This window comes from Pocillopora verrucosa, chromosome 7, assembly GCF_036669915.1.
Source record: "Pocillopora verrucosa isolate sample1 chromosome 7, ASM3666991v2, whole genome shotgun sequence".
Classification (NCBI taxonomy): domain Eukaryota; kingdom Metazoa; phylum Cnidaria; class Anthozoa; order Scleractinia; family Pocilloporidae; genus Pocillopora; species Pocillopora verrucosa.
In genome coordinates, this window is record NC_089318.1 from 18,532,204 (window position 1) to 18,676,382 (window position 144,179).

Sequence of the window (144,179 nt, forward strand, 5' to 3'; positions counted from 1 at the left end):
GAGTGGTGGGTTCGCGACGCTGTAGTCGCATGATCTCCTCTGAAAGCCAGGTTCATATGCTTGTTACTGGTGACGAGGATGAATGAATGGTTGCTCATGCGTGTTAGAGCGACGAAGGAAAACACCACAAGGGGCCAATAAGAGCGCAATTCAAGAACAAGCAAGCATCTTATTACACCCAATTGTACACGCGACCCAGACTGGTCCCCACGTGATTCCAGATATAAGGGCAAGAGGGCTGCCTTAACGAACGGTGATTCGTGGTGAGGTAACACATTTGCAAATGCGAGCAGAAGTGCTGTTTGGACTTGTGCAATGGCCAGAAGATTGTACTATCATGGAGGAAGCTAATGCGATCATATTCCAGCAGACTCGGAAATTACATTATCAATATGCAACAAAATAGTTTAATTCGAAACTTTTCCAGTGTTAAAAAACTTTACGCAAGTGTCTTGTCGTCTATAACGAAATACGAAACTTCTTACGAATCTATTTGTGTTAACTAACAGAACTTTGTGTGATATTCCCTTCGAAACAAACAACTATCACCCATACGAACACTGGTACATCATCGAAGGTAACATTGCACAACTCGATCAAACGTGTAATCAGATAAACTAGTTTTACCATACAAACAATCGATTAATCATCAGTCAGCGAGTCAGTCAATCATTCGATCGGTAGGTCAATGACTCACTGACTCAGTCAGTCAGCCCATGCATCAATGAATCAATTATTCAGCAATCATTCAGTCACTTGAACGGAAAGAAATTTTTCCTGTCTTCATGAGTTTGGTAATCGACCGTTCACAAATCGTTTAAGAAACTTCTGGACTTGGGGCAAAAAAATCTTATCTTATGCAATAAAAGTAATGATGAAAAGGCAGTCATCTGGAATAATTTTTTTTACTTGGAGGATGATTGAAGTTTAGAAATGGGCAAAGAATAACGATGGTTAGTCTCGTTCTATTATCATTATTTCGATCTTCTGGTGCCAGTTGCTTTTGGCACCGGCATTAAGGTCTAATTAACTTTTAATTCGATTCAGGAATTTTTAATTTGTTCTACGGACAGTTTGACACGAGCAGATTAGTTGAGCACAGTAAATGATTTGAATTAGGGCTTTTCCATTTCTTTAGCGTCTGGATCTGAAACCTTTTAGTCTAATTTCATTCTGAATGTCGCTCGCACTTCATGCATTTTTCTGTTCACCGCACCTTGCAGCACTTCTTTTGTATGGGTCCGCTGGTTTAGTATGGTGAGCTACTTTGACTGAGCTCAGTATTCTGGTGATCAATTTCGCTTCACGTGATAATTACTTCTGTGCCTTTTTAAGAGTAATCTTTCCAAAGCACTGTTCCCTTCCCTCCCCTCCCCATGCCGAAAAACAGCCACGCCCGTCCAGTCCGTGCAAGAGAGAATGCAAGTCCATGGTCTAACAACTTCAGTCAGATTTTAGGTTTCACATTTTCTTTTTAAGCTTTTTATTTCAACTTTTTAATTCTAAATTTGAAAATTAATCATAACCTAATTGACTCTACATTCTTTTTCTAGTTTAGTCAATTTGTACTTTCTGCTTGACTGATAACTTCTCTGACCCAGTCTGTCATCACTTCCATATCAGCGTACACCCCATACTTATGGGGGTCACCACATTTATGTCCCCAGGAAACCACCCCAGTCAGATACCAGAGCCCCTCTTCTTCACAGGCCAGCGGTCCACCGCTGTCGTACTGGCATGCGTCGACTCCACCTTTCTCGAATCCAGCACACAGTGCTCTGTTGTGTATGGCTCCGTTGTAGGATTCCTCTGAGTTGCATTTGTCCGGATGTACAAGTTTAACCCTCGCCTCCCTCAGAATGTCTGGCTTAGGTCCTCTCCACTGAGTGTGGCCCCAGCCACTTACATAACACTCCTTACCTACGGGGAACTTGAAGCCTGGAGGAAGGAGGCAGATGGGGAACACAAAGTTGTCTAAAATGGCGGGAGTTTTAAGATGCAAGACAGCTGCAAAACAATATACAAAAATGCTCAGTTTGGTTTTCACAGAACAGTATCGGTTGTTGATGAATAGGTGGTAATTTCTACTATTCAGATAGGTGATTCTATGACAATGTCCCTAAATCTCATCCACATCCTGTTAAGCCCTCACATCAGCGCTTCGGCCTGAGAGTTTCTTCGACCAGGCCTCGACCAAAACGAGTCAGCGAGAGGTCGGCAAGGGGTCTGGCACTAATTATTAGTGCCAGATCTCCGGAAAGCCTCTCCCCGACTCGTCTCTACTCTTCCCTTGGGAGGAGGGGGGGAGAGGGGGGAAGGGGGAAGTCCTGAAGCGTTACTAATAAGGGCCTACTAACAGGCCTCATCTTGTGAAAAACAAGAGAGGCCGGCAAGGAATCTAGCACTAATTATTAGTGCCAGACATCCACAAAGCCTCTCCTAGACTCATCTCTAATCTTTCCTTTTCTGGGGGGGGGGGGGGGCGTCCTGGAGCGCTACTAACAAGGGCCTACTCTCAGGCTACATCTCGTGAAAAACAACTGAGCAACCTCCCACAAGTGCGACCGTTCTGTGCCATTTTCTGTGTCCTATTTGCTAAGCAGTGGCAAATCAGTACAAGACAGTTCAATGATGATGAATAATCAGTTCTTTTTTAAGAAAAATTCGAAGTTGACTAAAAATTTTCGCGTGAATAAATTCACTCACCAACGTCGTAATCCGGTGGGATTGACTTCAATTTATTATCACTAACTTTGTTGGCAGAGTTTTTATACTGCGGATGAAGGTAAATTGCTTTCACCTCTCTAGCTTGCTCAAACCAGTCCTCATTTTTTAGGTGATGTTCACCTAAGGTTACTGTCCAGTGATTGGGATTCTTGGACAATCCAGAACCTGTAACCAGGAAGTGTAAAGTATTAGGTTGCTAATATATCAAGGATACTTTGACTTTCTGTTGTTTTGGAACTTGCACTATATATGCCCGACAGGAATGCACGAACCGAACTATAACTCGCAAAAAAATAAATTACGTTCTGAGAAACAAAGGGAAGCAAATTTAAAAATTCCTCTCAAATTTGATCGAAATCCTATTTCTCTGCGAGAAAAACCCTTCACTCTCACTGGGTGAAATGAAGAATTGTTTTTCTGGAAAAGTGCTTGGGAGTATCTTGTGCTTGATCTCTACTCAGTGGAAGAAAAACACAATTTTCCGGGTCAATGCGCATTGGGATCAGCAGAGCTTTAACTAATACCTAATTTGAAATTGTTTTCAATTAGGTCGTTGTATTTCTAATTTTTTTCCACGTAATTGAGTATTCTTGAACAAATTTATAAGCAATGAGGCTGTTCGTGTTAGGAAGTTGGATGAGCTCGCGCGTGCGTTTTTAAATGGAACTGCCCGCTGAACATGCACCACTTTATGATAATACATTAAAACTTACCCACAAAACAATGTGAAGCGGAGACAACCCACTCTGGGGAAACAAGCGAGCCTCCACACGTCTGTGTGTTGTTCTGCAGTAGGGCTACCTGCCAGGGCCACGCCCCGGGTGAACTGATCTGGCCTCCAACGATCCGCTTAGCCTCAATGTCGTTTGAGATATACCTGGCACCACACTCGGGTTCTATGAAAATGTTGACCGAAAATCCATTAATAAGACTTGCTTAGCACTCATGATGAAAGTTTTGTGTAAGTTATTTATTTGTATAGTTATGACCAAGACTTAGAAACTATCAGAAAAATGAAACGACTGATGTGTTGAACTAGCTGTCCTGTTTGTCTTTCTGTTTATTCTTTTTCCTACAGATTACGCGGTTTTTTTTTCTGGCGGTTTTTGAGCGAGTAGAAGCGAGGGCAAGAGGAGCGCTACGCGTTCTACCCCTCGCGCGCGACTAACGTCTCACCTCACGATTGCCTCCGAATGATTCAAAAAGCAAAAAAGAAACATCAGTTCTGTGAGCTATTTCTCGACCATCAGAAGCGAGTTCTCCTATCGTTTGATATAGAAAGTAATGAGCATATAATTCAGTATACCAGCTGTCTGATGTAGCTTTCAGCCGGTGCCTTATTGCCGAAGATTTCTCTCAGTAAACTGAGATGCACAAAAAAAGGTACTGAATTATTCAAGCTATGGACGTAGTACTTTGTAAAAATGTATAAAGTGCTTGTAGCACAAACCTAACACCTGTTCCTGGGTGGAGAGAATAACAACGGTTGCCAAGAGGACTATGCCGACAGTATTGCGCATGCTTACCGACGTTATGAAGCCAAACCTGGTTGAGAGAACAGATACAGTTAACGAACGTCACTTTTTGAAAAACACGGCTAATGCCAGACACACGGTCAGCGTAAACAAGCGAAAAAGCAGGCGGGTAAAAAATGGCGGGAAAAATGCTGCTGCCATTTCCTGACAACCTCTGGGCATTGTTTTGCCCCATCATTTCGCTCGTCTCCAGAGCGAGAGTGAGACCGGGAGCCTGGAACATATCGTTGATGAACAATACAATATCGCAGCTAGGCAGCTGGGTTTAAAAACTCGCTCTCACTGTTGAAATTGCAGAAAAATAAGAAAACATCAATTTATCGGACAAAACATGTACTAATAGAAGAAACCAGAAGAGTTGTTTGCTCAATTACATTACTTTTTAAACAAAACAGTACTTCTGCATTGTTTAAAAGAAAACTTCTAACAAATGAGTTTGAGCGAATGAATGAAATATTACTCGCTTATTTATATACAGTTTGTTGTTTTAATCATATATGATCTACTTTTTTCTACCCTTCTACTTTACAAAATATATTTTAGTGAGGAATGGTCATGAGTAACCAACTTAAGCTAGAAAAATCGCTAAATTCTCTTTCAAGGAATATTGAATTCGATTCAAGCTTATATATTTCTATTTACCGAATGAACTTCGTATTTTCTATAGTTCATATGACAGTTTTGCATATTTGACAGGCGGAAAAGGTACCGCAGAGGAAATAACACTGAGTATTCAATCTTTCTGCCTCGTCTTCGCATTGTAAGGCCATGGCCTGGAATAAATAAATTAGGGAATGCAATCTTTGCTTCACTTGATAGTTTGCTATTATTGTCGAAGTCGTCATCATGTAACTCGCTGTTTAATTACACCATTTGAAACATTGTCTAGAACATTTTTAAATAATGCAAAATTATTTCTGCAGAGAAAAAAACAGTGGTTAAAACTTTAAACCATTGGTTTCTTTCACATAACTTTGTGAAATTGTCTCTCTTACCATCGATGATACACGAACTCTTCGATTAAGTACGAGTGTCGAAAGTCTGATCTGTTCTGTTTCATAATACGCGTTTACTTCGAAGAAAAACGTCGTATACTCCAGAAAGCTCCATTTTTTATTTTAGTCTTCAACACTGACGAACGGATTATCGTTTCTTTGAACAAACTTTAGAAGGACTGAAAAGGTTATGCATAACGCTTACGGCAGACGGAAAAAGCGTGACAAAAATTAAACTTCTTGTCGTCTGCTTTCAGCCGTTTTCATATTTGAAAATGAAGACATCTGCTTTTACCGTGAACGAGATACTTTTTTTGCAATATTTCCTAAAGAGTTGACTGACGGCGGATTATAAGAAGAGGAGTGAAACTAGAGTTCATTTTTTTTTTCTATTTGCTGTTGTTGTCGACGTCAGGATCAAACTCTCTTATGCTCACCAAACAACTGAGTGCTAAAACGAAAACATCAGTTAATCTATTGTGAAGCCATAGCAAAATGTCTCACCTCAAACGTTCACAAAGGGGCTTTCAGGTATCCCAGTGTGATCACCTTCAGGATAAGCTCAGGATTTTTAGGATCAATCACTTTGAAGGTAAATCTTCTGGAAACAAACATAGACCCTTATGCGTCACGTAGCGTGGCAAAAGCCACCGCACATGCGACACGACTCTTCATACGAGAACTAAAACAATAACACCAGGTGAAAAAAGGCTTCCGATGAAGGCTCTCTTGATTGGTTAAGTAGACATAGTCAATTATTGGAAACATAATTATTCGCTTTGAGAGGAAGTGCATAACTGGAAAAAGTCGAAGAACTCTGAGCCTATCGGTCGAAAATATTTCTATCAATACTGGCGAGGTGAATGCGTTGATACAACAACATTCTTCCTTTTCAGTTCTGTTTGGGAAAATTTTTTAGACCATCTTCAGATGATTTTTCTGTCGGTTGATTATCGTATGGACGCCTATTTGTCTGAGATCAAGGATCCGTTCTGTGATTAGCATAATCAAAAGATGGCTTTTAATTCCATCTGGCCTCTTTCGCCCCTTGCAGCTAGAAAACTAGACAAACTTACGTTTTCCTTGAAAACAAAACGTGGACAATGCCAGCATCCTTTATCCTAGTTTTAGCATTTTTTAAATTAGTTTCGTTCATAGATTTATTCTTAGTATTGTCTCTAAGTTATTTTCTCCGCACAGCACAATGAATACAATTTTTTTTAGTTCACTGAAATCATCATGTCAAAAATTAACCCACCATACATATAACTGATGAGCACACAATCCAGACAGTGAAGAACGCTTTTTGCACGTATGAGAGTAAAAAATTATGAATGTTGTGCATTAAAACAGTTAGAACAAAAACACCGGTCCAATCTCATTTTTTTTTATTTAAACGAGATTCTAGGCGCGGAATAGGCTTGCCACTAAAATGCGTACCTTCTTCAGAAAATTGCGAAAACATGAGTTTGAATACTTTTGATATGCATTAGAACAGACAGAATGCCTCATGGTAAACTTGCGACTTAATTTTATAGTTTTTTAAGCGGTTTTTTTCATTTACAGTTTTTTTAGTCTACAAGTCTCGTCTCACTAAAATAGAATTTCTATCGACTGCGTATTTCTTCGTACGAACTCTTTGACACACAGGGTAATTTATTTCTCATGTAAATCCTTGAGTTGTTTCAGCTTTTATTTGGTTCTTCCTTTTTCCCGAAAATGGGTGCATAATTGCCACAAAATCATCCTGATGTAAATCAGTCAGTGACACAATTCACGTCTTGTTAATGAGTTGGTGGGAATTCACCAACTGTTCACTAAATTCTGTTTGAGAGGCTGGTTTCTCACGGAGAACCAAAGGGAGGTGGTTGTGCCTTTATTGCTTGACACAAACCAGAGTTACGCGAGTTACCAATGGTTATGGAGGAATGTGACTGAAAGAGATATGGAGAATGGGAAATGGAGGGTGGGAAATGGAGAATGGGAAACGGAGAATGGGAAATGGAGAATGGGAAACGGAGAATGAGCGGTGGGAAATGGTTAATGGAGAATAGAGAACGAAGAATTGGGAATAGAGAGTCAGGAATTGGGAATGGGGTATGCGCAATGTAGAATGAAGAATGGAGAATTAAGAATGAAAAATCAGGTGTTTGCAGGGAACATTGATGAATACTTTAGGAATGGAATTTCAGTCATGAAAAAATGTGTGAAGTTGTATGCCAAGAACCCATCAGTTGTCACTGTGGCTTCGCCTCTTGGACTGAGGATGATGATCATTGGAAGTGCAGGGTATTTTTAAAATATTACTCACGTAAATACATACATAACAACTCTCCTGTATTACAAACAAACATCCTTGGTTCCTGTACAGTTTACTAAATCTCTCACATAAGATAAGGTTTGGTTAAATTTTCCACAAACAGAGAAAATCAAGGAAATTTGATTTCCATTAGTTAAGAATGTGGTTTCTTTTCAAGGATTTTTGGGAAAGTTGTATTTTTGTGCTTAGTTTTCAATGTTGGACTATTTGAGTCCACTATAGCAATTCCCAGTCTTTGTTAAGAGACTGAGACAAACAAGTTTCAGTTATCAGTCGATTATTCATTTTAGTCCGCACCTAATTCCTACGTAACCTTTCCCAGTTTAGGTACCAAGTGAGATAACACACCAGCATTATATTGTAGACTTGAACTCTGTTTATCTTGACAAGCAGCCTTACTAAATAAACAGTGATGCAGAACAAAGACAGATCTAATCAATTCCCAACTCGATTATTATTACAAATTTATTAAACGAATCACATGCTGCACTTAAGTTAGACACTTGACTAAGCTGGCGGCCAAGAAGCCTTGTTAAATGTCTTCGGAGCGGAGAGGACTGGAGTCTGGGCACTTAAAACGTCATCCCATTGCTGAAAAATTCTGATACACACCAACCATTTAAGTAAGTGGCCTCTCCAATTGAAACATCAGATCCAAAGGAGGGCAGAGATTTGTATCCCCAGCAAAGGCAATCTGAGTTGTAATCAGCTTTAACCTGCGATGCAAAGGCTATGCAATCTCTCCATTTGGCTGAACTCCTGCAAAAGGTTTCGCATCGGTATCTACATTGTGTTTTCCTGTGCGGGTCATTGGGGTAACCCGTTGTTATTTGCACTGTTATTGACCATGCGGCTCTTGTAGTAGGTGGGGTTTTTGTGGCAAGGTGCTGGATTTCTGACTCTGAGTCACAGATTTCTGCAGATCTGCTCTGCACTAAGATAATAATTAAGAAAACGAATTCATTAACGACAAGAAGATCGGGGAATTTGGGTCTTACAGTAGTGGTGCTAGTGTTGGGGTATCTCTCTTGTGATGATGTGGTTTCTGTCGCATTCTTTCCGATTCCTTCCTTTTCCTCTCTCATCCCAGTACTCCTCCGGGCTCTAATTTTCCCAGGCTTCCGTCCCTTGTCCACTACACTATAAAATGTTCCAGGTTTTGATTTACAGATTTGCATATTAGGAAATCTTACCTAGAATCGCGATGGACAACAAGAGTAAAGGAACAAGAATCAATCCAGTTTGAGCCATTCTTAAGGGTCCTGTAAACAACAACAAAAATGTTCGAAATCACGTTCGTTTTGAGTTTATCACTCTTGAAGTTCATGTTCACAACGAAAGAAATAGAGTGACTTCCTTCTCAGACATCAGGTTTGCCTCCAGTGTGCCCAAGAGTCATGATTCATGTTTAAACGGTAATTATGTCTTAAGTCAGTTACACGGTAATAATACCCAAGAATATATTTTTACTTGACGGATTGTTGGAGTCTAGAAATGGGCAAAGAACAACGATGGTTAGTCTCGAGCAATTATTATTATTTCGATCTTCTAGTGCCAGTTGTTTCTGGCACCGGCATTAAGGTCTAATTAACTTTTAATTCGATTCAGGAATTTTTAATTTGTTCCACGGACGGTTTGACACGAGTAGATTAGTTGAGTTCAGTAAATGATTTGGATGAGTGCTTTCCATTATGCATCGAAGATCACCATGGTAAAACCAGAACCTTTTAGAAAGAAACCATCGTGTGCATGTTACTCAAATAAGAGAAGAATAGAACAGAAAGAGGGTTATTGAATCTCAAGTAAAAACAATGGAAAATCTGATCTATATTTTGTCAGAAAAAAACACGTCATTAGGCATTTGGATATAGCTTTATACCGCACTGGTCGCATTTAAAATTTGCATATGTAGCTGACCGTAAACGAGCGTAGGGTGGGGGTGAAGTGTGTGTGTGACTCATGTTTGACGCGAGTGTGAGACTCGCCCCTCGCGCTGATGTCGCGTGAGACTGCTCCAAATGATTCGCTTTCCATGCCCTAATTTATTTTAGACCTCTTCGATAGAATCCAAATTTGCTTTACTCATTGTAGGAATGATCTTTCATTCCATCCTTGACTCCCAGAAGTGGAAAAGATGGATCGATTTTTCTTTACAATATCAGTACTTTAAATATCGAGCTGATAAATGGTGAAAACAAAAAAAATATATCCACTTGAAGAGTGCTGCAATTTGATACTAAATTCTCTGAACCATCACCATAAGCAATGGATGGCTAATGGCAAAGGAAAATGTATGATTTGTACGCGTTTTTAATTTTTGGGGTAGGATATTTGGCGATGAACTTGAGAAAGAAAATCTCGGCCTAATCAAACTAACTACGAAAAAAAAACTGTAATTGAACAAAATTATAAGAGAGAATTGATATGAGCCGCACCATCGAAAGTTGCAAAAATCGCCGACGATTAGTGGAGAACTTACCTCTGAGCAGGCTGAAATATTGGAGATGTTTCCTCTTCGAAGTACTCAAGCAGAGTGACTTTCCATTCACTACGCACATTCTTAAAAAGGCGGAATTCTTGGGTCATTTTCGTGTTCATTAAATTCCTCCCTTCCCTCGGGAGTATTAAATTAAAGAGGTGCTATGATTTACGACCCTATTAACCTTCAGACATGGTTTGATGCACATTTAAATCAAGAAAGGGCAAATGTCTATCCTTTTCACGCTCAAGGGTGAATTGGATCGAAGGCTCTACTGAATTCAAATGCGACAGGAGGTGCATATCATTTCCGGATACCGCAGAAATAACATCATCGACATATCGTTTCCAGAAAAAGGGTTTAACCGGTGAGGTGGCTAAGGCCCTTTGTTCCACGTCTTCCATTACCATGTTAGCAATGACAGCAGAGCCAGGTTAACTTATATTTCATGGGTGATCTTTTGTTAAAGTTCAGTGAACGTAGAGGAATATTTATGGTAAAAGTCAGTGGCTTGTAGCAGTCACTCGTCACAACCGAATGCGCAAATACTGATCTCCAGCACTTATCTGTATAACGATATACAGAATTTCATGTATGCAAAGACAGAATGAAAGAATGAAAGTCAATTGTCTTCATACTGACGAGAGAACTACCTGTTCCACTCTCTTCCCTGGGGGATTCAATCATTTACGACGGAATCATTTTAATGTAAATCAGGGGCGCTGTTCACCTTGATAACAAGGTCGAAAATCTTTGTTGGGGTGGGTTAATCTTTAGTGACTTTAAATGGAGTTCACTGATACACAGTGAAATCTTTCTGACGAAAATCAATGGTTTGTAGAATTAACTCGACACAACCGATTATGCAAATACTCCTTTCCAGCTCTTGTCTGCATTGCGATAGACACAATGTTTCATGCATGCAAAGACAGAATGAAAGGCAATTGTTTTCTTACTGAGGGGAGAAGTGTCTTCTTCTCCGAGGGGTAACAGTTGATAGTTCGAAATTATTTGAAATTGTTGAAAGTCATCTCAAATGAAAAAATCCTTCGCAAACAAACGTGACAATCGAGGGAAAGTTTGCAAGCCTTCCTTTTTTAAAAAGGGACAACGGATTTTTGGTGAAAGCCTGCGGAGAGTAAATTAATTTTAAGTTATCCTAGAAGCAAATTTTAGTTTTTATCCTGATCTTTTTTTTGTATAATTAAAGTTCTCAGAAAGAGGTCGGCTTTCTTTACATTTTGGAAAACCTGAAGGAATTGGTCCATTCAATCCTTTGGGCCCGTGTGGTCATCAGTTTATTGAATCACTAAGCCCTAATTTCAGTAGTGGTATCGATTCTTCTAATAAAGCAATGCGCCCGCTGAAGGAGTTATTTATCATCATCTTAGGATTACCATTTCTAACTAACAACCTAACGAGCCCTTCCATTAATTTTGCACGCTTCTATTGGCTATTTTTTATTACGTGGTACAAAATCACCGAACACTTATCACGCAATATTCGTCGATCTTTGTCCTCCGGTTATTTCGTCGAAAGAACCAGCGCAAGAGTTTCGCTTTTTCATCTTTACTGCTTTACAAGGAAGAAAAACGAATTCGTTTTGTAGAGTCCAGTGGTAGTGACATAGCGTGTTTTTTTTTGCGTCGTGATCATCTGTTTCTTCACCCCCAGAAAGAGCTTTGTTTGTATAAAGGCAAATCCCGATATATTTGTCACTCAGTTCAAGTTCGTAATAATGATTTTAAATAATTCTGAAGCTTCCAGTCGACCTAAGCAAAGTATTAGCAGCTATGAAGGTTTCGTGCAGCCATTCTTCGTTCGAAACTATCCATTGTTCAAGGTCCACTGATGTTGAGTAAAAGGCTGCACTGTGACGTATGTGTTTTTTGACGCTTCTGAAATGGTTCATTTAACCAATGTCTTAAAACTTGTTTAACAATTAAACCGGAGACAATATAAAACGAATTTCTATGAGATCCACCCATGATAAATCTAGGGTTCGGCTCTTTTGATCTTAGGCTCTTAAGCAAATTAAGGCACTTACCCTTTCTGATAATCGCGGTATCCGATCACCCTTTCCACGGTCAGTTCACTCGAAGTCGTGTCTTTCCAAATGAGAGTGAATTTGTTCCACAAAATGAATCAATACGTTCTACATAAGAGTCATATCACCCTACGATCAAATAATTTCCGACTTGTAAGGTTGACAGGTACACAGGAACAAATTAGTTTCATTCTTGAATTACTTTAGATAATGTCGATTTTTTTTCACCTTGAAACAAAGCATTACAACGTCAGCTCTTTGGAAGTTATGACTCACAACGAACGCCCTTCGACACAACACATCACGCGCTGTCTCAAAACTTCGATTTGACTTGATCTTTCGTTTGTTACCAGGCCCTTGCCTATTCTCCGTAGATGACTCTTTTGCTTTTCCGTTATCATCACTTTTGAGGTGTGTGGCGAACGAAACATTTAGTTGAATTTGAAGAATTTCAAGCCGAATTAAGAATTTCAAATTTTCATATGGCGTCTTTTCTTGCCCGCAAGCTCGCTAAGCATAAAAACAGGCGTAAGTCGATTGTACACACAAAAACTAGATTAAACTAGACCAGAAAGCAACGAGTCGAGGAACATTTGGAGTCGATGTCTTTTAAAACTTGGGGATTCTCCCATAAATTATATACTACGTTGTTCCACTGTTCTGTTTACGGATGGAGTTTCTCCCCCTTCATCGAGGCCTAAGCGCTGTGCAGGCACGCCACAAAGCGAAAAGGAAAAACAGTATTATCTGCACAATGTGAACAGAAAATAAGAGGATAGTTGGAAACTGTTTCTAGCTCTAACATTTGTGTTAAAGGTTTGAAACATGATTTCAAATCACACGGAACGGCTTCGACACGCTGATGGACTTCGAAAGCAAAACAAGTTCGTTCGATATCACTGTTTAGTCACCCGCACGTGACATATCACAATTCACGTTCTTTACCAGTGTTTTAATACATTTTATAAAATAATTCAAATAGTACGCACGCTCTGATTGGCCATAAAACCATTTTACATGAGCGTATGTAAACACGGTTTTCGTTCCTCTTTCATTAGTTATTTTATAAAAGAAATGTAAAATGGTTTCCGTGTTTACATAGCCTGATGTAAACACTTGGGAGGTTGGGAGAACACTCGAGAAGCTGGAAACCACTCCGCTTCGCGTCGTGGTTTCCTACGCTTATCTCGTGTTCTCCCAACCTCCCGCGTGTTTACATCAGGCTATGTAAACACGGAAACCATTTTACATTTCTTCAGTTTAACAATTAAACCAGAGCTAATTTAAGACATCCACCTATGATAAAACCAGGGTTCAACTCCTTTGATCTTAAGCTCTCGGGAATATCAAACGCGCTATTATCTCGCGGATATTCGCACACTATAATTACTCATTTCAACGGTCAGTTCTTCCCAACTCATTTCGTTCCAAAGTAAGAGGATTCGTCAGCCTCCGCACGTGACATGTCACAATTATAGAAAACAGAAGATTTACCATTTCATACGCCCACTGAAATTAACATAGAAACCGTGGAGGTAAATTAACGATGCAAATTTCGCAAAAGAACAGCCTAACAATTATTGGGCCATACGGAAGAGAAGTGAGTAAACGAAAGTGGTAACAGAAAATTTAGCAAAAGTGTTCAAAGTCAAAAGTAATCCAGGAACACTTTGATTTTGCCTTACTCCTATGTGATTGGTCTGGATATTTCGCGCCACTTTCTCAACCAATCAGATTCAAACCAAAATCACTAGCGAGTTGGTCAATCGTGTTTTGCTGCCCTTGAGTTCTCATTGGTTCCTGGTGATATTCTCCCGCGCTCTGATTCGCAAATATGAGAACTTTTGTTTTGCTTTTACGATACTGGATTAATCTAAAAGCACTCACATTTACAACGCGTCGCAACTGATCCTTCAGGGTGGTACAACATAATCCAACAAGGAATAACTGAATCATTTCCATTTTTTTTTTTTTTTAACAATGTTACAGTAGTCAAATATAACTCAAAGTTAAAAAAAATTCTTCAAAACTTTGGCACTCTATTTAGGACCCGAGTAAACAGTAGGTTTATCTTGTTCATAACAAAAGTATGATCCATTTAAATATATGTAAAAAAGAACCCTTCAAAAAAGTTTTCCCAGGGGTTGAGTCTGAGTTGAGTTGAATTTGACTGCTTTATAATAAACAGCAGGTCCCTCTTGTATTGAGGCATCCTTAAAAATTACTTTCCCTTGAAAAGTCAGTTAAACCGTTTCCCACCCTTTCATTTTCATTTCTTCAACCCTCAGCAAAAAAGTTATTCTTAAGTTCTACTCAAGCGTTTGACGTTTGAGTTCTGGGAACCGGATCTCCTTCAACTCCCAGAGATCATTAACCTGAAATTTCTCCCTACAATATCAAAACATCACTCCCTGAAAAAGTAACGAGAGAAAACAAATTCATCATCCAGATGGTGTTACCTTTAAACAAGACTAAACTCTCGTACTTATTCAATAGGTAATGTGTGGCGACCAATAGATATCAAATTATCTTTACTAATACCTTAAATTGCTACGCAATATTTTTATCTAAACTCCTGACCCTTGAGATCTGATATTAAATTCTCCTCACCAATACCTTACATTGCTACACAATACTTTATCCTAACTATCTTCCCCCTTGATATCTGATATCAAATTCTCGTCACTAATACCAAACATTTCTTCAATGCGAGGTAAACAGAATTTTGTTTTTTTAAAAAAAATATCCCCAGGTTGATTTTCTTCGTTATTCGTATTATCTGTCTATTCACTCGTGAGTCAAAAGATCACAATGAGTTTTGAGAAGAGAGAATTGGTGAAGCATCTCTACCCATCAAGTCCTATAAGTAATAAACATTTCATTTCTCTATTCACCACTAAATCAAACAATATGGTCATGCCAAATGATTGCAAACTAAAGAAGGTTTTGATTATTAGACAGATTCTCATCTAAAGTACCTTAGGAAATGTATAGAGAAGAGTGTAGAGAACTTGCATACTGATATCAGAGTGTAAAGGGTTAAGACATTCTTTTGAATTCTTCCTCTATACAACAGCCAAGCATGTTTTTACTTGTTAGCCATTGGGTCCATAACAACACTCAGACCAATTGAGCCTTTGGATCTTTTCACAGTGTACCTGCAGGTCAAAATGAAAAAAAATATTACTCACTGAATTGATAAAGAGTTTCCAAGGAAAACATATCTTGAAAAAATGCTAAAATTCAAACACAGCAAAACTGTATCAAATTGAACCAGCTCGACAATATTTTTCGTACACCTAGAAACTCCAGGATTTTTTTCTCCTTTACAATAAACATATGTGATTTTCCTTTTTTCTTTTCTTGTGTATCTTTTTGTCCTTTTATGGTATAGTTCTTCATTTCCATTTTATTTCCAGTGTAATTTAATTAAGTCAGTAAAGAGAAAATAAATAAATGACCCGCCTCGATTAGCATTTGCTATCTGTGGGTCAAAGGAATATCTTGCAAATATGTAAGAAAATAAGCAATAAAAGTGTGTGAAATTGATAAAGTGATAAATGCAATTAACTCACAAATATAAATTAACTGGGCCAATAAGAAATAAAAAGGCAAAAGAAAAATAGTAAAAAAGTTATGTTACTCACTTAGCACCCGATGGAATGAGAAGAACATCATCTTTGGAAATCTTTTTCGTTTCACCGTTTAATGAGACAGTTGTATCTCCCTCCTGAAAAAAAAATGTAAATAGCTCCTCAATTCCCACGATCTGATTGTTCATTTTCCCCTATGGGTTGCCGTGCTGGATTCTGGGTTAAGAAGCCCAGGCTCAAGGCTTGGGTGGGTCATTGAGTTGTGTTTTTGGGCAAAACACTTTCCTCTCTCCTCCTAGGAGTACAAATGGGTACTGATGAATTGTTAGGGAAACCTGATGAAATACTGGAGTTGGGGGTAGGGTAACCTTGTGATGAACTGGCATCCCACTCAAGGGGTAGTATTAACAATCCTACTTGCTGAACTGGAATATGTTCTCGCTGAATTGGCCGCTAGGCTTGAGTGATGACTTCTCCTTATGCACTCCTTCAAATTTCCTAGACAAGCTTGGGCTCATTAATTCAAATGAGAAGCATGTAGGATATTTTGTTCACAAAGTAACATTCTGTAACATGAACAACATATGAACACTCACCAATTGATAAAGCCATGTTTCCCCTTGCCATTCACCAGTTTGTTCCCCTTCACCATGAACATTTATCTACAAGAAAATAAAATCACACCAAATAAAGAAACAAGTAAGACTTTATGTAAGAGTTTATGTACTGAGGTGAGACCAGATGTGAGTCTTAACCCTTTAACCCCTAAGAGTGATTAACATCTAATTTTCCCTCACAATATCACCCCTAAATCAAACATCAAGGTCATGAGAATAAAGGAAATGATCACCAACTAAAGAAGCTCTTGACTGTTGATACGAAAATTCTCCTTGTCAGAACCCTAGGAAATGTCTCAGGAGTAGTATGGAGAATATGCATACTGATGTTAGGGAGTAAAGGGTTAAAGTATTCCTGGCATCCTTTGATGATTGCAGCCCAACATGAATACAAGTTCATTCAGATTATAGTTTTTGTTCTTTGATGCCAACCTTGTAAACCAATATAGAACTTAATGATGACCAATATGAACTCGTTAACAAGCCCATTTCAGTGCATTTGACAAACAAACTTTTTAGATTTTTCTCTTCTTTACACAACAAGCTATTGCAATGAAAAAAAATGCACCAGTTTTCTTGACAGGCAGTTTTGCACTTGTAATAGACACCTTTGCTTTTCTTCAAGTTGTCCTCATTACTTTCCCATGACAAGACTAACTGATATCACAGCTTGTATCAGCACATATCACTAGACAATATGGCCCAGAAGAATGAGAAACCACAAAGTGCCCTGAGTAAGGCAAGTCAAAACACCATATTCTATTACGAAAAGGTATCTGAGTGATGTGAATACCTTCTCACTGATAAAAAATAAAGCACTGGTCTCTTAACCCTTTACACCCTAACATCAGTATGCATATTCTCCATACTGTTCTTTATACATTTCTTGATGGTGCTGACAAGAAGAATTTGTTTGACAATCAAATGCCTCTTAAACTGGTGATCATTTCCTTTATCATGCTTACCTTAATGTGTGATTCAGGGTGGTAGTGTAAGTAGAAATTAGATCTGTCATTCTTATGGATCAAAGGGTTTTAAAGGAGAGGAATCTGGTTGGAAAAAAAAGGCCAAAACAAAGAACTGAGTGCAAAACATAAGTTAAGCACTCACCTTGAACTCTCCTTTACCAAACAGCTCCTTTGTTCCACATTCAATTTCACTTTTATGTTCAGCAATCCACTAAAAGATAGGAGAAAACCACTCAGTGTGATGAAGGTTGCTGTGTTATTAGTTAACCTATGGAACTCCAAAATTTTTTTGCTTCCCTAAACTTTCAAAATTGTTTGAAATCTTTCTTCATTTTCACAGTGAGAGTAAAATTAACATAATATCATGTACAAGTGACTGTGAAATCATAATTTCTGAGGTTTGAATCATAAAATGCACTAAGATTTCCCAGACATGTTACAATTGTTTAAAATTTTTATTCAAGTTTAGAGTCTGTGATAATAAAATTAACATATGTACCTCTTTCAGTGAAAAGGGTTCACTGACTTCAGTTTCAAGGTCAACTTTGACAGGAGGGTCCTTGGAAACATTTTCTAAGCAATCCAAAAAAAAAAAAAAAATGGCACAATGATTGTTAACAATCAGTCTCTAAATTATTATAAATCATTAAATCTTGTAATTGTCAATTGACCATTCCCCCAGGAGGATTTCTCAGAGTCAAAAAAAAAGCAACAAAAATTAGTAAACAAACATAATAAATGAACTTAGGAAATTTTTCATGCAGCTCTACATCTCAACTATTGCATGGTAAACTATAGCAGGTTCTGAAATTAACTTTCTCTCTAAGGTGCCAAGTGGTATTTAAAAATATTTGTTGTAATCTCCACGAGAACAATTTGGCTACCAAAAGGTCTGATTCATAAAATTTTTGCCTTGCAGCAAAGCACAAAAATAAATGGTTTTAAAGATTTTTCTTTGCATACAATATATTTCTATTAGTAAAAGATAACCAGGTGAATTTAGAAGAATAAAATTACAAAGATTTGGTTTCTTGAGAGCTGGTTTACACAAAGAACATTGACAAGAATTAAGAACTATGTGCTAACTGGTGGGTTGGGGATTAAACTTGTTTTCACCAAAAGTAAATTTCTAGATGCATTGGTGACCAGTGGCTTGAATAGATATAGACAGAAAAACTTTTCAGGACATTTTTAAATAACACAAATTCTATCTAAATTCCATTAAAAATCATCTCTACAAACCAGAGGTTGGGACTCCTGTTTTGTATTCTTCTGATGAAAAGTATCTGAAAATACACAGACAACAAAAGCATTTTAATACTTTTAAAAGCTGTAATCACAGCACCACATACGTAAATTGACAGCATTTATTACATCCATTTTAAAATCATTGATAACCTTTGCAGTCTGATTGGCTATCATCCATATGATTTATTCACAAATCACACCATTTCATGCTTTGAATTTCATCTTTTTCCCAGTCAATGAGACAGTTTTACTAAAATACAACAACCAATCAGATTTGAAGGCTTGTTTAGAAAAGCCAATCAAATTGCAGAAAAATGATGACAATTTTTGCAACTTTTTACAAACCAGCTCAATACTTGATCAATAAAAGATTTGTGCAGACTAAATAACATGTATTGGAGTGACTGAATTTTGGAATTTCAAAAAAAAGTACCAATGTGGTAATTGAACTTTGTTGTGCAATTTTGGTATGAAACTTGTGACTATAAATAAAGCTTGCCCTGCACAACTGTTCAATTTTGAAATCATGGATTTGATTTCAGACTAAACTGCACTCCACTCAGTTCAATTACAATAATGATTGTTTAGTAACAACATTCAAGTAGAGAAAGATGTTTTTGGTCTTGCCGCGAGCAAGGGACAAAGAGAAAACTCTAAGTCCCAATCAGGAATTGAACTTTAGACCTTCAGATTCCGCATTCTAATGCTCTACCACTGAGCTACTGAGACTCTATGAAGAGCGAGGCCCATTGCAAAGTTCAGAATATTCAAGTACATGGAACAGAATATATTTGATTTATTGCTTACGACTTGATGATTGGTCCCAGCTGCGTACCAAGGTCTTCGCAATGAAACCATCTTTCCCAAAGAGGTGTCACACCATCGTCACAAAAATACCTTTACATGAGAACAAGTTTTTGATAAATATACATTTACATTCATGATTTTGTTACTGAGAAAACAACTCTAAAAGACATGCACGAATAGCTGTAATGGGATTCCAACTTGTTGAACAATACATAGGGGAGCTATATGGCTGATAATTAAAAGATGGATATTTTGAATTAATCCCATAGTAAAGAATTCAACTAGTTGATACTTGACTTGTATGCAAAATTTTTAATTTGACAAAAGATGGTAAATTTTTTGTGACATTTCATTTTGTGCCATTTTTTTCTGATGGTCCAAACTAACTTCAAGTCAAAGAAAATCTGCCTGCCCTCAAAATTGTCATGCTACTCCATAGGTTGCTTTGCTTGTGCATTTATCAGTAACTGTGAAGAACAACTCCACCTTGGATAAAAGTTTTAAGCTCAGCTATTCACCAACAAGCAGCCAACCAACAGCCGACAGTTGGTATCAACTCACTTTATAAGTGGTACAACACATGCAAAGTATGTTCAACATTTTAAGGTAGATATAAAGTAGAGTCAAAGTTTTGCTTTGGATGTTAATGCTAGATTATATCACCAATTAGTAACCTGGTGGTAGATTGTCAGTGGCTCGTTAGTTATCTGTCAGCCAACAGGTTTTTCAGGGAGCTGTTCTTCAATATTATATTTTTATTAATTGCACTGAACATGAGTGCATCACATCGTACCTTAGACCATCAGTTTCTTCAGGAAGTCTCTCTCTTTCAATGACCTAAAAGGCAGGATATCTTCTCTATTTACCCATTCACTTCCAAGATCTCATGAGTAATTTTACACCATAGCCTACTCAACCTAAAGTATATAATAAATTTCTGTGTTTTGTGAATCAAATTTTGAACCTCCCTATCACTAATTCCTGGATCCAAACCCAATCACTGGAAATTTAAGGGTTAGGAAACATCTTTAAAAAGACCTCAAAGACTCACTGGGGTACTAACAAGTTTAACTCTGAACTAAAAAGTAGACAAAAACACAAGAGCACCAACTAACACCATACCAATCCAACAGTGTTCTCCTTCCGTTGAGGCGAGTGCGGTATCCTGCTTGGGAGTACAAAGACCTGAAAAAAATATTATTGAATTTATTCCAAACTTCTAAATTTGCAGGATAAAACCCAACTAGGATGGTTCAGGGCAAAGAGAACGCCAATTTGGGATCAAGAAACTGCAATACTGTTGCTTTAAATTACTGCTTTAAGTTTTCCTTAACAATAAATATAACTAAGGACCAAATATTTTGTGCTTCAAATTTTTCCTTTATTTCCAATTAATTTTTAAACTGTTGTCACCATCATCTTTCCTTTTTCAAGATAACAATAATTAACTGAGGACAAAGAAAAAATCACATTGGTGTGAAGACCCTTTAGCCAAGAAAACTTTCAACTACAAAATAGTTGTGAAGAAAATATCATCAAATATCATTTCTATCAAATTGTATTTATCAAAAACTTATTCTCATTATTTATAAAATGAGTTTAGTATACCTCTCCCTCCTTTATGATTACATCTTTTGGTTTTCCTCTCTCAATAATCCTCAAGTTCATGTCTCCTTTAACCATGTAAAAGAACTAGAAGGACATTGAAGAAATGGTCAGTCATCCTCCTTTCCAGCTCAGCAAGATGATTTTGTTACAAATTCATAAAGAAAATTTGATTTTACATCAGGATACTCTCTATAACAGATCACAATCAATCTTCATTTGCCTAAAAATGTCGCTTTTCAAATACATTGTGAAGAAATATCCTAAGATTATTCTTATAGGGCATGATGTCTCAACCAGCCCTTAAGAGAGTAACCTTTCAACTTCCTGAAGTGATTAATGGGTAATTTCTCCCTAATGAATCTATAAAATATTCTGCAAAGAGGTCATAAGAATACACAACCATATCAGTTAGGAGTTGTTATCTTGATCTCACACCAGATTCTTGTATTTCACTTTCAGGGAAAGGTGTAGCAGGGGAGAGTCAACAATCAGATCTTGGGAGCTAGAGGGTTAATTGAGAAAAACAGCCTATTCTCAAAACCAATTTTATGGATAGTGTATCAAAATTGAGGCCTCCGAGAGTCGCTTCTTAGCCAATTCTAGTACAAAACCTTCTGGATCTGAAATAGCTGCCATAATACATAGAGAGGAAGTCATACTTTACAGCAAAAAAAAAAAAAAATTTGTCTGGCACAGTTTGCTAATAGCATTTTGTTAGAGCAGAATTGGAGGTGTTTAGATCTCATCTGTTTCTTTCATATGTTTTTTTTTAAGCAGTAAAGCACTAATATCAGGAGATGATGTGATCATTGTTAGTTCTTTATTAACTTACCTCTTCTCCCTCATCAATATGGTAATCTTTTCTGACATTTGGTCCACCAACACACATCACCTTTAACTGCCCTGCACCATACCTAAAGGTTACAAAAGTAGTTTTGAACTTCTGTTTCACCTTTAACCCTTTACACCCTAACATCAGTATCTATATTCTTCATACTCTTCTCTATAAATTTATTTTACTACTGACAAGGAGAATTCATTTGAAGATCAATGATTCTTAAGTTGGTGATCATTTTCTTTATTCTCATGATCTTAATGAATGGTTTAGTAATATTACTGTAAGGAGAAATTAGATCCTGATCACTCTTAGGGTTTAAAGGGTTAAATCTCAAGGATTTTCATTGGTTTTGTAAACAATCATGTATTTTATTGCAGATTCTCTTTTATCCATTCAACTCTCTTGAGTGATCATGACATAATTTCTCCTATGACAATACAATATTAAGCAGACAAATAATGAGAAACTAGAAAAGATATCAATTGCATTTAGGGGATTAATATTCGATCCAATACCAAACTCTCTAAACTAACATCATGATATTTGTATTGATGACAGTAAAGAGAACTAAAAATGAGATCTTGGGAGTGACAAGTTTATTATGAAAAAAAAACAATTTTCTGCATAGATTAAATCACATAAAATAAAATTCCCTAAAAATTATAACTCTCAGTGCAATAAAAAACCAAGGGAAAATAGGCAGGGTCAGACATTTTTTTAATACTTCATTTTTTGTGTCATTTCTTTTAGGCAGAAACTGGTCTACTAAGACTTATGATTTCCTTTAGTAAATAGAGAGTATTGTAACGAAACAAGTGATAAAAGTTACAACCCTCTACCTCTCATGGGTGACCAAGACACAATTTCTCTTTACAATATCTTTCAATACAATATCAAGCAGACAAGTGATGAGCATAAAGAAAAATATAAATTAAGGAATTAGAAATTGATACAATACCAAATTCTCCAAACTAACATCACTAGAACTGTATGGCAGACAGTATGGAGAATTACTAATAAGATCTTGAGAGTTACAGGGTTAAGTTCTTATGCTTCAACAGGAAATTGCAAAAAAATAATAGTTCAAACAGAAATGTCAGTCAACTGGAATTACAACAATGTTCTCCTACAAAACAGAAAAATTAAACACCAATCTGCTAATGTTGAATTTTGCTGGATTTTCCAATCACACTCCAAGCTATAGTTGAACAGTGTAATGTCAATTTTGGGATGTACATGATAGAATACACGAGCACATGTTAAAATCATTTGACCAAATGTTCAACACGATATATTCTCATCATGCCTACTATAGATTGCATTACATTTGTTTCCTTATACACTTCATGAAATGCTTTGACGGATTCTAACCAGACTACATGTATTCCATTTGAACCAAATTGTTTTTTTTTTTTTTCCTCCAATGGTAGACGAGACACACCTAAAATTACTGCTGTGATCTCTGTCAGCACCCTTAATTAACACTTTAATTCCCAAGATCTCATCAGTAATTCTCCTTACTGTCTGCTATACAGTGCAAGTGATGTTAGTTTGGAGAATTTGGGATTGGATCAATTTATAACCCCCTAATTGATATTTTCTTTATTCTCAACAATTGTTTGCTTGATTTGTATTGATATTGTGAGGAGAAATTCTGTCTTGGTCACTCATGAGAGTTAAAAAGTTAATTAACATCTGATTAGTCAGCCCCCAATAAGAAATGGTACATCTTGTTCTGAGTATATTAGGGACATTTTTGAGATAATTTACAGTCTGGATAAATCAAAATAACAATTGAAAGCTCCCTTCAGACAGGCCATCATTACAATGGTAAAAAATTATGGGCTTCACGTTTTCAATGAAAAAACATTTTTAAGATATTTTTTTTTTAAAGATAATTTACTGTCTAGATAAATCAAAATAACAATTGCATGCTTCCTTGCAGACAGGCCACTATTACAATAGTGAAAAAATTAAGGGCTCTACGTTTTCAATGAAAAAACAATGGCTTTTAAAATAAGTTCCAGATGAATTAATTAGAGTGAAGGCGTTAAATAATTAACAATAATTTCATTACTCCTTGATTAGTGAAATAAGTGATTAATAGTCCAACGATATTGTGCCCCTTGCGTTCACAAAAGGTGCTATACCATTAAACTGCACGGAATGAACGCAATAGCCACTTTCTGATATTGCAAGATATTGCACCCTTAAAGAACCATCACCAAATTAAATTCCATCGCATACATTGGACATATTTGTAAAATAAATTTCTTGCCTGAATTCTGAATGTTTTTTTTAAGCAACCTCGCGAGTTTTGAAATATTCATCTAAGGGTATCGAAATTTTCAACCGTACTTAGTTAGGCGTAACCTTGAAAGAGCGTGCAATACATAACACAAGTTTTATCAACTAGTAATAAATAGGGACGTTTCAAAACAAGTGACCTTCATGGAGTTTTCTAGTTATGTTCTTGTGTTTTTGAAATAGTGAGTAAAATAAATACGTCAAGACTCTAGGATGAAAACAATTCACTCGAAATTGGCAGAGTTTGTGGATAGTTTACTCACATTAATTTGTTGCATACTGGCGGGAGAAAGGAACTCTTGTTTTCGTCGATCCATTTCAGCATATTTAGAGGATCACCTAACTGAGGATTGTTCTTCTTGGTTACAGCTTCTTCGCCATTTTCATTTCCTGGTCTTTTAGACATGATTGAATGATTATCGAGGAAAAGAATAAGAACCCGCTACTGAAGTTGTTCAACAAGCGCAATTAGAGGGAAGTGATAGTACTTAGACCAATATACTGCGAACCGACTGGTGCGAGTTCTCTCCTTCAATCTTTTGAGGGACGGGTGAGCTAGTACATTTTTTTTTTCTTTCTTCCTAAAAAAAAGTTCAAAAGGTAAGGAATCGAGGTTTTGACCTCTCTTTAACAGTAATGTTGATATTTAGAATTAAGACAAAACCCTTTTAGCTTGTAAGCGCCTTTACAAGGAACAAACAAGCGAAAGGCTATTAAGGGAATTCACTATCCCTACCCCGAAGAGTATCCAAAGGGTGGCTACAAAGTCATGACTAATGCATGATCGTTTTCTGGGGCTTTGTGGTTTCGCGAAACTTGTGCCTTCGGAATCATTCGCAGAGTTGATCTAAGAAATCTGTTGCCGTCAGAAGCAAGATTATCATGGCTTCTCCAGCAAGTGTCAGTAAAATCTACGTAGACCAGCTACGAGCCGAAGCAGACATGGAACGAACGCCGATTTCGACCACTGCAGCTGCTCTCGCTAAATATGTCGAGCAAAATCTTCAGTCCGATCCGCTCGTTACGGGAGTGTCTAGCTCGGTGAATCCTTACAAGGAGAAGTCTTCCTGCCTTTTATTTTAGCCCCCAAAAAACTGTCCTTGGCTTGGATTATTTTCAAAGTTTTTTGGATTGTATTTGCGTTTGGAAAGATGCAAATGGTTACGGCGATAGTTTAATTTTAACATGACACTGCAAACATAGACACTCTCTCTGTGGTTTGCTTCTTGACTGTTTACAGCAGATCTGCCGCGACTTCGACTACCTTAAAGACTGATTTTTGCTGAGAAATTTTTGACTCTTGGAATCGTAATCTTTTATTTAATCAACACGTATATAAACCGCTTTGCTTCTCATCCGAGTTTCGTGTTGGAAATTTATTAGCATGAACAGTATTTCGAACTGGGATGCGAAATGTGGCCAAGATGACCTCTTCGTAAACAAAGAACATCTGTCTAGCAACGTGCAGCCATTTTGACATTATTTGAGTTTAATTCTTGTATGACCAGTTGGGATGATATCCAGATAACTTTTCATCAATATGGGTATCACTGTGTATAACCGATGTTTGAGTGAAACTGAAATGTATCTCGAGCCAACATTCCGTGAAGGTAGATTGAATTGATTATCTTAGAAATATTTTAATATTTACTTATGTATACGGCATGTAGCTTTTAATTTTTTTCAATACATTTCTTTTTTCCCCTAATGGGCCATCAGAAACAAAATTGTGAAGTGAGGTTAATTATTTTAAGGGGGCAATGCTGGACAGGTTCAATTTCATCATGAAATAGTGAGTGCTTATGATATGTTATTACCACAAGATCAAAATAACCATGAAAAAAAATATGATACCAACGCTTGTTTTTTTTTTCCTTTTTGTTCAGATAATATTTTCAGCATGCTTCTTGTTAGGGTATGTTTTGCGGAGTGTGAAAAACTGACAGGGCTCTCTACAAGAAAATAAAAAGATTTATGTATTTATTTCTGTGGCATAACAGCATTCAAGGAGAAAATATTTCTGCAAGTCATGGCATAGTATTGTTATATCTTATTTGTTGTATATTGTCTTATTAAGATTAAAAAATTTTTGCATTGTAGACACTTTGTTAGGCTGTCAAAAGGGAAATTAAAAAGTGTTTTATGGAATGGACTTATTTGACAGCCTTGTTATTGTTTATGTTTTTTTCTTTTTTTTGCTTACTGCATTAGAGGCTTGGATCAGGGGATAGGATGAAATGATATGGTGGAGTTAACTTTTTTATTGTCAACCCCATCACTTGTAAGATCCATATATTATTATTTTTTTTTACAGATAACTTTTCATTACTTACTGTGTTAGCATTGCAAATTCAGTGTTAAATAAAACTAAAATCATCCATTAGTATAAACTTCTTTTCCTACAAATTATCTTACTAAGAGAGACTGTAGACATCCTTAGGGGAAATAGGTTTTTGGTGACTTTGAGAAATGAAAGGGTCAAGATAACCTCCAGTTGTTGCGAGCCACACAGAAATGATTGCTTGATTTGCTCACTAATTTATCACCTATGAAAGAGGCTTGGTCCTGTTTTTTTTTAAAGCAAATCTGTGCACTGTTTATCTGAGACATTGCCTGTTCCAAGATTTAAGTTGGGATGATGACAAATGCACAGGGCCAGGGCCAGGGCCAGGAGGGGAATATGGCTTCCCTCATCAAATTTTTAGAGAATTAGAACATGCACATTAGAAAATAGAAAATTGAATTTAAAAAATTTGAAATAAAGCCCACAGAGGCTCAGTGAAACTTAAACAGATTTACAAGATAATCCTCAAGCATAAACACTTTTTAAAAACTCCCTTCAAAATATCAGAAAATAACAAAGAAAATTCATGACTCAGCTTGAAAAACAGCATTTTTCACATCCAACGTCCGAGTACAATGATCGGAATCGTCGACAAGCTCCGGACATGAGCGTAAATAAGCGTTTTGAGTCGTGTTACCCTACTGCCCATGCTCGGAAGGGACCTCACCCTTCTCACTTGCGGCTTGTATTTCACATTGACAAGATTAGAAGGTTTCAGTGGAAATTCGGAAGCGAAAGACCAAGAGGATCAGAAGTTTCAGTTACCAAGCGAGCAAGTTCTGGTGATCAATCCTTGCAGCAATGTCCTACGCTACAACAACAGAAACCCTCAGAATTCAGAGAATCACCGTGGATCAACTTAGAACAGAACTGAAAGTTAATCGCATCAAAGTGTCGGAGGCGGCAAACGAACTGAAAACCTACGTGGAGAAAATTCAGCGAGAAGATCCGCTTGTTACGGGAGTCCCCGGGAACCAAAACCCGTTCAAAGAAAGGAGCTCTTGTACTTTGATTTAGAACAGTTATACATACAAAGCCCCGCGCATTAAAGTCCAATTGAGTTGCAAGTTCAATAGACAGTTTGGGTATATCACTCGATGTGACCTTTTGTTTCCTCTACGAGTCTTATTCACTGCAGCTTTTCCCGTGGTATTTTATGGCCTTAAACACTGTGATTGTGCCATTATTGGAACTGATCACTCGCGATCTCTTCATTTTGGGAAAGCGAATACACTTTGATCTGCAATCTTCCCCCAAATAATAATGGAAAATGAAAGAGAGTCGGGAAACGTTTACCGACGACCCGTGGTTTTGCCGTTTCGTGATTTATTGTTGTAATGGGTGGATGTGCCACCTAAGGAGGTAAAGCAATTTCTCTCAGTGTATTCTCTGTAATAACGAACGCAAGTGAATGTGTAAGTAGACTGTTTAGAGTGAATTTGTTCCTACCCCACGGTTGATCGAAGCTTTTCAATTGAGAAATATCACGTACTTGTAAATCTTGCTAGAAATAAATAATTTCAATTATTCTACATTTAAGCTTCTTCAGGTTGCATCGAGAGCGAATTGAGGTAAACCTACATAATGGATCATTGTATTTTACTGACTTCATTGTATTAAAGGACTGATATTATTGTTGTTCGGAATGTTTGATCTTTGATGAGAAGATTATATATGGTAACGGCAAGTTATTCGCATTCGTCACTTACTTGGGAGGTGTCCTCGCGGATTTTTTATTCAGCCGATTAAGCAGGAAGTAGTTTCAAATTTTCGTAAATAACAGTATTAATTTTTCATGTATGTCTTAAAAATCGAGCATTTTCATAAACAAAGTACGCGAGGTGAATATGTGCTAAGGAATGGTGAGGTTACTCCAAATGTATTTTTGTTTGCATTTTCCAGTCCAAGTTGTAGAAAGAAAGTCCACTCAATTTAATGGCCATGCTTTGCGATCTCGGATGAACAAAACAGAAAAAGAGAGATATTAAAGATAAAGGAGTGTCTAACAATGCTTGAAGACCTGGCTTGTTAGGAGAGGTTACTGCTTTGATGCAAACTCATCATTGAACTTTTACTTCAAGAGGACATGTTTGAAATGATAGCAAGCTAAATATTTACTGACACAGCTTAAGGGCTAACTTTAAGCGTTTCATTTAAGGGGTTGATTTACAATGTAAAGTATTTCATGATGACATTGGAGCCAGTGGATTGGGAAACTTAAATGTGCTTGTAGTGTTAGACCAACACAAATTAACCCCTTTAACTCCTAAGATCTCATTATTGATTCTCTCCTTTATCTGTGACACATTTCCTTGTGATTTAGTTATGAGGAGTTGGTTTGAGATCAAGATAATAACTTCTATCTGATCAATTTGAGTGTTCTCATTACCTGTTTGTTGGATAATATTTGGATACTGGAGAGAAGTTACGTGTGATAATCACTTCTGGGAATTAAAGGTTGAAGGGCATGTGAGACTATGAAACCATCTATGAGACAATGTGAAATTTGAATTTAACCTGTTAAATCCCAAGATCTAATTGTTAATTCTCCCCTGTAGCTGCTACATGTTTTCTTGGATATCAGTTTCAAGAATTTGGTGTTAGATCAAGGTTATACCAACTTCTACCTGATAAGTTTAATTATTCTCATTACCTGTTTGCTGGATAAAGCTTGATATTATAGGGAGAAGTTACATGTTAATCACTTCAGATAGTTAGAGGGTTAAAGAGACCATGCAGGAAACAATGTATCAAAGACCTGTAACGTGAGGTCACCCTTGATCAACAGCAATGACACATCCAAACAGCATAGCACTTGAAAAGGAATTCCAAGGTGGTGCCCTCTTTTGTCTGACAGAGGCAGCAATAATTTTAACTCTGCCAATCTTTACATCATAAACTCTTATTCCCATTTCAGAAAATGACTGCTCTTCTTCATGAGAAGAGCTTGTAAGTTGTACACTATCATTTCCTCACAAGCAAGTTTATCGAGAGATGCCAATCTGTGCATATTTCAAAGCCTTTTTTTTTTAGTGCGAAGCAACATAACTATACACAGTTCACACTAACATCTTCTAGGGAAATTCTTGGTTAGTCTGTTCAAATTGAAAAAGAGTACATGGTTGTAAGTAGCCTGTGTTTTGCTGACCAATCAAATCGCCTGTTCCGTGTAGTGGACTGGGAATGACAGCTGTGGTCAATATGGCTGCCAGTGAATCTGAAGAAATCGATGTAGCGAAGGAGTTTAATCTTCTCCCGATAATATTCGAAACGATTCAGGTACTGCAGAAGACAAACGATCCCCAGGAGTTTACAAAGAAGGTATCTCTTTGTTTTCTATTTCAGTTTCGAGAGATTTTCGCCTTACTGTATTCAAGTGAAATACTCGGTCTTGATTGAAAGCACTAACTACAGTCGAACCTGTATGAAGCGGCACCGTAATAAGCGGTCGATTGTCAGAGACCCGAAATTTGTCCCCCTCAATTACTGTAATTTTTACCTCTATTACGCGGTCACCTCTTAAAATCCCTTAACTGATTCCCAACGGCCTGTTTATAATGTTCCCCACTAGTTCAGTAGTGTTCATAGCTGCGAGGATTGTTCTCCACCTGTATTCAACGGTCACTACAAGCAGAACCATTCAAATAAAACTAAGAATAATCTTTCAAGTAAAATTCAATTCATGTTTATCTATCGAAATCAGTGTTAGTAGCATTTTTGAGAGAGTTTTTGTACCATAGTGGTCACTTAGGGCACAGAATGGCTTTTTTTTCTACCATACCCTTATTCTGGGGAACCTGTATCAACCCTTTACCCCCTGAAATCAGTTTGCATATTCTCTATACTGTTCTCTATACATTTCCTGAAATGCTGACAAGGAAAATTTGTTTAACAATCAAGAGCTTTATAAATTGGTGATCATTTCCTTTATTCTCATGACCTTAATGTTTGATTCAGGGGTGATATTGTAAGGAGAAATTAGAAGCTGGTCACTCTTGGGGTTAAAGGGTTAAGTGGTTGACTTGTATTAAGCAGTTACCCCACCATTGCTTGTGGGTGACTGCTTGATACACATTCAACTGACTGGTGCCCCAAGAAAATCATTGGAATTGGATAATTGTATGTAGGTTTTCACCTTTTTGATGCAACAAAAGATGATGTAATGTCTTATCTTATTTTTTCAAGAACCATGAATGTTCTATTTTATGCCTTTTATTTGTCCCCATGAAATACATATCCTGTCAAAACCTTGGTCAAAATGAAACCACAGCTGTTCAAGGACAATAAATATATTTTTCAAACAATGAAATAGCCAGAAATTCATCATACAAAACAAAATGGTTTACAAACCATGTTTAATTCAGCTCTTAATTGTAGGTCATATAAAATGAAAGAATTCATTCACATTAAAAGATCTCTAATTAGGATTTGCAAATAAAAAAAAATCATATCATGATTCACAAGGAAAAATGTTGCCCAATCACACTTCATGTCATAAGTACCTTGTTCTAAATGTTGTTTTAGGTTAATGGTTTCCGTGCAAAGTTGCAACACTGCAGAGCATTGTTAGACAAGATACCTGGGATAGAAATGAGCTGTGAAGAACAGAAGGAACTTTTAATTAAGTGTAAAACCCAATACACCGAAAAATGGTAAGTACTTACTCAGAAACACTTGGAGTAAGTAACCGAACAGTCTAACTACCCTGTATTTTTCAACCTTTCCTAAGTAGCTTATGGTTTTGAAGGGGCATAGGGTGCTTTTTTCTTGAGGTCAACATTGAAGAACAAAATAAAGATGTTTTGAGTGCAAAAGGGATTAAGGGGCATGGGGCAAGAGTGATTTAACCAATAATATTTTATTTTGGGGGTTCAGAAGAACAGGGAAAAGTTTAGTAAATCAAAACAGCAAAATTTCCTTATCACTTAGATTCTTTCTTTATACATAATCAGTTCCAGACATAGTGCTTTTTCTGTCATTTGACCCTTAAGAGTGTATGCCGAATAAAACAATCTCTTTGGCTATGAATAAGAAACACAAGACAAAGTGATTTTCTGAAATAAGCATGAACTGTATAGAGGTTTGTACCTTGGGCATTTTTTGCATGCTTGGCAAAAACAAAAGAGGACAAGTGAGGTCAGTCACATCAGCTTATTTCTGCAAATAAACTGGGTATAAGGATATGCTTTCTTTAGATTTCCAGAGGTATTAGGGAGTGTATGTGCTTCACATTCCTAACCTGCTATTCTTATATACACTCCCCTCAGGGTAGGTTTATCAAATTTTCATGAAGCATGAGTATAATAGACTGTGCTTATGGGCTTTACTGTGTGCAGAAATGGTGCATATGGCCTCTGCAACATGGATCCTTTTATTGAGATTTCTTTGATAATAAAATACATACCCCATGCACATTTTAGGGTTTGCAAAGCACCTGAAGCTTTTCCTTCTCTGTGTATTATTTCAACAGTGAGCTGCTGAGAAATTACAGAAATTTACCGGTGTTTGCAGAAGCTTTTGTCAAGGAGACAAAATAGTTGAAATTTTGTGATGTCAAAAACACTAGTTGGAAGATGCAGAGGTTAAAAAACAATTGAGGATGCCTTTGTGCTGTTTGGAGGAGACTTCATTCCCTTGGAATGAGAGAAAATTCCTACCTCTAGAGGTGGAGGTGGGGGTACCTGATCATTCTCTTTGTTATCAGTTGGGGGAATGTTTGCTTCACAAACTTTGATTAACCCTGGTGTTTATTAGACCAACCCTCAATCAGACTGCACAGTCAACCTCTTAATTGTAGACTTTCCATTTTCACCAATACTTTCACTCCTAAGCTTATTTCATATGACAAACAGGTCTGAAAGAAAGGTCTTTCTGGAAATCAGATTGAAATCACTTTCAATAAATTTTTGTCAAAAGTTATATATTCTTAACTTTGATCAATTTCCCTTTTAAGCTTTGCCTTTTTTTAGAGTTTAACTAACAACCAATGTTCTTCTTCATTACTTTTATTCACTCCAAAGAAAACATTATGTAAGTTGAAATTGATAGTACCACTGTGTTGACTGAGGAAGAAGTTGATACAGAGACAAACTGAGGAACTATGTAGAATTTTCTCTTTTGAAAAGATGATGTATTAATAACCAACTATACTGATCAGATGTAGGTATTGGTAACTTAACGCCATTCTGCAAGCCCCAGAGATACATATCTGTGTGTCTCCTTGAATGTTTTGGGAACGTCATTCATTTCACAAGATTTTATAAACATCACTTTTTATCAAAAAAGCAGAAGGAACAGGTCATCATGTTTTGTTAACTAATAAAATATCCTTTGAATTTTGCCCTTGTTGGGTTTTTTGCCAGCCATTGCATTTGTTCCTCTTGTGAGGTATTAGTTCAGTTGTTCTTAATGCATGCTCAGAGATGTAGGATCTGATTATTTCCTGGATGCCATTGCATTAACAGATAACATTTTTACTAATACTCTGTTCATATGATGACATCCAGGAAATAATGAGATGTTTCTATTAAATACTTTTGATAGTAAATGACTGTGAATATATGAAAATCATATATGTGAACTGAGGATAAAGATATGAATATGAAAGCGATCTTTGCAGTAATGAACACTACTCAAGCAGTAGTGAAAATAAGGCCTAAAAAAAATGTAGGTCTGTACGTAATTTGAACCTATGACCAATATAATGACCAGGAGAATTTAGTATTGAATCAATTAATTATTCCCAAATTAATATTTTTCTTTATTCCCATCACTTATCTGGTTGATATTGTATAGATATTGTAGGGAGAAATTCTGTCTCGGTCACTCATGGGAGTTAAAGGGCAAGCTTAAATCTATCATGTTCCCTCAAGGTCCGCCAGGGGAATGTAGAGGGAGCTATGTTTATGTTGGTGAGGTCAATTTTATCAAAAGAAAAATAACTTTTTATGAAGCTGTGTTACTTTTGCAAACAAGCTTGGAATGTTGAGGGGTGGTTTTGGTTGTCTAAAGTTGGTCAGGGATTTGCCTAAAACTAAATGATATGGTGTTCAGGCTTTCAGGGAATACCCAACCACAAGTTGGACCTTCAACGGGTAGCTTGGAAAGTAAAACCATCGGAAGTGTTGAACTGCGTTTTCTCAGTAATTTTCTCCTTTGATAACATTCCAGAGTGTGTAGACTAACATTACCTTGGGTAGGAAGTGAAAAGCAATTGTCCTAGATAAGAAAATGGGTTTAAGGTGAAAGAAGTCTACTCTGTGCTGTGTTGTATTGTGGTGCACTGTAGAAATTCTTACCACAGATTGGTGTTGTTTCTAAGTATTGTGTTCTCAGAACTTTATTCCTCTTCTCATGTGTTCCAAATGGTCTTAATTAACACTTGTACAATTCCAAATAAACCATATCATGCTGTCTGGTTTGGCCCAAATTTTCTCTTTGGTTGTTGCCCCAAACTCACTTTTAGTCAAGTCTACCACAGTAAAAGACAAATTTCTAGATGGATTATTTTTCCCAGTTTGGTATTCCACTCAGTCCAGTTACTTTCAATCAGCTTTATCCTTGCAACTTGAAAATAATTTTTTAAGCCTTTGCAGTGAATTAGTAATCAAATATGAGAATGAAAGGATTTTTTTTACTAAGTATAGTATTGTTTATTGTGGCATAACAGAAGTGGTGTCACTTTTATTCCTGTGATCATGAACTTGTTAAAGCTTACTGCTTTAACTGATGAATTCCATCTGTTTTACCCTGTTTTGCTCAGGTACAAGTTAGAATTTTTTCCTTTACTCAAAGAAGAATGTGAGCGGCAAGTCTTAGCAAAAAATATTTGAGAGTGAGTTACCTGGGCTTGGAGACACAACCTAGGCTTCAACACAAATGAGCCCCTCCCTTCTGTCCAATTCCTAGAAAACAAAGCCCATAGAATAGTTCTCTCAATACTTACCAGTTTATGATGAAGTGAAGAAACAGTACTTATAACTTTCAAAGGAAAGGAAGCCACGTTGCTAGCAGAATACTATGCGGTAATTTTTCAAGCGAACAATCTTATTTCTCGAATTATTTCCTTCCATTTGATGGATTATTAGAATATTACAAAATTCTTCATATTACTCTAAACTACAAAGAATCACCTTTTGGTCCCTTGATAATTCAACGTTCATATTTAAAACGAATTCTAGTAAATATAGACTTGAAAACATTTTCCTTCACGAGAAAAAATGTATGCAACGATTCCTTATGGTTATCTGCTATAGCAAAAACATACGAATGTGTTCCTATCACTTCGGCAAACTACAAAATATTAAGAACTCTTGGAAAGGTCTAGGTCTTCTTATGAGGTAGTTTTGTTTCTGTTCGTTTTACGGAGACACAAACTCAAATTGGCAGTGCAAGATTTTTTTTTGTAAGCAACACCATGCACCACGGCTAACCAACGAGAATTGTTAAAAAAAAAAACACTAAAAAAGTGATATAAACTTAGTGTTCGTTACCTTATGAATCCCTTTAAGAAGAGAGCCTTGTCACTACAGTAAAATATTACTGGTTAAAAATTTAAAATGCAAAACAACTAGGATGCTAAAAACTAATTTTATATACAAATCGCCAATTTCTCTTCAGTTGAATATTTGAATCATAATAAGCAACATTAGTTCACTTTGGCCAAAATTTGGCGTCATGCTGAGATAAAGATGCGCTAGTAGTGTCCTTCCATTTAGCTAGTTTAAATGTTTCCAATTATTTTTAAGATCCCGATGCCTAAGGTAAAGCAATTACATTTTTAACAGTATTTGGAATGTTATACAGTCACAGAGACTGAATGAGAGTCATCAACAGTGATTATGGTCCAACAAACTGTTCTAGTACTTCCAAAACTTCTGTGGCCAGTCTGAACGCTTCTTGTGCTTGCTGAGAATCTTGGAACACCTCAGCAGGCACTTTAGCTGGGATGTGCTTGTTAGGATATCGAGTGCCCTCGTAATAGTTGGACAGCTTGGCTACTTGCGGTGTCACATCTGGAGCGCCAGGAAGCCGTGAAAGATCATTTGCCAATAGAACCAAATCGTTAGATTTCAGCTGCCTGTCATCGACTCCTGATAGAGCGTAAAGAGCTGCTTTGAGAGATTTCTCCGCGATTTGATGACATTGGAAGCAGACAAGGTAGTAAAGTGGATCTCGGGAAGACAGAAGATGTTTTACAGAGCGCAGGTCTACTTTGCTTTGACGAATCCACATCTTCGCTACGTGTGGATTAGGTGCCGTGTAGGTCCTTCTCGAGTGTGATCGGAAACCAGTAAATCGTGGGTTGTGGCGGCGGTAGTTGGTGTAGCTTGAGCGCTGTCGTCGAGCTCTTTCATTCCACTGCTTGAAGAAGTCAGAAAAATCTGGTGGCGGTGGTCTTGGATACCCCTCATCGCAGCTTGACGACTTTCCTTTTGATAACCTTTCAACCTCGTTTTGTATAAACTTCATGACCTCATTTGCAATATCCTGCATGTCCATGTTCTTGTCCGGATGCCATCGCAGGTATAGTCGCCTTATTGCTTTCTTTCTTTTATCTTCAGGAAGCTTCCAAATTTCGGCCAGAGCTTTTTTTACCTCTCTCAGAGCGTTATCCAATGTCTTAGGCTTGGGTGGCTCACTTGCTTCTTGAGCGGGCCTCGATGACTCCGCCCCTGCTTGTCCTGTACTTTGGCCACTCGCTCCCGCATAAGGCACAACCTCCATCGACTCTGAAATAGACTCTTCCTCGTCTTCTTCCTCTTCTCCGCTCTTCTGCGGTCGTCTAAACTTGTACAAATCCAGAACGTCGACCTCTTTCCTTTCTTGGCCAATGTCTATTAGATACCTACGAAGCAGGTTACTCTCTCCTTTTTGTTTTCTTTTCGTTCGGTCCTTTTTTACCTTAGCAGAATTAGACTTTTTAATCTGGCGGATGATTTTTGCATAAATGTACTTCGGTTCCTCTTCGGTCGAATCGTCTCTCTCATAGGCAACAAACTCTTCTGGGCGAAAATAGAAGTCATTGTACTGGTCTAGAAGCTCGTGGAACTCTTCAGGGACCTCAGAACCAAGGCTTGGTTCCAATCTTCGTGTTTCGGCTGCCTCTGCATCATCCGACACTCCAGCATTATCCAGTGTGGTGGAAATATCAGCCGGGGACGTACAATCAAGAATAGCAGCCAAGTGTAATAAGCTCGGTTCGTCGAGGAGGCAGCCGGTCAGGCTGTAGATTTCCCAGCATATCTTTCTCCTTGTATTACCAGACCCTGCCCCATGTTGGATGAAGATATGCTTTTTACCTTTGTCCTGCCCCACGAAGCAACCAGAGTGCGTTCGTTTTTGACTTTTAAGAATTACTGTGTTGGATTCATTATCGATCAACTCCGTGGACAACGTTTCCATGCAACTGATGGTTAATGCTTTTTGAAAACTGCTAACTTTGTCGCAGACCTCTTTTGTCATTTTGGCTTTGTCATTCTGGGACGTCAATATTCGTAGAATTCCATTTACGAGATCTGGTGAATACAATATGTGACGTAAGCGATCTGTAGCCTCACATTTCCCTTCCACGTCTGCTTGGCATTTCTTTTCTCTGCATTCGGCCTGGAGTTCTTCCCTCACCAAGGATTCCAAGGACTTTGTTTTCAAGTGGTCTGGCAAAAGGTCGACAAGCTTACTAGGCTTTTCCATCGCTAATTGGCATTTTTTTAGGTCATAAAGAAACTCGAAAATAGAATCTGACAGACGACCTCTGAACTGAGGACAATCAAACAGGACCAAGTCTGTAGATCGCCTGAGCTGTTCTTTGCTGTTTGGAAGATACAGGGTGTGGACTTCAGCTAATGGGTTGCTTCCTCTGCTATCTTCTTTTCGATCGAGTATGGCGCGCAAAGTAGTAAAAAGGCCAAACACGGCTTGTTTCGCAACTTTTAATTCATTGGGGTGCATCTGTTTGTCTCCACACGATTCTCTGAGATCAGTTAAAACTTGAGCAAACTGCGCAGGTGTTGCTTTTTCCATAGCTCCAAGTCGCTTGAGCAAGTGTTCAAAGATTCCATATTCTCGAGGAACTTTGTACAGGTACGGCGGCTGTTCTTCTTCAAGATGAAACGCCAGCTGGTTGCCGCGGACGAAGACACGTCCATCCTCTACAAGAACGCAGGGAATATCGGAAAGCTGTTTGCAAATTGTATCACACTTGGCTGAACAACATTCATTAGAATCGGTACCGCTACAAGCACTAGTATCTGTAAGAAATTTATAAACTTCTGTCATGATTTTGCTTAGACGTCGCCGTTTGGGTTCTGGTTGTTCTCGATCGGGACGCTTTGAAAGAGTCTGGGAAAGGTTTTTAACATGATCGATGACTTGTTCCAGTGAGGGATTCATGAAAACTTGAAGGTTTTTAAGCAGTGGGTTTGGGGGGTTTGGAATAGCCCACTCAAAGAGAAGAGATGCAGTAGTCCATGCAAGCGCCTCGTGCATGCATGGAATTGAATGCTTGAAATGGTTGAATGGAGGAATTTGATCTCGATTAGGTACCAAATACTGCCGGCGAAGGAGACTTAAGTCGTCACTCGCCTTTGGACAGGCTACAAATTTTATTGTGGAGAGGTCCACAAGGAACTTTGCATCGTGTAGAGTGTCGTCTCTTAAGAGGTGCTTAACAAGTGTCTTTGACTTCTTTTTCAATGAAGGATAATTTGAACTGCTAATCTGTACTGCTTGCGAAGCCAATTGATTGGCAAAGGTTTGGAATTCCGCTTTGCTGACTTTCTGCCTTAAGCCGATTTTGCGAAGGAGCTCCAACCAGGTTATATTGTTAAACGGCTCTGGTGGCTTTGCTTCACGTGGTAACATTACTGCGAATACTTTTACGCCTGGATCATGAAAATGAGACGCAGTTTGTAACGTGCCATTGGCGTCTGGAATAAATGCCAAGGTGCTGAGAGATTTTAGAACTCTTGCTTGTTGCTCTTCGTTGCAGTACGGAGCCAGTAAATATTGTCCAACGTAGTCCAGGTGAAGCATTCGAGTTTTGGGTTGAAGAAGGGGAAACTTTGGGAAAATGAAGTTGATATAACAATCTGTATGTGTTTTATCACTGACACCTAGAAGATCCTTGTACAGGCGGGTCAAGTTGGGTTCGGGTGCCAAAAATACACAGTTATTTCCTGTCATCCAGATATCTGACTCATCAGTTGGTAAACCCACTGGGATTTCGTAAACTGATTTCAAATTTCCAAGGCTGATAAATTCTCCATGGAAAGTCCTGAAAAATGGCAAGCTTTTCAAGATAAAAGTAGAGGTTCGGTCTTGCTTTAAAGTTGTTAAATCGTCTTGAAAGAATTGCAACATGTAGATCTTGTCGTTCTTGGATAGAAAATTGGAAATGTCGCTTTCCATCATCAGGTGATCTAGTACTTTCAGTATATCTTGCGATGAGTTGGGGTAGGAGACGCGAGACTTCAGTATGTCCGATACATCCCACCTTCCGTTATCGCTGATGAGATTGATATTAACTTCTGGACATTTCAATTTCCTTAACAAATTAGTAATACGCTCCTGGCCGGGTGACCATGAATCTGAACGGGTGAGGTCAAGAATTACCTTCCCTTTGGAAACTGGTGCTAACTTCCCTGACTTGGTTGGAAGGATGGGCCAATTTTGTAAGGGGTCTAGAGAAAAGGCTTCCGGATTCCTCAGGTAGGTTTTGTGTAAGAACTCCCATAACCGTTGCATCCAGCTCTCAGACGGTTGTTCATTCACATTCCATGTTATTAGAGTGTTTGTTTCACGCCAGCCAGGATTTGCGGTACTCGGTAGAAGCAATGCTAAAGCACTGATGCCAAATTCCCTGAGAAAACTTTGATCGGAAGCGAAAATCTCTTTCTCGAAGTGAAGTAAAGGTGTGGCTAGCGTGTGTTGGATGAATTGACAACACTGAGTTGGTACCAAATCGGCAAACAGGCTTAAAAACACTTGGCCATTTGTCTCAAATCTCCTCAGCATGTTGTCTTCAGTCAGCAGTAAAGGCAAATCAAACATTTCTGTTGGAAATTTTTTGGCTTTCATGCAGTAGTCAAGGAGAAAGAGAACAGCCTTCACAGAGCCAAGCGTTGTCTCTCCAACGGGACATGGTAACGTACCGATGGCACTCGGGTTATCCTTGAGAAACTGGATGACGAATTCAGGTGTGATCAATCTCACGTTTGTGCCTGCCCCTTTAAAGCCATTAAAGAGTGTCACCGAGGAATAAAGAAGCTTGAAACCGACTCTCAAAAGTATCTTCCATAGTTCTCTGTCGGTTTTACTGCCTAGGGTCAAATTATTAAAGAAGCCTTGTGAAGGAGGAAGCCAAACGCACCGAATTTCTTCTTGGACAACTGCAGCAGCTTGAGGAGCTTGAGAGGCCTCCATCGTTTTGTCAGAAGTTTTTTTGGTCAAGGGAAGCAAATAAGCATCCTCACTGCAAATCATTTTGAATACTGCCTCTGCCAGAACTTTCCACTGGCTTTCTACAGATTTGAAATTTGGAAAGAGATTATGATACCATCCCATCCCTTCGTGAAGATTGTGTTCCCGTGGGAAGCAAGCAGCATCTTCTTTTTTCGACCCTGGTAAATGGCCTCGCGCCACTAACATCAGCGAGATATAAGCCTGGGACAAAATCTTGGTTTTGATGAAGTGGTTCCATTGGCTTCCGAATCCTTCTTCTTTTTCGTCACGCCACAAATTTCGGCGTGCAGAATCTAAATAGAAATGACCATTTACATGAACTGGGAGCCCTGTGTTAACTGGTAATGGCAAAAAGCAGAAGGCCTTGTGTCTTGGTTCACTTCTCTCGTTGAAATGGAACTTTGAATTCTCTGACTTCTGTGAAACCTTTGCTGCTATTCCTCCGCGAGGTAGGAGACCAAAGCCTCCACCGTTGGGAACATCTTCACTTGTTCTTTTCTGGAGACCAATACACTGATGAATAAGCCATTTTTCCTGTCGTAATCCACGTTCCTGAACAAGAAGAGGATATGTAATTCCAAGCCACTCAATTTGGTTCGTCTCCAGAGTCTTGGATACCTTTATATGATTTGCAAGCCTCGCGCGTTGTGCTTCATCGTGTGGTGTCAGTTGTACTGTAACCGAGTAAATTTCCTCTAGATGGTCCCCTTTGATTTCAGACAGAGTTATGGTCTTCACGTGGTTCAAAAACAAAATAATTTCTTTAGCCTCAGAAGCCATCAGGTTCATAAATTTCATCATTTCCGTGAGGGAAACCCGCCTTTGAGAGATTGACGACGTGCTTTGTGTTCTGAGAGGAAGGCGGAACATAGTTGCGGATGTCAAATCAAACAGCTTTTCTAGATAGCAAGGAAATACATCACAGAAGTCGGATCGTTCCTCCGCACCAATTGGTTCAATTATACGTCCTGGATTCTCTTTAGTCGCTTCAGGAGCATAGCGGCAGTGGGGGTCGAGAATGCAAAGCGTGTCTCCATTTGTGATAAAGCTTGGGCAGTCTGTTAGGTGGTAGACAGCATTAAATCCAATTCCGTACTGACCTGTCTTTGCAGGATCGTCTGTTTTGCTTCCAATTCCGAGCCTTTGTATCCCCTCTAAATCCTCTTCGGAAAATGGTCGATTGTTGTAAACACACAGGGCAGGACCTTGCAGTTCCTTCCAGTTGTCACTTAACAGCTGGTCCGTAGGATGGTTACGAGGGTCAACAATGAAGTGTATCTCAGTGGCCCCTGCATCATCAGCGTTCTGAACAAGCTCCTTTAGGACTCCAACATCGCACGGATATGCTTTCAAAATTCCCTTTAAACGGTCAGTAAGCTCCTCTCGCTGTCCAAACTCACGTCCGATTGGACGAGATATTTTGGATAGTTTCTTTGTTCGAATATCAATTGCTCCAAGCCTGTGTGCAAGGTGAATTGGCAGGTCCTTGTGAACGTAGTCGATGCCACTCCTTGCAGCCACCCATGGTGCATCATTAATGGCTAATTTCTCAGCTGGTTGTAAAAACAGATTATGGTCTGGCAGAGGAATCTTCCCTTTTTCCGTTTCAAAGGATTTCTCCGACGCTTCCGATATCTCCTCGATCAAAGATTTTGCGACTTTAAACTCTTTCGTAGAAAGACATTCTTCTTGCTTCTCCTCATTGAGCTCGTAAAGTGCAGAAATGACGTCTTTGGTGGAGAAGTGCTCTTTGACGCCTGTCGCTTGAAATAACCCACGATACTTCGACGCAAGATTCTGTGGCACTTCGTTCAGGTAAGGCTCACCAAATCCCTTCCACGCGAAAGCTAGCCGAGAAGCCGACAGACACTTTCCTTGAACCAGTATCCATTTCTTGTCTTGCAATGCATGTATGATTGGCTTGCCATCTGGTTCCCGAACAAGGTCATGTAAATAATCGTATATGCAATAGAAGACTTTTTCCAAACTTTCGATCGCATGGGGCGACTGGACTATTGCTTGAACTGCATGCTCCAGCTGGCTGAGAACTTCATGGGTCGATGGTTTACGGGAGTTGAAACCAAAAAGATGCCGTGTTTTCTGGCTTAACCTGCTGCAGCCACTTTCACTTTCATCGAGGATTGGCTGAGAGGACCCTGCGACAAACTTATACCTGTCGTCGTACATTTCTTTCGCTGGAAGGATACCACTGTTCCAATCCCTAGTACCTCTCCATGGCATAACATAGTCTGCTGGCTTGGCAAGAGTAGGAAACATACTGATTTCCATTAACTCCTCTCTATTCAATTCTGAAGGGGGGTCCATTTTCTCAAGGTGGTCATTAATATACTTGATGAGAAGGGCGGATCTCTTCCTAGCGTCTCGTTCGGCTCTTTTACAGAGCACCGACACAGAGTTTGCTCGCTCAATCAGGGTTTTCCAGTCAAGAATATCTGATAACATTCCCAGGTTTTGAAGCATGAGAAGACGTTCCTTAGTCTGATAACATAACCCAACTGGGAATCTCCTATCGTCTGCTAAGAACAGAGTCGCAGCGGCACCTTTTGGGGATATCAGGTCCTTGGGAAGCGCCAAATGCCTCGTACCTGGCCCACAAGGAATACAGCGATTAGTTGAAAGCAAAAATTCGTATAGATCGAGCAGCTGATTGGACCGATTGCTGGCATGTCGTCGAAGGCATTCATCTATGAGGTGGCACACAATGGGATTCCGAAGCTCTTCGGGTATTGTCGCGATATTCGGGAAAAAGACGTCTTGGAGAAACTTTTCTTGTGTCATCGTACGTTGGTCGATAACTTCCATACATCCAGCCTGTTGAAATCCTTTCTTGGCAAAGTCTGGAAGTTGTACTATTTTGTAATCAAACTTTTCAAGGACGATCTCACTATTCGGAAGCTCCCGTAACTTGAGGTCTTGGTAAATACATTGAGTTACTGGGAGCCATTTCCCTCCAGTGCGCACTAAGGGTAGGTCACAACTTGCGATTCTTCGATAAAAGCTCTCAATGAGCGGTTCCCATGCGGATGATTGAAGTTTGTCTGGATTTGGCCAGAGCGTGAAAACATCATACAACGGGATTTTTCGTTGTGTTTGCATGAGAATCATATTTTCCAAGAGCTGAACATAGGCGTGAGTCAACGCATCCTCAATGAGGCTTTGGTTCCACCGCACTTCTAAAGGTTGACGGCCGACATCGGCTGTAGTTCCTTCCCAGATTCCTCGACGGTTTGATGTGACTGCAAAGTAGCCATTGACATGTACTGGAAGACCAGTTGTAATACTAAGGGGAAGGAAACAAAACATTTCTCCAGGTACTGCCTCTACTTTTTCGAAGCCGTCGCCTTTGGTGCAAATCTTTGCCGCCACTCCTGAGGCAGATAAGAGTCCCTGCTTCTTGCCCTCCTCACTTGTTGCAAGCTGAAAGGAACTTTCAGTACCAAGACAAGAGGTCACAAGCCAAGACTGGGTTTCTTGACACCTCTCTTCATTCTTACGACAAATGGTGGAACACACAGATATGAACTCCGTTAGTTTGGGAGATGGATACCTGGCAAAAGGGTTGGACTGACTAGCGGACTGTCTCGTCCATGCTGCGCATGACTTAAGAAAGGTACTTTCCGTTACAGAATTCTTAACTGGTATGCATTCTGTCCGACTTCTTCTGCAGATTTCAAACAGGAGTCGCGAGTCTTTAGAATTGGTCGCATTTTCATCCACTTCAAGGAAGGACACCTTTCTAACATTCTGTGAAAACAAAAGAAGGGTCGGTGATGATTCTCGGAAAGAAAACATAAGCGACCGTATTTCCTCCTTATTGTAGATCTTATCACTGATTTCGCCTCGCTTGGTTCGGAATGCAAATCTGAAGAGAGTCCCTTGAAAGTAGAACTTGTCATGATCGCTGGGTGGAGTAGTGTCACAGCCAAAAAGCCCATTGAAGGGTGCAAACTGGTCAGGAAAACAGGTTAAACTGTTCTCATTTACCGCCAGATCTATCTTTATTCCAGGCTTCGAAGCATCGCTTATGTGGGAGCCAAGATGTGTTGTTTCTGGATCAAAAAAGACAGCATAACTTCTGGTAATGAAACATGGAACATCAGTAAAGTGGTAAACGGAACTGAAACCAAGACCAAAGCGACCAATCTTCTCAAGATCCTCCTTTTTCGTGGCTCCTGCCAGTCTCGATATATTCTTCAGATCACCATCTGTAAAGGTTGCATTGTTATATGCTAACAGGGCGGGACCTTGGCACTCTACCATTCCCGGTGACAAAAGCCTCTGGTTTGGGTGATTGCGCCAGTCAAGAACAAACTGAACTTCTGTTGCACCAGCATCATCTGCATTCTGCACTAGTTCCTTGAAAACACCAACCCCTTCTTTGTACTCGTTCAGAATATTCTTCAGCCTCGTGGTAATTGGCTCGTGAGGACCTGTTTGCTCGATACCTAAAGCCTCTGCACAAGTGACACGGGTGCTGATTGGTGGAACGCCAAGCAGAGCAGCGGTTTTGGAAGAAATAGCCTCGTGGATCATCGGAAATTCGCTTGTAATGAGAAGTTCTGTCCCTCCTTTTCTAAGCCACTCCGCGTCACAAAAAGTGCACTTCGAACATGGAACCAACTTTAAGGTATTATCCCAGGTGTGAATCGGCACCAGAAGACTTTCTCGAAGTTCTGGTTTGAGTTTCTTTCCATCGCGAACTATCCAGTGGAGAATCTCATGTGACAGCTTTCGATCATCTGCCACATCTTTTAGATAGTCACTGCTGGTGTTATGTTTGTCTTTTATCATTCTCAGAACACGCAACAAATCGGAATCTTGAAATTTTTCACGAACACCGCATCGCTGGAAAAAAGGGTTGAGTATTTGAAATTCTCGTGGAACTATGTACAGGTAAGGCCTCAAGTCGATTCTGCAGCAAGATGTAAATGCTATCTTTGACGGTGATGAAAATCCGTTCCCATGCCAAACCCACTCAGGAAAACTGTTATCCTGGTTTACAGCGTCGATGAAGCTAGCATTGCTGGATCCTTCTTCGTAGATCTGCTTTAACATCACTTGAAAATGATACAGAGCACTCCCGTTCATGTCATTCAATCGTACCAAACAAGCAGAACGCAACTGGTTTAGAAGGTGGTGGACAGGTGGCGATTTTTCCCAACCAAAAACAGCCTCTAATGCTTTGGAACAAGGTTTGGAGACTATTGGTGCTGAAGCTCCTACAAGAGTAGCTTTCGATTGGCTGAACGTTTCAGATGGTTTGTATAAATGCTCTTTTCCTGAAAACCAAGGCATCGCACCAGGATAAGAGGAGGGACGACTCTGCTTTCTTGGGACCCATCTCTCGTTCATCAAAGTTTGGCCCAAGGACTTGTCAGGTGGGTTTTTGTCAAGGAACTCTAACAGAGCTGATGCTTTACGGGATCCCACATCGCTCTGAATCTTATCAACTGTTTTAGCAACATATAGAATGTCCTCTTTATTTGGAATACTCCTCATACCAAGTTGTCGAAGACGTAGAAGGATTTCTTCTTTGACGAAACTCCCATTTGGAAATTTGTCGTTTTCGCTCTCAAACAGTTGCTCCAAAATGGATTGTTGTGGATCTAGAACGGAACATGGAGTAACTAACTTATCACTCCTGGTGAGCACAAAGGGAAGTTGTTGAAGAGATGCATGAAATGAGCTGTCTTCCCCGCAAAAAAGGGAATACTGGCTAAGTACCCAGCACATCAGCGTAGAGATCTGTTGGTGATTATAGAAACTGCTCTGTATGCCACTAAAGACAATGTTCCTTAGAAAGGTTGTTTTTGTCATCGGTGAGATTCCAAGTCTGTGAATTAGGGTATAAGATTGGCTATCTTTTAAGGCAATGACCGAGGACGCTCTTGGTATTGGCAAGGATTGAGGAAGTTTGAAGTCATAGGGTGACACTCCATGAAATTGAAATCCATTTCTTAGAGCAATGAAGGAGTATCCATCTGCTGCATCAAAAATAGGAAGGTCATACAGGAGGTTTCTTTGATCACCACTTAGGGACGCGGAAGAGAGGAAACTTCGAAGCGCTCGCTTCTCATCTGGGGAACAACGTGTAATCGCTGATATGCACTTGCTTTGACCCAAGGTACAAAAGATCTTTAGGACGTCATGGGGATCAGGTGTGCCAACGTATCTATCAAGGGTGTTGTGATGAATGTACGATGGAAGATTTTCTAGAACAATGCAGCCAACTTTTCCAAGCAAAGACACAATAAGCGGCGGTAAAGAGATACTCTGGTAATGTCTTCTGATAACTACACTTGATGAACTAAGCTTCACTATGCTTCGGTTTCCAGCACATGTGTGCGGAATAAGCGGGAGGTTTTCGAGCAATGAGAGATCAGTGGGGAACATTCCGTGAATCCACATCCATACTGACTCCAACCAGTGCTCTGGTGGATGCCCATTTTTTCCTGGATACCAAGGTATTGAATGATTTCCCCCAGACCACTCTGATGGAAGCATCTCTCGTAGAACCTTCACAGCAATGGCTTGGTTTAACTTGACGAGTTGCACTGGTTCGATTGTATGTGGATTAGCATCAGTGGCAACCTTCGACAAATATGTAATGGCAGGTGTTTGAACGTTGTCGTCGAGGAACTTATTGTCCATGTTGTGGAAAATGGAACGGGGATTGCTCGTTGACGAAACGTACACAGCAGCGGCTGGTTCTCGGTAGTACTTGATTGAGCGGAAATCAACAAAACTTCCATTTGCGAGAGGCAAAAGGGGAACACCTTGCATGTCGCCCAGGTTCTTGTCTGCGAGAGCAAATTCGAGTAGTAAAAGCTTCATTTTCTTTGGTACATTGGTTATCTTCCAAACTCCCTTTTCCTTCTTTTTCAGCAGAGCTCTCAAGAATTCGGGAGTGATGCTCTTCGTAGGTACTGAACTGTATTTATCAATCGCAATCATGACGTGGCTCGGGACATTTACAACAGCCTCATTTGCTTGCGTCAATGTGTCTAGAACTGCGCGTCGTGTTTCATCGGATGTATTCTTAAATTGGGTTGTCATTCTGTCAAGGTAGGCGTCACTAAGGTTTTTCCACTGACCATGATGTGTAGGGGTCCAGAGGATGTTTTCTTTTAATAATATCGAAAACATTTGCTCTAGCATACAATGCCAGTGTTTTTCAACTTCCTGAATGTTTGGCCATGACTTGTACACCAAATCTGCTCCATCTGAAGAATCACATGAATCTCTAAGAAGGAGCAACACGTTGGCGTAGGCCTCACTCGCAACATGCTGCACCAGCGACACATTCCATTCTGCGGTTGGATCATCCTGACAGTCAAGGCCTGGCCATTTAAGACCACGCCGATTATCTGTGAGGCCAAAGTAGCCATGGACGTGAATCGGCAACCCTGTCCTGGAGTCAGCGTCTGGCGGAAGTGGCAAGAAGCAGAATATTCTTCCAGTTCTTGATGAGAGAGCTTGAAGTTTGGCTGCATTCACTGGTGTGGCACAGGCCACCCAAGGCAGGAGACCTAACTCTAGGGACAATTTTTTGAGAGTTGAATTTCGAGCATCAACCTGGTGGTACACAAGCCATTTATTTTCCACCTCTCTTCCTCCTTCAGTCTTCTCAAGGACATGCAAATCCAGAGAAAGATTGATGTTATTAATTTGCCCGTCGCTCAGCCTTCTCAAATTATTTAAAAAATTTCTCTTCTTCTCTCTAACTTCTTGCCGGCAGCTGTCACTCAGTCGAACTGTAAAGACATGTCTCTTGACGCCTCTCTCATCAGTTTCAAACAGAGAAATTTCTTCAATGTTTTTCAAGAAGAGCAGGATGACAGGTGCTTCCTCTTTGAGGGCCTGAAATAATTTGCGAACTTTTTCCTTGCTGTAAACCTTTTTGGATAAGTCTGACGGTGCACTTCGTAGCGGAAAACGAAACAAAGTTCCATTGTAAAATCGAGTCGAAATTTTGCAGTCTAAGACATTCTCGTACGGCTTGAACTGGTCTTCGCGATTTTCAAGGAGTTCATCCTCAAGGGAAAATTGCCGTCCCGTTTCCCCTCTACCAAAGTGTATTTCGTGAGGATCAAGAAATACAATAGAATCTCCACTCACGATGCTGGGAAGATCTAAATTATGTGATAAGAAGTAACCAGTTTAGTAAATATAATTGTCTCATTATTAAGTACAGATACTCGATCTGTTTCAACACATTTAAAGGATGTGCAGTTGCTAAGTTGAACGGACGATTTTAGAACGTAACTTTTTATGGTTTTTTTTCTAGACGCAAGGGAAAACTTCTCGGCGAGGATTTCCGCTCTTCTGTTTCCAGTAAGTTTCTTTTGCATTGCAATCCGAGAATTTCAATGATCTGTTACGATGTCACATGGTAATGATTTTTTGTCAACGTTAAAGAAACTTACCAGTCAAATGATAAACAGAATTGAAGCCAATTCCAAATCGACCAACTTTTAGAGGGTCATCCTTCTTATTGCTATCCATTAAATTCTGCAAGTTTTCCCAGTCACTTTCCTCGAACAGAGCATTGTTCTGAGCATATAAAGCAGGGCCCTGGAACTGAGAAAGACTGGGTGCGACAAGAGAGTTCCCTCCGTAAAAGCCTTGACGCGAATCAAAGAGAAAGGACACTTTTGTGGCGCCTGCGTCATCTGCATTCTGAATAATTTCCTGAAAAAAGACAACATAATCCAGGTTTCAAATAACGATAAGGTAAAAAGAAGGAAATGAATGTCACTTTCCTCAATTTTTGTACTACCTTTTATTTATGTACCAGAACATTTATTTTATGTTGACTCGTTAGCACCAGGTTTTCTTGTGTGACCGCTAAGTCATGCAGTTATCACCAACGCATTATTGTTGAATCAAAAGTAAGGAGAGATTTCCCCTTTTACAAGAAAAAAAAACAGCAAAGGGAAACAAAACAAAAACATCTAATAGGATTTAAAAGGGTCCCATGTATCTCTGCTTGGTACATTAAATATGAATTATTTTACCCTCAAGCAAAAATGTAAGCGGTCACAGACATATCTCTATTGAATTTTCCTTTTACAGGGAAATAAATTACCTTCGGTCACGACTCACATAAGGTTTCGGTTACTTTTATTGAATTAATCAATTCGTCAATCGATTATTACTGTGGAAGACCATTCTTCCTCCTCTCACTGTAATCAATAATTTTGAACACTCCATTACTGCTGATGTTTTCCCAGTCCAGGATTACCTTCTATTCATTAATTTATTTGACAGAAACGAAGCCTTAATCTTGCTCTTTTAAACCGGGTTGATTGTACAGGTTTTTGCTGATCTGATGCAATGCTGAGAGAAGCATCGTCATTCATACCTTTAAGATTTGTCCTCCATCTGGGTATCTTTCCAAGATACTTTTCAAAATGTGGGTTAATGGAGGTCTCCTTTGGCCATAGGACTTCCCTGTTATGGCAAAGAAACAAAACCGTTGTAAGAATGAGCAAAACGAAACTAACCAGCACAAGAGTATAACAAGGTAATTTACTATTATCAGCTGACTTGATTGGCCACCGTAAAGAGTTTAAAAGCAGACGTTTCGAGCATTAAACCCTCCGTCAGTGGGATTGGAGGAATTGTGGGTTGTGTGTGTGTTTATATCTAGTACAAGAGTAACTACCTACAAACATAATATGACCTCTCAATCGAGCCAAATTGTAAACTGAATTCTGAATCATTTTGTTTTCTGTCTTTTATGTTCTTTCTTAAAATTCCTTACTTGACATTGATGGATGGTAGAAAATGCTCGCTTTGGTAACTATGTAGATTATAAGACCGGTTTAGAAAAATGTTATCAATCTTTTTAGAGGTTAAATTCTAACAACATTCGAACTTTAGTGGCGTCTAAACATTACAAAGCTTCCGCTATTTATTAAAGTTCCCTCAATGGTACTAGCAAGGGATACGTACGTTCTAAAGTGAATATGTACAGAAAATCACTTCAAAGTTAAAATCTCAGTTCCTCTTGAGACCCAATATATTTAAGTTAAGGTGATAAAAAAACCTTCAGCTTTGAAATGTTTAACATATTTCATGTGCAAATACTCCCCATAACTAGCATTTACCTTCACTTTCCTGAAAGGGTGTAATACAGAAGACACGTTTTTGATAAAGCTATTGCACCTTCAAAGTCCTATGGCCCCATTCGGGTACAGCTCGGTTTTTTAGATACAAAATGCTTCATAGTTTACTCGGCGGTAGATTAAAGGTAGACAATAATCTCGTAAACATCATGGATTATTTGTCTCTGTTTTACTCAACATATCCTTGAATATTGTCATATTTGATGCTTACAACTGTTACATGGTTAAAGATTTTGCTGTTCAGTAAACCTAAAGGATTGAAGCCCTTGTGCATGTTGATAAATTAAGGGCACATTGCAGTAAAATTTCATCGCTTACCTGTAACAGTTTTGCAAGGCTGCGCTGCCATTGTGTCATTCGAACATCTTCGATGGAAGCTCAGGAAACTTCGTCACTTTGATTTTTTACTGTAATAGAGACGAAAATAAAAACCTTGTGCTATAGACGGGCACTTTTTAAATGTTAATAAATCTATAGACAATCTTAATGTGGAAAAAAATGTTTGAATATAATGTAGGTCAGAAGACTGACTCATGCGTTTCTATAAAACTGTTCGGCCAGCTATGACTCACCTTACATCTCTATAAAAAGGAGGAGAGGCCTTTGCAGTTTAATCGACCGACTGAAGAACTAATTTCATGTGCTGTAAAGATGCATTTATTGACTGGAATGGTGGAATGTTCTAGTTGTATCCTTCGCCCGGCTATTCAATATGATTATTTGTTAATCTACTAAACAAAAGGTCTTACTTCTGATTGGATGATTGTATACGGGATCCTTCCGAAGATCCATAACAAAGTATTTCGGAAAATATTTATGACTTGTTTCGCCTGTCAAATTTTTGTTTTGAAAAACCAGTTCAAAGAAACACAAGCGTTTTGTAAACTGTTGAAAAGTGTGTCCACCAATGTGCCCTGTGTACGAGGGAAGAAGAAAAGGGAGGGAAAAATCGCATAAACTATTTGTGTCTCAGGATTTTTCGTCGCTCAGTGGTCATCGATGGGCGAAAATATATTTCAAACAGCTGACTACCGCAAGCTTTTAGCAATTCGGCGATTTCCATATGGAAAGAGATTGGTTTCTGTTGGTTGTGTTTCAGATGCTTCACCGTTTGCATGGGTCTTTTCATTTCAAATTTTCGGTCATATCCAGCTCCGAGTGCGTCGATCCGTACGCTGCTTGAATGCAAAGAACCCCTTCACTTACTTCGACGACATTAATACTCATATTGCTGGTGATATTGACCTAGGTTTCTGTAGACAGTTAACGACGTTTGCTAAAGAAAGCTTAAGGCGGTTCATGAAGAATCTAAATTCTAATCGTATATAGAGTGAGTTCGCTCATTTCACTCATATGTAAAACGATACCAGTTTATCATATTTAAGTCTGCAAATTTCATTCATTGTAGATATCTTAAGGTTGATCACGGAAATAAGTCCCGACAGATAGAGTATATAATGCATATGGAAATTTTCAGTACGTACAGTAGTAAATTGGTTTCCGACCCTCCAAGAGAACAAACATCGTCAATCGCTTTTGATTATAATTTTCAACGTATTACCAGCAATGGGAAAGGAATCTGTGAAATGCCTTCAATGAACGCCGACTTTGCCGATGTAGGATCCTCGATATTTGCGGGCCCTATTGCTATCAGTCGAAAAAAAAACCGGTTCTGGTTCTAGAAACTAGTGAAAAATAGCTAAAAGATCTACAATTCCAAGCTGTAGCAGACACGTTCAGAGGGATCGCAGAGTTTGACTTGTCAGCATCCAAGGACTGAAGTGTAAACTTCCTCAAAGGAGTCCTAAAGCTCGGCCGAGAAACTTAAAAAGTCCTACGATTGTTTACTTCACCGAAAATATTTCCTGTTATGACTGGATCGTTTCCCAGAAAGCAGATTCCTATTACTTTTCTATTCACGAAGCTTGTAACTTGTCTGCCCTGCGATCTTGGACTGGGTCTAAAATTGGTCGAGTCGTGAAGCAACTAGATTTCGCTAGAGTTTAAGCGCAATTAAATAACACTTACCTTAATATTCCTTGCTTTAGCAAACATCCATTCCAACCACTGCGAATTATAGCACTATTTGTCGCCGAAAAATTGAATCAATTTCCTTAACTACGCCGCTTGATATTCCCCGAAACCCATTATGTAAATAGCCGACGAATTCTGAGAAAATGACTGTTCTCCGCCAATCATAGTGTGTAGTACGCCATTCAACTTCACGACCGGAAATCGAAAGCGATTCTCGGAACCCAGTGATGGATTCTTGGAATGGGCTTGGTCAAGCAAATAAAGCAATGTTTATTAAGATTGGGCGATTATCATGCTAAAATGTCTGTTTAATCGCATTCAAGGCCAGGGCTTTGGGTTGCTGATAAAATCAACGGTTCTCTACGAAATTGCAACCTGAAACAAACATTACGCTTGGAAAAACAAACATTGCTTTAAGCTTGTTTTGGAAATTCTTATGCAGCGGAAAACAAAGAGTTCATCTGAGCCTGTTAGTACTTGGTCACACGTAATTTTCACTCGACTTTGCTTAAAAAATTGACTGCTGATGATAATTTTATTACGTTACGTTACACAAGCTATGGTCACATCTGCCATCTTATGTTACATTCTTTTGATGTTTACTCACGCGTGAATTGGAATCTTTTAAAACAATTCAATTTTTATTTAGTTCTGTTAACGAGGGTTTGCGACGTATTGGAGGCCAGTTGCACTTCTTATATGCATTGTAATTCTTATTCTTATTCTTATATTCTAGGATGCGATTAAATAGACATTTAAGCATGGTAATCGCCCAATCTTAACAAATATTGCTTTCTTTGTTTGACTAAGCCCATTCCAAGATTCGAGAATCACTTTCTATTTCCGGTCGTGAAGTCGAATGGTGTACCGTACACTATGATTCTCAGAATTCGTCTGCTATTTACATAATAGGTTTCTGGGAAGATCGAGTAGCATAGTCATGAGGAAATTGAATCAATTTTTTGGCGATAAAAAGTCTTGTAGTTCGTATTGATTGGGATGGATGTTTGCAACAGCGAGGAATATTAGGGTAAGTGTTAGTTAATTGCGCTTCAACTCTTTGACGAAATCTAGTTGCTTAATAATAATAATGACAATCTTTAATGAGGAAACTTTTTCACTAAAAAGTGGTTTACAAAAAGGACCTCGAAAATTAAAAATTAAAAATTTACAATGAATAAAAATGCTAAAAGATGCTACTAAAAACTAATGTATCTTATGTGTAATACAAAACTTAAATCAATGAATTAATCTGACGCTTCAAAATATTTACATTATCAGAGGCTCGTATAGTTTTGTCCAGCGAGTTAAAATCACTTACAGCATGATAGCCAGTTCTTTGTTTGCCCCAGTTTCTTTTAACGGATGGAATTTTGAGGTTTGCTTTATTTCTTGTGTTGTAACTATGCTGTTCTTGCTGAGTGACTAATGTTAGTTCGTGATGCGTGAGACCATTAAGACATTTATATACATGTACGCATCGGCGCTGGAAGCGCCTTTTTTCTAGTGTTAACCACTTCAGTGTAGTTAACGCATCAGACGCAGAGGAATACAGTGGTCGATCTAATATTATTTTAGCCGCCTTATTTTGAAGCACTTGCAAACTAGACATTAAAGTTACATTATGTTTGTCTCCCCAAACTAAATCAGCATACTCGAATAAGGGCATAACAAGGCTTTTATAAAAAAGGATGCGCGCCTTAAACGGTAACAAATGCTTAATGCGTCTAAGTAGGCCAAGCCTTTGATTAACTTTCCCTGCCATGTATTCGACATGATTTGTCCACGAAAAATCAGACGATATTAAGATTCCAAGATATTTAAAACAAGTAACATTGTTTATACAGTGATCAAAGATTGAAACAGTTAGAGCTATTTTCCCCTGTAACTTCTTGTTACTGCCTATAAGCATGCATTTGGTTTTGTCCAGATTCAGTGTTAACTTATGTTCATTCAGCCATTTCGCCACAGCCAGGAGGTCTTGGTTGAGCTTTTCAGTCAGCTCCTGAGAGGAAGTCCCATAGCAGTAGATCACCGTGTCATCTGCATAAAGTGATGCTTGACAGGCATCTAGAACGCTTGGCAAATCGTTAATGTAGATGACAAATAGCAGAGGACCCAGAATACTTCCCTGAGGGACCCCATGGGTAACTGGCAATTCATCAGACAACTCATTCCCACAACATGTACGCTGTTTCCTGTCAGTAATGTAAGAGCGGAACCACTGAAGCGAGTTCTCACATAGACCAATTTTGGAGAGCTTGCGTAACAAAATCCGATGGTCCACAGTGTCGAAAGCCTTGGTTAAATCCAAAAACACGGCCCCACACAGTTTACCTTGTTCCATGTTCAATAAGACTTCATCAGCAAATGATGTCAAAGCAGATTCAGTAGAGAGCCCCTTCCTGAATCCAAACTGTTTCCTTGTGAGAAGGTTGTTAATAACCAAGTGCTGGTACAGCTGGGAATGCACGGCTTTCTCGAGAATTTTACTGAGTGTCGGTAAAATAGAGATAGGTCGATAGTTCGATGCACTTGACCGGTCGCCTGATTTAAACAAGGCTGTAATTTTTGAGCATTTCCACAATTTAGGAAATTTACCAGTAAGAATCGATAGATTCAACAGCTTAGTGATGGAGGGAGTGATTGTATTAGCAGAGCTCTTGAGTAGTCTAGCACTAATTTTGTCCAAACCAATTGCTTTATTTGTCTTCAAAGAGGTAAGCTGCACGACTCTTACCAGAGGTAAGCTTCACGACTCGACCAATTTTAGACCTAGTTCAAGATCGTTGGGCAGCAGGGCAGACAAGTTACAAGCTTCGTGAATACAAAATTAATAGGAAATTCAATTTCTGGGAGACGATCCAGCCATAATAGCAAATATTTTCGGTGAAGTAAACAATCGTACGACTTTTCAAATTTCTCGGCTGAGCCTTGGGGACTCTTATGAGAAAGTTTACACTTCCTTCCTTGGATGCTGACAAGTCAAATTCTGTGATCCCTCTGAACGTGTCTACCTCACCTTGGAATTGCTTTTTTTTTTTTTAGACTGAAAGCAGTAGGGCCCGCAAATATCAAGGATCCTGCATCGGCAAAGTCGGCGTTTATCAATGGTATTTCACAGATTCCTCTCTCATTGCTGGTAATACGTTGAAAATTATAATCAATGGCGATTGACGATGTTGGCTCTCTTGGAGGGTCGGAAACCAATTCACTGCCGTACATACTGAAAATTTCTGGAAGCAGGATATACTCTATTTGTCAGGACTTTAAAATATTTCCATGATCAACCTACTTAGGACATCTGCAGTAAATGAAATACGAAGACTTAAATATGATAATCTGGTATTGTTTCACATATAATTCTAGGATGTAAATTGCTAGTGAGCGAAATGGGCGAACTCACTCTATATACGGTAGGAGTTTAAATTGGTCATGAACCGCCTTCAGCTTTCTTTAGCAAACGTCGTTAACTGTCTACAGAAACCTAGGTTAATATCACCAGCATTATGAGTATTAATGTCGTCGAAGTAAATGAAGGGATTCTTTGCATTCAAGCAGCGTACCGATCGACGCTGTCATAAATATTTTCCGTAATACTTTGTTATGGATCCTCGGAAGCTTCAATTTCGAATGATCCCGTATATGGAAGCCGTCATGGTGTAAAATTCAACAAATTAAATCGCTGCCAACATCAACATTTACTGTTAAGGTCAACGATAAAATCTGTCCAACTTCAACAGCTAATATCAATATAAAACACTCCAAACACACTAAATCCAACAACCAAAGTAACTCAATTTCAACACAAACTCTCCTAGTTTGCAGCCCTTGCGAACCACGTCAAAATCTACACGATATAAAGCTTCAAGTTCAACAGCAAAACACGTTCAACAATTGGGGTACGAGCGATTTGAAATAGCCGAGAGTTCTTGGGAACAAGTTATTACGTCTACGAGAGTGAAGCAAAGGGGCGTTTTGTCGCGCATGTTCTGTAAATTTTAGTTTGATGCCAGAAACCGCTGGTATGCGCCTGCGTCGGTTTTCCGCCCAAGCATCGCGAAAGAAAAGAAGCAGGAAAATACGTCGGAAAACAATAATGGATCGAGTATTTGAGACAACTTTCTTGTCACTTTTCCCTCTGTAACTAAGATGGAAGTGGCAAAGTCTTAAAATTGTTGTGTGATGTGTGGAAGTTATTTTCAAAAAGCAAAGGATTGTACAAACGACTTCGACTCTTGTCTTGTAATTGTTTGGGCAATCGATGTAGATGATGTTATTTGTGCAGGATGCAAGAGGCTTGTCGAAGAACACTAATAAATTAGATGGTATACTTCTATCGTGTCATTGCTACCTCAAGTTATCGTTGATCATTTGAAGTACTCACTTTCCTGTGAGCGTTTTTTAAAGCTCCAACTTTACTGCTATTGCAATGTACTTCAATTTTAGTAAAAAATTAAAGTTTACAAAAGTTTGTTTTGTTTCACAATTTTTTGTTTGACATGAATCGCAACCGGCGGGGCCAGTTACCAAAACGAAAAAAGGTCAATTTCAAGAAAAGAAAAGTGAGACAACGTTAGTACTACAGATACGGTAGCTTTAGATCACAGAGCTTGTTAGAAATGGATGAATAATTGTGGATTTTAACGGAGAAAAGAAAAATCCTTTTAATCTTTAGTCTTGGAAATATCATCAGATATGATTAATGATGTGGAGGAATTGTGAATTAAAACAAGTACTAGTTTGGGCTTCCAGTTGTAATATGAATAGTTAAATAATTTCCCAATAAAATCATATTCCCTTATCATTTCAACTGCACAACAAAATCATATACTCTCTTTCCAACCTTATTCTCCAATCTATTAGATTCCAAGAGTTATGTGTCAATTCAATGGCCTGGAAAGACTCTTATTACATGCCAAACAACAAAGAAACAGGACTGATATTTAACAGTGAGGATAGAAAACAAAATACTTTTAAAAGCCTTTTTTTTCCTGAGAACAGGACTAAATAAGGTCAGATTAACTAATTTGAAGAGGTTTGTTGATCTCTTTATCAAAATGGATGATTTACATCTATCAGATTTTAGAGAAATGAGACTAAAGTCAAAAGGGGACTATGAAATTGCAAATTCTGCAGTAGTGAGCATTAGCTTTAATGACTATTTGAAGAAATTTATATTTTCTGGCCAGGGGTTTGGCTGTGCCAATTTTAAGGCAGACAAATCATATATCAGTCATTTAAGAAATTTTATAGCTCTCACTGGAAACTCAGCACTCTTAAGGAACGTGACAATATTTCACCTGATCACTCCTTGTATTCTTTTCCAATAAAATTTGGACAAAACTTTCAAGAACTTTATTGGTAGTTTTATAGTTGCAAATAAGGTTTAGACACAAGTTGCATATAGCATAAGCTAGTTGAGGCAAGTTGCAAGGAGAGAACAAAAGATAGATCATTTATACCAGAAACTTCTGGTACTAATTACATTCTCTTGAATACTAGCTAGGCTCAGTAAACGTCACACCTATCCGCTCTGTCAATAGTATCAACTCTATCTAGTGGGGTCACATCACATCTCCCTAAACAGCAGAGAACATAAAAGTTAATTCCTATCATCAGTCTCAATTAAGAAATAAAAATTGAAGGATTGCGACATTTCTGGCAGAGTGAAATGCAAGTCAAACTGGTTTGAAGACATTTTAACGTGAAATTCGTTTTTAAATATGACAGAAATACTGTAGTTAACTTCTAAAGAAACAAGGAATTCCAGCCCCTTGAGTGATTATCCATTTGTTGCATCACTCGTCTCATATTTTAAGAACCACAGAAAGTTTGATAATTTTAATCTGCGAGTTTCATAGTACTATTCGACTCAAAATTCATTTCTTATGGCAGAAGTATTCTACTGAAATAAACAAGACAGAATGAAGCTGACGTCATTCATTTCGAATAACATATGAACAACGAATGACAGTGGTGAGGGATTTGGGGCCCACGTGAGGTAAAATTTCCTCACAGCCCCATTCTACATTATGCATTCAGTTCTTTAATTTTTTGCCATCGAAAACAATGACAAAAACGATACATTTCCATTGTGAAAACAGATTTGTTTTACAATAGTACGGGGCTGTGCGGAAACTTTACCCCCATGTGATAACTAAGTTCTACCGAAGTTTATCCTCTAGTCAGCACTTCAAGCTCAAAAAGGCAATTAGAAAAATTCTCACCCAAACACAGTAACAAAATGAGGTAAAACCGGAGATGATTGAGGCAAGACTATAACCGTTGTTAAGACACATGCCTACATATCATGTACAACAGACTTGGAGAGCAAAAAGGCCAAAGACAGTTGTGAACCATGACTTGGAAAATCCATCTCAACCTCCCAAAAACGAATTTGCTAAAGGTCGTAGTAAGAGTGAATCAATCCTGAAGCTGGAACATTTTTTAAAGCCTTGTGTTCTATGTGACTACAAAGAGAAAGAAAAGACGACGTTATTTAAAGTGATTTGAAGCTTAGGGGCCAACTCGAACGTGCAATTTTATTTCAAAGTTGAAGTAAAATAAGATCAAATTGTAAACTACCTTCTATTATCGTAAAGAATATCTCACGATCGTCTCCACATACAAAATCTTAAGACTAACCTTTAAGGTTTGTTGTCGCATGTGCACATCTTGATCGTCAGTAAGTAAATGTATGCGCAGACGAAATGCCCTTCAGCTCTCGAGTGGTAGCTTCGTTAAATATGGCGACTGCTGGAAGCGGGATAGTAATATAGGTCCCAAGATCCCTCGGCCATTTCCAGTCGCTCGTACCCAAATTGTTGAACTCGTTTTGTTGTTTATACCGTGTTGGTTTTGACGTGGCTCTGGAGTTGCAGACTAGAGGAATTTGTGTTGATGGTGAGTTACTTTGATTGTTGGATTTAGTGTTTTTGTAGTGTTGATATTGATATTGGCTGTTGAAGTTGGACAAATTTTATCGTTGACCTTAATAATAAATGTTGATGTTGGCAGCAATTTGATCGGTTAAATTTTGCACCATTACGGCTTCCGCATCCTTATGCATTCGTCCAATCAGGAAAGAGATATTTTGTTGAGTACATTAACAGATAATCATATTGAATAGCAGGACGAAGGAAACAACCAGAACGTTCCACCATTCCAGTCAATAAATACATCTTCAAAACATATGAAATTAGTTCTCCAATCGGTTGTTTAAACTGCATAGGCCTCTCCTTAATTTATAGAGATGTAAGGTGAATCGTGGCTGGCCGTATGAGTAAGTCATCTGACCTACATTCTATTCAAACATTTTGTTCCACATTAAGATTGTCCATAGATTTATTTAAATCCAAAAACTGCCTATCTATAGCGCATTCCGTCTCTTTCACAGTGAAAATCAAAGCGACGAAGTTTCCTGAGCTTCCATCGAAGATATTCGAATGACACAATGGCAGAACATCCTCGCAAAACTGTGAAAGGTAAGCGATGAAATTTTACTGCAGTGCGCCTTTGATTCATCAACATGTACAAGGGCTTCAGTGCTTTTCTTTCCCTAAATAGCAAAATTTTCAACCAGGCAACAGCATGCAACACTTAAACATCAAAGATGAGAATATTCTAGATTAGGTTTAGGAAAACAGAGACAAGTAACCTAATATATAGATTTAGCCAAGCCTAAAAGCGGAGCTCTGGTTAGTTTATTTTCTAGCCCCTCATTATGATAAAAACTGTTATAAAACTCTTCAGCACTGGCTGTTGAAGAGTTACTTCAAGGGGATTAAGAGACCAGTCCGGGGGTTGTGGAGGGAAGGGAAGAATTGGCGAGATCTGGAACCTGGGGACAACGTTCTCACAACTTGCGTTAAAACGCATGCTAGTTAACGGTATCTCCAAGCAGCTGAGGATCTTCGTTGTTGTTCCTGATGTGATAAGCAAATTTTCGAAGATAGAGAATCTTTTCTTCTTCAGAGGAAGTGTGCGATGTCAGCATCAGTTGAAATTACATTCTTTTGCGCGTGACTGATAATTTTGGTTTGAGTAAATGAGCCAAAACTGAAAGAAACGACGGTAAACTACTTCGAGTCTAGACATCACCACTCGATTGAAGAGTATACACGTGATAACAGTGAATTAGTAAATCAAGACGCCAGAATCGTATGGGCTTCTCTTATATCTTCTCTTGAAATTCCCAGGTATGACTGCTTGTTTCATGATTGTCCTCTGGCTGGAAATACACAGCGTCTTTTACAGATTCTTTCTGTTATTTGATTCGGTAACCTCTGATGTAACTACTTACAATAATAGGTTTCTTTCAGCCAACTGCCCATGATCTTAGCAACTCTAGCTAATGAAGTACGAAATTTGTCAAACATGTTTCTTGCGCTGCAAAAGTTTGCTTTCAAAGAAGACAAGCTAGAGCTAAAATGTCGTGATTAAAACTCGATGACGAAGAGAGACTTAGGATTCGATCATGAAGACATTTGTGGAAAACTTAAAATAATACCTGGATTTCATTTTTATATCACAGCAATCAATTCCAAACATCAATCAAGTTTTCTATTTAGTTTTAAATTTGAGTTGATGTTGTTATTGACGATATTAAATGGGTTAAAAAGGTTTTGATGGTATTTTCTCATGTTTGCAAATAGTTGGATTTACTGGAAGGTAGAGTTATTGCAACATGTTAACATGAAACAACAATAAATTTTATCGATACATAAAAAGTATTTATTTGACTGTCTACTGGCAAGTTGTTGTATTATATTTCAACCCAACTATTTTCCACAATTTGTAAACACCATTACAAAATAATTAGTCAGGGAAACATACATGTGTGAAATGTTGTGTCCATAGAAAGCGACCAGGATCGAGGAGGGTGTATGTGGGAATAGGCCCCCTTGTCTGTATTGTTAACATGCTGATCGCTCCTGTTGCCAATGTTTTGATGAGATTGGGCTGTCAAGGTAAAGAAACAGAGGATTTTAGTAGGCAGTGACTTTTTTCAAACTTGGAAACTATCAATGTGAAAGCCATACTTGTGCCTGGTAACTCATTCTTATTCTGATAAATTAGTTTTAAGAAGAATACAATATTTTATTACAAATATTTGATGCATAGGCTGTGCACAAATATTCAGATTAACTATACTTTTATAGCCAATACCAATCCCTACGCGTGATGAGATGTCAGTAGGATCAGTGGAAAAATGTACCAAACATCTACAAGATTTGATGTAATTATTTTAATTACACGAATATTAAGTGATACTAGGAGATCTAGGAATATTCAAAAGAATGTAAATTTTTTTTTAAAAAATTAGAACTCAGCATAGGCCAAAGAAACAAGACTCTTAGAAAACGAAATGTGTATTAATGAAAAAAGCTAAGCAACCTTTTTACTGGTTTTATATGTTGAAAACACACACACATACAGATTTCATATAGACCTGTAGTTCAAGCCTGCCATGACTTCACAATTTTGATGCACACCTCAAAGGGAGAAGAAATAAATTTCATGTTTCTATTTATACAGTTTAGGTTTGTCAAGTAAAATTGGGTCAAACAAAGAAATTTTCACAACTAATTTGATAGGTTAGCCTACCTTGAAAAATCAACTTCATATATAAATAAGACTAGGTATGTACCAATGATGCACAAAAGAACTATCTGTGGTAAGAGGGCAGGCTTTCCTTTCTTCATTTAACAAAATGTTGAGGTTATCATCTTTCCACAAGCTCAGAGGAAAGTGACAGTGAGAGAGACTGATGGTGACTATGTTATTTGCGTAAATATCCATAGAAGGATAAAAGGCAATATATGGTCTGCACAACTTTCTTATTTCAATTTTATAACCTATTAAGCTAAGTCATTTATATTCTTGCTTTGTGAATTATGCATATGCCAATTAATTTAACTTTCATGCAGGTCAAAGTAAAAACATGAATTAAAATAGCAGAGCTCACTTTAATTTCAGTCCTAATTAAAAGGGAATCTTTGCTTTTCCAGTTTCCCACCCTTTAAAACACATATCCTGTGACCAATTCCTTATATCAATGTTAAGTTTGGGTATGAGTATTGGTAAGAAACACCATGCATTAATGAAAGCTTGAGCAAGAGTATTTAATGCAATTCAAATACATATATTGCATGTTACAATGTGGCAACTTACACAGCAAAATTATATAATCGCACAATTCCAAACAAAGAAAGTCAGATAACCTGCTTCAACTTTTGAGGGCTTGAGGTAGAAAGAAATAAATATGGTAAACAGTTGCAATTAATACAAAGTTGAAAGTTTAAAAGCTAAGAAATATACATTGCAATCATCAAATCCTATGCATTTTAACAAAAAAGGGTCAGTTACCACAATAATTTCTCCCAAACATTCATACTTACAGGAAATTAGTAATTTTTGTCACTAGGTGGTATTGTACTTACAATAGTTCCACTGACACAAATGCATTTTTCTAAAGTTATCTCATAGCTTATAACTCTACGGGTCATGTGGGTGGCTTTTGCTTGGGGACTGACATTTCAATTACCTCAGCAAACTGTAATCATCAGAATTGCAAGCCAAGGTGTATTTACCAAGTGCTCAAGTTTCAAAAGTAGTGACGTATTTGTTACAGTGGAGTTCACTCCTTTTTGAGGCCATCTTCAGCTTGATCATCCTGTTATATGTGAAAACATCAAATGTTACTCACATATTCAAATACTTGCTTGAATCAAAGTTATAATTTTTTTAATAACCTGCTTCCTTTAACACTTAAATTTCTGATAGTGTCTAGCATCTAATTTCCCCTTTCAATACCCCCCCTGAATCAAACATTAAGATTATGAGAATAAAGGCAATAATAATACACTAAAGAACCTCTTGATTGTTAAACAAATTCTCCCTGCCAGCACATAATGAAATGTATTGAGAACAGTATGGAGAATATGCATACTGATGTTAGGGTGTAAAGGGTTAATAGTGCTCCAAAAATAGTAAATAGTGTTGGAGAGAAAGAAAGAAAGTTCTTGAAACATTCTATGTTAAATGAAACTTTGTTATGAATGTTAGTTGCAACAGCAATGAAAACATCTGTGAAGCTACAATAACAATTACCTTTCCATGTAAACAAACCATGATAAAGCATGATATGGTTAAATTTAATCTCACACAGTTTTAATGTAGAATCTGAAATCTAATAAACTTACTGGTGAATAGGAAAAAGCTCTATGTATTTTTCCTGCTTCTGTCATTCTAAATATCACAGATCAATCATGCCACCACTTTAGTGTGATTTTTTTCAAGATGTGTACTATTTCTTATGGTCATCTATTTTTAGTATCCATCTTTTACCAGCTGACATCTGAGAAGAATCGAATCCACTCTGGTGATTTAACACATTGTAAGCAAACCCTACAACTGATTAAATTTTATTTGATCAAAAACATGAAAGGCAATAGAGGAAATTGGCTAGCACAATTCAAGTCTCCTTTCTTAAGTATTCTGTGATCATTTCTTCTACCACTGGGTAAAGTTTACAGTTTCCCTCATTTCACTGTCTGCTGTTCATCTGTTTGCTTTCCTAACAATCTTAACTATTGTTGCCAACAAATGCAAGGGGCACATAAAATGTGTACAGTTATCAACACTTTAATTCTAAAGAGTGACTAGTATCTAATTTCTCCTTTCAATATCATCCCTAAATGAAGCATTAAGGTCATGAGAATAAAGGAAATGATAATCAACTGAAGAACCCCTTGATTGTTAAACAAATTCTCCTTCCCAGCACACCAGGAAATGTAACGAGAACAGCATGTAGAGTATGCATACTAATATTAGGGTATAATAGATTAAAGACATCATGTAATCAGTTTTATATATGTAGAGTATTGCTTGAATACATAATTGTGGTGAGTGCAAGTGCCTGGTAAACATCAGTCTATGGTCTTCTACTCTTCCACCTTGGAGGGTGCCTTGTGTAAATAAAAATTGAAGTTCAGTGCCTTTACCAGCTTTTTTTGGCTACAAAGATCAATAAAGAACAACAGCCATACCAAAAAATATTTTTCATGAATGACACCTCTACAATCATTATGGTAGTAATGACATGACAGAACTGACATGTTTGAGTGAAGCATGTCAAGCATTAAGGTATGATTGTCAGTTTGCTTTTCATTTCTTGCAAACAGCTTATTTCTACCAGCTTCGAAAACTTCTGTATCCTCCCTTTCAAAGAAAAGCATTTCCCATGAACATTTAAACATTAAAGACATAAGCTACTAGCAACAGGTTTTTCCATTGTTTCATAACATCAGATTCTCATCACATTTTTTTTGTTACATTTGAAAGCATAAGGAAATTGTAATCATTACAATATAATGAAATCCCACATTTTAACTGTTTTAGTCCCACTAGTGACCAAGACAGAATTTCTCCTTACACTATCAGTACAATATCAAGCAGATGAGTTATGAGAATCAAGAAAAATATCAATTAGAGGATAATTTTAAGTTCAAGTTCAAGTTTATTAAGTTTGCAGGAAAATCTTTGTACAATAATCACCTCCTGCAAATAGTGAGCTAATCTAGGCAGGCGGTGTTAAGGACATACAACACGAATTACAAAAACAGGAATTATGCGAATTACTCGATTTTGCATACATTATTTGACAAAAGAGGGAAAAGGTGATAAAAAGTAAATTAATATATTATGTTTGAATTATAATTAAGATGCCTTTTTTATTTCAGAAATAAGAGTGCTAGTGTCAGCATAACTTGGCTGGTCCAATTCCAAATTCTCTAACCAAACATCACAAATTGTATGGCAGACAGTAAAGAGAATTACTAATGGAATCTTGAAAGTTAAAGGGATATGTAATCATCTGTACCAGAAAGACAGCAAATAAATATAACATACTCCGGTAAAGTGTTCTTATGCACAATGAAGTTTCAAACTCACTGAAATTAAGTTGACTTCATGATTCAGATTTTAGTTTAAGAAATGTGTAATATCTCTTTACATGGATGAAAAGAGAATGCCATTTATGAATTTTAAAATAGTAAATGCAAAAAAACTTAAGGATGGAATTAAAAAGACTGATGAAATATGGCATATCTATGCACTGAGATTTTAATCACTGGCTGGCACACAGAGAGATAAAAGAGGCTTTGTGAAAAAGACTAGGGCAATAAATTTAAAGATTCAGGAGGAGCATATGACATCAACTAGTTTACTGATGTTCTCACCTGAATTCAGTCTGTAAAGAGAACTCTGCAACGCTTCTATTTTATCTTCTCACTCTTGAATTAAAACATAAAACTTAATTATTTACAGGCAGGTTAAGGAGGAATTAAAGGATGTATGTATGTTACATATAAAAAGAAACCCCTTACAATAAAAATAAAGCAGAAGCATATTACATACGTGTCTTTGCTGCTGAAGAAAGCTATAACAGGTATTTTTTAAGCAATTATCTACATAATTATGTAAACCGGGTGCAATGTACGGTCGTAAAAGCAATCATTTTTTTCTAACCTTCCTCCTTCAAGGGTGCCTTGTGTATCAAATACATTAAGTTAAGTACCTCCAGAGTCATAAGCCGGGCTTTTGGGGGTAAAGTTTCCGCACAGCCCCATACTATTGTAAAACAAATCTGTTTTCCCAACGGAAATGTATTGTTTTTGTCATTGTTTCCTCTGTTCAAGAACTGAATGCATAATGTAGGATGGGGCTGTGCGGAAATTTTACCCTAACTTTCTTGCGCGTTTTTCTCGACTCCCTTTACGTCTTTTACTTCTTGTTTTTTTTTTTTTTTTGGTCGCTCAGTCTCTTTCTTTTTCTCTCTCTCTTTCCTATTTTAACTCAAAACCCTCTCTCCACAAACTTGAATCATAACAATTTCCTCCCGTTGACAATGCTTTAGCTCTGCCGGTATTGTTGCTCTACGAGTTGATTAGAATTTGCGAAATACTGAGAATTACCGTTGAACTACAGCCTCACAGCAGGAGGGCATTTTGTTGCGCATGTTCTGTAAATTTTAGTTTGATACGAAAAACCGCTGGTATGCGCCTGCGTCGGTTTCCCGCTCGAGAATCGCGAAAGAAAAGAAGCAGTAGAATACGTCGGAAAAAACAATGGTTCGAGTCTTTGAGACAACCTTTCTTCTCATTTTTTCTTCTGTACCTTAGATGGAAGCGGCAAAGTCTTGAAATTATTGTGTGATGTGTGGAAGGAAGTTATTTTCAAAATGCAAAAGATGGTTCCAGTCTTGTCTTGTGATTGTCTAGGCGATTGATGAAGATGATGTTATTTTTGAAGGATGCAAGTGGCCTGTCGAAGAGCACAAAAGAATTGGATAGTATACTTTTATCATGTCATTGCTATCTCAAGTTATCGGTGATCATTTGAAGTACTCGCCTTCCTGTAAGCGTTTTTTAGAGCTTCAACTGTACTGCTAATGCAGTGTACTTCCAATTTTGGCAAAAATTTAAAGTTTACGGAAGTTTATGTTTTTTTTCAAAAGTTTTTTGACACGAATCACAACCGGCAGGGCCGATTACCAAAATAAAAAAGGTCAATGTCGAGTAAAGAAAAGTAAGACAACGCTAGTGCTAGAGATATGCTAGTTCCATCTGGTTAGAAATGGAGGAATAATTATGGATTTTATCAGAGCAAGATAAAGTCTTTTCAATCATTAGTCTCGGAAATATCATCAGGTATGATCGATGATGTGGGGAAATTGTGATTGAAAACAAGTACTAGTTTAAGCTTCCAGTTGTAAGACAAATAGTTAAATAAATCAATTATTACCCAGTAAAAATACTATCATTTATCATTTCAACTGCACAACAAAATCGTACACACTCTTTGCAACCTTATTCTCCAACCTATTAAATAACAAGAGTTGTGTGACAATTTGATGATCTGAAGACTCTTATACATGCCAAACAAGAAATAACCAATAAAGCTGATATTTAACAGTGAGGATAAAAAACAAAATATTTCCAAAAGCCTTTTCTTTTCAGGAATAAGACTAAATGAGGTCAGATTAAACTGATGCGGAGAGGTTTCTTGATCTCTTTATGAAAATGGATGATTTACATTTATCAGATTTTAGAGAAATGAGACTTAAGTCAAAAGGGGACTTTGACATTGCATATTCTGCAGTAATGGGCATCGGCTTGGATGCCTATTTGCGGAAATTAATAGTTTTCAAGCCAGGGGTTTGGCTTTGCTAATATTTGAAGACATTTTAACCCGATATTCATTTTTAAATATGACAGAAATACTGTAGTTCACATTCCAAAGAAACAAGGAGTTCCAGCCCCTTGAGTAATTATCCATTTGTTGTATCGCTCATCTCATGTTTTAAGATCCACAGAAAGTTAGATAATTTTAATCTGCGAGTTTTATAGTGCACTTCGACTCAAAATTCATTTCGTATGGCAGAAGTATTCTACTGAAATAAACAAGATAGAAAGAAGCTGACGCCATCCGTTTCGAATGACACGTGAACATGAAGAAAACGGCACCAGTTTAAACTCATGATACAAAGCCCAGGCATTTTTTTGAGGTAAATGAACTGGTTAGACCGAAAGCTAAATAAATAAACAATGAACTGATAGTAGTGAGGGATTTGGGGGCCATGTGATGAGACAGGTTCTACCGAAGTTTATCCTCTAGTTAGCACTTCAAGCCCAAAAGGGCAATCAGAAAAATTCTCACCAAAACACAGCAACAAAATAAGATAAAACTGGAGATGATCGAGGCAAGACTCTAAGTGTTGTTAACACACATGCCTACATACTATGTACAACAGACTTGGAAAGCAAAAAGGCCAAAGACAGTTGTGAGCCATGACTTGGAAAATCCACCTCAACCTCCTAAAAACGAATTCGCCAAAGGTTGTAGAAAGAGCAACTCAATCCTGAAGCTGAAACATTTTTTAAGCCTTGTGTCCTATGGGACTACAAAGAGTAAGAAGAGAAGATGTTATTTGAAGTGATTTGAAGCTTGGGGCCACCTCGAACTTAACGTAATTTTATTTTTCAAAGTTGAAGTAAAATAAGATCAAATTGTAAACTACCTTCTATTATCGTAACGAATATCTCACGATCGCCTCCACACACCACTTCGTGATTCATAGAAGTAAGACATCAACATCTTATGACTAACCTTCAAGGTTTGTAGTCTCATGTGCACATCTTCATCGTCAGAAAATCAAATCTCAAACTTCAAGTTTTCGGCCTTTTTTCGCGTTTTGTTCGCTCTTTGATCATTAAGATATCCTCATCCGAAGAGCCAGCAAACTCCACGAGTATCCACAGAGTTAGAAATGGTAGTAAACTTGTCATACGCTCTCATCCCTCTCCAAAAAATATCACAGAAAGGTGTCGATCGCTCAGTTGAAAACCCGCAAAAGCGCGCCGAATATATCAAAATAGCGCCGAACCCGCCGAACAAATTTTCTTGGCGCATGCGCAACAAAATGCCCCTTTGCTCAACCTCACCAGTTTGATTTCGCGCTCAAAACGCGGGTTGCAAATTATTTGCTTACGCGGCTTCACATCCACTAGCCCACGTGAAGCCCTCGTGCAATGCCTAGCCGTGTGCCCGCGGTACGCTACACTGAAGCTCGATACTCGAGTATGCGCTCTTCATTGTCATCTGCCGGTGTTTCCTGGCGCACACTAATAGGGTGTCCAAGTTACGCAAGCAATCGCGCCTGCACATTGCCTTCTCCTTCGTACTTCTATTACGTAATGGCTAAGATAGTGCCCGTAGTACAGTTGGCCGCGCATGCTAAAAGTAGCACCTTCTACGGTCGGTCGTACGGTCGCACGTCCAAATTTTTCGGCTTGATGGGTTACTACTATTTCGTATAATTATGGAGCTACGTTGCGCGCGCTGCGCGCTCTGCTATGATGTTTTATAAGGTTATGGTCTACTTTTTATCTACTTTCGAGTGGGCTTATAGTTATGAAGAGTCTTTGCTCGTGAAATATGTGAAACATTTCGAAGCTGAAGGTTTTTTTTTTGGGGAGGTGGGGTGGGGCTCACGTTAACATTAAGATATTGGGTCTCACGAGGAACTGAAATTTTGACTACGAAGTGAGTTTCTGAACGAATTCACTTTAGAACGTATGTATCCTTCGCCGGTACCGTTGAAGGAACTTCAATAAATAGCGGAAAGTTCGTGATCTCAAGACACAAACAAACTTCGGAATGCTGTTAGAATTTAATCTCTTCATCCACGTCAGGTTAAGAATTTTATGAAAGAACATAAAAGACAGAAAACAAGATGATTCAAGCATTCAGTTTACAATTTGACTCGAGTGAGAGGTCATATTATGTTTGTAGGTAGTTACTATTGTGCTGGATATAAACACACACACAACCCACAATTCTTCCAGTCCCACTGACGGAGGGTCTAATGCTCGAAACGTCCGCTTTTAAACTCTTTACGGTGGCTAATTTACGTTATCAACTAAGCTGATAATAGTGAATTAAATTGCTATACTCTTGTGCCTGTTTCTTTTTTTATTCCTAAGAATTTCAACTTTGAATTGGCCACGACAAGCGCTCTTACTCTAAAACCACCTTCAGTGCTTGTCAGCTACACCCTGAAACAAAAATATGCATCATAACAGCCTAAACTATTTTACAAATTTTTTTTATAAAATAATTAAAATAGTACGCGCGCTCTGATTGGCTATAAGACCATTTTACATGAGCGTATGTAAACACGGTTTTCGTTCCTCTTTCATTAGTTATTTTATAAAAGAAATGTAAAATGGTTTCCGTGTTTACATAGCCTGATGTAAACACTTGGGAGGTTGGGAGAACACTCCATTAGCTGGAAACCACTCCGCTTCGCGTTGTGGTTTCCTACGCTTATCTTGTGTTCTCGCAACCTCCCACGTGTTTACATCAGGCTATGTAAACGCGGAAACCATTTTACATTTCTTCAATTTTTTTCATTTATACTTATTCGACATTTTATTTACAAACGTAACATATACAAATTTTTATACAAACTTTCTTTAAACTACTAGGAGTATTATATTATCTTTTGTAATAATCGTATTATTAAATTTTTAGTTGCAAAGAAATTATGAATAGACGTTTTACCTCTATTTATCTCTATGGTGAGGGTTTGGTAAACAAGGTCAAAAAATATAAAGTGGCTTGGAAACATACACAAACTTTTAGTTTTATGAACCCCAAAGAAGAGACAGGGTTAGCCAGTTGTTATATCACATGTGCAAACAAAACTGACAGGCAAAGAGAAAAGTCGAAAAGATCAAACACCAATGAAATAATCGAACACTGGACATGAAAAAGTAGAGAACCAAACAGAAAAAAACTGGAAATTACCTTCCAGATCAATTTGTCCGTCGCCATTCAAGTCAGCTGTTTTGATGATCTCATTGACTTCTTCAGTCAACTGATTACCAAGGTTCATCATGGTCCACTTGAATTCTTCAGCACTTATAAACCCGTTACCATCCATGTCAAACACTTAAAACATTTCTCGTATCTCTGCTTCTGTGTCTGTTTCTTTCATCCGGGTGTCCATCAGGTGGAGAAATTCTCTAAAGTCAATGATGCCATTGTCTTGGGAAAAAAAATGTAAATCTAGTTCAGTTTAAACGTACAGAATCAGACCGATCTATTTCTTTTTACCCCACCACTACATTCGTAGCCCTTTCATTCCTAAATCTCATTAATAATACTCCTGACTGTCTGAAGTACAATTCTTGTTACTTAGTTTGGAGAATTTAGTATTGAATCAACTTATGCTCCCCCTTATTGATATTTTTCTTCATTCTCGTCACTTGTCCTCTTGAAATCCAATTGATATTGCAAGGAGAAGTTTTGTTTCGATCTCTAATGGGAGTTGAAGGGCTAAAAAAATTACATAGAAAGATCATTTTAAGTTGTACAAGGTTAGAGCTCACTTTGGGGATAAAAACCTTCTTACTGCCAATACGTAAATCACTCTTACATCATTCTGGTGTTGAATAAAACAATATCCCCGAGTTGATGATATTCCTATTTCTTATAATCTCTCTACTTGAAACTCTATTGATATCGTAAAGAGAAAGGTATCCTTGGTCAATCACGGGAGTGAAAGCTTTATGACATTTGGCGATCCAGGGATTTTCCCGTTCTGCTCCATGCATGTCCTAAGAAACAAACCTTTCCATGCATAGTTGCTGTTCGGTCCGAAAGTTTCTCTTTCCAGCGAGCAAATAATTTTTCCCCGTCTAATGTATACAGTCATAATTTATAAGATATTTTGAAATTGTTAAGGGCTTTACAAATAGTTCGTTATCTTAGCCTTTCAAAAATTTAGTTTTTATTTTGATAATTGTTAATATCTCAGCGACAATGTTCCATTACCGCGCACTAATTATTACCAAAAAGCTTCAGCTACAATGGCGCCACATTATGGAACAGTCTACCATGCGATATAAGGAACACAGAGTCTCTGGGGGTATTTAAACGTAAGATCAATGACATTCTTTAAGTCTAACGCACGGCACTCACGGAAAACAGCTTTTAGTGTTATAGTATATAGTTTGAGTTTTAAATATTCTAGCGCATGTGATATGTATTTTTTAGGCTGATGAATTGACCGTGTTTAAATTAAAAAAAAATAAAATAAAATAAAAATAAAAAAACAATATTTTTCCTAGAATCTTATGTCATTCTAATCCGATGCCCTTTACTACGCGCGCTCATGTATTGTTCCCTATTTAACTCGCGATCGATACCATTTCAGTCGACAAAGTTAAACAACATTAAAACTTTTCGAGGAATTTTTCAGAGGGAGAGAGGACCAGTGTTAAGAACATTCTGGGCCTGGAACCCCATTCAAAGCGCCAGCCGAATATTTGTACAGAATATTTGAACAGTCGCTAATGTTAGCCAGACTCGACTGAATACGAGCACTTTTGTGGCTTTTTTTTTCTATTTTGCAATAAGTACCTGTCCATTCATTGATTTCTTAGTCTGTTTGTTTTGTTGTGGAAGTCAGATAAGTTCACCATTCAACAATATATATTTTCTGATTTAACAATTTCAAGAGAGTATCAATGTTCAATAAGTAATACTTTCTTTAGAAGATTGACGTTTGCTTACAATAATATACATTTATATTCAACCTTATACCTGGTTAATTTTGAACACAGAAATATCTACACTCGACTCAAACCTTCATTATCTAATGCAGTGAAAATGTGAGTTCAAATTTAACCTTATTCAGTTTAATTTTAATAAAGTTGGGATGTAACGTGCGCTGTCATTGGCTGAAGGAGTGTCTTTCATCAGAATACAAAGCACGGAGCGGAACTATAAGTTGTCACGCCATCTGCCAATTTGTACAATGCCCGACCATTTCCCGGACTTCTCGTTAGCTTTTTTTCGTTAATTGAAAAGTCAAATTATTGAACAAGCGGGCCGGCAAGTTGCAACAGAAGAACTAAATAAAGGTTTGAAAACATGCCAAGTGGCGTAATTGATGAAACTGTAACGTGAGCAAAGACGAATATCACCAAAGAGAAAACTAAATAGACTTTGTACACTCAGTTAGACTGTCATTTCAGTAAATGTAGTAATGAAGCTTGTACACAGCGAACACTCGTATGATATATGTAGTTTCGTGTCCGAGAAAGAAAACAGAGCTAAACAGGAATGATGAAAAAAAATAAACCAAACTGGCATAATTGTCAAGAATTTATACAAATCACTGTGTAAGAGAAACTGCGATCGTAGCTCATCACGGCGATCTCCGGTCATCACAGTGATGATTTACTGAGTGGAAAGTCACAACAGCCGAGTTTTAGGGACGCTTCCACCCCGAGAAATCTTCATGTTCTTGTGAATTCGGCTGTCGATCATTCATAAAACACACTTCTTGAGCAGTTTGTTTTTCAAGTTTCACGTTAAAAAAACTTGCGTGTTTTCACCAGCCATAACTTGGCCGAATTTACCTGAACATTTCACTTTCACATTTCACACTTTCACACACGAAAAAATTTAATTCGAGCTGCAGAATTGTTTGGGTTTGTGAACCGTTGCAGATTGTGAATAGTTTGACATTTTTGACAGTTTTAGTCTTCTTCAACCAATCAAATTATTTGCACCATTTTAACAAGGATTCTGACTTATTTTAGCGTGTTTCATGATAGTATGAAACATGCGGACAACCCTTTCGTTCTCTTCAAAAATTGAATTTTTTTTTGAAAAGTAGAGGGAAATGCGTGGGGATTTTGACGGATTCTTTATTAAAAAACAAATAAAGAAGCCTTGACTGTGTTCTGTTGTAAAGCACTCAAGAAGGGGCTACAGTACTCAAGAAGGAGGGAGAAACACTCGACCTCGTCTCGTATCTCGAATTGTTCAAGACAGGTGACTTACAAACTAGTCAAGTGTTCTCCCATCAACCGCTCAAGAGGGTTCCACAGAGGCAACTTATCTCTCGAAAATTCTCCTTTCGTATAGGTAACGACATGATTTCGAATGCAGTTTGGTGTTCGAGTACGAGTACAATTTCATTTTTCAAAGACAAAAAAATTGTACGAGCCCTTTCTTCTCTTAACGGATTCCGGCCAAAAGTAATTCCGTTAAAAGACGCTTAAAACGGCTCAAGAAGGAGAAAAAAATGACCACAAATGCATTGATTAACATTTCAATTAACTTCATTGAGATGTTCACACCGAGATGTAATTTAGAAATGCAATTTTCAGAGCTTTATTCATAACCCTCATAGATTTTGTCGTCATGTCAACAATAATCATACCAAGAACACATAGTGTTTCAGCCAATCAGACGCGCGTAATTTTTCATGTATATCATTATTCCAATAATAGTGTGGGTGTGTTACCAACTGGGAATTCCTTCGTCAATTGCTCACTTCATCTAGCCTTACGACACATTGTTACCTTTTGCTGACCCAAAATGGTCATGTTTTGCCATCCTTAACCCAAAAATACGAGAGAAAACCTGGAAGTTACAGAACGGTGTCAGAGCTATGCAGCTGTAGTTTATTATATTTTATACAATTCTATCAGTAAGCTGTTGAAAGCATTGATTCAGGTTGTAATCTGGAAATAAATAGACGAGGCAGTTAACTAACTGCATTTCAATCTAATGAAGCTGTCTAGTTCATAGTTGAACAAATTATTTGCTCAATTGCATACGGAAAACAGCAAAACTGCGACAACCTAACTAATTGCTTGATTTATTTGTCTGACAGAGGTAATTTTGTCTGACAAACTCGGAGGAGAGGAAGAAATCGAAATCGAAATAAAAAAATAAGGCTGACAGAGAGAGTACGGGCATAGAACTTGTTATGCGGAAAGGCGCAATTTAGCTTTAAAGTCTTCTTTAGTTTCATGTGCGTCTATCCTTTTCTAATGCTTGCCGCATTGCCTCTTCAGTTAAGCTATTCGTTTAAGCAAGTTTAGTTTTTATGTTTTATCTCGCGTATTTTGTCCATTGCTCTCTTTGTGGCTTGTTTTCGATATTTTTCGCTTTGTTGATTTTGTTTTTTGTCATCTTTTTATTAACACCACTTTCTGCTCTTTCACGTGATTTTGTATCTTATTCATTAGTTGTCACCTGTAATTACGTTATCACTAGCACCTCGATCTTATTTAAGGCTCTTTTTTATTCCAAAGTTGTAGATAACTGAAGAAGGTCTCTGACCGAAACGTTTTTGTTAAATTTTTTATCTCTTTTACGTCAGAAGTTGTCCATCTTCGCCTTTTTCTTAACTCTCTACGTTCGTGTTTGCTGTGAGGTTTGAACTGCGAATCTTTACTGATCCTCCTGGCGCGGTGCACCTTTGTTGGCCTGAGAGTTCCAGTAACAATTTCATATATATATAGAAACTGTAAACTTCTGTGTCGAATGAAGATACTAAAACCAATGAAAAACGAGAGTCTTCTTTTAACTTATACTTTGCTTTTGCGCTATGCGTTTCACCGCTGTTGCGGCTCTTCAGGCATAGCAAAGTGTGTTTATTGACTTGTTACGTCACTGATCTAATTGTAATTACAATAATAATGGCTATTGTAATTCGAAGCGCGCGCGAGCAATTAGCGTAATTTCAAGTCATTAAGAACGGGTTTATATTTCGAAATAAAAAACCTCTCTTTGTTCTTTCTCATGACCTCGGAGGGGCTGAGAATCTTGTAAAACGGAATGATAGTGAACTGAGGGGTCAATCCCGCAGCACATTTATCAATATGCTTCCTGACTCCCAGCATACGTGTGTGTGGGTCTCTAATTTGTTGTTTATGAACTGTCACTCTATTTCAAGACATCACCCGTTTCTCCTATATAATTATGTCCACATCCTGCGCATGTTATTAATTAAATCAAGTTCGTTGAGGTGCAGTTCATCGAGTGTTTTATCCGAAATGTTTCATTCGTGGCGGAGAAAGTGAATTCTTCAGTTACCCTGTTTTAAATAGGGGCATGTTCCGCAACGTTTTGTTTCGCAAATTTTAACTTCCGGATTAGTGTCCTTTTGCTTGAAGAAATAGGAGTTTGTTAGCATCCGTTTTAGGTTTCTGGGTTGTCGCTGACTGTGAATTACGTTAGTCTTGCTCATAATGGATTTTAAGGGGGAAGTTTTGTTTCAACATGGGAAGTGTTTTCCTGACCAGCTGAAATACTTGCGGATTGTTGGGATTGTATGTTGTTGCAGACAAAGGAGGTTACAGACAAAGGAGGTTATTTTCGGTAGCTTGCTTTCTCACCCTTCTTAACTCTTCCGTTGTTTGGGTGGGGGCCTTGTTTACACCGCAATCAATTATCTCAGCTGGATATTGTTTCCTCAACAGGATTTGTTTGAGATCGTGGAGGCGCCGTTTCCTTATGTCCTGGTCCTCAACAATCACATATCCTTCGAGCCAGGTTGTATGGTATGTTATTTTTTATGTGTCTTGGATGGCTGGATGTATATGGGAGGTATTGGAATGAATCCATTGGTTTATAATAAATATCAGTTGTTCGGTGAGTATTGTCTTTTCTTATCATCACATCAAGGAACGGAAGTTCTTTGCAGCTAGTTTCAGCAGTAAGTTGAATGCTGTCATCTAGGCTGTTAAGAATATCATGAAGATCCTCTAATTTATCTTCACCGTAAGGCCAGTTTATGTAACAGTCATCCAAGAATCTTCTCCAGTTTGCGTAAACATAATGGCTTATTTCTTTTCCCTTTTTATTAGAGACCTGGCTGTATAATTCGTTCTCCAAATATCCGAGAACAAGGGTTGCATAACTGGGAGCCATTTTCGTTCCCATCGCAGTACCTTTCTTTTGAAGGAATATTCTATCATCAAAGGTAAAAGTATTATTCGTCAATATTAAAGGATTGAATCGATGATAAATTCTTTGCTGAAACGTGAGTTAAGGCTCTCTGGATGTTTACTGATCCAGTATTCCATGGCCTTTACGCGGAGGTCGTGGTTGATGTTTGTGTACAAGCTCGTCACGTCAAAGGAGACTAATATTGTTCTTTCAGATACTGTCTTTGGTAAATAATTGAGGAAATCGATAGTGTCCCTCAGATAACTTCGGACATGTAAAGTAAACGGCTCGATAAGGATGTCCACATAGTTACTAAGTCTACTCGTTGGACATCTAGGACCAGCTCCTATGGGCCTGAATTTGAGATCTGCTGGCCTAAGAACTCTAATGTATGGTTCCGGACAAATGATCTTGCTTTTATGAATCTTTGGAAGGCCATAGAAACCACTAGTTTTAAAATAAAAGTAGCACAGGTAGTTCACCTCTTTCCCCGTAAGGTTGTGACTGTGATTACTTGCTAACTCCTTTATAAGTTTCATAACGTTTTTGTCCTTGTTAGCGGTAATTTCCTCATATGTTAGAGTGTCATTCAGCATTTTATCGGCGTAGTATGTGCGGTCCATAACTACGACTGCTCCTCCTTTGTCAGCTACGAAGATAAGTATTTCAGAGTCCCCTATGAGTTCCTGTAGGGCATTCTGTTCCTCTTTGGTTAAATTGGAACGTTAAATGTCTTTCACTTATCAATGGGAAGCTACGACAGCGCTGAAACATGTGAACTCGTGGGAAGCTTTCTGCTCTCCCAACTCGAGGATCTTAATATAAACGTAGGACTTTACCGAGACGACGGACTGGCCATCACTAACGCCACACCTAAAGACACAGAGAACATCAAGAAAGAAATATATCGCATCTTTAATAATAACGGTCTACGCATCACCATAGAAGCAAACAAACAAATAATCAACTTCCTAGACGTCACATTTAACCTTAACCGAAGTACTTATCAGCCATTCATAAAGCCGAATACTTTGTATATCGTATACCGCGATACGTTCACCGCGAGAGCAACCACCCGCCAATCACCATAAAGAACATATTCCCGCCGGCATCAACAAACGACTGTCGTCCCTATCATCTGACAAAGCATCCTTTGACCAAGCCGCCCCTCCATACCGGAAAGCACTCGACGAAAGTGGATACCACTACACACTACAGTACGAACCAGCCAAAATAAGCAAACGGAAAAACCGACAACGCAATAACATCCTCTGGTACAACCCTCCCTTTAGCAAGAACACCAGCACCAACATCGGACACGAATTCCTCGCCCTAGTAGACAAGCACTTTCCCAACGATCACTAGCTCAGAAAATCTTCAACCGAAACATCATCAAGATCAGTTACAGCTGCATGAACAACACGAAACAAATAATCGACAACCATAACAAACGCATCCTAACCGCATCTCTACAGACTGATGATATTGCCGCCGCCGCTACCATTAATAATAAGACATGCAACTGCTGACAAAAGAACGCATGCCCGCTCGACGGAAACTGTCTGCAACCATCAGTAATTTACCAAGCCACCGTTACACGCACAGACAACAACACGACAGAAACGTACATCGGACGAGAATGTCTTCAAAACAAGATATAGAAACCACACCGAACTCAGCAAACACATCTGAACCCTCAAAGACAACAACATCGAGCACTTTATTTCCCGGCGCATTCTCTTATCACACTCGCTGTACAACAGCTCAAGTAAAAGATGTATTCTCTGCCTCAAAGAAAAATTTCTAATCATCTGCCGACCCGAACTATCAACACAAAAAACAAACGTAATGAACTCGTGTCTTCCTGCCGTCACAGAAACAAAGCCCTCCTACGCAACAACTAAATTGCTAAATTTCGCGCTGTATAAATTAGATTATATTGTATTTAAGCGATTGTAAAGATTATTTTCATTAAATCCCCTGATGAGTGGGCAACCACGAAACAGGTCTGTAGGGATGAACTTGTAGTTTATTTGTCTTTTCCTCCCACAATATATATATATATATATATATATATATATATGTGTGGGAAATAGTAGCAAATGCTGTTGAAAAAAATCTGTCTGACGAGTGCGTAAGTACGAAACTCAGAGTAACAGGGAATCATGCGTGTTTCATTTAAGTCATTTTGAACTGTATATATATATATTTGGGAAGTTTGTATTTTGATTATTTCGTTGTACGGTGCTTGATACGTAGAAGTAGAATGCACTATATATTGAGGTAGGGAAAAAAACAAATTGACTATACTTTCATCCCTACAAGCCTGAGAAATACATACACCTTTTGTATATATATTTCATGTACATATTCAAATTGCAACGTTTTTGAAAAAGGGTGTGTGTATATATATATATATATATTTATCACATAAACTGCGGTGTTATACAGAGATTTCCGGCTCTGAGAAAAGTCGTAATGACGCACGTTTTCACACGTGTTGACATAGCCAATCAGCTACTGACACGTAACTCGCCTTTGGCGCCACTCGGTCAGTTTGATGAGTGAACGGCATAGCCTTCACGATTCTCAATACAAATTGTTTGTCGGAGCTTTCTCGAATTATGGCGGCTAAAACATTAAAAAATCCGTATTGCTGGCAGACAATGAGGTTCAAACTTTCCTAGAAAGGGAAGAAAACCAATATACTATAAGAAAAAACCGAAAGTTACGTAGTCATTGGCTTTGGTGTTAGCATTTCTCTCGTCTGAGAATGAAAATCGACAACTTGAAGATTTGCCGCCAGCCAATTTTGGCCGTTTACCTGAAAGACTTCATCTGTCGGTAAGGACAAAGTCAATAAATAAGAATTTTGTAAATTGAAAATTACGACCATTGTTGTTTTTGTAATCATGATTCCACGCATTTTTCCATCTTAACAGTCAGCGCCAACGCACTCTACAATTGTTCTTCGAGGATCGTCGATTCATTATTTTCATTCATTAATGAAGTCGGCTTTTCTTCCCAGTAAAGGGCTATTGTATTTATATGATAAACAAAATAATACATGGTTGCTTGTAGATATGGAACTTCTCTTCGAGTGTTTAACTCGATAGTTCACTCGTTCGCTGCGCTCACTCGTGAGCTATCGAGTTAAACACTCGAAGAGAAATTCCATATCTACGCGCGCCCATGTATTATTCTCTCCATGGAGCACTATTAACTTTTGCAGCTGATTCAATAATTATCAATTTCTTCAAGGTTTTCCCACATTTGTCAACTTTTTTATCATATTCATTCCCGATTTTAGAACTGGTATTTATAACATGGCAGAAGAAGCCCTACGATCAACAAGTCCTAAAGCAAATTTCCATCGCCTGGCACGATTACTGATGCGTGGCGGTGTGAATCTTTTGCGTGAGACATTTGACTCCATTCACTCGCCAGCTGACCTCCCTTTGAGACTCGCTCATCCTGCCATGCAGGCACAGCTGAGAGGAGCACGACTTACCCAGCCAGAGATGGTTTGTCTGAACCCATCCCCAGGGGTGTATGGCGAGTCTAACGATTTTGACATCACATTAATCTTCAAGTTATTCAGAACAATTTGCGGCCTGATCCCTCCCGCTGGACCGAGAGGATGGGATGATTTACCAAACGACTCAGACCACACTCTGGTGGCAGATTTAGTGCGAATAAAATATTATCGAAATGAGATTTATCACAATCCCACTATGGAAATATCTGACATCGATTTTATTCCTCTCTGGGAGGAAATTAGTGAGGCTCTGTTAAGAATTGCGACAAATATTAGTCCTGCAAAGAGAGAGGAGTGGGAGAAGTCCATTTATGATCTTCTTCGTAATCCTTTGACGCCAGATGAGGAACGATGCATTAAAGAGCTAGAGACCTGGTATAAGCAAGATATGGATGTTAAAGATGAATTGGTGGATGTTAAAGATGAATTGGTGGATGTTAAAGATGAATTGGTGGATGTTAAAGATGAATTAGTAAAGCTTAGAGAGGAACTGAAGTCTCGACAACCCGCTTTCGTAGGTCAGTAAAAGAGTAACTTTAAGTCTCCATCAGACAAAAATATGGAATCATTATCCTCAGTTCCATTTACTGTTAATCCAATGTTGCCATTTTTCCCGAAGATCCTCATTTAATTACTTTGAACTTGTATATTTGATTTAAAAATTAAATTTACAAAACGCCAATAGTGCTCTTTTTTGAGTTCAAATGTAGGTTAATATATTTTTTCCTATCAGTCATACAGATGAACGTAGCTGAATATCATCAAGCCGCTGGATCCGAAACGACTTTCCTTGCACCCAATCTACTACTACCTCAGATGGAACAAGCAGCGGGAGCTGATGACCCTGAACCAGATAATCCACCAGACATAACTGTTTGGAACGTAATTTTATCATTTAAAGAATCAGTTGATTTATTCTTACGATACTTATGGTATAATCTTCGTCTTCGAGTGCGTAACAACGAGGTAGGGAGCTGGCATATAACAGTTGAATGCAGTTCATTGCAAGTCCTTGAAGGAGTGTGGGAAGATTATCGCAGTGGTCATCTTAATTCAGTTGCCCAGGAAATGCTGATAACACCACAGGTTTTGGCGAAACTTGGTCTCACTGAGCTGAAGCTGAAGACCTTTATTTCCGAGGATCAGTATCAGAAAGGGAAAAAGCTGTTAGAGGCGAGCTCAGGTGATTATTGCGAGCTTGCCAAAATTGAAGTCAAAGCGCTTTTATAGTTATTATTGATTCGTCACCGAAAAGGAATTATGGACGGTGATTTGCAAATTAAGCTCAGTTATGTATTTTTCACTATCTAGAGCAAGCTAAGGGTCTTAATGGTCTTTGATCAGATGCAGCAATTAACGAGTGTAGTGAACTTAAGAAAGTAAACGGAGGTGAAGAATTAGACCCGAAAATTGAATCAACTAAAAAACAGTTCTTACTACATTTCTATTTGATTTGTTTTCCCATTTTCTTAATTTTAATTATCAAAAGGAGCGGAAGACATGAGTGAAATTCAAAGCGCCTTTCAAGCTACAATCACAAAGGCTATTTCCGAGGGATCTATCGAGTCAGGTAACGTAACGATATTTAACATGGTGCCTTGTATCCAGCCACCTCAAAGATGGTTAAACTTTTACGAGGCAGTTTGGGATTTGTATAGCACCGATGCTCAGGCCTCAACAGAGAGGGCAGCTTGAACCCTTCATTGTTCAGGTACTCTCCGCATTATGTTATGCCCTTACATCATCTTCAATAGACATAGCTCTACAAAAATGAGAGCCATGGTTTGCTGAGGAGAATTCCGATCCAACAGAAATCGTTGTCGACGCTTTGGATCGAAGACGCTCCTCTCCGGGAATGAGAAACAAAAGGCTGTGTGGTTGTCTGCCTCGTATGCGGGCTAATTTTGTGTCGCACGACTTGTGGCCAAGAAAACTGTTGCATACACAAAAAGATGACTTTCTAGAATTGAATCGGGTGACAATTTTTCACGATACAGTCAACTCTCTCGAAAGCAGACAACCTTAGGTGTTGAAAAAGTGTCCGTTAGTAGAAATGACCACTTACGAGAATTATTCTCACAAGCAGACACCAAAGAAAAGCTAAAGAAAAATAAAGTGGATGTCTGCTAATGGGAGAGTGTTATATCGGACTCTTGTTTATGTCAAACGAACGGACAGCTTGCTTTCCTAAAAAATAGATGGAGATTTGACAAAACTGATCCCCACTGCTCTGTTGCTCTGTCATATTTTTGTTGATTTGGTAAATATTTCGACCGTTTTGAAGGGTGACCGCTTAATGTGGTGCCGCTTAATACAGGTTCGACCGTAATTTTGTATTTCATTTCGAATTCCCTATTTCCCAAAGGAATAACCAAGAAAAAATTATATAGAATGTTCTGCACTAAATATCGACTCCACTAAAAAGGTTTTTTCTCTTTGTTTCTTCAGAGAGGATTTCAAAACTCGAACAGGAAAATATTAAATTAAGGAGCTTGGTAGAGGCTAATCAAGAGTCCAGGCAAAAAGCACAGCCGATAGACAGTAATTCTGAGCAAAGTAAGTCGAGCAAAGTGCCCTGTTTTAAGCAAACTACTCACAGCAAACACATTCTTTGTATTGACGACATGCAGAGAATAAGTGTTCGCAGGTAAGTCTTTCTAATCAGTAGAGGCCATGCGATCCAACTCAAATTTTGGGAAATAGCTAACCTGAAACAGCGAACACTGCGGAACACAACGGAAGTATGTTTACATCGGCTGAAGATCAAGTGAAGCGCCTAAGGTAAAGATTGTTTAAAACTAATTGCATAGGAGAGTTTGCTGGACTAACTGCATATTGTCAATAGGTCAAAATTTTTTGTCATTCAATTGTTCGAGGGAGCAAGAGAAAAGGCAGCGAAATTTTGTCATAATTAACGTCTGAAAATATTCTTTCTCAGAAATAACGCAACCACATTGTGGTCGGAATGCTGTGGAGCTGCCTCGATCAATTTATTGTCGGACTAAAATTTGGAAATTCCTAGAAAAGGTGTTGCTATTTCCGCTGCATAAGCTGAGATGCTTATAATGTCACGGGCTATATTTCTAGTGCAGTGTTCTAAGGAAGATTTTGCTTTCACCCATTGCTTGGAAATTTGAAGTAATCGAGGCAGGTTTGTGTGTACTGCTAACTAGCAGGCAGTTCAGCAAGTGTGCCATTGTCTCGTGATAATGAGTGATCCACCAAGAGAACAAGTTCTTTTTCTAGGAAAGTCGATATTTTTCTTCCGTATCTTTTAAATATCAGCATCGTAAATGGGCTGAGTTTTGTAAGAAAACGACATGTATTCTTAGTGCAGTGAGATAAAGCTAAGACATAAATTGGGGGGGGGGAAGTCTTTGCTCATGAAATATGTGAAACACTTCAGAGCTGAAGGTTGTTTTTTCTTTTTGGCTCACGTTAACATTAAGATGTTGGGTCTCACGAGGAACTGAAATTTTGACTACGAAGTGAGTTTCTGAACGAATTCACTTTAGAACGTACATATCCTTTGCCGGTACCGTTGAAGGAACTTTAACAAATAGCGGAAAGTTCGTGATCTTAAGACACAAACAAACTTCGGGATGCTGTCAGAATTTAACCTTTTCATCCACGTCAAGTTAAGAATTTTAAGAAAGAACATAAAATACAGAAAACAAAATGATTCAAGAATTCAGTTTACAATTTGGCTCGATTGAGAGGTCATATTATATTTGTAGGCAGTTACTTTTGAGCAGGATATAAACACACATACAACACACAATTCCTCAAATCGCTCTGACGAAGGGCTAAAGCTCGAAACGTCCGCTTTTAAACTCTTTTCAGTGGCCAATTTAACTCAACTCAGTTGACAACACTAAATTACCTTGTTATGCTCTTGAGCTAACTAGTTTCGTTTTGTTAATTCTTGCGACGGTTTTGTTTCTTTGCCATAACAGGAAGGTTTGCCATAAAAGGAAGGTCCTATGGCCAAAGGAGACCTCCACTGACCCACATTTTGAAAAGTATCTTGAAAAGATATCCAGATGGAGGACAAATCTTAAAGGTATGAAGATGATGCTTCTCTTAGCATTGTATCAGATCAGAAAAAACTTGTACAGTAAACCCGGTTTAAAAGAGCAAGATTAATTCTTCGTTTCTATAGATTAACTGAACGAATAGAGGGTAATCCTGGACTGGGAAAACATCAGCAGTAATGGATTGTTCAAAATTATTGAGTACAGTGTGAGGAGGAAGTATGGTCTTCCGCAATAATGATCGATTGGCGAATTTATTAATTCAATAAGAGTAACCGAAACCTTACGTGAATCGCGTCCGAGGGCTACTTATTTCCCTCTGAAAGGAGAATACAACAGTCATATATCTGTTACCGCCTACATTTTTGCATGAGGGTGAAATAATTCATATTTGATGTTCTAAGCAGAGATACATGGAACCCTTTTAAATGCTATTAAATGTTCTTGTTTCGTTTCCCTTTGTTTTGTTTTCCTGAAAAATGACAAGAACTCTCCTTACTGTTGATTCAACAATAATGAGTTGGTGATAATTTCATGAATTAAAAACACAAGCACTCACACATGAGAAACATGTGCTAACGAGTCAACATAAAATAAATGTTGTGGTACATAAATAAAAGATAGTACAAAGATTTTTATTTCCTTCCTGTTAACCTCGTCGTTATTTGAAACCTAGGTCATATTGTCTTTTTTCGTGCAGGAAATTATTCAGAATGCAGATGACGCAGGCGCCACAAAAGTGTCCTTTCTCCTTGATTCACGTCAGGACTTTTACGGAGGGAACTCGCTTGTCGCACCCAGTCTTTCTCAGTTCCAGGGCCCTGCGTTATATGCTCAGAACAATGCTTTGTTCGAGGAAAGTGACTGGGAAAACTTGCAGAAACTAATGGATAGCAATAAGAAGGAGGACCCTTTAAAAGTTGGTAGATTTGGAATTGGCTTCAATTCTGTTTACCATTTGACTGGTAAGTTTCCTTAGGGGTGACAAAAAATCATTGCCAAATAACATCGTAACAGATCATTGAAATTCTCGGACTGCAATGCAAAAAGAAACTTGCTGGGAACAGAAGAGCGGAAGTCCTTGCCGAGAAATTTTATCCCGTTTGTAGAAAAAAAATCATAACAAGTTACGTTCTAAAATCATCCGTTCAACTTAGCAACTGCACATCCTTTAAATGTACGTGTTGAAATAGATTGGGTATCTGCACTTAGTAATTAGACAATTATATTTACTAAACTGGTTACTTCTTATCACATGATTCAGATCTGCCCAGCATCGTGAGTGGAGATTCTATTGTATTTCTTGATCCTCACGAAATACACTTTGGTAGAGGGGAAACGGGACAGCAATTTTCCCTTGAGGATGAACTCCTTGAAAATCACGAAGACCAGTTCAAGCCGTACGAGAATGTCTTAGACTGCAAAATTTCGACTCAATTTTACAATGGAACTTTGTTTCGTTTTCCGCTACGAAGTGCACCATCAGACTTATCCGAAAAGGTTTACAGTAAGGAAAAAGTCGGCAAATTATTTCAAGCCCTCAAAGAGGAAGCACCTGTCATTCTGCTCTTCTTGAAAAATATTGAAGAAATTGCTCTGTTTGAAACTGATGAGAGAGGCATTCAAAGACATGTCTTTACAGTTCGACTGAGTGACAGCTGCCGGCAAGAAGTAAGAGACAAGAAGAGAAATTTTTTTAATTATTTGAGAAGGCTGAGCAACGGGCAAATTGAAAACATAAATCTTTCTTTAGATTTGCATGTCCTCGAAAAGACTGATGGAGGAGGAGAGGTGGAAAATAAATGGCTTGTGTACCACCAGGTTGATGCTCGAAATTCAACTCTCAAAAAATTGTCCCTAGAGTTAGGTCTCCTGCCTTGGGTGGCCTTTGCCACACCAGTGAATGCAGTCACACTTCAAGCTCTCTCATCAAGACCTGGAAGAATCTTCTGCTTCTTACCACTTCCACCAGACGCTGACTCCAAGACCGGTTTGCCAGTTCACGTGCATGGCTACTTTGGCCTCACAGATAATCGGCGTGGTCTTAAATGGCCAGGCCTTGACTGTCAGGATGATCCAACCGCAGAATGGAATGTGTCACTAGTGCAGCATGTTGCGAGTGAGGCCTACGCCAACGTGTTGCTCCTTGTTAGAGATTCATGTGACTCTTCAGCTGGCGCAGATTTGGTGTACAAGTCCTGGCCAAACATTCAGAAAGTTGAGATACACTGGCAGTGTATGCTAAAGCACATGTTTTCGATTTTATTAAAAGAAAACATCTTCTGGACCCCTGCACATCATGGTCAGTGGAAAAACCTCGGTGACGCTTACTTGGACAGAATGACAACCCAATTTCAGAATACATCCGATGAAACAAGACGCACAGTTCTAGACACATTGACGCAAGCAAATGAGGCCGTTGTAATCGTCCCGAGCCACGTCAGGATTGCGATTGATAAATACACGTCAGTTTTTACGAAGAGCATCACTCCCGCATTCTTGAGAGCTTTGCTGAAAAAGAAGGAAAAGGGAGTTTGGAAGATAACCAATGTACCGAAGGAGAAGAAGCTTTTACTACTCGAATTTGCTCTCGCGGACAAGAACCTTAGCGACATGCGAGGAGTTCCCCTTTTGCCCCTCGCAAATGGAAGTTTTGTTGATTTCCGCTCAATCCAATACAACCGAGAACCAGCCGCTGCTGTGTACGTTTCGTCAACAAACATTCCCCGTTCTATTTTCCACAACATGGACAGTAAGTTCCTCGACGACAACGTTAAAACTCCTGCCATTACATATTTGTCGAAGGTTGCTACTGATGCCGAAAGTCCCAACACAATCCAACCCGTGCAACTCGTCAAATTGAATCAAGCCAAGACTCTCAAGCTCCTGCGAGAGATGCTTCCATCGGAATGGTATAGAGGAAATCATCCAGTACCTTGGTACCCCGGCAGAAATGGGCATCCGCCAGAGCGCTGGTTGGAGTCAGTTTGGAAGTGGATTCAGAGAATGTTCTCTGATCTCTCCTTGCTCGAAAACCTCCCGCTCATTCCGCACACATGTGCTGGAAACCGAAGCATAGTGAAGCTGAGTTCGTCAAGCGTCGTCATCAGAAAACATTACCAGAGTGTTTATTTACCACCGCTTATTGTGTCTTTGCTTGGAAAAACTGGCTGCATTGTTCTAGAAAATCTTCCATCGTACATTCATCACAACACCCTGCATAGATACGTCGCCTCACCTAATCCTAATGGCGTCCTAAAGGTCTTGTCTACGTTGGATCAAAGTAGATGCGTATCAATGATTACCCATTGTTCTTCTGATGAGAAGCGAGCGCTACGAAGTTTCCTCTCTTTCGCGTCCTCAAGTGTCGATCAAAGAAACCTCCTGTATAACCTTCCTATTTTTGATGCAGCAGATGGATACTCCTTCATTGCTCTAATAAATGGATTTCAAGTTCATGGTGTGTTACCCTATGACTTCAAACTTCCTCAATCCTTGCCAATACCAAGAGCGTCCTCGGTCATTACCTTGAGAGATAGCGAATCTCATACCCTAATTCACAGACTTGGAATCTCACCGATGACAAAAACAACCTTCCTAAGAAACATTGTTTTTAGTGGCATACAGAGCAATTTCTATAATCACCAACAAATCTCTACGCTGATGTGCTGGGTACTTAGCCAGTATTCCCTTTTTTGCGGGGAAGACAGCTCATTTCATGCATCTCTTCAACAACTGCCCTTTGTACTCACCAGGAGTAATAAGTTAGTTACTCCATGTTGCGTTCTAGATCCACAACAACCCATTTTGGAGCAACTGTTTGAGAGCGAAAACGAAAAGTTTCCAAATGAAAGTTTCATAAAAGATGAAATCCTTCTACGTCTTCGGCAACTTGGAATGAGGAGTACTCCAAATAAAGAGGACATTCTACATGTTGCTAAAACAGTAGATAAGATTCAAAGCGATGTGGGATCCCGTAAAGCATCAGCCCTGTTAGAGTTTCTCGACGAAAACCCACCTGACAAATTCTTGAGCCAAGCTCTGATGAACGAGAGGTGGGTCCCAAGAAAGCAGAGTCGTCCTTCTTCCTATCCTCGTGCGATGCCTTGGTTTTCAGGAAAAAAGCATTTCTACACACCATCTGAAACGTTCAGCCAATCGAAAGCTACTCTTGTAGGAGCTTCAGCGCCAATAGTCTCCAAATCTTGTTCCAAAGCATTAGAGGCTGTATTTGGTTGGAACAAATCACCACCTGTCCACCACCTTCTAAACCAGTTACGTTCTGCTTGTTTGGTACGATTAAATAACATGAACGGGAGTGCTCTGTATCATTTTCAAGTGATGGTAAAACAGATCTACGAAGAAGCATCCAGCAATGCTAGCTTCATCTACGCTGTAAGTCAGGATAACAGCTTCCCTCAGTGGATTTGGCATGGGTGTGGATTTTCATCGCCGTCTAGAATAGCATTTACATCTTGCTGTAGAATCGACTTGAAGCCTTACCTTTACATAGTTCCACAAGAATTTCAATTCCTTAACTCATTCTTCCAGCGATGTGGTGTTCGTGAAAAATTTCAAGATTCCGATTTGTTGCGTGTTCTGAAAATGATAAAAGACAAACATGACACCAGCAGTGACTATCTAGAAGATGTGGCAGATGATCGAAAGCTGTCACATGAGATTCTCCACTGGATAGTTAGAGATGGAAAGAAACTCAATCCAGAACTTCGAGAAAGTCTCCTGGTGCCGATTCACACGTGGAATAATACCTTGAAGTTGGTTCCATGTTCGGAGTGCACTTTTTGTGACGCGGAGTGGCTTAGAAGAGGAGGGACAGAACTTCTTATCACAAGCGAATTTCCGATGATCCACGAGGCTATATCTTCCAAAACCGCTGCTCTGCTTGGTGTTCCACCAATCAGCACCCGTGTCACTTGTGCAGAGGCTCTAGGTATTGAGCAAACAGGTCCCCACGAACCAATCACCACGAGGCTGAAGAATATTCTGAACGAGTACAAAGAAGGGGTTGGTGTTTTCAAGGAATTAGTGCAGAATGCAGATGATGCTGGTGCAACAGAAGTTCAGTTCGTTCTTGACTGGCGCAATCACCCAAACCTGAGGCTTTTGTCACCGGGAATGGTAGAATGCCAAGGTCCCGCCCTGTTGGCATACAACAATGCAACCTTTACAGATGGTGATCTGAAGAATATATCGAGACTGGCAGGTGCCACGAAAAAGGAAGATCTTGAGAAGATTGGTCGCTTTGGTCTTGGTTTCAGTTCCGTTTACCACTTTACTGATGTTCCATGTTTCATTACCAGAAGTTATGCTGTCTTTTTTGATCCAGAAACAACACATCTTGGCCACCACATAAAGAATGCTTCGAAGCCTGGAATAAAGATAGATCTGGCGGTAAATAAGGACATTTTAACTTGTTTCCCTGACCAGTTTGCACCCTTCAATGGGCTTTTTGGTTGTGACACTGCTCCACTCAGCGATTATGACAAGTTCTACTTTGAAGGGACTCTCTTCAGATTTGCATTCCGAACTAAGCGTGGCGAAATCAGCGATAAGATCTACAATAAGAAGGAAATACGGTCCCTCATGTTTTCTTTCCGAGAATCAACGCCGACCCTTCTTCTGTTTTCACAGAATGTTAGAAAGGTGTCCTTCCTTGAAGTGGATGAAAATGCGACTGATTTTAAAGATTCGCGACTCCTCTTTGAGATCTGGAGAAAAAGTCAGACAGAATGTATACCAGTCAAGAATTCTGTAAGGGAAGGTACCTTTCTAAAGTCATGCGCAGCATGGACAAGACAGTCCACTAATCAGTCCAACCCTTCTGCGAGCTATCCATCTCCCAAACTAACGGAGCTCGTATCTGTGAGTTCCACCATCTCTCGTAAGAATGGAGAGAGGTTTCAAGAAACCCAGTCTTGGCTTGTGACCTCTTGTCTTGGTACTGAAAATTCTTTTCGGCTTGCAACAAGCGAGGAGGGTAAGAAGCAGGGACTCTTATCTGCCTCAGGAGTGGCAGCAAAAATTTGCACCCAGGGCGACGGCTTCGAAAAAGTGGAGGCAGTGCCTGGAGAAATGTTTTGTTTCCTTCCCCTTAATATTCTAACAGGGCTTCCAGTACATGCTAATGGCTACTTTGCAGTCACATCAAACCGCCGAGGAATCTGGGAAGGTACTACAGCTGATGTTGGCCGTCAACCTTTAGAAGTGCGGTGGAACCAAAGCCTCATGGAGGATGCATTGACTGAGGCCTATATTCAGCTCTTTGGAAGTATGATTGTTATGCAAATACTAGGAAAAATCCCGTTGTATGATGTTTTCACGCTCTGGCCAAATCCAGACAAACTTCAATCATCCGCGTGGAAACCACTCATCAAGAGCTTTTATCGAAGAATCGCAAGTTATGACTTACCCTTAGTGCGCACAGGAGGGAAATGGCTCCCAGTGACTGAATGCATTTACCAAGACCTCAAGTTACGGGAACTTCCGAATAGTGAGATCGTCCTTGAAAAGTTTGATTACAAAATAGTGCAACTTCCAGACTTTGCCAAGAAAGGATTTCAACAAGCTGGATGTATGGAAGTTATCGACCAACGTACGATGACACAAGAAAAGTTTCTCCAAGACGTCTTTTTCCCGAATATCACGGCAATACCCGAAGAGCTTCGGGATCCCATTGTGTGCCACCTCATGGATGAATGCCTTCGACGACATGCCAGCAATCGGTCCAATCAGCTTCTCGATCTATACGAATATTTGCTTTCAAATAATCGTTGTATTCCTTGTGGGCCAGATACAGGGCATTTGGCTTTTCCCAAGGAGCTGATATCCCCAAAAGGTGCCGCTGCGACTCTGTTCTCAGCAGAAGATAGGAGATTCCCAGTTGGGTCATGTTATCAAACTAAGGAACGTCTTCTCATGCTTCAGGACCTGGGAATGTTATCAGATATTCTTGACTGGGAAACCCTGATTGAGCGAGCATACTCTGTGTCAGTGCTCTGTAGAAGAGCCGAACAAGACGCTAGGAAGAGATTTGCCCTTCTCATCAAGTATATAAATGTTCACCTTGAGAAAATGGACCCCCCTTCAGAATTGAATAGAGAGGAGTTAATGGAAATCAGTATGTTTCCTACTCTTGCAAAGCCAGCAAATTATGTTATGCCATGGAAAGGTACTGCCGATTGGAACAGTGTTTTCCTTCCAGCGAAAGAAATGTACGGCGACAGGTATAAGTTTATCGCAGGGTCCTCACGGCCAATCCTTGATGAAAGTGAGAGTGGCTGCAGTAGGTTAAACAAGAAAACACGGCATCTTTTTGGCTTCAACTCCCGTAAACCATCGGCCCATGAGGTTCTTAGCCAGTTGGAGCATGCAGTTCAAGCAATAGTCCAGTCGCCCCATGCGATCCAAAGTTTGGAACAAATCTTCCATTGCATATACGATTATTTACAAGAACTTGTTCAGAAACCAGATGGCGAGCGAATTGTACATGCATTACAAGAAAAGAGATGGATACTGGTTCAAGGAAAGTGTCTGTCAGCCTCTCGGCTGGCTTTCGCGTGGAAAGGATTTGGTGAGCCTTACCTGAATGAAGTGCCACAGAATCTTGCGACGAAGTATCGTAGGTTATTTCAAGCGACAGGAATCAAAGAGCACTTTTCCACGGAAGACGTCATTTGTGCACTTTACGAGCTCGATGAGGAGAAACAAGGAGAACTTTTGTCTACGAAAGAGTTTAAAGTTTCAAAATCTTTGATCGAGGAAATATCGGAAGCCTCAACGGAATCCTTGGAAACGGAAAGAGGGAAGATTCCTCTGCCCAATCAGAATCTATTTTTACAACCAGCTGAGAAATTAGCCATTAATGATGCGCCATGGGTGGCTGCTAGAAGTGGTATCGACTATGTTCACAAGGACCTGCCAATTGACCTTGCACACAGGCTTGGAGCAATTGATATTCGAACAAAGAAACTATCCAAAATATCTCGTCCAATCGGACGTAAGTTTGGACAGCGAGAGGAGCTTACTGACCGTTTAAAGGGAATTTTGAAAGCATATCCATGCGATGTTGGAGTCCTAAAGGAGCTTGTTCAGAACGCTGATGATGCAGGGGCCACTGAGATACACTTCATTGTTGACCCTCGTAACCATCCTACGGACCAGCTGTTAAGTAAGAACTGGAAGGAACTGCAAGGTCCTGCCCTGTGTGTTTACAACAACCGACCATTTTCTGAAGAGGATTTCGAGGGGATACAAATGCTTGGAATTGGAAGCAAAACAGACGATCCTACAAAAACAGGTCAGTACGGAATTGGATTTAATGCCGTCTACCACCTAACAGACTGCCCAAGCTTTATCACAAATGGAGACACGCTTTGCATTCTCGACCCCCATTGCCGTTATGCTCCTGAAGCGACTAAGGAGAATCCAGGACGTATAATTGGACCAATTGGTGCGGAGGAACGATCCGACTTCCGTGATGTATTTCCTTGCTATCTGGAAAACCTGTTTGACTTGACATCGGCAACTATGTTCCGCCTTCCTCTCAGAACACAAAACACGTCGTCAATTTCTCAAAGGCGGGTTTCCTACACGGAAATGATGACATTTATGAACCTGTTGGCGTATGAAGCTAAAGAAATAATTTTGTTTCTGAACCACGTGAAGACCATAACTCTGTCTGAAATCAAAGGGGACCAGCTAACAGAAATTTACTCGGTTACGGCACAGCTGACACCACACGATGAAGCAGAACGCGCGAGGCTTACAAATCATATAAAGATATCTAAGACTCTGGAGACGAATCAAATTGAATGGCTCGGCATTACATATTCTCTAATTGTTCAGGAACATGGATTACGACAGGAAAAATGGCTTATTCATCAGTGTATTGGTCTCCAGAGAAGTACGAGTGAAGAAGTTCCTAACGGTAAAAGCTTTGGTCTCCTACCTCGCGGAGGAATAGCAGCAAAGGTTTCAGAGAAGTCAGAAAGCTCAAAGTTCCATTTCAACAAAAGAAGTGAACCAAGGCACAAGGCCTTCTGCTTTTTGCCATTGCCAGTTAACACAGGGCTCCCAGTTCATGTGAATGGTCATTTCTATTTAGATTCTGCACGCCGAAATTTGTGGCGTGATGAAAAGGAAGAAGGATTCGGAAGCCAATGGAACCACTTCATCAAAACCAAGATTTTGTCCCAGGCGTACATCTCACTGATGTTAGTGGCGCGAGGACATTTGCCAGGGTCGAAAGAAGAAGATGCTGCTTGCTTCCCCAGGGCACACAATCTTCACGAAGGAATGCGATGGTATCATAATCTCTTTCCAAATTTCAAATCTGTAGAAAGCCAGTGGAAAATTCTGGCAGAGGCAGTATTCAAAATGATTTGCGTTGTGGATGCTTATTTGCTTCCCTTGACCAAAAAGACCGCTGAGAAAACTATGGAGGCCTCTCAAGCTCCTCAAGCTGCTGCAGTTGTCCAGGAAGTATTTCGGTGCTGTTGGCTTCCTCCCTCACAAGGCTTTTTTAACAATTTGAATTTATCTAGTGAAACCGAAAGCGATCTATGGAAGATACTTTTGAGAGTGGGTTTCAAGCTTCTTTATTCCTCGGTGACACTCTTTAGGGACTTTAAAGAGGCAGGCACAAATGTGAGAGAGATCACACCCGAATTCGTCATTGACTTTCTCAAGGAGAACCCGCGTAGCATCGGTACGTTACCATATCCTGTTGGAGAGACAACGCTTGGCTCTGTGAGGGGTGTTCTCCTTCTCTTAAGCTACTGCATGAAAGCAAAAAAATTTCCAACAGAAATGTTTGGTTTGCCTTTATTGCTGACTGAAGACAACATTCTTAGGAGATTTAAGACAGATGGCCAAGTGTTTTTGAGCCTGTTTGCCGATTTGGTACCAACTCAGCGTTTTCGATTCATCCAACACACGTTAGCCACAGCTTTACTTCATCACTTCAAGAAAGATATTTTCGCCTCCGATCAAAGTGTTCTCAGGGAATTTGACATCAGTGCACTAGCATTGCTTCTACCGAGTATGGCAAATCCTGGCTGGTTTGAAACAAACACTCTAATAACATGGAATGTGAATGAACAACCGTCTGAAAGCTGGATGCGACGGTTATGGGAGTTCTTACACAAAACCTATATGAGGAATCCGAAAGCCTTTTCTCTAGACCCCTTACAAAATTGGCCCATCCTTCCAACTAAGTCAGGGAAGTTAGCACCAGTTTCTAAAGGAAAGGTAATTCTTGACCTCACCCGTTCAGATTCGTGGTCACCTGGCCAGGAGCATGTTACTACTTTGTTAAGGAAATTGAAATGTCCAGAAGTTAATGTCAATCTCATCAGCGATGACGGAAGGTGGGATGTATCGGACATACTGAAGTCTCGCGTCTCCTACCCCAACTCACCGCAAGATGTACTGAAAGTACTGGATCACCTGATGAAGGATTACGACATTTCCAATTTTCTATCCGAGAACGACAAGATCTGCATGTTGCAATTCTTTCAAGACGATTTAACAACTTTAAAGCAAGACCGAACCTGTATTTTTATCGTGAAAAGCCTACCGTTTTTCAAGACCTTCCATGGAGAATTTGTCAGCCTTGAAAATTTTAAATCAGTTTACGAAATCCCAGTGGGTATACCAACTGATGAGTCGAATATCTGGATGAGAGGAAATAACTGTGTATTTTTAGCGCCCGAACCCAGGTTGACCCGCCTGTACAAGGATCTTCTAGGTGTCGGTGATAAAACACATACAGATTGTTATATCAACTTCATTTTCTCAAAGTTTCCCTTTCTCCAACCCAAAACTCGAATGCTTCACCTGGACTACATTAGACAATGTTTACTGGCTCCGTACTGCAACGAAGAGCAACAAGCAACAATTCTCAAATCTCTTAGCACCTTGGCATTTATTCCAGACGCCAATGGCACGTTACAAACTGCGTCCTATTTTCATGATCCAGGCGTACAAGTCTTCGTGGAAATGTTGCCACGTGAAGCAAAGCCACCAGAGCCGTTTAATAATATAACGTGGCTGGAGCTCCTTCGCAAAATCGGCTTAAAGCAGAAAGTCAGCAAAGCGGAATTCCAAACCTTTGCCAATCAACTGGCTTCTCAAGCGGTACAGACGAGCAATTCAGATTATCCTTCATTGGAAACGAAGTCAAAGACACTTGTTAAGCACCTCTTAAGAGACGACACTCTGCACGATGCAAAGTTCCTTGTGGACCTCTCCACCATAAAGTTTGTAGCCTGTCGAAAGGCGAGTGACGACTTAAGTCTCCTTTGCCGGCAGTATTTGGTATCTAATCGAGATCAAACTCCTCCATTTAACCATTTCAAGCATTCAATTCCATACAAGCACGAGGCACTTGCATGGACTACTGCATCTCTTCTCTATGAGTGGGCTATTCCAAACCCCCAAAAACCAGTGCTTAAAAACCTTCAAGTTTTCATGAAGCCCTCACTGGAACAAGTCATCAGTCATGTTAGAAACCTTTCACAGACTCTTTCAAAGTGTGCAGATCGAGAACAACCAGAACCCAAACGGCAACGTATAAGCCAAATCATGACAGAAGTTTATAAATTTCTTACAGATACTAGCGCTTGTAGCGGTACCGATTCTAATGAGTCTTGTTCAGTCAATTGTGATACAATTTGCGAACAGCTCTCCGATATTCCTTGCGTTCTTGTAGAAGGTGGACGTGTCTTCGTCCGCGGCAACCAGCTGGCATTTCACCTTGAAGAAGAACAGCCGCCGTACCTGTACAGAGTTCCCCGAGAATATGGAAGCTTTGAACACTTGCTCAAGCGACTTGGAGCTATGGAGAAAGCAACACCAGCGCAGTTTGTTCAAGTTTTAACAGATCTCAGAGAATCTTGTGGAGACAAACAGATGCACCCCAATGAATTAAAAGATGCGAAACGGGCTGTGTTTGGCCTATTTACTACTTTGCACGCCATGATCGACCGAAAAGAAGATAGCAGTGGAAACAACCCATTAGCTGAAGTCCACACCTTGTATCTTCCAAACAGCAAAGAACAGCTGAGGCGATCTACAGACTTGGTCCTATTTGATTGTCCTCAGTTCAGAAGTCGTCTGTCAGATTCTATTTTCGAGTTTCTTGATGATCTAAAGAAATGCCAATTAACGATGGAAAACCCCAGTAGGCTAATTGACCTTTTGCCAGACCACTTGAAAACAAAGTCCTTGGCATCCTTGGTGAGGGAAGAACTCAAGGCCGAATGCAGAGAAAAGAAATGCCAAGCTGACGTGGAAGGGAAATGTGAGGCCACAGATCGCATTCGTCACATATTGTATTCGCCAAATCTCATAAGTGGAATTCTACGAATACTGAAGTCCCAGTACGAGAAAGCCAAATTGACAAAAGAGGTCTGCGACAAAGTTCACAGTTTTCAAAAAGCACTAACCATCAGTTGCATGGAAACCTTATCCACGGAGTTAATCGATAATGAGTCCAACACAGTAATTCCCAAAAGTCAAAGACGAACTTACTCTGGTTGCTTCGTGGGGCAGGACAATGGTAAAAAGCATATCTTCATCGAACATGGTGCAGAGTCTGGTAATACGAGGAGACAGATATGCTGGGAAATCTACCGCCTGACCGGCTGCCTCCTCAATGAACAGAACGTATTATACTTGGCTGCTATCCTTGAGTGTACGTCCCCGGCTGATATTTCCATCACACTGGATAATGCTGGAGTCTCGGATGATGGAGAAGCAGCCGAAACACCAAGGTTGGAAGCGAGCCTTGGTTCTGAGGTCCCTGAAGAGTTCCACGAGCTTCTAGACCAGTATAATGGCTTCTATTTTCGCCCAGAAGAGTTTGTTGCATTTGAGAGAGAAGATTCGACCGAAGAGGAACCGAAGTTCATTTATGCAAAAATTGTCCGCCAAATTAAAAAGTCTTATTCTGCTGAAGGAGAAGGAGAGAGTGACCTGCTTAGTAGGTATCTAATAGACATCGGCCAAGAAAGGAAAGAGGTCGACGTACTGGATTTGTATAAGTTTAGAAGACCGCAGAAGAGCGGGGAAGAGGAAGAAAACGAGGAAGAGTCTATTTCAGAGTCGATGGAGGTTGTGCCTTATGAAGGAGAGAGTGGCGAAAGTACTGGACAAGCAGGGGCAGAGTCATCGAGGCCCGCCCATGGAGCAAGTGAGTCACCCAAGCCTACGACATTAGAGAACGCTCTGAGAGAGGTGGAAAAAGCTCTTGCCGAAATTTGGAAGCTTCCAGAAGATAAAAGAAAGAAAGCAATAAGGCGACTATACCTGCGATGGCATCCGGACAAGAACATGGTCATGCAAGACATCGCGAATGAGGTCACGAAATTTATACAAAACGAGGTCGAAAGGTTATCAACAGGAAATTCGTCAAGCCGCAATGAAGGGTATCCAAGGCCACCGCCACCAGATTTCTCGGACTCCTTCAGGCGGTGGAATGAAAGAGCTCGACGACAGCGCTCAAGTTACGACAACTACCGCCGCTACAACCAACGATTTACAGGTTTCCCATCGCACTCGAGAGGGACCTACATGGCACCTAATCCACGCGTAGCGAAGGTGTGGATTCGTCAAAGCAAAGAAGACCTGCGGTCCGTAAAACTTCTCTTGACCGCCCGAGATCCACCTTACTACCTGGTCTGCTTCCAGTGCCATCAAATCGCGGAGAAATCTCTCAAAGCAGCTCTTTACGCTCTATCAGGAGTCGCGGACAGGCAACTGATATCTCACGACTTGATACTATTGGCAAATGATCTTTCACGGCTTCCTAGAGCCCCAGATGTGACACCGCAAGTAGCCAGGCTGTCTGACTATTACTTGGGCACTCGATATCCTAACAAGCACATCCCACCTAAAGTGCCTGCTGAGGTGTTCCAAGATGCTCAGCAAGCACAGGAAGCGTTCAGACTGGCCACAGAAGTTTTGGAAGTACTAGAACAGTTTGTTGGACCATAATCACTGTTGATTACTCACATTTAGTCTCTGTGACTGTATAACCCTCCAGATACTGTTCAAATTAACTGCTTTACTTTACGCATCAGACTCTTAGAAAAATACTTAGAAAAATTTAAGCTAGCTAAATGGAAGGATACTACTAGCACTTCTTTGTCTCATCGTGCGACGTTAAATTTTGGTGGAAGTGGACTAATGTTGCTTATATGAGTCAAATATTCACCTGAAGAGAAATTGGCGTTTTATAGATAAAATTAGTCTTATCGCTAACTTTGTAGCATCCTAGCTGTTTTGTATTTCAAATTTTTTTACCAGTTATATTTTACTGCAGTGACAAGGCTCCCTTCATAAAGGGGTTCATAGGATAACGAACAGTCAGTTTATATAAATTTGTGAGTGTTTTTTACATTTCTCGCTAGTCATCCTTCGTTTGATTTTGAGTGGTGGTGTTGCTTATAAAACGTCATGCACTGCCAACTTGAAGTTGTGTTTCTGTAAAACGAACAGATACAAAATGACCTCATAAGGTGACCTAGACCTTTGAAAGAGTTCCTAATATTTTTTAGTTTGCCGAAGTGGTTGGAACAAAGTCGTATGTTTTTGTCGTGGCAAAGAACCATAAGGTATCGTTACATTAATTTTTTTCTCGTCGTGGGAAAATCTTTACAAGTCTATATTTACTAGAGTTATATTAACGTTGAACTATCAAGAGCCTAAAAAGTGATTCTTTGTCGTTTAGAGTAATTTATAGAACTTTACAAAATTCTTATAGACCATTAAATAGAGAGAAATAGTAAATCGAGCATTAAGATTTGTTCGCTTGAAAAACTATCTCTAAGTATTCTACTAAGTTATGAGTAGTGTTTCCTCGCCTCATCATAAACTGGTGAATATTGAGAGAATTATTTTATAAGCTTCGTTCTTTGGGAATTGGATAGAGGGGAGGGGCTCATTTAGGTTGAAGCCTAGGTTGTGTCTCTAAACGCGAATAAACTTCGCAGTCGTCCGATTTTGTTAATCACTCGTATGATTACAGACTGAATTGGACTCCACTCGGTCCTATTACCATTAAAAATAATTTTTTAAGTATTACTTGTTGTTTATCTTTGTTGAATCACAGCAAACTTCTGGTAGGCTCATAACAACCTTGCTATCACTGTTAATGGCACGATAGGATGTGTAGCCTCTAAGACAATAACTGTCATTAGACACTCGCTCGCTGCCTCGTGTTCGTCTTGGGCTTCCAAAACCACGCCTAAAAGATGCCTGAAATGAAATGACACAGTAAGCAGACAGACACATCGTACGTAATAATACAATATCAAGCTCACAAGTGATGAGAATAGCGATAAATATCAATAAGGGGGTTGTTAATAGATCCGATACCATATTCTGCGAACTTACACCATAAGAATTGTATGGCAGACAGTAAGGAGAATTACCAATGAGATCTCTTTGTATATAAAATGGCACAATGCAACACGGGACACGAAACAAAATAAGAGAATCACGAAAGCGTTACATAACATAACGCAACATGTCGTTGGTCAGGAATATCTGGCACTGAACAAGATCACATGACCTGTATATTATTCAGCCATATTAAAATGAATGGTACCCTGTCACCTAATAATTCACACCGCCTAAACCAGGAATTTGAACGAAAGTTGAAAGCTTCAAATGCTGTTGGATCGATATTGATGGCTTCTCGGATAACTTTCTCAGCCATAACAAGATTACCAAGTTTGTGATACACTGCACCCTGAAGAAATCAAATTAATCGAACAGTTTCACATATAAAGGGGGTAAGTTTCTAAAGAAACTGTGGTGCTGCGTCGGTGGGAAAGTATAACAGGGTAATTTAGTATCATCAACTGAGTCGATTACATAAATTGGCCACCGTATAAAGGTTAAAAGCTGACGTTTCGAGCATAGGGCTAACGAAGAGCTGACACCTAAAACGTCAGCTTTGAACTCTTTACAGTGGCCAATTTACGGTATCAACCCAATTGATCATACTAAATTACCCAGTTTCACGTGTAAACGTAGCCGCGACTGACCTTGCTGTTCACATAGCACAATCTTGAGGAGGAGGAGGAGAAGGAGGAGGAGAAGGAGGAGGAGAAACAATTGAAATTAGAAAAAAAAATCAAATTCAACTGAAATTAGCAGTCAATTTTCAATAGTTCCCCCCCCCCTTTACACTCTGTTAGCGACGACTAATCCCCCTTTTGTGTCGCCCAAAGACCATAGGGTCCTGCCAAGACCTCCCCCCCCCAGGATAAATAACGACTGCTCTCTAATTGGGCAAATAATCAATTTATTTTTGAAGCCAATCAGGATTCGTTAGCCAGTCCAGTGTTATTTTGTACGTCTTACCAGGTGTTGAATGCTGGCCACGTGGTTTGGATTTATGGAGATCGCATTATCGAAGCAATTCTTGGCCTCCATAAGGTTTTCTTTAAGCTCGAAAATGCGGCCACGCTGTGTAGGAAAATAAAAACAAATTGAAAACAACATCAACAAAAAACCATTTGAAGTCTGCATATGGGACTGACTCGGAACTTTCTATGCGCACATCAGCATGCTATCCCAGCCGTTTTCGTTCCTGGCTTTCGCTCGATCACCGCGTTCTCAAAGCGGTCGCGTCCTCGACCTAAAGCTTCCAATTAGGTAGAGAGCATTTAACTAAAGGGAAGATGATGCGTATTAATACGACAGGATTGTGAGATCTTGGGTTATAAAGGGATAGGGGGTGAGGCAGATCAATGTAAGGGAAAAAAAATGGTGCCATATAAAAGAGTGGCACGACGGGAGGACCATCTAATTACTCCGTCCCCCGCTCCATTCTTCGAGAAGCTGTTTTAGATTTCCCACTACCTTTTTTCCAGTGGAAGTTGGACTAACATTTTTACTGTCATCCACGTATTGGTGCACTGACAACACGCAAGCAAGACTCATACCTGAAACAGCACATCCGGGGAAAAAGGGAATATCAAATGCGCCTCCTGAACGCATGCGCTGGCTTCAGTGTCCTTCTCCATGGCAACATACACATCAGCTGTATCAAAACACATCGCATGTCGCCAGATTGTTACATGAAATAAATTAACCAACCACTTCCCTGAGTGACTAAATAGAGATGAATTAGATTAGGTGAAAAGAGTTGTCAAATGATCAAAAGAGCTAATGGTGCAGTTTTCTCAACTGATCTGGGATGGTGCTGGTCTCATTTGACTCTACACATAAATAGGACCTACCAACAGCAAGCCAGAGTTTTGCTTGTAGGGCCAATACAGCTGAAACGCTGAATCGGACGGAAGTCGAGGCAGCCTCGTCTGATAAGGCCTGTTCCAGGCGTACTGAGGCTGCGATGGAACTAGCACCATCATCTTACAAGAAACATGATGGCAATTAGTTCTTAACAGACTCTAATAGCCAGAATAGCGCGGGGAATTCTAATGTTAAAAGGAACACCTACCGGAGTCTTTTTCACTGGTGAGTTCTGTGAGTGGAATCTGTTTCAAGCCTCGGGAATCTGTAATAACTCTGTCTGGCAAACCTGATCCAGCCCTTTGAAGCTTTGTGGATCTGAAAGCAGTCAGCAGTTAAGACCATTGGCCCCACTCTAAATTTTATGCAGTTTGTGAGTAAGGCACTAGATCTCAAATAATTTTACTCGTTTACGTTTAGCGTGCACAATTCCTTCTACGAACAGAGGCTGATTGACAGTTCTTAAACGCCTAATGGCCTCTTCCTTTTCAATCTTGAAATGATTTCTCAAGCTTCAAGAGACTTTACGTCCCCCCCTACTAAACGGGATGCAAGTCGATAGCTCGTGCACAGTACACCCACCTAAGCAAATTTTTAGGGTTCCCCTGACAGTTCACAGGTATCACTAGAATTACTACTAATGTCTTAGTAAAAGCACTGGAATGGTTAGCAGCCTCTTTGAACGGCTCAAAACCTTTGCATTTCCAGTTACAAATCATCAAGCCTGAAATAATAACTAATCTCAATTTGGTCTTCCATGTTTGCTTATCAAATCGACAAAGTAACCCACAGACTTCGAGGTGGATAAAATCCTTTCCTATCTTAGGTTTCGGCTCTTTGCTTATCCCTTATTCAAATACTTTTACCCGCAATAAGAAAATTTTTGCTTAAGAAGCAGAAACTTTCCACAGTTTTCTCTTCACACTAACCTCGATAGATCAGACTCGTACACTTGTTTCCAGGTCTCCAGCAACCGTTTGCACGTGATCAGCGCTGGGTCCCCACCTAAGCAGGCCTTTTCCAGTTTAACCTTCGTCAAAAGCAAACTGAAAACAGACAGTAGATAACATCAACCTAACAAGAGCACTGTTACTTCTCGTGGATGATACTCAAGTCTATCACAGGCCGAGAAACCCTCGGCATTTATTCAGGTCTCCATGACAGTTCGCTTGCGTCTAACAACCGCGACAGCTGAGAACTGAAGTACAACACACACCTGAGGTCATCAGGGAATTCCATCAGAGCAGCATCACAGACCTCTAGTGCTTCAACAAACTACAATGAACGGCATAAATCATATTGTCCTTACTACACCAGTACACCGATACACAGGAAACGGTGAGTACTGACAACGCATAAAATCGATAAGGATTAGTGATGAGAATTCACGTTTTTACTTCTACACAAGGTGGAGCATAAACGGGTAGCTTACCTTTTTCTGGGAAGAAAGTATAAGAGGTAAAATATGCAGAAAAAAAGGATTGATTCATGTCCATTTTAAGTGCATTTCTGATGTTCTTCAGGGCCTTTGTCATCTGGAAATGAAAGTAAAACAAAACTTTCAAGGAACTGTTTAAAACAATCCACGCTTTGCAGCGCTTCATGACCCCCCATCATGATACAAAAGTCACAGGGGATCAAAACGGCTACCGAGAACATAAGAAAACGTTATCGGTGGCTGCCGAGAACTCAAAGTAAAAACGAACAAAGGGAATTATTGTAACGGACCAACGAATACTCAAAGTGTAAAGCAGGAAACAGGTTAAAGTGCGGGAAAAAGCTCTGCAACAGAACATCGATAGGGAGTCCATAAAGTGATGGTTGAGTGGGAGGTACGAATTTTTTTTCCTGATAATTCTTTTGGGCAAGTTTTAGATGACAATAGATTTTCTCGAGTTCGAAAAAAAGAATTTTTTTTCATGCTTCTTTGCTTGCCCCCTCACTGTTCAAATCAACCGTTCCAAAGAACACAGCAGTTTATTATTTTAGAATTAATTCTAACCTGTCTCGTGAGAGCATGATTAAGGGCGAGGTGAAACAAGACTTTGCTGTCGTCAGGATCCAAGTTGTGCCCCATGTGTAACGGACAGAGAGAAAATGCAAGAATGAGATGTGCTTGTTTCACACTCAAGACAAATATTTCATGACTTGGTCCGTTCAACAGACGAACTCAAAATTTAGCTTCTCTCTCGTTTTCAACAGGCTCTCCTTCGAAGGGCCGAGAAGGAACTGGTCTCGATTAAAGGCAGCTGTGACTAAAAGTGGGAGGGGCTACAAGATCGTCCTGAACAAAGGAGCCTTGAGGTCCTGCAGCAGTTTCTTGATTTTGTTTTGAGTATTTTGTGGTTGTGATAAAATAACTACTGTGATATATTTCTTTTGAACAATGTTCACGGGATTTTTACCCGTGAGCTAAATGCGAATACAAATATTTTTACAACGGACACATAAAATAGCATGACACCGTTACTATTTCCTTCCAGCATCAATCATTAGAAGAAGAAATATTACTTAATGCGTGATCGTGTAGTTTATAGTGATCCCCGAAATCCTAGATTCACGAAAACAAGCCATCAAACTACACTTCTCTGTTTTTGTTTAGTCACATGTGGCTCACAGATGAAGATATACAAAAACAGATAAATTTTTTTTAGTATGTTTGAACTATTTACTAGGTTATCAATGCGACACTAAGCTAACAGTAACGTTTGAATTTTAGACGGTAACTTCGTCTCTTAAAAAGTAAATTATGAGAAAGATTCTCCTCGCAGCGTGGAGTCCGTTGAGAGAAGTTCAATGTTTTTTACTTACGTAATACGAAAAATTTGTCAACACTGAAAGGTCAAATGATTCGCGAAATAACGAACGGGAATTTCAGGAATTGTATACACCCTAAGTTTATGGGGAATTCTGAAGTAAATGGATGTAAATGACCTTCCCGATTTTGTTTCCTCAGTATGCGAAAAGTTTGATGGATTCCTCCACTAAAATACCTAAAAATATTAAAACAGTTTCGCGGGTTATGCAAAAATCGAATGCTACTGGTACGTTTTATTATATTTCAAACTCTGTTTTCAAAAGGAGTTCTCATCTTTGTTGGTGTGTGGAGGCAATGCCGAGTTTCATTGCTTAGATGGTAAACGGTTTGCCGAAAAATTGGATCGGTACATTACCACCATTGTGTTCAAAGACGGAAGACGCTGCAAATGCATAATTTGAAAAAGTATTTCGGTATACTAGATTACGCACTTAGAGTGTTTTCCAAGTGCTTTCCTTTATATGAAATACCTTTAAATATTTCAACACTTTTCCGGCCCGTGCATTGCGTAAGTTTTTACAAAATTGCCTTCAAAAGATCGAGTCTCTACGAGGCCCACACTGAATTGATAAAAGCAATAATTCAGTTAAAAATAAAAGAAACTGCCCACCATTTTTCGAAAACCTCTTGTGATTTAAGTCCTTTGAGTGCAAGGCCTTCTTTACAAAGCATGTGGAACTACTAAGAAGAAAACTCTCGAGCATATCCTCTAACATATCTCTTTTTCCATCGAAATAACCCACGAAGTACCGGTTTTCAACAGAACAATTTTCAAGGTTTTCCTCAAGGAAGTCAATCTCCGGTTTGTTTAAAGAAGATTGATTGGTCGCCGCCATCAGTACGCATTCTAGTGTCTTATTCAAAAATTACCTTCAGTTTTTTACACGTCATCCTTTCACGGGCTTTCGCAATATTCACAGATTTCCCCGCCGACCAAAATTACCGTGTACTCTTACCTTCGACGAACTCCTTCGATGTAGAGTCACCCGACAAGCTCTCCAGCATAATACACTTTTCTCGAGACCACCGAAAATTATACTTTACAAATTCAGATGTTGTTTGTTTATCACGTCCCCGAGTCCCCGCGCGTCCCCGAGTCCCCGCGCGTCCCCGCGTCTCCGCGCGTCCCCGCGTCCCCGCGCGTCCCCGCGCGTCCCCGCGTCCCGCGTCCCCGAGTCCCACGTCCCCGAGTCCCAGTCCCACGTCCCCGAGTCCCAGTCCTACGTCCCCGTTCTACTTTTAGTCACAGCCTAAAGTGGCCGCCATAGCGTTACCCACAAGCGACCAAATACAGGAATGGCTCCGACCTGTGATTGGATGATAAAAATAGTAAAAGTTAATAACTTATATCTTAACTCCTTGCACGTGAGTATAGTTAACCGCGTGTCTCGAAGCGGAACAATGAAATATCAATGTGAAAACGCCGATGAGTCAAACAAGAAATGGCTACTTACATAATGAAGAGAAGGCAGAGTCTAGCTTGTTCAGCGAGGTCGTTCAGCGATATTCTGGCGATGGAAAAGTCATCTGCTGACTAGCTCCGCTGACTAAATTCCTCTAGTCAGTTCACGCGCACGAACAGACTGGAGCCATTCCTATATTTCACCGCAGACAGGAATAGCTCCGACTCAATTTTAATTTTTTTTTTTTTCAATTATTTTAAAATAATTTCTTAAACAGTTTTTGAAAAAAAAAATTTAAAACTAAACTAGTGAGCAGCGCTGTGCGAACAGTAGTTTTAAAACAGATGAAGAGCCCGATGAATGGATTTGTCCTTTATGTGAACAATAACCTAGAAAATCAGTTTTCCACGAAAAAAAACTCCCTCGATTGTGGCTAAGCCATATTTCTCCAGCAGAGCATACTGTAAATTAAAAACATCGGTCGCAGCGTCACGCAACATTGCGTGATTTTCCAAACGTGAGATGCAGTTGCTGCATTATTTTAAAACTTAGGAACTACATAGCCCTGTAGTAAGAAAAGAGGGCTTCATTGCAAGCACTGTAGACTTCAACTTAAGAAGAACCTAATAAATCGCTCTTTCAGTTTTTATCATTTAGCCAGAACGAAAAAAAAAATTAACATACGCATGAGTTGGAGCCATTCCTGTCTGCGTTGAAATACACGAATGGCTCCAGTCTCTAGTCGTCCGCCTAAACTGACTAAATGAGTTTTGTCAGCGGAGCTTGTCAGCGGATGACTTTTTCATCGCCGGAATATCGCTGAACGACCTCGCTGAACAAGCTAGACCCTGCCTTCTCTTCATTATGTAAGTAGCCATTTCTTGTTTGACTCATCGGCGTTTTCACATTGATATTTCATTGTTCCGCTTCGAGACACGCGGTTAACCATACTCACGAGCAAGGAGTTAAGATACAAGTTATTGACTTTTACTATTTTTATCATCTAATCACAGGTCGGAGCCATTCCTGTATTTAGTCGCTAGTGCGTTACCCAGATTAAGAAGAAAAATAATTATCATTTGCAAAATTTAAAGAATGAGTTGTGAAAAGGCCACAAGAGGAAATCATGGGGAAAATCAAATTTTCCATCATGATACTTACTTGAAAGAACATCAATTGCTTGTTTCTGAAGTTGTTCACGTTTTCCTCTTAAACAAGCTGCAAGAAGGTACATAAATTTATGACATTAACAACATCTTCCCTTTAGATAGCTTAAACCATTCGCTGATAAATGCCCGTAAAAGGCACACCAAGCCACATGAAACGTAGCTCCTTTGGTCATCCTCGATTTCTCTCTCAGCTTCTACACCTCTATTAGGCGGTCACTTCTACAACACCCTTAACTGATTCCCAACGGCCTGTTTCTATTCTCCACCTAAATTCAACGGTGAATTCAAGTTGAACCATTCAAATAAAACTAAGAATAATCTTTCAAGTAAGATTTAATATATGTTTACCTACCAAAATCAATGTAAGTAGCATTTTTGAGCAAGTTTTTGTACAATTGTGGTCAATTATGGCATAGAATGGCACTTGTTTGTTTCTTTTTTTTACCATACCCTTATTCTGGGGAACCTGTATCAACCCTTTACCTCCTACCATCAGTTTGCATATTCTCTATACTGTTCTCTATACATTTCCTGAAATGCTGACAAGGAGAATTTGTTTAACAATCAAGAGCTTTATAAATTGGTGATCATTTCCTTTATTCTCATGACCTTAATGTTTGATTCAGGGGTGATGTTATAAAGAGAAATTAGAAGCTGGTCACTCACTATTAAGCAGTTACCCCACCATTCCTTATGGGTGACTGCTTGATACACATTCAACTGACTGGTGCCCCAAGAAAATCATTGGAATTGGAAAATTGTATGTAGATTTTCACCTTTTTGATGCAACAAAAGATGATGTAATGTCTTATCTTATTTTTTCAAGAACCATAAATGTTCTATTTTATGCCCTTTATTGGTCCCCATGAAGTATATATCCTGTCAAAACCCTGGTCAAAACCTAACCACAGTTGTTCAAGGACAATACGTATATTTCTCAAACAATGAAATAGCCAGAAATTCATCATGCAAAACAAAATGGTTGACCATTAAGCCATGTTTAATTCAGCTCTAAATTGTAGGTCATATAAAATGAAAGAATTCATTCATGTGAACATTAAAAGATCTTTAATTATGATTTGCAAATAAAAAAAAAATCGTATCATGATTCACAAGAAAAAAGTTGCCCAATCACACTTCATGTCATAAGTACCTTGTTCTAAATGTTGTTGTAGGTTAATGGTTTCTGTGCAAAGTTGCAACACTGCAGAGCATTGTTAGACAAGATACCTGGGATAGAAATGAGCTGTGAAGAACAGAAGGAACTTTTAATTAAGTGTAAAATCCAATACACAGAAAAATGGTAAGTACTTACTCAGTAAAGCTTGGAGTAAGTAACTGTACAGTCTAACTACCCTGTATTTTTCAACCTTTCCTAAGGAGCTTATGGTTTTGAAGGGGTATAATGTGCTTTTTCTTGAAGTCAACATTGAAGAACAAAATAAAGATGTTTTGAGAGCAAAAGGGATGAAGGGGCATGGGACAAGAGTGATTAAACCAATAATATTTTATTTTAGGGGTTCAGAAGAACAGGGAAAAGTTTTGTAAATCAAAACAGCAAAATGTCCTAATCATTTAGATTCTTTCTTCATCCATAATCAGTTTTGAACATAATGCTTTTTCTGTCATTTGACCCTTAAGGGTTTGAGCCAAATGAGACAATCTCTTTGGCTATGAATAAGACACAAAACAAAGCGTTTTTCTGAAATAAGCATAAACTGCATAGAGGTTTTTACCTTGGGCATTTCTTGCATGCTTGGCAAAAACAAAAGAGGACAAGTGAGGTTAGTCACATCAGCCTATTTCTGCAAATAAACTCGGTATAAGGATTTGCTTTTTTCAGATTTCCAGAGGTATTAGATAGAGTATGTGCTTCACATTCCTAACCTGCTGGTCTTATATACACTCCCATAACATTTTGCTAGTACTCTGTTCATGTGATGGCATTCAGGAAATAATGAGATGTATCTATTGAAATATTTTTGACAGTAGATGATTGTGAATATATGAAAATCATATATGCGAACTGTGGATAAAGACATGAATATGAAAGCGATCTTCACAGTAATGAAAATAAGAGCAGTAATGAAAATAAGGCCTGAAAAAAATTGAGGTCTGTACATGATTTGAACCCATGACCAATGTAATGACCAAGAGAATTTAGTATTGGATGAACTAATTATCCCCAAATTGATATTTCTCTTTGTTCTTATCACTTATCTGGTTGATGTTGTAGGGAGAAATTCTGTCTTGGTTACTCATAGGAGTTAAAAGGGTAAGCTTAAATCTATCATGTTCCTTCAAGGTCCACCAGTGGAATACAGAGGGCGCTAAGTTAATGCTTGTGAGGTCAATTTCATCAAAAGAAAAATACATTTTTACGAAGCTGTGTTACTTTTCCAAACAAGCTTGCAATATGGAGGGTTGGTTTTGGTCGTCTAAAGTTGGTTAGGAATTTGCCACAAACTAAATGATGCGGTGTTTAGGCTTTCAGGGAATACCCAACCACAAGTTAGACCTTCAACAGGTAGCTTGGAAAGTTAAACCATTAGCAGTGTTGAACTGAGTCTTCCCAGTAATTTCTCCTTTGATAACATTCCAGAGTGAGTAGACTAACATTGCCTTGGGCAGGAAGTGAAAAGCAGTTGTCCTAAATAAGATAATGGTTTTAGGGTGAAAGAGGTCTACCTTGTGCTGTTTTTATCATGGTGCACTGTAGAAATTCTTACCCCAGATTGGTGTTGGGTCTAAGTATTGTGTTCTCAGAACTTCATTACTTTTCTCATGTGTTCCAAATGGTGTTAATTAACACTTGTACAATTCCAAATAAACCATATCATCCTCTCTGGTTAGGCCCAAATTTTCTCTTTGGTTGTTGTCCCAAACTGTCACTTTTAATTGAGTCTTCATTGGTAAAAGACAAATTTCTTGATGGATTGTTTCCCAGTTTGGTATTCCACTTAGTCCAGTTACTTTCAATCAGCATTATCCTTGCAACCTTAAAATCATTTCATAAGCCTTTGCAGTGAATTAATAATCAAATATCAGAATAAGAGGATTTTTTTACTAAGTATAGTATTGTTTAGTGTGGCATAACAGAAGTGGTGTCTTTTTTATTCTTGTGATCATGAACTTTATGCCATTCTGCTCTGGGATAAAGTTACAATTTTTTCCTTTACTCAAAAACGAATTTCAACCGCAAGTCCTGGCAAGAAATATTTGAGAAGGAGCTATCCGCGTTTGGAGACACAACCTAGGCTTCAACCCAAATGGGCCCCTCCCCTCTGTCCAATCCCCAGAAAACAAAGTCCACAGAATAATTCTCTCAATACTTACCAGTTTATGATGAGGCAAGGAAAGAGTGCTGATAACGTTCAAAGGAAAGCAAGCCACAATGCTAGCGGAAGACTAAAAGGTAATTTTTCAAGCGAACTAATCTTAGTGTTCGATTTATTTAATTCTATTTACTAGATTATTAGAATTTTACAAAGTTCTATAAATCACTCTAAACTACAAAGAATCACTTTTTAGGCTCTTTATAATTAACGTTAATATTAAAAGCTAACTCTAGTAAATATAGACTTGAAAACATTTTCCCTCGACGAGAAAAAAATGCAACGACACCTTATGGCTCTCTGACATGGCAAAAACATACGACTGTGATCCTATCATTTCGGCCAAGTACAGAATATCGAGAACTCTTAGAAAGGTTTTGGTCGCCTCATGAGGTAATTTTGTGTCTGTTCGGTTTACGGAAACACAACTCCAAGTTGGCCGTGCAAGATTTTTTCTTGATTGTTAACACTACGACTTAGAATAAAACGAAGGATGACTCGCGAGAGTTGTAAAAAAAACTTACAAACTGATAAAAACTTACTGTTCATTACCTTATGAAACCTTTTATGAAGAGAGCCTTGTCACTACAGTGAAATATTACTGGTAAAAAATTTGAAATACTAAACAACTAGGATGCTTTAAAGTTAGCGATAAAACTAATTATACTAACAAAACGCCAATTTCTCTTCAATTAAATATGTGAATCATATTAAGCAACATTGGTCCACTTCAGCCAAAATTTAACGTCGCACTATGAGACAAAGATGTGCTGATAGTATACTTCCATTTAGTCAGCCTAAACTTTTTCTGAGTATTTTTAAGATTCCGTTACCTAAAGTAAAGCAGTACATTTTGAACAGTATCCGGAGGGTTAGACAGTCTCAAAGACTGAATGAAAGTAATCAACAGTGATTATGGTCCAACAAACTGTTCTAGTAATTCCAAAACTTCTGTGGCCAGTCTGAACGCTTCCTGTGCTTGCTGAGAATCTTGAAACACCTCAGCAGGCACTTTAGCAGGCATATGCCCGTTAGGATATCGAGTGCCCCCGTAATAGTCAGACAGCTTGGCTACTTGCGGTGTCACATCTGGAGCTCTAGGAAGCAGTGAAAGGTCATTAGCCAATAGCACCAAGTCGTGAGATTTCAGTTGCCTGTCCGCAACTCCTGATACAGCGTAAAGAGCTGCTTTGAGAGATTTCTCCGCGATTTGATGACACTGGAAGCAGACAAGGTAATAAAGTGGATTTCGGGCAGTCAAGAGAAGTTTTACGGACCGCAGGTCTTCTTTGCTCTGACGAATCCACATCTTCGCTACGCGTGGATTAGATGCCGTGTAGGTCCTTCTCGAGTGTGATGCGAAACCTGTAAATCGTGGGTTGTGGCGGCGGTAGTTGTCGTAGCTTGAGCGCTGTCGTCGAGCTCTTTCATTCCACCGCTTGAAAAAGTCCGAAAAATCTGGTGGCGATGGTCTTGGATACCCTTCATCGCGGCTTGACGACTTTCCTTTTGATAATCTTTCGACCTCATTTTGAATAAACTTCATGACTTCATTTGCAATGTCTTGCATGTCCATATTCTTATCCGGATGCCATCGAAGGTATAGTCGCTTCATTGCTTTCTTCCTTTTATCTTCATGAAGCTTCCAAATTTCGGCAAGTTTCTTTCGGACTTCTCTTGTGGCGGCGTCCAATGTCCTAGGCTTAGGTTGCTCACCACAGTCCTCACTTTGTGGTGTCGTTGAGCATCCCGCCCCCTCTGGTTCTGTATCCTGTCGATCAGTTCCCTGGTGAGGTACGAGTTCCGTTGTTTCTGAAAAACATTCTTCTTCTGCTTCGTCATCTTTTTCCTTAACTGTTTGTCGTCTCCTTATCTTGTACAGATCCAGTACATCGACTTCTTTCTTTACATGGCCTACGTCAATAAGATATCTGTCGAGCAGCTTACTCTCCTCCTTTTGCTTTCTTTTCGTTCTGTCCTTTTTAGGTTTTGTTTTAGTTGTAACCTTGTTCACAATTTTTGCATAGATGTACTTCGGTTCCTCTTCTGTGAAGTCATCTTTTTCATATGCAACAAATTCTCCTTTCCGAAAATAGAAGTCACCGTACTGTTCTAGAAGGTGATGAAACTCTTCAGGCACTTCTGTTCCAAGATCAGGCTCTCGGTTTGGCGTATCAGTAGTATCCAAATCTTCGGAGACTCCAGCCTTGTCCAATGTGGAAGAAATGTATTCAGGCGACTCACATTCTAAAATATCAGCCAAATACAACCAGCTATCTTTGTCGATGTAGCATCCTGTCAATTGATTTATCTCTTTGCAGAGAACCCTGCGTACGTTTCTGGGATCAACACCATGTTTGATGAATATATGCTTTTCATCCCTCTCCACAAAACAGTCTATTTTCTTTGATCTTTGGCTGCCTGAAATCGGTGTATTTGATCTGTTTTCGACTAGCTCGGTGGCCAGCATTTCCATGCAACTTATTTTGAGTTCGTTTTGAAATCTGCGTACTTTTCCTCGGACTTCGTCATTCAATTTGGCTTTCTGAAATTGATATTTTAAAATCCGTATCATACCATCCACAAACTTAGGGGAAAACAGTATGTGACGGAGGCGATTGGTCTCGTGACATTTCTTTTCTACATCAGCACGGCACTTCTTTTCTCTGCAGCCTAAGTGCAGCTCTTCCCTCACCAGTGCTGTTATGGATGGGATCGTCAAGTGAGCTGGCAGAAGGTCGACAATTTGCCGAGGAGTAGCGAACGTCAGGTTGTATTCTTTTAATAGATCTAGGTGCTTATACATGGCAATTGGTATACGGGATATATACCCAGGAGAATCAAACAGGACCAAGTCTACAGATCTTTCGAGCTTTTGTTTGCGGCTTGGAAGGTACAGACGTTGGATGTTAGAGAGAGAATTATTAGCTGGCTCACCTTTATTGTTGTCGCCTTGTAGGGCCTTTAGAGTCGTAAACAGGCCGTAAACAGCGTGTTTTGCAATACTGGATTCATTGGGATGCATTTTCTCGTCTGAACATGAGGCGTTCAGGTTACTGAGTACTTTGGCGAACTGTTCCGGTGTGGCTTCCTCTACGGCTCCAAGTCGGAGTAGCAAGTGCTGAAAAGATCCATATTCCAGCGGAACTTTATATAGATACGGTGCCAACTGCTTATCAAGGTGGAAGGCAAGTTGGTCACCACGAACAAATACGCGGCCATCTTCAACCAAAACACATGACTTGTCAGACAAACGCTTCCCAATTTCATGGCACTTTAGAGAGCAGGAGTTGAGAGAGTCGCTTTCCTGGCACCCGCTTATACGTCGAAGGAACGTATACACCTCAGTCATGATATCACCCAGAAGGCGACGCTTTGGTTCCGGTATTTCTCTATCAATGTCCTTCAGAACATTCTGTGAGAGTGTGGTTACGTGATTGATGACTTGATCCAGCGATGGGTGTGGGAGAACTCCAAGGGCTCCAAGCTTTGCCTCTTCAGCATTTGGAACAGCCCAATCTGGTAGAAGAGGCGCAGTTGTCCAGACAAGTCGCTCCTCCATCTTTGATATTGAACCGTGGAAATGAATGAATGGAAGTGTTCCATCTTGCACTTGTTTGGCGCATGGGTACTGCTTGTAAAGAGAAAGAAGGTTATCACTGGCCTTTGACGATGCTACAAACTTTATCATAGAGAGTTGTCATAAACATTCCGCTTCATGAAAGGATTTTTCATTCAGAAGATGGGTAACGAGAGTTTGAGACTTTTCCTCCAAAGTACTACGAGTTTTCTTGCTCATGTTCTCTGCATGTTTTGCAACTTCCTTTGAAAACTCTAGAAACTGATCTCTGCTAACTTTCCTCTCTAGCCAACCGGATTTCTCATTGAAAGGTTCCGGTGGCTTTGCATCACGTGGTAACATAACTGCAAAAACTTTCACGCGTGGATCATAAAAATAAGATGCAGTTCGCAGTGACCCATTGGTGTCGGGAATAAACTCCAAAGTTTTAAGTGACTGTAGGACTCTAGTGTGTTGATCTTCATTGAAAAAGGGTGCCAGCAAGAATCGTCTAATGTAGTTAAGATGAAGCATACGAGTTTCCTCCTTAAGAGATGGAAATTTGGGGAAAATGAAGTTGATGTAGCAATCTGCGTGAGTTCTGGGACTAACATTTAGAACTTCATCGTACAAGTGGTCCAGCTTTGGGTTAGGTGCTAAGAAAAGGCAATTGTTTCCTTGCATCCAAACATCGCACTCGTCAGTTGGTAAACCCTCCGAGATAACATATACTGATTCAGCATTTTCAAGAGAAACAAATGTTCCCTTGAAAGTCTTGAAAAATGGCAATCGCTTCAAAATTGAAGTCAATAATCGGTCCTGTTTCAGAGAGATTGTATCATGTTGAAAGAACTGAAGCAATAAAATCATTTCATCATTAGAAAGATAACCAGAAATATCGTGTTCCCTCATCAAGTGGTCTAGCACCTTCAGAATGTCTTGCGACGAGTTGGGGTACGAAAGGTGCTGTTTAAGTACTGGTAATACATCCCATCTTCTACCACTGCTGATGAGCTCGACATCCACCTCTGGGCATCGTAGCTTCCTCAACAAAGCGACGACAGTATTTTGGCCCAACGACCAGGAATCGGATGTTGTCAAGTCAAGAATGACTTTACCTTTTGAAAGAGGGGCTAATTCTTTCAATTCTGTTGGAAGAATGGGCCATTTATGCAGTGGAGTTAGGGAAAAAGTATCCGGGTTCTTTTCGTGTGCCTTGAACAAAAACTCCCACAGACGCTTTAACCATCGTTCGGTGGGCCCGTCCTTCGAATCCCATGGAATGAGACTGTTGGTTTCACACCATCTGCCTTTTGCAATACTCGGAAGGAGCGAGGCTAATGCACAGATGTCGAATTTTTTGAGAACCCCTTGATCCCCCTCAAATATTTGTTTTTCGAATTGAAGTAACGGTTCGACGAGTACGTGGTGGATAAATCTAGAGCGTTGATTTGGTACCAAATCTGCAAAGCGGCTCAGAAATACTTGGTTATCCATCTGAAATCGCCTAAGAAAATCGTCTTCAGTCAACAATAACGGGATTCCAAATATTTGTTTTGAAAAGTTAGGGGCCTTCATGCAATACTCAAGGAGGAGGAGCACATTAGCCACAGAACCAACTGTCGTCTCACTTACAGGGCAGGGTAGTATACCTGCGGAGTTTGGATTCCTTTCAAGAAACTTAATAACTCCTGCAGGCGTGATCTCTCTCACATTTGCTCCTGCTGTTTTGAAGTCGTTGAAGAGTTTGTGGGAAGAGTAAACAAGTTTGAAGCCAATGTTCAGGAGAACTTTTGAAACATCTGTAGCTGATTCAGTACTAAAGGACAAGGTGTTGAAGTACCCTTGAGAAGGAGACAACCAAAAACATCTTATGGGCTCTTTACAATCAATAACATCACCTTTGGCGGCCTGAGAATCATCAAGAGGTTGAATGCTTTGTGAAGCTTTGGCACTTTGGGGAGTTGGCGAGTTTTTACCAAAAAGTCTCTTCGTCAGCGGCAATAACTCTGCATCTTCTTCGCAAATCTTGTTGAAAACAGCTTTTGCTAGAGCTTGCCACTGGCTTTGGACAGTATCAAAATGAGGAAAAAGATTATGATACCATCGCATTCCATCATGAACCTTGAATTCTTTAGAGAAGCTGGTGGTTTCCCCTTTTTTGGAGCCAGGAAGGTGATCTCGTGCCTCCAACATCAGCGAGATATACGCTTGGGCCAACACTTTGCTCATTATGAAATGATTCCATTGGCTTCCGAATCCTTCTCCCTTTTCATCGCTCCATAGATTTCGACGGGCGGAATCCAAAAAGAAATGCCCATTTACATGAACAGGGAGCCCTGTGCGTACTGGCAATGGCAAGAAGCAGAAAGCCTTGAAGGTTGTTCCGCGTCCTCCGTGGGAATAGAATTTTGACTTTTCAGACACCTTGGCTGATATTCCTCCGCGAGGTAGGAGACCATAATCTCGACCGTTAGGAATCTCGTCACCATCACGTTTCTGGATTCCAATGCACTGATGGACAAGCCATTTTTCTTGTCGTACTTTACCCTCGTGAACAAAAAGAGGGTATGTGATTCCAGACCATTGAATTTCATTTGTATCTAGGCACTTACAATTCTTGATATGATTCGCAAGCTTCAGGCGTTTCGCATCATCTTCGTCTGTTAGCAGTACAGAAACAGAGTGTATTTCTTTCAGCTTATCGTCTTTAATTTCAGACAATGATATTTTCTTCACATGGTTCAAAAAGAGGAGAATCTCTTTTGCTTCAGAGGCCAAATGGTTCATAAATTCGTTCATCTGTGAGCAGGAGATCCGCTGTTCAGATATTAATGACTCTGTGCGCGTAATTTGGAGTCTAAGAGGAAAGCGGAACATAGTTGAAGATTTTAAATCAAACATGTCTTCCAGATAACAAGGAAATATATCCCTGAAATCGGATCGCTCCTCTTCACCTATTGGTTCGATGAGACGTCCAGGATTCTCCTTGTCTGCTCCAGGAGCGTAACGATAATGAGGGTCGAGAATGCAGAGCGTGTCTCCATTCGAAATGAAGCTTGGACAGTCCGTTAAGTGGTATACGGCGTTGAAGCCGATACCATACTGTCCTGTCTTAGTAGGATCGTTTGCTTTGCTACCAATTCCCAGCCTTTGTATCCCTTCTAAATCATTTTTGGAAAAGGGTCGGTTGTTGTAAACACACAGGGCAGGGCCTTGCAGCTCCTTCCAGTTGTCACTTAGGAGTTGGTCGGTGTTGTGGTAACGAGGGTCAAAAATGAAATGCACCTCGGTGGCCCCTGCATCATCAGCATTCTGAACAAGTTCCTTAAGGACTCCAACATCGCATGGATATGCCTTCAAAATGCCTTTTAAGCGATCAGTAAGCTCTTCTCGCTGTCCAAATTTTTGTCCGATTGGACGAGATATTCTGGATAGTTTCTTTGTTCGAATATCAATTGCCCCAAGCCTGTGTGCAAGGTCAATTGACAAGTCCTTGTGAACATAGTCGATGTCACTTCTAGCAGCCACCCATGGTGCATCATTAATGGCTAATTTCCCAGCGGGCTGTAAACTCAAATTATGGTCTGGCAGAGGAATCTTACCTCTTTCCGTTTTAAAGGATTCCTCTGAGGCTTCCGATATCTTGTTGAGCAAAGATTTTGAAACTTCAAACTCTTTCGTAGATAGACGCTCTCCTTGTTTCTCCTTATCGAGCTCGTAAAGCGCAGAAATGACGTCTTCGGTAGAAAAGCACTCTTTGACGCCTGTCGCCTGAAATAAGGTACGATACTTCGACGCAAGGTTCTGTGGCAATTCGTTCAGGTAAGGCTCACCAAATCGCTTCCACGCGAAAGCCAGCCGAGAGGCCGAAAGACACTTTCCTTGAACCAGTATCCATTTCTTTTCTTGCAATGCATGCATAATTCGCTCGCCATCTGGTTCCAGAAGATCTTGTAAATATTCGTATATGCAATAGAAGATGTGTTCCAAACTTTCGATCGCATGGGGCGACTGGACTATTGCTTGAACTGCATGCTCCAACTGGCTAAGAACCTCATGGGCCGATGGTTTACGGGAGTTGAAACCAAAAAGATGCCGTGTTTTCTCGCTTAACCTACTGCAGCCACTCTCACTTTCATCAACGATTGGCTGAGAAGATCCTGCGACAAACTTGTACCTATCGTCGTACATTTCTTTCGCTGGAAGGATAACACTGTTCCAATCACCAGTACCTCTCCATGGCATAACATAGTTTAGTGGCTTAGCAAGAGTAGGAAACATACTGGTTGCTATCAATTCCTCTATATTCAATTCTGAAGGGGGGTCCATTTTCTCAAGGTGGACATTAATATACTTGATGAGAAGGGCAGATCTCTTCCTAGCATCTTGTTCGGCTCTTCTACAGAGCACCGACACAGAGTTTGCTCGCTCAATCAGGGTTTCCCAGTCAAGAATATCTGATAACATTCCCAGGTTTTGAAGCATGAGAAGACGTTCTTTAGTTTGATAACATGACCCAAATGGGAATCTCTTATCGTCTGCTGAGAACAGAGTCGCAGCGGCACCTTTTGGGGATATCAGACCTTTGGGAAATGCCAAATTCCCCGTATCTGGCCCACAAGGAATACAGCGATTAGTTGAAAGCAAAGATTCGTATAGATTGAGAAGCTGATTGGACCGATTGCCAGCATGCCCTCGAAGACATTCATCTATGAGGTGGCACACTTGTGATTCTTCGATAAAAGCTCTTGATGAGTGGTTCCCATGCGGATGATTGAAGTTTGTCTGGATTTGGCCAGAGCATGAAAACATCGCACAATGAGATTTTTCCTTGTTTTTGCATGAAAATCATATTTTCCAAGAGCTGAACATAGGCCTGAGTCAACGCATCCTCCATGAGGCTTTGGTTCCAGCGCACTTCTAAAGGTTGACGGCCGACATCGGCTGTAGTACCTTCCCAGATTCCTCGGCGGTTTGATGTGACTGCAAAGTAGCCATTAGCATGTACTGGAAGCCCTGTTGGAATACTTAGGGGAAGGAAACAAAACATTTCTCCAGGTATTGCCTCTACTTTTTGGAAGCCATCGCCTAGGGTGCAAATTTTTCCTGCCACTCCTGAGGCAGATAAGAGTCCTTGCTTCTTGCCCTCCTCACTTGTGGCAAGCTGAAAGGAATTTTCAGTACCAAGACAAGAGGTCACAAGCCAAGACTGGGTTTCTTGACACCTCTCTCCATTCTTACGAGAGATGGTGGAAATCACGGATATGAGCTCAGTCAGTTTGGGAGATGGATACCTGGCAAAAGGCTTGGACTGACTAGTGGACTGTCTTGTCCATGCTGCGCATGACTTAAGAAAGGTACCTTCCGTTTCAGAATTCTCAACCAGCAGACATTCTGTCTGACTTTTTCTGCAGATTTCAAACAGGAGTTGCGAGTCTTTAGAATCAGTCACATTTTCATCCACTTCAAGGAAGGACACCTTTCTAACATTCTGTGAAAACAAAAGAAGGGTCGGTGATGATTCTCGGAACGAAAACATGAGGGACCGTATTTCCTTCTTATTGTAGATCTTATCACTGATTTCGCCACGCTTAGTTCGAAATGGAAATCTGAAGAGAGTCCCTTGAAAGAAGAACTTGTCATTATCGCTGGGTGGAGTAGTGTCACAGCCAAAAAGCCCATTGAAAGGTGCAAACTGGTCAGGAAAACAGGTTAAACTGTTCTCGTTAACCGACAGATCTATCTTTATTCCCGGCTTTGAAGCATCGCTTATGTGGGAGCCAAGATGTGTTGTTTCTGGATCAAAAAAGACAGCATAACTTCTGGTAATGAAACTTGGAACATCAGTAAAGTGGTAAACGGAACTGAAACCAAGACCAAAGCGACCAATCTTTTCAAGATCTTCCTTTTTCGTGGCACCTCCCAGTCTAGATATATTCTTCAGGTCATCATCTGTAAAGGTTGCATTGTTGTATGCCAACAGGGCGGGACCTTGGCATTCTACCATTCCCGGTGACAAAAGCCTCTGGTTTGGATGATTGCGCCAGTCAAGAACGAATTGAACTTCTGTTGCACCAGCATCATCTGCATTCTGCACTAATTCTTTAAAAACACCAACCCCTTCTTTGTACTCGTTCAGAATATTCTTCAGCCTCGTGGTAATTGGCTCGTGAGGACCTGTTTGCTCGATACCTAAAGCCTCTGCACAAGTGACACGGGTGCTGATTGGTGGAACACCAAGCAGAGCAGCGGTTTTGGAAGATATAGCCTCGTGGATCATCGGAAATTCGCTTGTGATGAGAAGTTCTGTCCCTCCTTTTCTAAGCCACTCCGCGTCACAAAAGGTACACTCCGAACACGGAACCAACTTTAAGGTATTATCCCAGGTGTGAATGGGCACCAGAAGACTTTCTCGAAGTTCTGGATTGAGTTTCTTTCCATCTCTAACTATCCAGTGGAGAATCTCATGTGACAGCTTTCGATCATCCGCCACATCTTTTAGATGGTCACTGCTAGTATCATTTTTGTCTTTTATCATTGTCAGAATACGCAACAAATCGGAATCTTGAAACTTTTCACGAACACCGCATCGCTGGAAGAAAGGGTTGAGGGGTTGAAATTCTTGTGGAACTATGTAAAGGTAAGGCCTCAAATCAATTCTGCAGAAAGATGTACATGCTATCTTAGACGGTGATGAAAATCCATTCCCATGCCAAATCCACTCAGGAAAGCTGTCATCTTGGTTTAAAGCGTAGATGAAGCCAACATTGCTGGATGCTTCTTCGTAGATCTGTTTAACCATCGCTTGAAAATGATACAGCGCATTCCTGTTGATGTCATTCAATCGTACCAAACAAGCAGAGCGCAACTGGTTTAGAAGGTGGTGGACAGGTGGTGATTTGTCCCAACCAAAAACAGCATGTAATGCTTTGGAACAGGGTTTGGAGACTATTGGCGCTGAAGCTCCTACAAGAGTAGCTTTCGATTGGCTGAACGTTTCAGATGGTTTGTAGAAATGCTTTGTTCCTGAAAACCAAGGCATCGCACTAGGATAAGAAGAGGGACGACTCTCTTTTCTTGGGACCCATCTCTCGCTCATCAGAGCTTGACCCAAGGACTTTTCAGGTGGGTTTTTGTCAAGGAACTCCAACAGGGCTGATGCTTTACGAGATCCCACATCGCTGTGGACATTATCTACTGTTTTAGCAACATATAGAATGTCCTCTCCATTTGGAATACTTCTCATTCCAAGTTTCCGAAGATGTATAAGGATTTCATCTTTGACGAAACTTTCATTTGGAAATTTGTCGTTTTCACTCTCAAACAGTTGCTTTAAAATGGGTTGTTTTGGATCTAGAACGCAACATGGAGTAACTAACGTATTACTCCTGGTAATTACAAAGGGCAGTTGCTGAAGAAATGCATTAAATGAGCTGTCTTCCGCGCAAAAAAGGGAATACTGGCTAAGTACCCAGCACATCAGCGTAGAGATCTGATGATGACTATAGAAATTGCTCTTTATACCACTCAAGACAACGTTCCTTAGAAAGGCTGTTTTTGTCATAGGTGAGATTCCAAGTCTTTGAATTAGGGTATGAGATTCGCTATCTCTCAAGGCAATGATTGAGGACGCTCCTGGTATTGGCAAGGGTCGAGGAACTTCGAAGCCATATGGTGACACTTCATGAACTTGAAATCCATTTCTGAGAGCAATGAAGGAGCTTCCATTAGCTGCATCAAAAATAGGAAGGGTACATAGGAGGCTTCTTTCAGCATCATTGAAGTACGTAGAGGAGAGGAAACTTCGTAGCGCACGTTTCTCGTCTGGTGAACAAAAGGACATCATTGATACGCACCTGCTTTGACCCAACGTGCAAAAGAGCTTTAGGACGCCATGGGGATCAGGTGTAACAACATATCTATTTAGGGTGTTGTGATGAATATACAATGGAAGATTTTCTAGAACAATGCAGCCAACTTTTCCGAGCATAGACACAATAAGCGGCGGTAAAGAGATACTCTGGTAATGTCTTCTGATAACCACGCTTGATGAACTCAACTTCACAATGCTTTGGTTTCCAGAACATGTGTGCGGAATGAGCGGGAGGTCTTCGAGCAGTGAGAGATCAGTGGGGAACATTCTCTGAATCCACATCCATACTGACTCCAACCAGCGCTCTGGCGGATGCCCATTTCTGCCGGGGTACCAAGGTACTGGATGATTTCCTCTATACCATTCCAATGGAAGCATCTCTCGCAGGAGCTTGAGAGTCTCGGCTTGATTCAACTTGACGAGTTGCACTGGTTGGATTGTATGTGGATTATTAGCATCAGTAGCAACCTTCGACAAATATGTAATGGCAGGAGTTTTAACGTTGTCGTCGAGGAACTTATTGTCCATGTTGTGGAAAATGGAACGGGGATTGCTCGTTGACGAAACGTACACAGCAGCGGCTGGTTCTCGGTAGTATTGTATTGAGCGGAAATCAACAAAACTTCCATTTGCGAGGGGCAAAAGGGGAACACCTTGCATGTCGCTGAGGTTCTTGTCCGCGAGAGCAAATTCGAGTAGTAAAAGCTTCCTTTTCTTTGGTACATTGGCTATCTTCCAAACTCCTTTTTCCTTCTTTTTCAGTAGAGCTCTCAAGAATTCGGGAGTGATGCTCTTCGTAGGCACTGACCTGTATTTATCAATCGCAATCATGACGTGGCTCGGGACGATTACAACGGCCTCATTTGCTTGCGTCAATGTTTCTAGAACTACGTGTCTTGTTTCATCAGATGTATTCTGAAATTGGGTTGTCATTCTGTCGAGGTAGGCGTCACTAAGGTTTTTCCACTGACCATGATGTGCATGAGTCCAGAGGATGTTTTCTCTAAATAAAATCGAAAACATGTGCTCTAGCATACACTACGAGTGGTTTTCAACTTCCTGAATGTTTGGCCATGACTTGTACATCAAATTTGCTCTATCTGAAGAATCACATGAATCTCTAAGAAGGAGCAACACGTTGGCGTAGGCCTCACTTGCAACATGCTGCACCAGCGACACATTCCATTCTGCGGTTGGATCATCCTGACAGTCAAGGCCTGGCCATTTAAGACCACGCCGATTATCTGTGAGGCCAAAGTAGCCATGCACGTGAACCGGCAACCCTGTCCTGGAATCAGCGTCTGGCGGAAGTGGCAAGAAACAGAATATTCTTCCAGTTCTTGATGAGAGAGCTTGAAGTTTGGCTGCATTCACTGGTGTAGCACAGGCCACCCAAGGCAGGAGACCCAACTCTATGGACAATTTTTTGAGAGTCGAATTTCGAGCATCAACCTGGTGGTACACAAGCCAATTATTTTCCACCTCGCTTCCTCCTTCAGTCTTTTCAAGGACATGCAAATCCACAGGAAGATTGATGTTTTTAATTTGCCCGTCGCTCAGCCTTCTCAAATTATTAAAAAAATTTATCTTCTTCTCTCTAACCTCTTGCCGGCAGCTGTCACTCAGTCGAACTGTAAAGACATGTCTCTTGACGCCTCTCTCATCAGTTTCAAACAGAGCAATTTCTTCAATGTTTTTCAAGAAGAGCAGGATGACAGGTGCTTCCTCTTTGAGGGCCTGAAATAATTTGCGAACTTTTTCGTTGCTGTAAACCTTTTTGGATAAGTCTGACGGTGCACTTCGTGGCGGAAAACGAAACAAAGTTCCATTGTAAAATCGAGACGAAATTTTGCAGTCTAAGACATTCTCGTAAGGCTTGAACTGATCTTCGTGATTTTCAAGGAGTTCATCCTCAAGGGAAAATTGCTGTCCCGTTTCCCCTCTACCAAAGTGTATTTCGTGAGGATCAAGAAATACAATAGAATCTCCACTCACGATGCTGGGCAGATCTGAATCATGTGATAAGAAGTAACCAGTTTAGTAAATATAATTGTCTCATTATTAAGTACAGATACTCGATCTGTTTCAACACGCACATTTAAAGGATGTGCAGTTGCTAAGTTGAACGGACGATTTTAGAACGTAACTTGTTATGGTTTTTTTCCTAGACGCAAGGGAAAATTTCTCGGCAAGGATTTCCGCTCTTCTGTTTCCAGTAAGTTTCTTTTGCATTGCAATCCGAGAATTTCAATGATCTGTTACGATGTCACATGGTAATGATTTTTTATCAACGTTAAAGAAACTTACCAGTCAAATGATAAACAGAATTGAAGCCAATTCCAAATCGACCAACTTTTAGAGGGTCATTCTTCTTATTGCTATCCATTAGTTTCTGCAAGTTTTCCCAGTCACTTTCCTCGAACAGAGCATTGTTCTGAGCATATAAAGCAGGGCCCTGGAACTGAGAAAGACTGGGTGCGACAAGAGAGTTCCCTCCGTAAAAGCCTTGACGCGAATCAAGGAGAAAGGACACTTTTGTGGCGCCTGCGTCATCTGCATTCTGAATAATTTCCTGAAAAAAGACAACATAATCCAGGTTTCAAATAACGATAAGGTAAAAAGAAGGAAATGAATGTCATATTCCTCGATCTTTGTACTACCTTTTATTTATGTACCAGAACATTTATTTTATGTTGACTCGTTAGCACCAGTTTTTCTTGTGTGACCGCTAGTGTTTTAAAGTCATGCAATTATCACCAACGCATTATTGTTGAATCAAAAGTAAGGATAGTTTTTCTCATTTTACAAGAAAAAAAACAAAAAAAAAAACAAAGGGAAACAAAACAAGAACATCTAATAGGATTTAAAAGGGTCCCATGTATCTCTGCTCGGTATATTAAATATGAATTATTTCACCCTCAAGCAAAAATGTAAGCGGTCACAGACATACCACTGTTGAAGTCTCCTTTTACAGGGAAATAAATTACCTTCGGTCACGACTCACATAAGGTTTCGGTTTCTCTTATTGAATTAATCAATTCGTCAATCGATTATTACTGTGGAAGACCATTCTTCCTCCTCTCACTGTAATCAATAATTTTGAACACTCCGTTACTGCTGATGTATTCCCAGTCCAGGATTACCCTATATTCATTAATTTATTTGACAGAAATGAAGCCTTAATCTTGCTCTTTTAAACCGGGTTGATTGTACAAGTTTTTGCTGATCTGATGCAATGCTGAGAGAAGCATCGTCATTCATACCTTTAAGATTTGTCCTCCATCTGGGTATCTTTCCAAGATACTTTTCAAAATGTGGGTCAGTGGAGGTCTCCTTTGGCCATAGGACCTCCCTGTTATGGCAAAGAAACAAAACGGTTGTAAGAATTAGCAAAATGAAACAAACCAGTAAAAGAGTATAACAAGTTAATTTACTATCATCAGCTAAGTTGATAACGTAAATTAGCCACCGTTAAGAGTTTAAAAGCGGACGTTTCAAGCATTAGACCCTCCGTCAGTGGGATTGGAGGAATTGTGGGTTGTGTGTGTGTTTATATCCAGCACAAGAGTAACTACCTACAAACATAACATGACCTCTCAATCGAGCCAAATTGAAAACTGAATTCTCGAATCATCTTGTTTTCTGTCTTTTATGTTCTTTACTGATTAAAATTCTTAACTTGACTTTGATAGATTGTAAAAAATGCTCGCATCGGTAACTATGTAGATCATGAGGCCGGTTTAAAAATATGTTATCAATCTTTTTAGAGGTTAAATTCTAACAACATTCAAGCTTTAGTGGGGTCTCAAGATCACAAAGCTTCCGCTATTTATCAAAGTTCCTTCAACTGTACTGACGAGGGATACGTACTTTCTAGAGTGAATTCGAACAGAAACTCACTTCAAAGTTAAAATCTCAGTTCCTCTTGAAACCCAATATATTTATGTCAAGGCAAAAAAAAACAACCTTCAGCTTTGAAATGTTTAACATATTTCATGTGCAAAGACTCCCCATAACTAGCATTTACCTTCACTTTCCTGAAAGGGTATAATAAGATAAGTTTTTGATAAAGCTATCGCACCCTCAAAGTCCTATGGCCCCATTCAGTTACAGCTAGGTTTTGTAAATACAAAATGCTTCATAGTTTACTCGGAAGTAGATTAAAAATAGACCATAATTTCGTAAAACATCATGGATTATTTGTCTCTGTTTTCCTAAACATATCCTAGAATATTGTCAGATTTGATGCTTGTAACTGTTACATGGTTAAAAGATTTTGCTGTTCAGTAAACCTAAAGCATTGAAACCCTGGTGCATGTTGATAAATTAAGAGTGCATGGCAGTAAAATTTCATCGCTTACCTTTTACAGTTTTGCGAGGCTGCTCTGCCATTGTGTTGTTCGAACATCTTCGATGGAAGCTCAGGAAACTTCATCGCTTTGATTTTCACTGTGATAAAGACGCAAATAAAAACCTTGTGCTATAGACGGGCACTTTTTATACGTTAAAAAATCTATCGACAATCTTAATGTGGAACAAGATGTTTGAATGTAATGTAGGTGAGATGGCTGACTCATGCGTTTATATAAAAATTGTTCGGCCAGTTACGACATACCTTACATCTCTATAAATTAAGGAGAGGCTTTTGCAGTTTAAACAACCGATTGGAGAACTAATTTTATATGTTTTGAAGATGTATTTATTGACTGGAATGATGGAACGTTCTAGTTGTATCCTTCGCCTTGCAATTTAATATGATTATCTGTTAGTAACAAAATATCTCTCTTCTGATTGGATGAATGCATACGGGATCCTTCAGAAGATCCATAACAAAGTATTTTGGAAAATAATTATGACTTGTTTTGTTTTGAAAAACCAGTTCAAAGAAACACAAGCGTTTTGCAAACTGTTGAAAAGTGTTACCAGCAGTGTGCCCTGTGTACGAGTGAAGAAGAAAAGTGGGTAAAAAATGGCATAAACTTCTTGAGCGTCTCAGAATTTTTGGTCGCTCAGTGGTCATCGGTGGGCGTAAATATATTTCAAACAGCTCACTTCTGCAAGCTTTTAGCTATTCGGCGATTTTCATATGGGAAGAGATGGATTTCATTTAGTTGTGTTTCAGAAGCTTCAGCGTTTGAATATGTCTTTTCACTTCAAATTTTCGGTCATATCCAGCTCCGAGTGCGTCGATCGGTACGCTGCCTAAAAGCAATGAACCGCTTCACTTACTTCGATGACATTAGTATTCATATTGCTAGTGATATTGACCTAGGTTTCTGTAGACAGTTAATGACGTTTGCTAAAGAAAGTATTAGGCGGTTCATGAAGAATCTAACCTCTTATCGTATATAGAGTGAGTTCGCTCACTTCGGTCACAAGCAATTTACATCCTAAAAGTATATGTAAAACAATACCAGTTGATTATCATAGGGTCTGCATATTTCATTCATTGTATATATCCTAGGGTTGATCACGGAAGTAATTTCAAGTCCCGACAGATAGAGTATATACTGCATCCAGAAATTTTCAGAACGTACAACAGTGAATTGGTTTCCGGCCTTCCAGGAGAGCCATCATCGTCAATCGCTATTGATTATAATTTTTCACGTATTACCAGCAATGAGAAAGGAATCTGTGAAATGCCTTCGATGAACACCGACTTTGCCGATGCAGGATCCTTGATATTTGCGGGCTCTATCGCTATCAGTCGAAAAAAAACCGGTGCTGGTTGTAGAAACTATTGAGAAATGGCTAGCAGATCTACAATTCCAAGCTAAGGTAGACACGTTCAGAGGGATCGCCGAGTTTGATTTGTCAGCATCCAAGGACGGAAGTGTAAACTTCCTCAAAAGGGTCTTGAGGCTCGGCCGAGAAATTTGGAAAGTGATACGATTGTTTACTTCACCGAAAATATTTCCTGTTATGGCTGAGTCGTTTCCCAGAAAGCAAATTCCTATTACTTTTGTATTCACGAAGTTTGTAACTTATCTGCCCTGCGATCTTGGTTGTAAAATTAATCGAGTCGTGAAGCAACTAGATTTCGCCAAAGAGTTGTAGCGCAAGTAAATAACACCTACCTCCATCTTCCTTGCTGTTGCAAACATCCATTCCAGTTAAAACGAATAATAGCACTTTTTATCGCCGAAAAATCGAGTCAATTTCCTCAACTACACCGCTCGATATTCCCCGAAATTTATTATGTAAATAGCAGACGAATTCTGAGAAAATGACAGTTCTCCGCCAATCATAGTGTTCGGTACGCCACTCGACTTCACGACCGGAAATCGAAAGTGATTCTCGGAACCCAAAGGATTCTTGAAACGGGCTTAGTCAAACAAAGAAAGCAATGTTTGTTAAGACTGGGCGATTATCATGCTTAAATTTCTATTTGATCGCATTCAAGGTCAGGGTATTCGGTTGCTGATAAAATCAATAGTTCTCTACGAAATTCAGCTTGAAGCAAACATTACGTCTAGCAAAACAAACATTGTTTTAAGCTTGTTTTGGAATTTCTCATGCAGTGGATAACAAAGAGTTCACCTGAGCCTGTTAGTACTTGGTCACACGTAATTTCCACTCGACTTTGATGTAAAAAATTGACTACCGATGGTTATTTGTTACGTTACACAAACTATGGTCACATCTGCCATCTTATGTTACATTCATTCAATGTTTACTCACGCGTGAATTGGAATCTTTGCAATTCAATTTTTATTTAATTCTGTGAACGAGGGTTTGCGACATATTGGAGGCCAGTTGCACCTCTTATATGCATTGTAATTATTATTCTTATTCTTACATTTAAGCATGGTAATCGCCCAATCTTAACAAACATTGCTTTCTTTGTTTGACTTAACCCATTCCAAGTTCTGATAGTCACTTTCTATTTCCGGTCGCGAAGTCGAATGGTGTACCGTTCACTATGATTGGCGGAGAACTTTTATTTTCTCAAAATTCGTCCGCTATTTACATAATAGGTTTTCGGCGATAGAAAGTGTTGTAGTTCGTATTGATTGGGATGGATGTTTGCAACAGCGAGGAAAATTAAGGTAAGTGTTATTTATTTATTTATTTATCGCGCTTCAACTCTTTGGAGAAATCTAGTTGCTTCACGACTCAACCATTTTTAGACTTAGTTCAAGATCGTTGGGCAGCAGGGCAGACAAGTTACAAGCTTCGTGAATACAAAATTAATAGGAAATTGCTTTCTGGGAGACGATCCAACCTGATAACAGCAAATATTTTTGGTGAAGTAAACAATCGTTCGACTTTTCAAATTTCTTGGCCGAGCCTTGGGGACTCCTATGGGAAAGTTTAAACTTCCTTCCTTGGATGCTGACGAGTCAAATTCTGTGATCCCTCTGAACGTGTCTACCTCAGCTTGGAATTGTTTTTTTTCCTTTTCGAAATGAAAGCAGTAGGGCCCGCAAATATCAAGGATCCTGCATCGGCAAAGTCGGGGTTTATCAAAGGCATTTCACAGATTCCTTTCTCATTGCTGGTAATACGTGAAAAAAATTGTAATCAATAGCGATTGACGATGTTGGCTGTCTTGGAAATTCGGAAACCAATTCACTACTGTACATAATGAAAATTTCTTGAAGCAGGATATACTCTATTTGTCAGGACTTTAAAATATTTCCATGATCAACCTTCTTAGGGTATCTACAGTAAATGAAATACGCAGACTTAAATATGATAAACTGGTATTGTTTCAAATATAATTTTTGAGGGGTGTAAATTGCTAGTGACCGAAATGAACGAACTCACTCTATATACGATTAGAGCTAAGATTGGTCATCAACCGCCTTAAGCTTTCTTTAACAAACGTCGTTAACTGTCTACAGAAACCTAGGTCAATATCACCAGCAATATGAGTATTAATATCGTCGAAGTAAATGAAGGGACTCTTTGCATTCAAGCAGCGTACCGATCGACGCACTCGGTGCCGAATAGGACCAAAAATTTGAAGTGAAAGGACTCATCCAAACGCTGAAGCATCTGAAACACAACTAACTGAAACCATCTCTTTCCATATGAAAATCACCGAATGGCCAAAAGCTTGCAGTAGTTAGCTGTTTGAAATATATTTACGCCCATCGATGACCACTGAGCGACCAAAAATTCTGGGACACAAAAAGTTTATGCACTTATCTATTCAGTTTCTTCTTTGCTCTTACACAGGGCACACTACTGGAAACACTTTTCAACAGTTTGTAAAACGCTCGTGCTTCTTTGAACTGGCTTTTCAATACAAAAATTTGACAGGCGAAACAAGTCATAAATATTTTCCGAAATACTTTGTTATGGATCCTTGGAAGCTTCAATTTCGAATTATCCCGTATGCATTCGTCCAATCAGGAAAGAGATATTTTGTTGAATACATTAACAGATAATCATATTGAATAGCCGGGCGAAGGAAACAACCAGAACGTTCCACCATTCCAGTCGATAATTACATCCTCAAAACATGTAAAATTAGTTCTCCAATCGGTTGTTTAAACTGCAAAGGCCTCTCCTTAATTTGTAGAGATGTAAGGTGAGTTGTGGCTGGCCGCATGAGTCAGTCATCTGACCTACATTCTATTCAAACATTTTGTTCGACATTAAGATTGTCGATAGATTCATTAACATTTAAAAAGTGCCCGTCTAATTTTTGTAGCATAAGGTTTTTTTTGTCTCTTTCACAGTGAAAAATCAAAGCGACGAAGTTTCCTGAGCTGCCATCGAAGATGTTCGAATGACACAATGGCAGCGCTGTCTCGCAAAAGTGTTAAAGGTAAGCGATGAAATTTTACTGCAATGCGCCCTTAATTTATCAACATGCACAAGGGCTTCAATGCTTTAGGTTCACTAAATAGCAAAATTTGTAACCAGGCAACAGCATTTAACACTTATAAACATCAAAGATGAGAATATTCTAGGTTATGTTTAGGAAAACAGAGACAAATAACCTATGATATTTTATGAGGTTATAGTCTAATTTTTAGAGTCTTTGGTCATGAAATATGTGAAACATTTCGAAGCTGAAGGTTGTTTTTTTCTTTGGCTCACGTTAACATTAAGATATGGGTCTCACGAGAGACTGAAATTTTGACTACGAAGTGAGTTTCTGAACGAATTCACTTTCGAACTTATATATCTTTCGCCGGTACCGTTGAAGGAACTTTAATAAATAGCGCAAATTTCGTGATCTTAAGACACAAACAAACTTCAGGATGCTGTTAGAATTTAACCTTTTCATCCAGGTCAAGTTAAGAATTTTAAGAAAGAACATAAAAGACAGAAAACAAGATGATTCAAGAATTCAGTTTACAATTTGGCTCGATTGAGAGGTCATATTATGTTTGTGGGCAGTTACTTTTGAGCATAATATAAACACACACACAACCCAAAACTCCTCAAATCGCTCTGACGGAGGGCTAACGCTCGAAAATCCGCTTTTAAACTCTTTACGGTGGCCAATTTAAGTTATCAACTCAGTTGATAACACTAAATTACCTTGCTATACTCTTGAGCTGGCTAGTTTCGTTTTGCTAATTCTTGCGACGGTTTTGTTTCTTTGCCATAACAGGGAGGTCCTATGGCCAAAGGAGACCTCCACTGACCCAAATTTTGAAAAGTATCTTAGAAAGATACCCAGATGGAGGACAAATCTTAAAGGTATGAATGATGATGCTTCTCTCGGCATTGCATCAGATAAGAAAAAACTTGTACAGTCAACTCGGTTTAAAAGAGCAAGATTAACACCTCGTTTCTATCCATTAACTGAATGAATAGAGGGTAATCCTGGACTGGGAAAACATCGGCAGTAATGGAGTGTTCAAAATTTTTTAGTATAGCGTGAGGAGGAAGAATGGTCTTCCGCAGTAATGATCGGTTGAGGAATTGATTAATACAATAAGAGGAACCGAAACCTTTGTGAAAGGAGAATACAACAGTCATATGTCTGTGACCACCTACACTCTAAGACAAGGGTGAATTAATTCATATTTAATGTTCCAAATACATGGGACCCTTTTAAACCAGTGCTAGTGAATGTTCATGCTTCGTTTGCCTTTGTTTTGTTTTCCTGAAAAATGACAAAAACTCTTCTTTCTGTCGATTCACCAATAATGAGTTGGTGATAATTTCATTACAACATAAGCGGTCACACATGAGAAACATGTGCTAACGAGTCAACATAAAATAAAAGTTGTGGTACATAAATAAAAGATGGTACAAAGATCGAGGAATATGAAATTCATTTCCTTCCTGTTTACCTTGTCGTTATCTGAAACCTGGGTCATATTGCCTTTTTTCATGCAGGAAATTATTCAGAATGCAGATGACGCAGGTGCCACAAAAGTGTCCTTTCTCCTTGATTCACGTCAGGGCTTTTACGGAGGGAACTCGCTTGTTGCACCAAGTCTTTCTCGGTTCCAGGGCCCTGCTTTATATGCTCAGAACAATGCTTTGTTCGAGGAAAGTGACTGGGAAAACTTGCAGAAACTAATGGATAGCAATAAAAAAGAGGACCCTTTAAAAGTTGGTCGATTTGGAATTGGTTTCAATTCTTGTTACCATTTGACTGGTAAGTTTCTTTAGGGGTCGCAAAAAAATCATTGCCGAGTAACATCGTAACAGATTATTAGAATTCTCGAATTGTAATGCAGAAAGAAACTTGCGGGGAAAAAAAGAGCGGAAATCCTTGCCGTTAAGTTTTCTCTTGTGTTCAGAAAAAAAAAAATTACGTTCCATAATCATCTGTTCAACTTAGCAACTCCACATCCTATAAATGTACGTGCTTAAACAGATTGGGCATCTGCACTTAATAATGAGACAGTTATATTTACTAAACTGGTTACTTCTTATCACATGATTTAGATCTGCCCAGCATCGTGAGTGGAGATTGTATTGTATTTCTCGATCCTCACGAAATACACTTTGGTAGAGGGGAGACGGGGCAGCAATTTTCGCTCGAGGACGAACTCCTTGAAGATCACGAGGACCAGTTCAAGCCTTACGAGAACGTCTTAGACTGCAAAATTTCGACTCAGTTTTACAATGGAACTTTGTTTCGCTTTCCGCTACGAAGTACACCGTCAGACCTATCCAAAAAGGTTTACAGTAAGGAAAAAGTTGGCAAATTATTTCAGGCCCTCAAAGAGGAAGCACCTGTCATCCTACTCTTCTTGAAAAACATTGAAGAAATTGCTTTGTTCGAAACTGATGAGAGAGGTGTTGAAAGGCATGTCTTTACAGTTCGACTGAGTGACAGCTGCCGGCAAAAAGTTGGAGAGAAGAAGAGAATTTTTTTAAACTATTTGAGGAGGCTGATCAACGGGCAAATTGAAAACATTAATCTTCGTTTGAATTTGCATGTCCTTGAAAAGACTGAAGGAGGAAGAGAAGTGGAAAATAAATGGCTTGTGTACCACCAGGTTGACGCTCGAAATTCAACTCTCAAAAAATTGTCCCTAGAGTTAGGTCTCCTGCCTTGGGTGGCCTGTGCCACACCAGTGAATGCAGTTACACTTCAAGCGCTCTCATCAAGAACTGGAAGAATCTTCTGCTTCTTACCACTTCCACCAGACGCTGACTCCAAGACCGGTTTGCCAGTTCACGTGCATGGCTACTTTGGCCTCAGATATAATTGGCGTGGTCTTAATTGGCCAGGCCTTGACTGTCAGGATGATCCAACCGCAGAATGGAATGTGTCACTAGTGCAGCATGTTGCGAGTAAGGCCTACGCCAACATGTTGCTCCTTCTTAGAGATTCATGTAACTCTTCAGTTGGCGCAGATTTGGTGTACAAGTCCTGGCCAAACATTCAGAAAGTTGAGAAACACTGGCAGTGTATGCTAAAGCACATGTTTTCGATTTTATTTAAAGAAAACATCCTCTGGACCCCTGCATATCATGGACAGTGGAAAAACCTCAGTGTCGCCTACTTGGACAGAATGACAACCCAATTTCAGAATACATCCGATGCAACAAGAAGCGCAGTTCTTGACACATTGACGCAAGCAAATGAGGCTGTTGTAATCGTCCCGAGCCACGTCATGATTGCGATTGATAAATACAAGTCAGTAACTACGAATAGTATCACTCCCGCATTCTTGAGGGCTCTACTGAAAAAGAAGGAAAAGGGAGTTTGGAAGATAACCAATGTACCAAAGAAAAGGAAGCTTTTACTACTCGAATTTGCTCTCGTAGACAAGAACCTGGACGATATGCAAGGTGTTCCCCTTTTGCCCCTTGCAAATGGAAGTTTTGTTGAGTTCCGCTCAATCCAGTACCACCGAGAACCAGCGGCTGCTGTGTACGTTTCGTCAACGAGAAATCCCCGTTCCATTTTCTACAACATGGACGGTAAGTTCCTCGACGACAACGTTAAAACTTCTGCCATTACATATTTGTCGAAGGTTGCTACTGATGCCGAACGTACCAACACAATCCAACCCGTGCAACTCGTCAAATTGAATCAAGCCGAGACTCTTAAGCTCCTGCGAGAGATGCTTCCATTGGAATGGTATAGAGGAAATCATCCAGTACCTTGGTACCCCGGCAGAAATGGGCATCCGCCAGAGCGCTGGTTGGAGTCAGTATGGATGTGGATTCAGAGAATGTTCTCTGATCTCTCCTTACTCGAAAACCTCCCGCTCATTCCGCACACATGTGCTGGAAACCGAAACATAGTGAAGCTGAGTTCATCAAGCGTCGTCATCAGAAGACATCACCAGAGTACTTATTTACCGCCGCTTATTGTGTCTTTGCTTGGAAAAGTTGGCTGCATTGTTCTAGAAAATCTTCCATCGTACATTCATCACAACACCCTACAAAGATACGTAGCTTCACCTGATCCTAATGGCGTCCTAAAGGTCTTGTCTACGTTGGGTCAAAGCAGATGCGTATCAACGATTACCCATTGTTCCCCTGATGAGAAGCGAGCGCTACGAAGTTTCCTCTCTTTCGCGTCCTTAAGTGGTGACCAAAGAGATCTCCTGTATGACCTTCCTGTTTTTGATGCAGCAGATGGATACTCCTTCATTGCTCTAAGAAATGGATTTCAAGTTCATGGTGTGTTACCTTATGACTTCAAACTTCCTCAATCCTTGCCAATACCAAGAGCGTCCACGGTCATTACCTTGAGAGATAGCGAATCTTATACCCTAATTCACAGACTTGGAATCTCACCGATGAAAAAAACAACCTTCCTAAGAAACATTGTCTTTAGTGGCATACAGAGCAATTTCTATTGTCATCAACAGATCTCTACGCTGATGTACTGGGTACTTAGCCAGCATTCCCTTTTTTGCGGGGAAGACAGCTCATTTCATGCATCTCTTCAACAACTGCCCTTTGTACTCACCAGGAGTAATAAGTTAGTTACTCCATGTTGCGTTCTAGATCCACAACAACCCATTTTGGAGCAGCTGTTTGAGAGCGAAAACGACAAATTTCCAAATGAAAGTTTCATCAACGATGAAATCCTTCTACGTCTTCGGCAACTTGGAATGAGGAGTATTCCAAATAAAGAGGACATTCTACATGTTGCTGAAACAGTAGATAAGATTCAAAGCGATGTGGGATCCCGTAAAGCATTAGCCCTGTTAGAGTTTCTCGACGAAAACCCACCTGACAAATTCTTGGGCCGAGCTCTGATGAACAAGAGGTGGGTCCCAAGAAAGCAGAGTCGTCCTGCTTCCTATCCTCGTGCGATGCCTTGGTTTTCAGGAAAAAGGCATTTCTACAAACCATCTGAAACGTTCAGCCAATCAAAAGCTACTCTTGTAGGAGCTTCAGCGCCAATAGTCTCCAAACCTTGTTCCAAAGCATTAGAGGCTGTTTTTGGTTGGGACAAATCGCCACCTGTCCACCACCTTCTAAACCAGTTGCGTTCTGCTTGTTTGGTACGATTGAATGACATGAACGGGAGTGCTCTGTATCATTTTCAAGTGATGGTAAAGCAGATCTACGAAGAAGCATCCAGCAATGCTAGCTTCATCTACGCTGTAAGTCAGGATAACAGCTTCCCTCAATGGATTTGGCATGGCTATGGATTTTCATCACCGTCTAGAATAGCATTTACATCTTGCTGCAGAATCGACTTGAGGCCTTACCTTTACATAGTTCCACAAGAATTTCAATTCCTTAACTCATTCTTCCAACGATGTGGTGTTCGTGAAAAATTTCAAGACTTCGATTGGTTACGTGTTCTGAAAATGATAAAAGACAAACATGACACCAGCAGTGACTATCTAGAAGATGTGGCAGATGATCGACAGCTGTCACATATGATTCTCCACTGGATAGTTAGAGATGGAAAGAGACTCACTCCACAACTTCGAGAAAGTCTTCTGGTGCCGATTCATACCCGAGATAATACCTTGAAGTTGGTTCCATGTTCGGAATGCACTTTTTGTGATGCGGAGTGGCTTAGAGAAGGAGGGACAGAACTTCTCATCTCAAGCGAATTTCCCATGATCCACGAGGCTATATCTTCCGAAACCGCAGCTCTGCTTGGTGTTCCACCAATCAGCACCCGTGTCACTTGTGCAGAGGCTTTAGGTATTGAGCAAACAGGTCCCCACGAGCCAGTTACCACGAGGCTGAAGAATATTTTGAACGAGTACAAAGAAGGGGTTGGTGTTTTCAAGGAATTAGTGCAGAATGCAGATGATGCTGGTGCAACAGAAGTTCAGTTTGTTCTTGACTGGCGCAATCACCCAAACCTGAGGCTTTTGTCATCGGGAATGGTAGAATGCCAAGGTCCCGCCTTGTTGGCATACAATAACGCAACCTTTACAGATGATGATCTGAAGAATATATCGAGATTGGCAGGTGCCACGAAAAAAGATGATCTTGAGAAGATTGGTCGCTTTGGTCTTGGTTTCAGTTCCGTTTACCACTTCACTAATGTTCCAAGTTTCATTACCAGAAGTTATGCTGTCTTTTTTGATCCAGAAACAACACATCTTGGCTCCCACATAAAGAATGCTTCGAAGCCGGGAATAAAGATAGATCTGGCGGTAAATAAGAACAATTTAACTTGTTTTCCTGACCAGTTTGCACCTTTCAATGGGCTTTTTGGCTGTGACACTACTCCACCCAGCCATCATGACAAGTTCTACTTTCAAGGGACTCTCTTCAGATTTGCATTCCGAACTAAGCGAGGCGAAATCAGTGATAAGATCTATAACAAGAACGAAATACGGTCCCTCATGTTTTCTTTCCGAGAATCATCACCGACCCTTCTTTTGTTTTCACAGAATGTTAGAAAGGTGTCCTTCCTTGAAGTGGATGAAAACGCGACTGATTCGAAAGACTCGCGACTCCTGTTTGAAGTCTGTAGAAAAAGTCAGACAGAATGTATACCAGTTAAGAATTCTGCAATGGAAAGTACCTTTCTTAAGTCATGCGCAGCATGGACAAGACAGTCCACTAGTCAGTCCAACCCTTTTGCCAGGTATCCATCTCCCAAACTGACGGAGCTCGTATCTGTGTGTTCCACCATCTCTCGTAAGAATGAAGAAAGGTGTCAAGAAACCCAGTCTTGGCTTGTGACCTCTTGTCTTGGTACTGAAAATTCCTTTCAGCTTGCAACTAGTGAGGATGGCAAGAAGCAGGGACTCTTATCTGCCTCAGGAGTGGCAGCAAAGATCTGCACCCAAGGCGATGGCTTCGAAAAAGTAGAGGCAGTACCTGGAGAAATGTTTTGTTTCCTTCCCCTCAGTATTCCAACAGGTCTTCCAGTACATGCCAATGGCTACTTTGCAGTCACATCAAACCGCCGAGGAATCTGGGAAGGTACTACAGCCGATGTCGGCCATCAACCTTTAGAAGTGCGGTGGAACCAAAGCCTCATGGAGGATGCGTTGACTCAGGCCTATGTTCAGCTCTTGGAAAATATGATTGTTATGCAAAGACTAGGAAAAATCCCGCTGTACGATGTTTTCACGCTCTGGCCAAATCCAGACAAACTTCAATCATCCGCATGGGAACCACTCATCAAGAGCTTTTATCAAAGAATCGCAAGTAATGACCTACCCTTAGTGCGCGTAGGAAGGAAATGGCTCCCAGTGACTAAATGCATTTACCAAGACCTTAAGTTACGGGAGCTTCCGAATAGTGAGATGATCCTTGAAAAGTTTGATTACAATATAGTACAACTTCCAGATTTTGCCAAGAAAGGATTTCAACAGGCTGGATGTATGGAAGTTATCGACCAACGTATGATGACACAAGAAAAGTTTCTCCAAGATGTCTTTTTTCCTAATATCACGGCATTACCCGAAGAGCTTCGGGATCCCATTGTGTGCCACCTCATCGATGAATGCCTTCGACGACATGCCAGCAATCGGTGCAATCAGCTTCGTAATCTATACGAATCTTTGCTTCTAACTAATCGCTGTATTCCTTGTGGGCCAGATACAAGGCATTTGGCGTTTCCCCAGGATCTGATATCTCCAAAAGGTACCGCTGCGACTCTGTTCTCAGAAAAAGATAGGAGATTCCCAGTTGGGTCATGTTATCAAACTAAGGAACGTCTTCTTATGCTTCAAAACCTGGGAATGTTATCAGATATTCTTGACTGGGAAACCTTGATTGAGCGAGCAAACTCTGTGTCGGTGCTCTGTAGAAGAGCCGAACAAGACGCTAGGAAGAGATCTGCCCTTCTCATCAAGTATATTAATGTTCACCTTGAGAAAATGGACCACCCTACAGAATTGAATAGAGAGGAGTTAATGGCAATCAGTATGTTTCCTACTCTTGCAAAGCCAGCAAACTATGTTATACCATGGAGAGGTACTGGTGATTGGAACAGTGTTATCCTTCCAGCGAAGGAAATGTACGACGAAAGGTATAAGTTTGTCGCAGGGTCGTCGCGGCCAATCCTTGATGAAAGTGAGAGTGGCTGCAGTAGGTTAGGCAAGAAAACGCGACATCTTTTTGGTTTCAGCTTCCGTAAACCATCGGCCCATGAGGTTCTTAGCCAGTTGGAGCATGCAGTTCAAGCAATAGTCCAGTCGCCCCATGTGAACCAAGGTTTGGAACATATCTTCCATTGCATATACGATTATTTACAAGAACTTGTTCTGGAACCAGATGGCGAGGGAATTGTACATGCATTACAAGAAAAGAAATGGATACTGGTTCAAGGAAAGTGTCTGTCATCTTCTCGGCTGGCTTTCGCGTGGAAGCGATTTGGTGAGCCTTACCTAAACGAAGTGCCACAGAATCTTGCGTCGAAGTATCGTAGGTTATTTCAAGCGACAGGAATCAGAGAGCACTTCTCCACCGGAGACGTCATTTCTGCACTTTACGAACTCGATGAGGAGAAAAAAGGAGAACGTTTGTCTACGAAAGAGTTTAAAGTTGCAAAATCTTTGATTGAGGATATATCGGAAGCCTCAACGGAATCCTTTGAAACGGAAAGGGGGAAGATTCCTCTGCCTAGCCAGAATCTGTTTTTACGACCAGCTGAGAAATTAGCCTTTAATGATGCACCATGGATGGGTGATAGAAGTGATATCGACTATGTTCACAAGGACCTGTCCATTGACCTTGCACGCAGGCTTGGAGCAATTGATATTCGACAAAAGAAACTATCCAAAATATTTCGTCCAATCGGACTTGAGTTTGGACAACGAGAAGAGCTTACTGACCGTTTAAAGAGAATTTTGAAAGCATATCCATGTGATGTTGGAGTCCTAAAGGAGCTTGTTCAGAGCGCTGATAATGCAGGGGCCACTGAGATACACTTCATTGTTGACCCTCGTAACCATCCTACGGACCAACTGTTAAGTGACAACTGGAAGGAACTGCAAGGTCCTGCCCTGTGTGTTTACAACAACCGACCATTTTCCGAAGAGGATTTAGAGGGGATACAAAGGCTTGGAATTGGAAGCAAAACAGACGATCCTACAAAGACAGGCCAGTATGGAATTGGATTTAATGCCGTCTTCCACCTAACAGATTGCCCAAGCTTTATTACAAATGAAGACACGCTTTGCATTTTCGACCCCCTTTGCCGCTATGCTCCTCAAGCGACTAAGGAGAACCCAGGACGTATAATTAGACCAATTGGTGCGGAGGAACGATCGGACTTCCGTGATGTATTTCCCTGCTATCTGGAAAACCTGTTTGATTTGAGTTCCGCAACTATGTTCCGCCTTCCTCTCAGAACACTAAGCACGTCGTCAATTTCTGAAAGGCGGGTTTCTTACACGGAAATGATGAAACTTATGAACCTGTTGGCTCATGAAGCTAAAGAAATTATTTTGTTTTTGAACCACGTGAAGACCATAACTCTATCTGAAATCAAAGGGGGACAGCTAACAGAAATTTATTCGGTTGACACCACACGATGAAGCACAACGCGCGAGGCTTGAAAATAATATAAAGATATCCAAGACTCTGGAAACGAATCAAATTGAATGGTTCGGAATTACATATCCTCTAATTGTTCAGGAACATGGATTACGAGAGGAAAAATGGCTTATTAATCAGTGTATTGGTCTCCAGAGAAGTACAAGTGAAGAAGTTCCCAACGGTAGAAGCTTTGGTCTCCTACCTCGCGGAGGAATAGCAGCAAAGGTTTCACAGAAGTCAGAGAAGTCAAAGTTCCACTTCAACGAGAGAAGTGAACCAAGACACAAGGCCTTCTGTTTTTTGCCATTGCCAGTTAACACAGGGCTCCCAGTTCATGTGAATGGTCATTTCTATTTAGATTCTGCACGCCGAAATTTGTGGCGTGATGAAAATGAAGAAGGATTCGGAAGTCAGTGGAACCACTTCATCAAAACTAAGATTTTGTCCCAGGCGTACATCTCAATGATGATAGTGGCGCGAGGGCATTTACCAGGGTCGAAAGAAGAAGATGCTGCTTGCTTCCCCAGGGCGCAAAATCTTCACGAAGGAATGCGATGGTATCATAATCTCTTTCCAAATTTTAAATCTATAGAAAGCCAGTGGAAAATTCTGGCAGAGGCAGTATTCAAAATGATTTGCATTGTGGATGTTCATTTGCTTCCCATGACCAAAAAGACGTCCGAAAAAACTATGGAGGCCTTTCAAGTTCCTCAAGCTGCTACAGTTGTCCGAGAAGTATTTCGGTGCTGTTGGCCTCCTCCTTCACAAGGCTTTTTTAAGAATTTTACTTTAGGTAGTGAAACCGAAAGCGATCTATGGAAGATGCTTTTGAGAGTGGGTTTCAAGCTTCTTTATTCCCCGGTGACACTCTTTAGGGACTTTAAAGAGGCAGGCACAAATGTGAGAGAGATCACACCCGAATTCGTCATTCACTTTCTCAAGGAGAACCAGTGTAGCATCGGTACGTTGCCATGTCCCGTTGGAGAGACAACGCTTGGCTCTGTAAAGGGTGTTCTCCTTCTTTTTAGCTACTGTATGAAAGCCAAAAAATCTCCAACTGAAATGTTTGGTTTGCCTTTATTGCTGACTGAAGACAACATTCTGAGGAGATTTAAGACAGATGGCCAAGTGTTTTTAAGCCTGTTTGCCGATTTGGTACCAACTCAGCATTTTCAATTCATCCAACACACGCTAGCCACAGCTTTACTTCACTTCGAGAAAGCGATTTTCGCCTCCAATCAAAGTGTTCTCAGGGAGTTTGACATCAATGCATTAGCACTGCTTCTACCGAGTGCTACTAATGCTGGCTGGTGTGAAACGAACACTCTAATAACATGGAATGTGAATGAACAACCGTCTGAAAGCTGGATGCAACGGTTATGGGAGTTCTTACACAAAACCTACCTGAGGAATCCGGAAGCCTTTTCTCTAGACCCCTTACAAAATTGGCCCACCCTACCAACCAAGTCAGGGGAGTTAGCACCAGTTTCCAAAGGAAAAGTAATTCTTGACCTCACCCGTTCAGATTCATGGTCACCTGGCCAGGAGCGTGTTACTACTTTGTTAAGGAAATTGAAGCGTCCAGAAGTTAATATCAATCTCATCAGCGATAACGGAAGGTGGGATGTATCGGACATACTGAAGTCTCACGTCTCCTACATCAACTCATCGCAAGATATACTGAAAGTACTGGATCACCTGATGAAGGAAGGCAACATTTCCAATTTTCTATCCGAGAACGAAAAGATCTACATGTTGCAATTCTTTCAAGATGATTTGACAACTTTAAAGCAAGACCGAACCTCTACTTTTATCGTGAAAAACTTGCCATTTTTCAAGACTTTTAATGGAGAATTTGTCAGCCTTGAAAATTTTAAATCAGTTTACGAAATCCCAGTGGGTTTACCAACTGATGAGTCGGATATCTGGATGACAGGAAATAACTGTGTATTTTTAGTGCCCAAACCCAGGTTGACCCGCCTGTACAAGGATCTTCTAGGTGTCTGTGATAAAACACATACAGATTGTTATATCAATTTCATTTTCCCAAAGTTTCCCCTTCTCCGACCCAAAACACGAATGCTTCACCTGGACTACGTTAGACAATGTTTAATGCATCTTATTTTCATGATCCAGGCGTAAAAGTCTTCGCGGTAATGTTGCCACGTGAAGCAAAGCCACCAGAGCCGTTTAACAATATAACCTGGTTGGAGCTCCTTCGCAAACTCGGCTTAAAGCAGAAAGTCAGCAAAGCAGAATTCCAAACCTTTGCCAATCAATTGGCTTCACAAGCAGTACAGATTAGCAGTTCAAATTATCTTTCATTGGAAAAGAAGTCAAAGACACTTGTTGAGCACCTTTTAAGAGACGACCCTCTGCACGATGCAAAGTTCCTTGTGGACCTCTCCACAATAAAATTTGTGGCCTGTCCAAAGGCGAGTGACGACTTAAGTCTCCTTTGCCGGCAGTATTTGGTACCTGATCGAGATCAAATTCCTCCATTTAACCATTTTAAGCATTCAATTCCATACATGCATGAGGCACTTGCATGGACAACTGCATCTCTTCTCTTTGAGTGGGCTATTCCAAACCCCCAAAACCCACGGCTTAAAAACCTTCAAGTTTTCATGAAGCCCCCACTGGAACAAGTCATCAGTCACGTTAGAAACCTTTCACAGACTCTTTCAAAGCGTGCCGATCGAGAACAACCAGAACCCAAACGGCGACGTTTAAGCCAAATCATGACAGAAGTTTATAAATTTCTTACAGATACTAGTGCTTGTAGCGGTAACGATTTTAATGAATCCTGTTCAGCCAAGTGTGATACAATTTGCGAACAGCTTTCCGATATTCCCTGCATTCTTGTAGAAGGTGGACATGTCTACGTCCGCGGCAACCAGCTGGCGTTTCACCTTGAAGAAGAACAGCCGTCCTACTTGTACAGAGTTCCTCGAGAATATGGAAGCTTTGAACACTTGCTCAGGCGGCTGAGAAGTAAGGAGAAAGCAACACCGGCGCAGTTTGCTCAAGTTTTAACTAATCTCAGAGAATCTTGTGGAGACGAACAGATATACCCCAATGAATTAAAAGTTGCGAAACAGGCTGTGTTTGGCCTATTTACTACTTTGCACGCTATACTCGACCGAAAAGAAGATAGCAATGGAAGCAACCCATTAGCTGAAGTCCACGCCTTGTATCTTCCAAACAGCAAAGAACAGCTCAGGCAATCTACAGACTTGGTCCTATTTGATTGTCCTCAGTTCAGAGGTCGTCTGTCAGATTCTATTTTTGAGTTTCTTGAGGACCTAAAAAAATGCCAATTAACGATGGAAAACCCCAGTAAGCTAATTGACCTTTTGCCAGACCACTTGAAAACAAAGTCCTTGGCATCCTTGGTAAGGTAAGGTAAGGGAAGAACTCCAGGCCGAATGCAGAGAAAAGAAATGCCAAGCTGACGTGGAAGGGAAATGTGAGGCTACAGATCACATTCGTCACATATTGTATTCGCCAGATCTCATAAGTGGAATTCTACGAATACTGAAGTCCCAGTACGAGAAAGCCAAATTGACAAAAGAGGTCTGCGACAAAGTTCACAGTTTTCAAAAAGCACTAACCATCAGTTGCATGGAAACCTTATCCACGGAGTTAATCGATAATGAGTCCAATACAGTAATTCCTAAAAGTCAAAGACGAACTTACTCTGGTTGCTTCGTGGGGCAGGACAATGGTAAAAAGCATATCTTCATCGAACATGGTGCAGAGTCTGGTAATACGAGGAGACAGATATGCTGGGAAATCTACCGCCTGACCGGCTGCCTCCTCAATGAACAGAACGTATTACACTTGGCTGCTATCCTTGAGTGTACGTCCCCGGCTGATATTTCCATCACACTGGATAATGCTGGAGTCTCGGATGATGGAGAAGCAGCCGAAACACCAAGGTTGGAAGCGAGCCTTGGTTCTGAGGTCCCTGAAGAGTTCCACGAGCTTCTAGACCAGTATAATGGCTTCTATTTTCGCCCAGAAGAGTTTGTTGCATTTGAGAGAGAAGATTCGACCGAAGAGGAACCGAAGTTCATTTATGCAAAAATTGTCCGCCAAATTAAAAAGTCTTATTCTGCTGAAGGAGAAGGAGAGAGTGACCTGCTTAGTAGGTATCTAATAGACATCGGCCAAGAAAGGAAAGAGGTCGACGTACTGGATTTGTATAAGTTTAGAAGACCGCAGAAGAGCGGGGAAGAGGAAGAAAACGAGGAAGAGTCTATTTCAGAGTCGATGGAGGTTGTGCCTTATGAAGGAGAGAGTGGCGAAAGTACTGGACAAGCAGGGGCAGAGTCATCGAGGCCCGCCCATGGAGCAAGTGAGTCACCCAAGCCTACGACATTAGAGAACGCTCTGAGA

General features: G+C 39.8%; 7 protein-coding genes, 1 long non-coding RNA gene and 2 pseudogenes across 11 annotated transcripts in view; 4 read left to right on the forward strand and 6 right to left on the reverse strand.

Moving 5' to 3' along the window:
- The window catches only part of LOC136282572 (U3 small nucleolar RNA-associated protein 25 homolog), an 11,165-nt gene extending 10,256 nt beyond the window's left edge, over positions 1-909 (forward strand). Inside the window, exon 14 of the mRNA XM_066170252.1 lies at positions 1-909. This exon is cut by the window's left edge and continues 173 nt beyond it. Coding sequence (XP_066026349.1) covers positions 1-86 — 86 coding nt within the window. The 3' untranslated portion in view covers positions 87-909.
- Positions 910-1,470: 561 nt separating this feature from the next.
- Positions 1,471-5,955, reverse strand: LOC131781072 (transmembrane protease serine 2). Its single transcript, XM_059097724.2, has 5 exons — positions 5,762-5,955; positions 4,178-4,272; positions 3,441-3,623; positions 2,707-2,892; positions 1,471-2,007 (listed from the first exon to the last, which is right to left on the reverse strand). The coding sequence occupies exons 2-5, from the start codon at positions 4,245-4,247 to the stop codon at positions 1,559-1,561; spliced, it is 888 nt and encodes a 295-aa protein (XP_058953707.2). The 5' UTR covers positions 4,248-4,272; positions 5,762-5,955; the 3' UTR covers positions 1,471-1,558.
- Positions 5,956-14,055: 8,100 nt separating this feature from the next.
- On the reverse strand, positions 14,056-24,568 carry LOC131780974 (3-hydroxyanthranilate 3,4-dioxygenase). Its single transcript, XM_059097614.2, has 12 exons — positions 24,353-24,568; positions 21,777-21,858; positions 20,945-21,028; positions 20,459-20,521; positions 20,130-20,173; positions 19,337-19,426; positions 18,524-18,567; positions 17,781-17,854; positions 17,424-17,492; positions 16,293-16,358; positions 15,751-15,833; positions 14,056-15,261 (listed from the first exon to the last, which is right to left on the reverse strand). Exons 1-12 carry the CDS (start codon positions 24,493-24,495, stop codon positions 15,192-15,194), a joined length of 912 nt encoding a protein of 303 aa, XP_058953597.2. The 5' UTR covers positions 24,496-24,568; the 3' UTR covers positions 14,056-15,191.
- A 5,031-nt stretch (positions 24,569-29,599) lies between these two features.
- LOC131780918 (mediator of RNA polymerase II transcription subunit 9-like) lies at positions 29,600-32,772 on the forward strand. Its single transcript, XM_059097550.2, has 3 exons — positions 29,600-29,754; positions 30,958-31,085; positions 31,904-32,772. Exons 1-3 carry the CDS (start codon positions 29,617-29,619, stop codon positions 31,968-31,970), a joined length of 333 nt encoding a protein of 110 aa, XP_058953533.2. The 5' UTR covers positions 29,600-29,616; the 3' UTR covers positions 31,971-32,772.
- A 255-nt stretch (positions 32,773-33,027) lies between these two features.
- On the reverse strand, positions 33,028-52,184 carry LOC131780909 (sacsin-like). 2 transcript variants are annotated; one of them, XM_066170511.1, is made up of 5 exons: positions 52,074-52,184; positions 50,364-50,452; positions 49,280-49,368; positions 48,342-48,606; positions 33,028-48,047 (listed from the first exon to the last, which is right to left on the reverse strand). In XM_066170511.1, exons 2-5 carry the CDS (start codon positions 50,392-50,394, stop codon positions 35,272-35,274), a joined length of 13,161 nt encoding a protein of 4,386 aa, XP_066026608.1. In that variant the 5' UTR covers positions 50,395-50,452; positions 52,074-52,184; the 3' UTR covers positions 33,028-35,271. The 2 variants fall into 2 exon arrangements, with proteins under 2 accessions (XP_066026608.1, XP_058953522.2); XM_059097539.2 differs by lacking the exon at positions 52,074-52,184 and adding an exon at positions 50,618-50,742.
- A 1,129-nt stretch (positions 52,185-53,313) lies between these two features.
- Positions 53,314-53,991, reverse strand: LOC131781126 (uncharacterized). The gene has a single exon (XM_059097780.2). The coding sequence runs from the start codon at positions 53,989-53,991 to the stop codon at positions 53,314-53,316; it is 678 nt and encodes a 225-aa protein (XP_058953763.2).
- A 3,429-nt stretch (positions 53,992-57,420) lies between these two features.
- LOC131790216 (uncharacterized) lies at positions 57,421-58,847 on the reverse strand. The gene is made up of 3 exons (XR_009340676.2): positions 58,728-58,847; positions 58,310-58,552; positions 57,421-57,661 (listed from the first exon to the last, which is right to left on the reverse strand). It is a non-coding gene; the product is annotated as an uncharacterized lncRNA (long non-coding RNA).
- A 77-nt stretch (positions 58,848-58,924) lies between these two features.
- Positions 58,925-99,058, forward strand: LOC131790223 (sacsin). 3 transcript variants are annotated; one of them, XM_066169528.1, is made up of 11 exons: positions 58,925-58,985; positions 59,479-59,566; positions 75,935-76,015; positions 76,322-76,437; positions 79,714-80,459; positions 80,675-81,124; positions 81,431-81,511; positions 82,390-82,497; positions 83,898-84,004; positions 84,676-84,940; positions 85,240-99,058. In XM_066169528.1, exons 3-11 carry the CDS (start codon positions 76,013-76,015, stop codon positions 97,989-97,991), a joined length of 14,628 nt encoding a protein of 4,875 aa, XP_066025625.1. In that variant the 5' UTR covers positions 58,925-58,985; positions 59,479-59,566; positions 75,935-76,012; the 3' UTR covers positions 97,992-99,058. The 3 variants fall into 3 exon arrangements, with proteins under 3 accessions (XP_066025625.1, XP_066025624.1, XP_066025626.1); XM_066169527.1 differs by lacking the exon at positions 58,925-58,985 and adding an exon at positions 59,211-59,364; XM_066169529.1 differs by lacking the exons at positions 58,925-58,985; positions 59,479-59,566; positions 75,935-76,015; positions 76,322-76,437 and adding an exon at positions 78,898-79,247.
- An 11,043-nt stretch (positions 99,059-110,101) lies between these two features.
- LOC136282209 (sacsin-like) lies at positions 110,102-127,642 on the reverse strand (annotated as a pseudogene).
- A 765-nt stretch (positions 127,643-128,407) lies between these two features.
- Positions 128,408-144,179, forward strand: part of LOC136282208 (sacsin-like) — a 16,607-nt pseudogene continuing 835 nt past the window's right edge.

What these genes read in the sequence shown, in the direction of transcription:
- LOC131780918 (XM_059097550.2), top strand. Translation starts at nt 29,617, where the DNA reads ATGACAGCTGTGGTCAATATGGCTGCCAGTGAATCTGAAGAAATCGAT. An exon ending in CCCAGGAGTTTACAAAGAAG is followed by an intron (nt 29,755 to 30,957) that starts GTATCTCTTTGT and finishes ATGTTGTTTTAG; the next exon opens with GTTAATGGTTTCCGTGCAAA. An exon ending in ACCCAATACACCGAAAAATG is followed by an intron (nt 31,086 to 31,903) that starts GTAAGTACTTAC and finishes TTATTTCAACAG; the next exon opens with TGAGCTGCTGAGAAATTACA.
- LOC131781072 (XM_059097724.2), bottom strand. Translation starts at nt 4,247, where the DNA reads ATGCGCAATACTGTCGGCATAGTCCTCTTGGCAACCGTTGTTATTCTC. An exon ending in CACCCAGGAACAGGTGTTAG is followed by an intron (nt 3,624 to 4,177) that starts GTTTGTGCTACA and finishes ACATTTTCATAG; the next exon opens with AACCCGAGTGTGGTGCCAGG. An exon ending in CGCTTCACATTGTTTTGTGG is followed by an intron (nt 2,893 to 3,440) that starts GTAAGTTTTAAT and finishes TCCTGGTTACAG; the next exon opens with GTTCTGGATTGTCCAAGAAT.
- LOC131790223 (XM_066169528.1), top strand. An exon ending in GCTGTTAGAGGCGAGCTCAG is followed by an intron (nt 81,125 to 81,430) that starts GTGATTATTGCG and finishes AATTATCAAAAG; the next exon opens with GAGCGGAAGACATGAGTGAA. An exon ending in ATGGAGGACAAATCTTAAAG is followed by an intron (nt 84,005 to 84,675) that starts GTATGAAGATGA and finishes TTTTTCGTGCAG; the next exon opens with GAAATTATTCAGAATGCAGA.
- LOC131780909 (XM_066170511.1), bottom strand. Translation starts at nt 50,394, where the DNA reads ATGGCAGCGCAGCCTTGCAAAACTGTTACAG. An exon ending in ATGGAGGACAAATCTTAAAG is followed by an intron (nt 48,607 to 49,279) that starts GTATGAATGACG and finishes GTCTTTTTTCAG; the next exon opens with GAAATTATTCAGAATGCAGA. An exon ending in TTCTGTTTATCATTTGACTG is followed by an intron (nt 48,048 to 48,341) that starts GTAAGTTTCTTT and finishes CACATAATTTAG; the next exon opens with ATCTTCCCAGCATCGTGAGT.
- LOC131781126 (XM_059097780.2), bottom strand. Translation starts at nt 53,991, where the DNA reads ATGCTTATAGGCAGTAACAAGAAGTTACAGGGGAAAATAGCTCTAACT.
- LOC131780974 (XM_059097614.2), bottom strand. Translation starts at nt 24,495, where the DNA reads ATGTCTAAAAGACCAGGAAATGAAAATGGCGAAGAAGCTGTAACCAAG. An exon ending in GAAGAAACTGATGGTCTAAG is followed by an intron (nt 19,427 to 20,129) that starts GTACGATGTGAT and finishes TCTCATGTAAAG; the next exon opens with GTATTTTTGTGACGATGGTG. An exon ending in CTGGGACCAATCATCAAGTC is followed by an intron (nt 18,568 to 19,336) that starts GTAAGCAATAAA and finishes GTGTATTTTCAG; the next exon opens with ATACTTTTCATCAGAAGAAT.